At 41.9% G+C, this 116,295-nt stretch overlaps 4 protein-coding genes across 6 annotated transcripts in view; 2 read left to right on the top strand and 2 right to left on the bottom strand.

The window, feature by feature from the left end:
* The window catches only part of zcchc4 (zinc finger, CCHC domain containing 4), a 10,378-nt gene extending 2,758 nt beyond the window's left edge, over positions 1-7,620 (top strand). Inside the window, exons 5-13 of the mRNA XM_062384349.1 lie at positions 703-783; positions 4,487-4,559; positions 4,637-4,787; positions 5,684-5,784; positions 6,102-6,223; positions 6,768-6,843; positions 6,928-6,979; positions 7,124-7,271; positions 7,359-7,620. Of these exons, the coding sequence (XP_062240333.1) occupies positions 703-783; positions 4,487-4,559; positions 4,637-4,787; positions 5,684-5,784; positions 6,102-6,223; positions 6,768-6,843; positions 6,928-6,979; positions 7,124-7,271; positions 7,359-7,482 (928 nt within the window). The 3' untranslated portion in view covers positions 7,483-7,620. The remainder of the gene's footprint in view (positions 1-702; positions 784-4,486; positions 4,560-4,636; positions 4,788-5,683; positions 5,785-6,101; positions 6,224-6,767; positions 6,844-6,927; positions 6,980-7,123; positions 7,272-7,358) is intronic.
* Positions 63-4,459, bottom strand: si:dkey-219e21.4 (E3 ubiquitin-protein ligase TRIM62). 2 transcript variants are annotated; one of them, XM_062384347.1, is made up of 8 exons: positions 4,240-4,459; positions 4,045-4,098; positions 3,735-3,955; positions 2,934-3,029; positions 2,600-2,836; positions 2,480-2,499; positions 2,230-2,360; positions 63-2,099 (listed from the first exon to the last, which is right to left on the bottom strand). In XM_062384347.1, exons 1-8 carry the CDS (start codon positions 4,415-4,417, stop codon positions 1,501-1,503), a joined length of 1,536 nt encoding a protein of 511 aa, XP_062240331.1. In that variant the 5' UTR covers positions 4,418-4,459; the 3' UTR covers positions 63-1,500. The 2 variants fall into 2 exon arrangements, with proteins under 2 accessions (XP_062240331.1, XP_062240332.1); XM_062384348.1 differs by having other exon boundaries at positions 2,669-2,836.
* A 30,895-nt stretch (positions 7,621-38,515) lies between the features above and the next one.
* On the top strand, positions 38,516-97,026 carry pde5ab (phosphodiesterase 5A, cGMP-specific, b). 2 transcript variants are annotated; one of them, XM_062384083.1, is made up of 22 exons: positions 38,516-38,884; positions 42,564-43,089; positions 44,341-44,514; positions 50,481-50,570; positions 51,361-51,432; positions 51,734-51,823; positions 53,042-53,179; positions 67,597-67,664; positions 72,183-72,291; positions 72,377-72,461; positions 74,406-74,581; positions 77,656-77,706; positions 81,403-81,549; positions 84,119-84,244; positions 84,978-85,072; positions 85,191-85,278; positions 88,698-88,798; positions 89,337-89,414; positions 89,944-90,007; positions 93,277-93,351; positions 93,511-93,594; positions 93,746-97,026. In XM_062384083.1, the coding sequence occupies exons 1-22, from the start codon at positions 38,787-38,789 to the stop codon at positions 93,863-93,865; spliced, it is 2,655 nt and encodes an 884-aa protein (XP_062240067.1). In that variant the 5' UTR covers positions 38,516-38,786; the 3' UTR covers positions 93,866-97,026. The 2 variants fall into 2 exon arrangements, with proteins under 2 accessions (XP_062240067.1, XP_062240066.1); XM_062384082.1 differs by having other exon boundaries at positions 77,656-77,715.
* Positions 97,027-97,145: 119 nt separating this feature from the next.
* Positions 97,146-100,411, bottom strand: mad2l1 (MAD2 mitotic arrest deficient-like 1 (yeast)). The gene is made up of 5 exons (XM_062383456.1): positions 100,244-100,411; positions 98,738-98,884; positions 98,114-98,234; positions 97,761-97,864; positions 97,146-97,630 (listed from the first exon to the last, which is right to left on the bottom strand). The coding sequence occupies exons 1-5, from the start codon at positions 100,305-100,307 to the stop codon at positions 97,458-97,460; spliced, it is 609 nt and encodes a 202-aa protein (XP_062239440.1). The 5' UTR covers positions 100,308-100,411; the 3' UTR covers positions 97,146-97,457.
* Positions 100,412-116,295: the final 15,884 nt, after the last annotated feature.

The following is a 116,295-nucleotide window of genomic DNA, read 5'->3' as shown; positions in this document are numbered from 1 at the left end:
AATTTGACCGTAGAGAAACCAACACAACCAATACAAACTAAATACAGTAAAACATTCTGAGGTCAATTAATCAAATTTTATTAGTATAGCCAATATTCACAAATAACTATTTGTCTTATAGATCTTAACAAGATGCAACAATCATTTGTTCTAAACCTTCAACTAGAATGAGGAACAACTACAAATATGAACTCTTAACAGGGGAAAAACGTAGAACTCTTAGAGAGTCTCATGTGAGGGAACATGGACATGGACAGAAGTGTAACCGAGCACATCAACAAACTAACAATATTTACAACTCTGATGAGAAAAGACATGGTATGGAATAATGAGATGATATAGATATATTGGCTGATATTCTTTATATTATATACACGGTGGGTTGGTAGGTTGTTGGTTCACTTGTAGACGAGATGATAAATTGTGCTTTGACACAGAACTACTACTGATATATCTGTGATAGATCAGTATGTCTGACCAAATCGTCAGTCTGGCTCTATCACGTAGTAATGAGTTACTCATAGATGTCCACCGTAAGAGTTGTCATGCACAATCACACTCACTAATATGCTGAACTGAACTGATAGTAAATACTACTACTGTATACAAAAAAATATAGTTGCAGTACTGGTTTAAAAATGTGGTTAAAAAGTTTTAAACACTGAACTGAGATTTACTCATGATTGTTATTGTTTGTGTCAGACTCCATGAGCTGATCAAGCTGCGCAACCTGGAGCAGAACCAAGAGCCAATGAAGAGTCTGCTGCTGGATATTGATTTCAGGTCAGTTTGTCATATCTTATTTTCTCTTGTTACAGACAGCTGCTCTGTCTCAGTGGTTTCATGGCAGTATTTGGCGCAAATTTCTCCTTAATCCAGGGCCTGTCCTGTCTTGACTTTAGGCTGCCAGTCTTTCTTCTGCTGGAAACCTCCCAACTTCCCCTCCCAACCCTCCCTAATGATTTAAAAGGCATTATAGTTAACACCTTAAATGTGCCATAACAAGAAAAATATCTAAAAATAATCACTGTGGCAGACGATATCACATTCTAGTGATGATGCAGAACCCTGTATTTTCCTTTCCCAACATACCTTCTGTGGTAAGAAAGAAAAAAAATATGAATGATTTACTCAAAAATTACAGACTTCAAAAGGCTTGACTAATACGTTGCATGGTTAATATTGAAGCTTTCTGTTCTATATGACTCATTAAATGCTGCTCAACAACACAATCCGACTGTTCCACCTTGATCACCAAAACATGATGACCAAGGTGATTAGTCAGTAAGTTTTGTCAGACAAGGTTGAACACTGGTCGTCAGGTCTGAGCAAGGACTAAATTACTCGTAGGTCTGATTGTAACAACCCTGAAAGGATGGTGTGGTAGTGATTGGTTAAACGTGGCATGCCATTGATCGAAAAGACGGCACACATTATCATTGGCAAGGTGAGTCAACATCACTGTCCATTTGGCCCCTTCCCTGAAGTCTCCTCAGACGATCACAGGTTGTTGAGGGGACAGATGTCCAGGTGGTTTGGCCCCATCTGGTTCTGCGGTGGTCTCAGGAAGCGTATAGCGGGGTACAGGGGCTCTGTGAACTGGTGACGAGCCCTGTCGAACACCGGCGTCATGGCCGCGGTGAACCTCTGCAGGATGACCATGGTGTCTGCTTCATAAAATATCAGCTGACCCTTTCCATAATTGACCCACACACCCACCTTTGCGATCTGGGTCTGCCCGACCCCCTGACACGCCACATGCCGGTCGTTATGCCAAGCAGACAGACTGCGGTTCCGGAGCTCCACACACCACGAGTTCCTGTTCCGGCCCAGTTTGGTTCCCTTGTCTCGGCCCTTCCTCTGCAGGCTGGTGTAGGCTACGCCCACAGCCCAGGCGGGGCTGCAGCGTACGTCGACCTCCCAGTAATTCTGACCCACTGTGATGGGAGAGGAACCCAGAGCACAGCACACTTTGTCAAACTGGAGTGGATGCTCCGGAGCCGAGTGGCCAGAGTCTGACAAGGACATGGCCCGCCCCTCGGAGTCCACTGTGATCTGGCTATGGCACGTCTGTCGGTCAATCACCACAGGGCATGAATCTGTAAATAAAATAGAAAAACAATACTATTGACAAATGAGGATAAAGAAGGAATGTGAAAATTGTGTTTATGCCACTTCTTGACTGACTATCCCAAAATGAGTAGATGAAGAATATAATCAGCACAGTACCTAACAGCAGGGTCTTCCTCTGCAGCTGGGCTTTCAGGTTTTTGGAAATAGAGTATAAAGTTTTACGAAGCCTTAGGAATCTCTCGTCATTCAGTCGGATTTCCTCTTCAGAGGCGTCTGGCTTCATAGGACTGGAAGAGGGATCAAAGAAAAGTGAAGACTAGGTGAGAAACTGAGTCAGAGAGGTCTACGACAGAGCTCAGGAGTAGATGGAGCTGAAAACGATTCATCTGATGGTGCAGTGTTTTACCTCAGAGTCTCAGACTGACCCTTGAGAGGAAAAAATAAAGAGAAACGCTCATTTAAAAAGGCATGGAAATACCTTAAGTTACAATTTTTTTAAACTGGTATTGAGAGACATGAGTCAGACCTCCTCATCTTCCTCTGTGGCAGAACTCTTGCTCAGTGCTCTCTGGGTGCTGCCCATGATCTTGGTCACCTGGTCCTTGTGCTGCTTCCATGTCTTCAGAACCTGGTCCAGTCTGCTTCTAGTCTGTCTCAGGTCCAGCTCCAGAGAGTCCAGCACGGCCTGCTCATCCTGCTTCAGGACAGCCAGAAGTTTCTCAAAGTGCTCCCGGACCTGCTGCTTCATCGTCTCTGTGCTCCTCTACAGAGAGGAACATGGAGTGGACCATTTTATTCAAGTTATTCGCACTCTGATGTCTTTAAGTAAATTATTTTATGTATTCTGGATCTATACTTACAGAGAGATCCTTGTTTCGTTTTTTCAAAGACTGGATGTGGGCTTCAGTCTTAGATCTCTCTGCCTGTAGCTCCTCCAACTGTCTGGACAGCTGCTCCTGTAGAGAGCAGAGTTCAGTAAACTGAGCATGAACGTGCTTCACCTTCATTAACAAGGTTAAATGTGAGCTTGCATCTCGTGAGTCCCCTGAAAGTCACCCAAAAGACACATTTTGAGATGAGCTGTCGTAATTAAACACTGTGTATATAGAGCTGCAACCAGCCACCAGGGGGCTTGGCTTCTGGAGTCACTGGAGTCTTTTGTGTGAGTCAAGGTCCTACAACAAGGTGTCTCACATACCTAATGTAGCTCAGTCACGTTTTTCATTAGAACATCGCTTCCTACTAAATGCTGAGTTCTTCGCGTATTCCTGCTAACATACAGACAGATGTACACAAAAACTTAACCTCACTGCAACAAACGAGTACACAAGCAAATACACTGCTATACAAGTTGTATAGAACACAACGCAAGCTTCCAGGGAGACACCTACTGAACCCAAACCTGAGCATGTCTGGACACAGACCTTCTCATTTGTCTCGGTTCATTTCATTTCTCTCAACATGCTATACACTGACTATGCTGCAGAAAAGGGCTCAACCTGGTTTGTCCTCTTGCTCAGATAATGTGATCATCATCACACAGATGTTTTATTTCACATCCTTACATGAAATTCTTGGAATCATTTCTGATGTTGGCTCCATGCAGACACTTTCTAAATTGAGCCGTCAAAATCTTCCAGCCCCACCACTCTCTTGTTTACCTGGGAGGGCTTTCCAGCTTTGCCCTTGTTCCTGTGTAGTTTTGGTGAGCGTGGGAACGGCTGAACTAGCCGGTCACTGTTGGAGTCCAGCAGAGTGAGGCTCAGTCCGTCCTCCAGCACACTGCGGGCGCCTGCAGAGGGCGCTGTCACACCACACTGCTCTGGCTGAGCCTTTGTTGACTGGCCATTACCGACTGATAGCAACTCCTTTTCTGACATTTCTGAGAGCAGAGCAAAACAACAATTGTACATTAAACCTCAAGCTGAAGTATTTTGGCATTTTGCACTTTATTTCAGCAATTTTCCTTACTTTTCCTTTGGCTGTGTTTGAATAGAAAACCAGTCCTTCGGGTTTTGGAAAAGTCTGTGAAAACCAGTTATTCAGTCACATAGTGTGTTGTTTACTGCAGATTAACCTTTAGAGTTCCTTATGCTGTAAAGTACTATATCCATCCCGCAGACTAAATTCTAAACAATTGTACGTGGTCTCTTCAGCTTTTCTTACCTGAGATCTTCTTGTCCCTCTCTCGTCTGTTTCGGTAAAGAATGTGCAAGGTAGAAGTGCAAAGAGGGCGTGTCCCTGGGTCACAAGCTTGAGCCTGCAGGTTGCACTCACACACCTTTTTGTTACCAGGATAACACACTTCAGGATCCTGGAGGGTGTTTGCTAAATTTTTGTGCATGATTTTGGACACAGCGACATTATGAGTATATGTTATTCTGACTAAACATTTCATCAACCTCTGTTTCAGATATGCCCAGTTCTACAGCCGGGATGAGTTCTGTCACTACAACATGTTCAACCATCACTTCTTTGGTGGAGAGGTAAAGTTTCAAACACTTTTATTTCCCATGTTATTTCCATTCCCAGTGCTGTGAATTAAAGCTTTGTCTCTTATCAGGCCCCCAGCGCATTTCTGCAGGCCTTCCTCAAAGAGAGTGACAAGGAGAAAGTGGTGATGGTGGCTGACCCTCCATTCGGGGGTCTGGTGAAGCCTCTGGCCAATAGCTTCTCTCTGATCTCACAGACGTGGAAGAAGCTGCAGAGCTCTGGTCAGTGTCACTGTAGTTTCTATAAACATACTCTGCATGTGAATATGAAGAATCTGGCGAGGCACTAGACTTCGGGGAGGGACGCCTCTGGTGTTTCTATAGCAGACTCAGGTCACCTGCAGATACACAATCTGTGTGGTGAGCAAAAGAGGCTGAACACATGACCGACATGCATCGTCTATCTGCTTTGTTAAATTTATCTGTATCCTCATGCCGGAAGCTGGTAATAGAGGTTAGCCCATATGTTTTCTGGCCCAAAACAGCTTCTAAAAGTGTCACTGTTTGTGTTTTATGAGGAGAAATATTTAGTTTGTTTGATAACAAACTAATACAACATAAGGAGGATGGAGTCTTGGCCCGGATATATGCTGTCTATACCAGAAGCCCCAAAATAGTGGCCGTGTTCCCCAGAGGAGAATCCATTGTTAGGCACTCAGTAAAGCGCTTGCTGATATTGTTGGTTGGCTGTCATGCTACAGCTGATCAAATCTGCTTGTAACAGTTTAAACGGCAACTCCAGAGCTGAAAAGCTGCTCTTGTCTTCATTTACAATGAAGCTCCAATGAAGACATATTAAAGAAATCGGCCACCATTAAGCCAGTGGGACAGATCCATATTTGCCTAGCAGCTGTTACTAAATGGGAGGGGCTTGGGTCAAGGGTCAGATCCATCTAACTCACAACCAGCTTGAATCTGTTTCTTTCAGATTCAACTTCCTGTTGACATGAATAAAAGATTTACCCTCTGCAGTAAAGTCTTTAGATCCCGTTCCAACCTATTCAGTGTCTGTCACATCTCAGTGAAATATACTTAATAATTTCACCTGTTGATTCTATTTTGCATGAAATTTAACTCGAATCTAGTGTTCCTACTAACATGTGTGTTTGTCCGTGCAGAGAGCAGTAATGCTGACATGCCAATGACGTGGATCTTCCCGTATTTCTTTGAGCCACGCATCCGAGAGTGCCTCCCCTCTCTCACCATGCTGGACTACCAGGTACACTGACGGGAAATCGTTTTTTAATGACTGGTAAAGGGGATCAGCAGACTGATTAAAACAGCTTCAGATTGACCCAGAAAGCATGGAGACTCTCTTTGTGTTTATTTTGATATCAAATCTGCAGTGTTGGATACTGTGTAGTCTTATAATAAGGGAAATAACCAAATACTCAGTTGCTGGTTCTCTCTTGCTTTACTGCAGATTTATGTTTATGTTCTGATTAGTGATATTATATTTTAAGTATAAACCTTCAACAGGTTGTTCAGGAGGTTTTGTCTCTGAACTATGAACAATGTTTTTTTGTTTCTAAACAGGTGGACTACGACAATCATCCTCTGTACAAACATGGGAAGACAGGCCGGAAGCAGTCTCCTGTTAGATTGTTCACCAACATCTGTCCCAAAGATGTTGTCCTGCCCAAAGAAGAGGGCTACAGGTATCAGAACACTTTGTTGGATAATTAAGAGTTTTGGATCAATTGTAGTAGGTTGAGAAAGCATTAACCAACAGAAGAAGAAGAAAAAGAAGAAGAGGCTGGCAGGGTTGCTCAATAATGTTTGAACGACGGGGATTTTGTTGGTGTTAATACCATAATGATCTTTCAGTGGGAGTGAAATTAACAAAGTTAATTTTTTTTTATTAGTTTTTGACTAAAACATGGCCAGCAGCATTTCTTGTAAACTTAGCAAAAGTGATATGTTGAACTTGAAAATCTATCAGTGTGGTTGTAGCCTGCTGCATCAGCTGATCAGTGTATATGCCAAGTAAGAAACAAGGAAATGTGGGTACATAAATAGAAGAAATATGTTTACGGTAACAGAGCAATGGTGGCACTGCTGCATAGTTTGTCCACCACCGAGGATATCACTGGAATAAATACCAAATTCAAGTTACGAGGTTTAGCACGCAGCCCAGAGATTATGCAGCTCATACAATGTATTTTCCATGTTAAAACATGCATCCCTCCTTCCTCCCATTAGATTTTGCTCTGTGTGTCAGAGATACGTCTTGTCCGTTAACAAACACTGTGACAAATGCAACGTCTGTCCATCCAAGGTACGAAACCAGCACTCTGCATACATTATACGTTGCCAACTCAAATAAAAGCAGTCCAATAAACGTTCCTTTCCATGTCTGCAGGATGGTCGTGCATGGAAGCACTGCTCAGCCTGTGAGAAATGTGTCAAACCATGTGAGTAAATTTCGACATACTCACATCAGAGTGTAAAATGCACTTTTATACAGAGGCACTGCGGATCAAAACAAGCAGACGTCTTCATGTCACTACCTTGCTTCTCATATTAATGTGTATATTTCATTGTTTGTTTTCTCAAAGCATGGAAACACTGTCAGACGTGTGGTCACTGTGCCCTCCCGGACCACCCGTGTGGCCAGAGCGAAGGAAGCGAGGGCTGCTTCATCTGCGGCAGCCTGCAGCACAGACGCAAAGCCTGCCCTCGCAGGGACGTGTCCAAGATCAGGAGGTGAGGGTTCCTCTGCATCACTCTCCCAAAGGCATAACATTTTTCCACGTCCTAACCTGTGTGCCTGTCTGCGTTTCCCCCTGCTAGTCAGCGCTCTAACACCAAGAAAGGAGGCAAGAAGCTGCCACCACAACCCCTCAGCAAGGCTAAAGGGAAGAGGAAGTCTGGAGCTTCTCGCAGAGCTAAGAAGATGGCTGCTCAGTCTGTGTGATTTCAGGATTAATGCAGTCGTGTCAGCTGTAAGATCCGAAGCTGTGCACTTTCTTTTTTTTTTTACCTTAAACAAATGTAGTAGAATAATACAAAATAAAAAGTTATATAAAAGTTCAATAAAATAAATTGAAAACAGTGCTTGACTGAATCTAGTGGCTTTTTATTAATGGTATAAATTGTCTGTAACATGATACTCTACTTATTCTACACATACGTGTTTGGATTTAAGTAAAAAGAACCAATTAAAGCTGCATATATAAATATTTGGCCTTATGTCATATATAACGCTCCCTAACACAACAGGTGATGACATGTTTAGCCCCATGTTGTCTTTGTTGTCATGTTGTCTTTTAACAGCTGGCTGTCGAGGTGGTGTCCTGTAAACGGCGTGGGCTTTGTAGATAATTGGCTAACTTTTTTGAGAAAACCTGGTCTTGTTATGAGATACGGCGTTCATCCCACTTGGGATGGAGCAGCTATTACTAAGTCTATAACATGACAACCCATAGTTGGGACCAGGAAGCAGAGCTGCAGTGCTAAACACTTCTCTGCGCTCCCTCTGGATCAGTCACAAAACCCCATAAAGATTGTGTCTGTCCACCTTCCGATTAAATTATTGAAATTAAACAATAACAGAGCGAGAACTCCACACAATAATCTAATTCAAATTAAACAACCTCTGAAACAACACAGGGAACTAAAACTTTTAAATGTGGTCTTTTAAACATTAGATCACTGTCATCAAAAGCTATTTTAGTTAAGGAAATAGTCTCCGATTACAACATAGATTTATTATCCCTCACTGAGACATGGCTGCATCCTGATGAATATGTCAGTCTAAATGAATCTACTCCCCCCAGTCGTATAAATTCACATGTTCCCAGAGAATTTGGACGAGGAGGTGGAGTTACTGCTATTTTTAACTCCAGTCTATCAATTAACCCTAAACCTAAACTCAGCTACAAATCATTTGAATGTCTGGTTCTTAGTCTTCCACACCAATCCAGGAAACACCAACAGCCAATCATATTTGCTGTAGTTTACCGTGCTCCCAGGGCTTATACTGAATTTTTAACTGAATTCCCTGAGTTTTTTTCAAACTTAGTCCTAAAGACCGATAAAATTATTATTGTTGGTGACTTTAATATACATGTTGACAATAAGAAAGATTGCTGTAGCGTAGCATTTAGTTCAATACTAGACTCAATTGGTTTCAGTCAGTGTGTACACCAACCTACTCATTGTGGTAACCACACACTTGACCTTATATTATCGTACGGTGTCGGAATTGAACATTTAACAGTACTTCCGCGCAATCCAGCTCTATCAGACCATAATTTAATAACCTTCGATTTTTCAATAACTGAATATAAGCCAATAATAAAATACTCATTTTCTAGATGTCTACCTGATAGTGCTCTAGCTAAATTTAAGGAAATAATTCCAATTACATTTAAACCCGTATTATCCGTAGATATAAAGAACAAATTCTTTAAAAACCCGAGCTCCATTGAGATCGACTACCTCGTCGATAGCTCTGCAGACTCATTACGATTAACATTAGATACAATAGCCCCTCTAAAAAAGAAAAATGTCAAATATAGTAAATTAGCTCCGTGGTATAATTCCCAGACAAATTAGTTAAAACAATTATCAAGAAAACTAAAAAGGAAGTGGCGCTCCAGTAACCATGTTGAAAACCTCATAGACTGGAAGAATAATAATGTTAAAGAATATAAAAAGGCTCTCCACAAAGCAAGAGCCGCCTACTATTCAAAACTAATAGAAGAGAATAAAAACAACCCCAGGTTTCTCTTCAGCACTGTAGCCAGGCTGACAGAGAGTCACACCTCCACCGAACCCAGTATTCCTCGATCCCTAAATAGCAATATCTTTATGACCTTTTTTAATGATAAAATTCTAACTATTAGAAATAAAATCAACCATCTCCTGCCCTCAATTGGCACTAATATCCTCCCAACAACAGAGATCTCAGAAACGGCTGAGAATCCTACCCATTACTTAGACAGCTTCTCTCTGATCACCCGTGATCAGTTTACCAAATTAATCTCAGGTTCTAAACCAACAACCTATATCTTAGATCCCATTCCTACAAAATTACTTAAAGAAATTCTGCCCCTAATTGATAGTTTGTTACTTAATACAATCAATCTGTCATTATCATCAGGTTATGTACCACAGTCTTTTAAAATAGCAGTAATCAAACTCCTTCTCAAAAAACCCACTCTAGACCCAGAGGTTTTAGCCAATTACAGACCAATATCTAATCTCCCCTTCATGTCTAAAATCTTAGAAAAAGTGGTAGCCAATCAGCTGTGTGAGTTTCTCCAGGAAAATAATATATATGAAAACTTTCAGTCAGGGTTTAGAGCCAATCACAGTACAAAGACAGCCTTGGCAAAAGTCACTAATGACCTTTTAATAGCCTCAGATCAGGGACTTGTGTCTGTCCTCGTTCTGTTTTCTTCTCAGTGCAGCATTCGACACAATTGACCATCAAATTCTATTACAAAGACTCAAACAGTTAATTAACATTAATGGAACCGCCCTTAACTGGTTTAAAACGTACTTTTCTGATCGCTCCCAATTCGTGCAAATTAATGATGAGTCATTTGTGCGCACCAAAGTAAACCATGGTGTTCCCCAGGGCTCTGTGCTCGGCCCAATTTTATTCTCATTATATATGCTTCCACTAGGAAACATTATCAGGACACACTCGGTAAATTTCCACTGCTATGTGGATGACACCCAGTTATACTTATCAATAAAACCTGAACAAAGTAATCAATTAACTAAACTTCGAGCATGTCTCAAGGACATAAAAACCTGGATGACCCGCAATTTTCTCTTATTAAACTCAGACAAAACAGAGGTTATAATACCCAAACACCTTAGAGATACATTATCTAATGATAAAGCTGCACTAGACGACATTGCTCTTGCTTCCAACAAAACAGTCAGGAACTTGGGAGTGATCTTCGATCCTGATTTATCCTTTAATAGTCACTTAAAACAAATTTCTAGAACCGCCTTTTTCCACTTGCGTAATATCTAAAAAATCAGACATGTCCTTTCGCAAAAAGATGCAGAAAAACTAGTCAACGCCTTTGTTACATCGAGACTGGACTATTGTAATTCATTATTATCAGGCTCCAGCAGTAAATCGTTAAAGACTGATTGATTGATAACCACTACACTCAGATATATGAGAAAAAAAACAGGACCCTATTATTGCAGACAGCAACATTACCATTAATGGGTCAAATTGTGTCTACCTATGTTAAAGTCTTGAATCTGCTGTCATTGCTTTGGTTTAGTTTCATATCTCATCAAGCTCATGAAAAATATTTTATAAACTGCTGATCACTACCTGATTGTCTGTAGCTTAGTTTTTTCAGTTGAATTCCAGATGCCTTTCAAACTTTACTTAAGATTCTTTCATTTATTTTTTAAAAACATAACGTGGCCAGTATTGCTCTTATTGTTGCTTCATGACAAATGTACACAATTATGATTTATGGCCACTAGATAGAAGTTTTGTGAGTGTTTACTCTACTGCCTTATCTCCCATAATTCTTGGAGTTTGCCAATAACCTGTTTAGCGGTTTTGTGTCAAGTGAACATGGCAGAACAGGTTGTGTTGATATTACAACATTTAAGTGTACTAGAAGTTCATTTCCTGCAAGTGTTAGAGCCTGCACACACACACACACACACACACACACACACACACACACACACACACACATAAATACTGGTACATTGTCATATACAGTTTATAGATATAGAGTTAATCCAGCCAGAACCATATGATGCATACATTCACAATTAAGGTTAAAACCAAATTCATAATAAGTGACATACACACATGAACGCACACACACCAACACATGCTCCTGCTTTCAGTTATGTTTATCTAGTCTGAAACCTGAGGACAACCAGACACAGGAACACTTCATTCTCTCTCTGAATATATAAAGTGACTGATTTACTCTTTTATTTTGAGGAGCGCTCATTTAGGTTTTTGTCGATTTTACCCGGCCATATCCCTGCTCTCCTCTACCTGTGATGCCTCTTTATTCAAACTAGGCCGATAACAGCCATCAGTACAGGTGTCTTTTTATTTTCTATGGTACACGTCCATGGAGCTGCTTCACTGAAGACCTGAGCATAGCAGTGAATATGGATATTTACGATTGCAAACTCTAGAGCTTTATCTATTTTATTTAAGTTTTTATTTGTCTTTTCTCAGCATTCCATTATCTTTTCCGAATTTATATTTATTAAAGAAAACCCATCAACACAACCAAAGCCTAATCTCCCCTCCAAAATCCCAGACGCAGCCAATCCAAATTTACTTTCTTAAGGAAAAACACTTTATGCCAGATGTTGTGTTAAAGCTTGATCTGCTGCCCCCTAGTGGCCAAAAGTATCCTGATGCAGTTTAAACATCAGTAATGTAACACTACCATAGAGAGTCCACAGGATGCCAATTAAGCTGATCAGCAGGTCAATTAGTATTTTGCAGAGATTTAAATTACGTGTTTGCTCAGAAACAGTAGAAAGAAGAGAAAGGAATGAGAGAAGACAAATACAGTATGTCGCTTGATCAGTCAATGTCTGTGTAGATACGGTCTCTGCCACAAGGGGGAGACAAAGGTTCCTAAATGCAGGTTTAAGTCGTCAATTGTGAGAGCTCCTTTGAGTGAAACGAAAGCAGGAGATTCAGACAGAGAGTTGGGTGAGAGGCCAAAGGAGCGTTTAAAGAAGCTGTACATTGATGTTTGATTCAAATGCTAAGCAGACAGAGAAAGATCCGTAACTGTCAGCCTTCCTCCCTATGAAATGGAAATGAGCACAAAAAAAACCATATACAACCCATATACAATCATCACTGAAAATTCCTTTGTAGCTGCAGTATTAAAATAAAACAACATTCGTTGAGTTATTTTTCTCATTGTGCTTTGTTGATGCTGATAAAGAGGAAACTCTCAGATTAAGAGTTTTCAAAAAGATGTCAGGAATCACCTCGAAGAAACCATATGCTTGTAGGGTACCCAGTAAATATATCTCAGATAATTTTGAGAAGATCTTAGATATAATTTAATAAAGCAAGGGAACACTACAGATTCCATCCACATCATGTTACAAATACAGAAGTAAGTTCTTAAATGTGTTTATATCACAGAAGACAATAGCAGATATCGTAAACAAGAGTTGTTAATTCATGTATGATGTAAAAAAAACATGTGATGTATGTCAAACATTATTAGTTATACTAGGGCCGTGCCTATTGTAAATCTGCGTGTTTGGAATGTTGTGTTTTCTTTACCTGTATTAATGCTCTGGAGCTACTTTATTATTAAAACTTAATTATTCTCTGTCATTAGTGAGTCCTCCTCAAACAGTTCTACAACATTGTGATATTTTTTTATAGTTTGTGTGCTTGATGTTGTGTGCCGAACCTTGTATAAACATGATTTCATGAAGTTAGAAAACTTTGTGTTCATCCTACCTGGTTTATTGTCATGTTTTTCATGAAAAGAACCAGATTTCCTTTATTACACATTTTTAATTAATACATCGGTTAAAAGGATTGACTTGACTGGTATTGTGTCATACACTGAATGTATTATTTTACATTATTTCAGTCCCAATTTCACAGCTTTTCAAAATAAAAAAGGTCAATATATAGCATTTCAGCAACAGGGCAAACATACTTTTACTTTGAAGACAAATTGCTAAAAAGGAAAGTGATTATATCAATATTGTTGCAATGACAGAGGTTAGAACCCACCCATGAATGACCTTGTCAATCCAATATGGTGAAATCAAAATAACTACATAATCAAAATGATAGACAGGACAGATATTATTGGCTGCAGGCTGCCAGTTGAAGTAGTTTACCAGAGGATGTAGAAGAAGGCTTGTTCAAACATAGTCCGCAGACTGACGGCACACTGCCCGACCCCACTGTCTGCAACAGAGCACTGGTCACCTTCTTATTAAAATGATATTAATATTGAGAGTATCGCATGTCCAAATCACAACAAGGTTGACACTGCACTCTGCCAGGCCAATAACAATACACAAGCCCAGTGTGAGGCAGATAAGATAAATGGTGCGAGAAATATACAGACAGAAAGACAAACAGTCAGTTTGGAGTCAGTAGTTAGATGACATTTTAACAAGATGGGAAATAAAAGACTTGGATACCCCTCTCTGGTATTTGAGAAGGAATCTGTTATCTTGTAATCTGTAGTGAGCCAATCTGGCGCTATGACTGATTCAGATTTTAAAATAAAACTGCAGGCATGTTCCATTTTGTTATTGTAAGAAAAATGCATCTGATTTCATGAATGCTTGATATTTACAGTATCCAAAAGCCAAGGATCTGTGATACAGATGGTGTTTTCTCTCATTTGTTTGGATGAAGTGCCAGCTGCTTTTCAGGGACTGCATTTTCATTTTCGGCCAGTACATATAATTTCCTGTCACATTCCAAATTCTGTAGATTCAAGCAAATCCAATCTCTTGTGGTCAGTATGAACAGCTCAGCTTGCTTCGAACTGCATCCTGCATTCTGGTCCCACTGATAGCACGATCTCCCACTGGGCTTTGTAAGTCAGAGTAAACTCTGGTGTTTGGACTGGAGGAGCTTTTCTGAGAATTCCAAATCCCTTAACGGGAAATTATGTTCTCATGCGGCATGGTCATCAGCATGTTAGGTAAACAATGCCCTCAGGGGATGCTCTGCTGCGTGCTACAGGGATGAAGTGTTTGTTATGCATGGATGTAGTTTTTGACGACGGTAAAATAGTACAGACAACATATATAAATACATAGCATATACAGAAATTAACAGGATACAAAGGTTCATAATATGTATAGGAGACAACCAAGAACGTCAAAACCTGGTATATGGCTTGGTCATGGCCAAGAAATTGAGCACACTATTGATGCTAATTTATATATTCATGACTTCCTTGCATCCTATCACATCTGCTCAGTTGGACATTACAGGCCTTGTGTTATGGAGCCGTTTTTTTACTCCATTCAGACATGTGTCTTGAAAAGTTTTGTTTTTTTTCAAACAAACCCTGATCATACTCAAACCTCACTGGCACAGACAAACGATTTCCACTGGGAGATAGGGGCAGTTCAGTAAACACATGGGTCGCTGCGGAGAGCATGAAAATTATTCTCTTGTGCAATTTTTAGGGCTTGAACCAAATTTTGTAAGTAGACAATGCATTTTCCATGGTCTATATTTAATCTTAGTATTTTTTATAATTTGTACATCTAATAAAATGTAATTTTATAATAAAGGGAAGATGTTAAGATAATCAGAAATGGTGATGAGAGGAGAGACAAATGAGAGGGACACTTCAAACAGCACATCTCTGCTTACGCATTCAAATGGGTCAAGGCGACCAGGTGTTCCATCCCCACTGATACACAGCAGTGTTTGTAGCTAAATGCTGAAAGGACGAGAGCTGAAAGAGGTGGTTGATGGTTCGATTGCCATCTCGTCTGAAAGCGTTTCCTGTTCGAGCCTTCAATGACCTTTGAAGCAAAGGGCTTCCTCTCCCCTCCAATAGCCTTTATCTGCTGAGAACAAACATAGTGTACCCACCCATCAGAGAGCAGGTGGCCACAAGCACATACACACACACACACACACACACACTCGAGACTAGAAGTAGATGTATGCTAGATGCATCATCGACACAGAGAAATGCAGATCCACACACACACAAATAAAATTACTGTAAGCTATGCATGCATCTTCAGTAGGAAAGACAGTCAGCAGTTCTAACCAGTCTACACAGCACACTGTCTACACAAACTAATGATGATTAAAGATTAAAGTACAATAGGACATTTAATCAGATTTAGTCCGACAAACTTTTTCAAGGAACTAAAAGATTCCTGCAGACAGTTATTCACAGGCAAAAAACAGTTTGGGCAAATTAAGAGATATGAACAGCAGAGAGCTACAACAGACTGTTCCACTGCAGTTCACTGGAAAGCAGAGTTGCAGAGGATGATGATATATATATATTGGGCAACACTACAACAGTGAACATGGAGGACATTCAGATTCAAAGTGCTACTGTTGATAGGAAAAAGCGACAGGAAACAATGTGTATTTAAAACACATGAATAAAGCTGAAATAAAATGCTGGAATACTCGACCAATGAGGCATCTTATCGCACTTTAAGACCCACCACAAAGGTTACGTTACTTTTGTATAAAAACTTCCCCCTCAAGTGGGGTCTTTTTGGATGATAAAAATATTTTTAAGACACTTCATTTATAACCTGGTCCCTGCACAGGTAACACCTGCAAATAAAATAGCAGACTGGATTCCATCCAAAAGACAGAATTTCTTTGAAAATAAGAAAAATACAGTAAGGCGCACGCAAAACAGAAAATAAACGGACGAAATTCTAACTGTTCCCGAAAACAAGGCAGGATCAGGACTCGACAAAGACAGAACTGAGGAGTTGACCTATATAGAAAAACGTAACTAATGAGGAAATGGAAACAGGAGGCACAGACCGAGCAGATGGAACAAATCAATGCGGGACAAACAATCAACTCTGGATGGTAAACACAAAGGCATGAAGTAAATTGAACTGAGATCAGAACTACAACAAATAAAACACAAAACATTGAAAGAAAACAGATAACCCTGACACAAGGAACATTACTGCAGTCGGAAGGGCAACTTAAATATAAACTTGATTGAAGCTACCAAATATCCTGGTTAGGTAGAAATACTGTTGTTCTGACCAAATTCAAACCTGCATTTTTAGCAGAACAAGCTGTAATTACAACATTTAAATATTTCAATGCCTAAAGTTGTAATGGCAAACATGGCAAGTTGTAGACACGTCCAACAGACACTGAGCTACACTAACTTTTATTTGAAGTGGTGTTTTTGTCCACCAGATGAGTATAAGTTCATTATCACTCTCCTTTTAGCTCCATTTTGATCTCAGCAGTTAAATGCTAAGCCTTTACTATCTTGTAACTGTACGCTGTGGCTATACAGCAAGTGTTTCAGAGCCTTTTCACTGATCACTTCCTGGTTGGAATTTAAGTTGACCTGCTTACACTGACATAAAAACAGTGAAGCTCTGCACCAGAAAACCTGAACAATAAAGAATAAAGTAGTACTTAAAATAGTAGCAGGGCAAAGGGGAACTGCAGAGTTGAGTTGCATGTGGGTTCATAACAAAAAGTAACCACTTTCTCTGTATCCACATTAAGGCCTGAGATTTACTTGTTTTTAATGCAGGATGTTATGCACCATAGCTGCCTCGCGGATTAAATGGTTGGGCGCTGCAGGGACAGATAGTCCCCATGGTCACAACATTGTTGACTTGAGGGTCTCCAAATCTACAATGGTGCTGCGATGACTTTTTCTGCTATGACCTCAGAGGCAACCACAGGTTCCTCAAATGTTTATTTACAGAATGCCATTCCAGAAGTTCAGAGCTCTGTGTTGTTCCCTGTGGTGCCCTCTTGTGGAATACTCCAGTAACATGCAACACCTTTGGAAGGTTTTTAACCATCCAAGATTTAACACCCTCAATACAGTTCAGGAGGGACGTGAAGCAGCAGGGGTCAAAATGTTTCATGAGATGGTATGGTTGAGCATCATCATTATAAAGGCCTGGTCTCACCAGTGTACAACATACTGAAATTTAAAGTGAAACTAGTTCATTTGAATAGAATTACCACCGTTGGTGGACTCTCTCGCAAGGGCAATGAAAATATGCACTACGTGCTGAGCATTGAGGGAAGCGATTTTAGCTTTAATTTACCTTCTTTATTGTAATATAAAACACTGTGCATGCAGGATTTGAAGGCACTGTACAAATATATCTGGTCAGCTCATCATCCCTTTAGCAACTGAGCTAATGTGCTCGCTAACTTAGCTAGCTGTTCCACAGAGGAAACAGAACTGGACCTCAGAGGGGCCCTTGGGGAACTCCACGAGTTACAGTATAGTTCATTCGAACAAAAGCTTTTGTCTTTTGAATGAGACAGAAAAAACACTGAAGGAATTCTTCACGATAAACAACTGAAAAATCTAATTTAGTGAGAAAACTTAAGACCTTCAGTTACATATCCCTACACAGATCTCATTTTTGGCCCACTGGGTTACCCCCCAGAGTTTCACTCATTTTCAGACTACTCAGCTATGATTTGTAGAGGTCAGACGGTTATGGGATCCAAGCTGAGTGAAGTTTAAGTGTTGGCAGGATTGAAATATCGTCTTGTGGTTTAGCCAATCCAAACTTACTGTTAGGAAGATATATAAAAAAAGCAGATTTCAAGTCATTCAACAACAGGGACAATTTCAATGTAACAGTATGGATGTAAGGTGGAAAAAGCTAATTATTGAGACACAACAGTAATAGGAGATGTCACATTTGCTACAAATTGAGCCCAGAAAAAACATCTACAGTATCATATAAGAAGAATCATTTAGGAAGAGGCCGAAGATGGGAAATCACTTCTAATAAAAGCTTTTCTCTCTTGGATGCACGAGACAAACCACTGAAAGGCATGGCCATGACAACCTGAAAGCCAATACTTATTGAGGGGGAATACATTTATTTTCAAAACGTAGTGGTGTCTATGGTTTGAGAGATCTTATTCCCCTTGGAAAGCGTAGGGAAACTTTTAGAAAACTGTTCCAATAACCAATTGAACGATTTTGTTTTCCTGGCCCTCAGAGGCGGCCACCAGTGTCCTGCTTGTTTGCAGTCTACTCATCTGATTTGAGACTGTTATACACCTGGGATGTGAGCTGATGAGTGCAGTGACTAGTGATCCTGGAGGTTTGACATCATTCTTAACCTCAAGACAAAATTGCCAAGAGAGTACATTTACTTGTAAGTACAAAAAATATTGTCCCTGACAGGGAGGAGAAGGAGGGAGTGGAGGAGGTGGAAGATTGGAGGTGAGAGTGGTGTGTCGCTGGAGGCTGGTGAGGTCCCTGGCGTGGGGCACGGGGAGCAATTATTATGATCCCGTCTCTTCTTCCCTTTCTAACACTCTTTTCTAAATTGTCTCTTTCTACTCTAGCTCCATAAAAGGATACCGCTGAAGTCAGGGAAAGAAGGGTGGGGGGTAAATACTGGAGAAAACCAGGAGAGAGGAAACCCCCTTGGTAGAATCCATCAGTGCATGTGCATGGGAGTGCGCGCTTAAACTGCAGAGGTCGCTCAGCCTTGCCAGAAGGACTTCTTTCCATCGCCATGGGGTGAGTACTGTACTCGAGCAAGGACGGGGGCTGCTGGTTTAAAACAACCACAACCACATTTATCAGTGAGAGAATTTGCCAATATGTGTGTGTGTGTGTGTGTGTGTTTGTGTGTGTATTGAAGTTTCCTGTCTGACAGAGTGTGATGTAGTGAGGAGAGTTTTTGCGCTTTTTTAAGCGGAAGGAAGAGTTGTGTGGTACCAATGGACTGTAAAGTGTTTGTGTGTGTGTGTTAGTCAAGCAAACCTGCTACTATAATTGACTATAATGTAACATTCTGAGTGTAATTTCTTCTGAGTGGGTCTTTCACACTGCGTTGAAAGAAAAGTGGTGCTGGCATTTTTATAAAACACAACTGTTTCACTGCCGCAAGGGGGAATTTAAAGCCTTGGCACAAAGATCCAAGTCAGCCTTGTTTTCCCTCCATCTGTCCGAAATATTTATCTTCCAGTAGCACAGCTTTATTAAAACGAGTGCCGGGGTGAGTGTGTCAACTCTCACACTTCAACAACCCCTCCTCTCAGATGATTTTTCACATGGCGTCGTTGCCGCCCACAAATGGCTAGCATAAATAAACACATGCCATCATTAAGAACAAAAAAAGTCGGCGCAGATCCCAGAGTCCGGCACTGTGCTGCACCGACAGTCCCAACAGGGTCGAAGGAGTCGTGGACTGAAGCTGAACCAGGAACTGGTGGATGGAGCCTGACAGTTCAAGCTCTGACCCCCCTTTTTGAGAGTGGACTATCGTGATTGGCCGGGGTCAGCCATGGGGAGAGTTGATACTGGCTTGTGGTCTGGTCAGTTTGTCTTTTTCGATTAATGTTTATTTTTGTATTCACCAATCTCTGTCTCCTGTGCTTTTGATTTCTTTTTCACTCTTCAGAGATCATTATCTTTCTCTCTTACACAACTTTGTACACATAAACATCAGGGTCGTTCAGTTTATTCCCAGGTTTTTCCCTCCTGAGCTCAGGATTCTTGACATTTTTCCTCTTATCTTCAGAAACCGCTCATCAGCTCTGGATGCTTAAAATCCCTCACTTGTTGGCTACCTGAGCCTAAGGATGAGTTTGCTCTGACTATATAAGGCCCCTGTGTCCTCTCCTCTGGATCAGCGCCTCATTTTTCAATCTGGTCTGCCTACAGGGGACCCTTTGCTTTGTTTTCACCACATAGGCTCAGAATTGTTTATCTGCAGAGTTCTTTTGCAATGTGGGATGTGGATGGGATGTAGCACTTAGGGCTGTTTCAGCGCTGAGCCATGTGTGCATGTTGGAGGAATTATATGTTCTGTGGGAAATGAGGCAAAGTGGAAAGCGTCTTTGCAGCTAAACCTCAGCGGGGTATTATTAGCATCCACATCAAAAGATTGAGAGCTTACTTGGAGTTGTGCTTCATTTTTGGTTGAATAAAAGCTTTTGCTTAGAGTGACAAAACCACACTACAGCTTTCTGCTTCTGCTTTAAAGCTGCACTAATCAATATTTTGTGTCGATGGTGAATCAAATCAACTCTGCAGCTTTTTGTGGCTCATTTTTTTGCGATCCACTAACGGCTGTAATCAGCTTAATTTCCAGACGCAGCAGACAATTGAACCCGTGTTACACTACCAGGTTAGCGGCAATCCTCAACACAGTAAAGTCTGGGCAGAAAGTGGAATAGATAAACACACAGATATTAAAGGACAGAAACAAGCAGGGCAGCAAGTTCATGCACGCTGAACGTAACATTCCAGACACCAGAAAGAAAGTTAATTTACATCGTTTTTGGGCCACAACACAACACAAACATATTACCATCTTATAGTTTATAAGAGACACAATGATAAACAATATCATTAGTCTTTCTGTCACCTATAGTGAGCAATTCACTCCTTTTTTGTGCCCCACACACTGTGTGAAATGTCCGGCTCCGCAGCTGCAAAATATGCCATCATATTTACTCACCCTCTGATGTTCTATCATAGGTCACACTGATAAAAGCCATGAGACTAAACTGAAACGTTTGTTACGTTTTGGGCCATAAAACCAACACACAATGCTGAAAAGCTCTTTTCATGTATTTCATCCATGTTGGAAACAACACTATTAGTAAGAAGAGCTAGACCTGCTCTGGGAAACAATATTTTCTGCATTTTCTTCCCAATCTTCTCCACACTGCCATCATAAAAGAGCAGTGGAGAACTACAACATTGATTGATTAAATATTTTTTCGGGCCCTTATAGTAGCCAACCTTTCAAAGTTACCTTTCAAACACTAACCCATTGCAAATACACTGACCTGTTTCTACTTTGACTGAGGCCGTGCTACATTTCTAAGCCCTGACTGGATATAAACACTGCAGACAGTTGTGTGTTTATAATAGGGTATATTTTCTCTTTCTACAGCTATATAAAAACCCTTTTGGGCGTAACGTTTGATTAATAGCCCTGCTCCTTGACTAAATTTGGATTAGGCCTGCAATCCACGCTTGGAAGTTATTACTTTATAATGGGAACATGTAAGCAAAGGCCATGTGCTTTTCGTCACTCTAGGAACGACAATTGCATAATGAGGAAAGAAGAAGAACGCAAGATCAAAGATGTACAAACAGTGTGAGCTGTTTTTACATCAAGTGTCAGTATAAATCTGTGTTTTTGTTGGTTGGTTCACGTTTTCTTCCGGCTTTTTTTCTTCCTCTCTTCTTTTGGTGTGGCAGCAGTCAATTCTATTGAAGTTACATTAGTCACTTATTCCCTCTGAGGGTGACAGTTAAGCCGCCAAGTTCCCATTGTGTTCATCCCCAAAATTTCCATTTCAGGATGCAAGCTATTCCAAGCCATAGTGGGTTAGAAATAAACCTCAAAAATGAGATGAGATGTAGAGGAAAAACGGTAACCCGGGGAGAGAGGGGCCGAAGTGAAATGAAGTGAACAGATGTGGAAAAGCTGCCGTATGCTTTATTTACCTAATCTAGAATCCGGCTAAATGTGGCAGACTTTATTAGAAACTTCTCAGAAAGTATAGGTTTTCATTCACGTCTTCAGGTCAATACTCAGGAGGAGAGTTTGCCTCTGCTTCATACTTAAACACCTCTGGTGAGTTTTGACATCAACTCCGGGAAAGCCATGACAGATCACTGTGTCTAAAATATGACTTACACTGAGCAGACCACATTCTCCATGGTATCTAGCTATTATAGCAGACCCGAGCCAGCTGGCTAGTGTGTAGAATCTAGGACATGCTTCCGCTGCAGAGGTGAGGTATTAGCCAGACGACGCCTTTACGTGAACTGGGAATCTAATTTATTAAGTCTGGGAATGGGTGAGAACGGACACAATGTCGAGGCTGCGGGAGGAAGGTGAATAATTTGATATCTTATTATAGCCATGACATGAGGTTGGAGACAAAGATTTACAGCTACACCTTATCATTAATAATAAGTAAGCTCCAGACATGTGCTTAGAAGTTCAAAAGGTAACACATATTATATAAGCTACTCCTTGTTCGTATGTTCTTACAGTTTCATATCCAGTGTTAGTCTGATGTTAGTTATTTTGCACAGTTTAATTTGTAGGATAACATTTATTCACATGCCTTTATGGCTGAAATACACATTGATGCATTAATTGTATACATCAGATTACTCTCTAATTCAGTCTGTTGCCTGTCAGTATGTCAGTACGAGTTCACTTCAACAATATTTGCATTAATTCATTATCTTTTGGCTCCACAGCAAACTAAAGATAACACACTTTTATAAATGATCTGTTGCCAGTTTACATATGTCCAGAAGATACAGAACCACATTATGCTTTTGTCTGTGTCATCCTTACAATGTTTTTTCTGCAGTCTGACTATAAAACACATGAAACCCTACTAAGGAAATTACTCAAAAGACTTGGCGCTTACACAAATGCTACAACGGTGCTCCCATCAGGGGCTCCTCTAGCAAACCTGCGATTGTTCTGACCATTGTTAGGGCAAATTAAAATCGTTCTGAATAGGAGGGGAGGCCAGACCCATCCGCAAGACTAAATGAACATGAGTCAGCTCAGTGGTGTGGTTTCCAGACTAAGAAAATGCTAAATGCTAGTTCTTACTAGTCTTCCATGGCTGAGCGTGCAGTGTATAGTGGATTTCTCGATCTCCTAAGTGAAAAATACCTCTGTGGTATTGCTCTAAACCAGATTGACAACAAGACTGACCCTAACCAAAAAGTTGGATTCATTTGCAACTCATCATTTGCCTCCAATGGTGTAGAAAGTAGTGCGTCCTTTTTGTATCGACAAAAGTTAAATATTACTGGATAAATGCTCATACTCATTTTGTTTTGACGTCCTTGTCTGGGGAACGAGGGTGAAGAGGATGGTGATTGATGGATTAGTTAATGCTTATTTAGACCCTAATTTGTGACCCCAAACTAACAACTCTCATCATGACAAAATACCATAAGACAATTTTAATACTCCTCGAAAGTTAGCAAAATAGCTAGTCCTCTACTTTGGGATCTTGTGTATTTCAAAGATGTTTAATTTTTTTTTAATTTCTTCAAGTTTGTTGGTGCCAATTTGTTACAGAGGTGTTTCTGGTATCCATGAGTTACTGCCCCCCCCTCGAAAAATAAGGAATGCATGAAGGTCGATGGATTTGTCAGTCAACGCCAGTGACTGCGTTTCGGAACGAAAAAATCCATTCCCCAAAACTTATGAGTAGAACAGGTGGTTCACTTTTCCCCTCCACAAGGCTTGTTTCTGCCAGCCCTCCGCTCCACAGCTGAATGCCATCCAAGTCAGCATCAGCATCCAGAGCAGACCTCCCCGGGCGGCGATGATTATGATGGATGCCCAGAACTCGCTTTCCCCCAACATGTTACCTAACACCTACCGCCGGCTATTCATCAGCTCGCAGCTACACTGGGAGTAATCCAGTTAACTGAGCAGACGTGGAGCGAAAAGAATGTGTGGCTGTACTCTACTGAGCTTTTCACCGATTAAAATGCCATCGACATATGTCTGCTGTGATATTCTCTATGTGACCAGAGAACATTTGCTAGATAAAAAAAACATCTTAGAAATCACTTATTTCCAAGCTATGGTTTCAATCTGAGTGTAGTATGGACATTTGTGTCCAGTTGGGGGCAGCAGAACAACCAGTAATCACAACAGAGTTTTCCTAGCTGGAGGTAAAACTCCACAACTTAACAGTGGCACATACTTCATGTCATATGACCTTCTGGCGTGTTAACAATGGCACATGTCCATGTCATCCGGCAGATATGGAGCAACATTAGTATTTATTTAGTGCAATATTTTTTATAAATGCAAAAAAAATATTATTGATACTGTCTTTATATGCTTCTTAGTGTCAGGACCCCCGATTCAAGTATTGTTGCACCTTCAGCTACATAAATCACAATCTTGTAATTTGGTCTTCTAAATCACTGTAATACACCACAATGACAATGTTTCTTAATAATTAGAAAACTTTTTTTTTTTTTTAAACACTACTCATGACCTCTCATTAAGTGTATGCATTGCTACTTGCCGCATGCTCACTTGTGTAGTCGTGTGCTCTTGCCACTGCTGTGTTAACGCTACTGCAAAGTGCTGCATGCTTGGGCTATGGTCCATAACGTTTTTGACCGTGCACAAAGACAGTCAAACCTCATGGATTGTGGCATAGTTAGTGGAAAGTTCCTTCCCTCATACGAGAACTCATCTTTCCTTCTTTAGTGTGTGCCTGTCCCTCTGAATCTGTTGCATGTGAGAGTGACCTTTGTGCGCGTGCATGTGCACACTCGTTAACATTATAGCTTGAATAAATTCTGCAGGAAACTGGATTACGACCAATGACGAGATAAATGGGTGAGGAGGTGGACATACGGTTTCTTCACAGTGAAAGTTCTGTCTAGTTGCAGAAGAAGTTTGCTCTATTCTTAATGCTAAAGAACAGAGTATGAGTTGACTGAAACTGCACATTATTAATTGGTGGCCCCTCTGAGAGGTGTGTTCCTGCTCTCTGCTTTACTGACTGAAGTCCACTTCCTCACAGACTGACCTGACAAACGATCTGCTTGTTGCAGCACTTATTAGCAGATAAAATTGATAATTGCCACAGACAGGATGGACTTGACAATCGGACTATCATTAGGAACTGGGTGTACAAGCTATGATTGTAAAAACTATGATAGTACCACAGTTACAGTCACCCACGCTGAACAGAGTGATCAATATTAGTTAATGTTTGCAGTACTCTATGATGTGTAGATATTCAAGGTGGGAATCTGTAGCCAACAGTTGCTTTATCATTCTACTAATTCATTCTTAACTGATTATTTACCGACCCTGATCTACTAACAAGTGAATTATACTTCCTTAGTTAGTAATGTGAGTAGAAAGGGAACTTCTGGGTTCTTTTGCAGCTGAAGAAAACACTACAGCAAAAACAAAACAGTGACATTTATAATTATGCAAATCATTTTTAATTATATTTGTTTTCAGAAATAGGTTTCAAAGTCTGACACTATGAAAATTGCACAGCTCCAATAATTTATGTGGAGTGTCATGTTGCCATGGAGTCAGTTAACAGGGGGCCACTTTTGCCTATATTTGTAAGGTGAACCCTTTTTTTGTATGATTTCGAAGCAAATTTATGGGCATATATTTCATATATATCAGTGATTATGACATTTAAGGAACGTATGAGATGCACTGGTTTTGACTTTTAAATATCACATTTTATTGTTATGACTCTAAGGAGAACTTTTAAGCCGGCCAAACCAGCAGCCAAACTATGCTAAATGAATTCCTGACCTTTTTTTAAAACTCCCGTGGCCTGTCCCTTTCACCTTGCACGTCTCTCTCCCTCTATTACATTGAATGTAAGTGTTCTTAACTTCCTTGCATGATTGACACTTGTTCACCCACTTGAAATGGAGCAGGCCGGACCACATAACCTCATACCTTTCCTCTGTGAACAGTCAGTGTGTCAGAACACAGATGAGGCAAGTTAACATCTCCCTGTACAAGACTACAGGTACGATGAACACCTCTACGCTCCTGATTTAAATGTCAAAACTTGGTATGTGGGCGAGACTTTATGAGCAATATGAAAATGTGCCTGACGTCAGTGTTTTGTATATGTCTTCCTCAAAAGTTGTTTTTGCTGCTCGACCTGTTTTGACTAACAGGAAGTAGCTTATGAAGTTGGATTTCAGTGGCGTTTAACTCTCTAAGCGTAATTCAACCTTAAAGTTACTAAAGCCATCTACAAACCTGCTAAAGATTAGACACGCATTATCAATACAGCCGGGACAGAGCAGAAAACAATGCAGGCCAGTACACCAACAGATACAAAAAGGTAAGCTTTTCATCTAGGGCTATGGACGTAGCTAACATGGCTACAAAATTGTTATCAGTTGGAATTAGGAGGAATGATGTTGACTGTAAAATATCTTCTTTCAGATGTTACTGAATATTGTTATATACATTTTTTAAGAATGAGACCCTTAACTATACTGGACATTCACACATTCATTTACCATCAAAATGGGTTTGGTCTTAGAAAATGTACTGTGTGCACCTTTCAACATCATGGACCTTGAACTAGCTGGTATCTTATAAAATGCCTGACTTTGCCTCCTGGAGCTTTTTAGGAAAGAACACCTTTTGCTTCAGGATAAAAAAATAAAAGTTAGCATAATGAGAGCTTTCATAAGACAGAGCCACCAGCATCATAGTCTTGTTACACCCAGCTTAAAACCAGGAGTCTGGTGACCTTAACAATTTTACAACTTGAAGTCACTTCACTGCCTCAATTTAAAGGGGCACTTCACTGTGTGTGTATAGTTGTCTTTAAACCGGGTGATTTCATTGGAAATATTTGTAGCAAGTCTTAAATAATAAGGGTTATTTTAGCTGATGATCTTGAAATGGATTATGAAAGACCGTTAAACATCTGACCATATATAAGGCACGGCATGACTTACAAAAGACACTTATGAGATGCATTATGGGATTTGTGGGATTGAGTGTTGTTAGAGCTTAGCCTATGCTAGGGACCAAAAGCCTGTACTGTTTCTTTATGACCATTCATATCTCAATCCGTCTATATGCATTGCTTTTAATGAAAGAACAGTGCTACATCACTGAAGTACGTGTGCGTTTTAATGTGTGGGTGTAAACATGTGTGACTGCCAGAAGCCTATGTGCTCCATATAGTACGATGATCATTTATACATAGTGTCTGCAGAGGCATTCATCGGATTACGGCTACATGCAAATTAAGAACATTTGCCCACTAGCACCTGTAAGTACTTTGCAGTGTTTAACAACAACACCATTCTAAGTAAAAAGGAAACAGCCTTGAAACAGGGAAATGTGTTCCACTCTTCAGGGGGTTAACATCCTCTAAAAGCAGCTTTTACTCCACGATGAGACACAAAAACACTAATAAAATTCTTAAAGGTAGGTCAGAAGCTTCTTAAGACCAGATGCAACAGGTCCCATTACAGTTTGGACTAACCCTGTGGGGAATTTATAAGTAAATATGGTCTCCATTTGACGGCAAACAACAACCTGACAAGACTGAAATAACAGATTTTAAAGCCTAAGGCAGGATTAGCTGACTTGATATATTTTGCAGCCTAGACGTGACTGCATTGTGGTTAGTGAAACAGCGAGTGGTCATATTGTGTTATGTTTTTCCCACTTCATCTACCTTCAGTCTGCAAAAATCTTCTTAGAAGGGCAGCAGGTCCTCAGAAACCCAAGAAGTTCTGTTTATATATATACTCTTTGTATATTTTTTGTATATATAAGTCTATATACACATATTAACACATGTGTACATGTTATTATTATTATATTTACTATTATTATAATATATACTGTTGCTGCCATTATTACTATATACTGCTATTATATTGGTATAATTATTACTATCATATATAAATATATATTATGTTATATTATATACTATATATACTGTACTATTTTTATATACTGTCTAACAATAACATTACCATCATATCATCAGTACTATTACCATCATCTTACCACTGCACCTACCTACTTATCTTGTGTTTCTGTTTTTATTCTTTCTACCTCAATATATTTTATTTTATTCTATTGTATTGTGTTTTATTGTATTCAAATATACCAGCTGCCATGACGACTTAATTTCACTTCGGGGATGAATAAAGTAATCTATCTATCTATCTATCTATCTATCTATCTATCTATCTATCTATCTATCTATCTATCTATCTGTCTATCTTTCTATCTTAAAAGCCACCCAGGTCACTATATAAACATACAATAATAGAAGAGTAACTCGATTCCAGAAACGTTCTGACACACTTGACCAAAAGGATTTGCTTGAATGTACATGATCAGGATAGCTGTACATCTCTGTGCTCTGTGTATAAGTTAGGGTTTTATTTGTGGGGTGCATTGCAAAGTCAAATTCTATATACTCTACACACTTACTTTTCAACAGAAGGATTACCAATTGATTCTCTTCCAAAAGTCGATCAGAGCCTTGCTCTTGTCAGTGCAGTCAGGGTTTTGCTGCCACATCCTTATTTGGTCTGGTAAGACTAGTTCAGTATCGTCTGATGTCGAAAGTTAAACTATAGATAGGCATTGGCCGTGAAACTGACATTACATCATCCCACTCACTTTATGACTCTTCTCTTATATTACATTTACCAGTATCCTGTACTTGCCACAATGTGGTATGTACATTGTTCAGCAGAGGCTTCTTAGTTTAGCTTCAAAGAAATTTAACTTTGGTTTTACAAACATATATTTATCATATCCAATGTACAAATGGTGGCTTTAATCATTTCAGTTCAAGAAATGTTATGATCACAGCACTACTCATGTGCTGTAATTACTGACCAGGGAGCATGGGGATGGGCAGTTTGTACTGATCAGGCCTGTGTGGACACAAGTGCATCATGGGACACGTTGTGCGTGCAGTATACATGTGGGTGTGCAGGCTAGTAACCAAACAACATCTGAGCACAACCCTGGGGCATCACACAACACACACTCCTGCACAAACAGCGTTAATGAGTGTGTTTCCACTCAACACTGATTTTTTTCCCCCCTACAGTGTTTCCATGGGGTGATTTTCCACACACACACACACAGACACACACACACGTTCATGCAAACAAGCACACCTGGAAAAGACAAGTATAGAACATATTTTAAGTATGGCGTATATCTATATTTAATAGTAGCTGGAATATAACAATACACAATTTTTAAACTATAAAACACACGCAGCCTTTTTCCAAATGAGCCGACAGCTTTTACCCCCAATTTACTGTTTTTTTTTTTCAGAAATTTGTCACACACAGGTGCTCACAGGATATATGGCTCTCTCCTGCAGGTGGTTCATTCTGAAGTAGGCCAGCTTCTCTGAAGTCGTTGGCCAATTAGCTTTCGCTCTGCATTAGGTTTATTTTTTTATTTTTGGTGACTCAGGTTCGGGCTCAGACTGTGGTGAGGACTATGCTGAATAAGGATTTCTGTTAGGTCAGTTTACTGTGACAAATCTTCCCACCGCTTGATCTCCCGGTTTCTACTTTTACTTGCTGTGCACCTGGACGCTCACACACCCAGACAACTGGCAAACGGTCGCGCCGTCTGTCCAGTTAGAGCAAAAGTCTGGGATTTTCAGACTCACACACAATCTAAATATCTGTTATGTGACTGTGTGTTTTTCAAACCCTCCTGAGGAGGTGTGGACAAGTCATAAAAGTAAGTAGAATTACAGTTCCATGACAACTGAGCAAACAGTTTTCTGCTGGCGAAGAGGGTGAAAAGCTCCAGGACTTTGAGTCGAGGATTGTTTTCCTTTGGTAGCTGCATGGCATGATGCTCCGACTTTTTATACTTGTGCCTCAAAGTTGACATTTTTGGCTTTTAGTGAATTCCCTTGGTAACTACTATAAAGACTGTGATGCAATGTGGTTGACTCACATAGGCACTTTGGTGATCTTCCGAGTTTCCATCGCGCTGTCGTCAGCTTATATTTTGTTCAAAACTTAATTAGCAAATCTTAACATGTTAAATATGCTATTCAGTTAGGCCAAATTAAGATGGTGAACTTGGCAGGAGTCAGAGTGCCAACACATTGGTATGTTAGCATGCTTATTTTATGCTTACAAGATGTACAACTGTCTGTATCCTGTGTACATTTGTACCCATTTGAGGATTCCGCCTTTCTTGGGAAAAGCTTTCTACTTCACAGGAAATAGCCCACTTATTTTATAACCTTTTTTGGGGGGACACTTTGTGGTGAACTTGATAATGTCTTACTCTAGTTCTATCCAGTGGTATTATGACACTGGCAGACGAGGACACTGGGCAGAATAAGTGGCACATTTAACTAGTTTCCATGGAATATGATAAATTCTCCCAACCATAATTGAAACAAAAAAAATCACAGTATGTTATTAGGATAATTGAAAGGATAACAAGACACATTTCTAGACCGCAGAGGAAACCGAAAAATGAGGCCACCATCTGCATGAAATACAAATAATGCTATACACAGTATTCAAAAGCATTTAGTTCAAAAAAGTAATCTAATATTAGAGATATTGATATAATATTAGTTCAAACCTTTCTATCAATTACTAACTTAAATTAGATTTAGAAAAGATAGATAGATAGATAGATAGATAGATAGATAGATAGATAGATAGATAGATAGATAGATAGATAGATAGACACACACAACAAACGTTAAGTATATTGCAACAACTGGGAATAAATAGGTGAACAGCTGTTTGTGCAGCAGCGGTGGCACGGCTTCAAGCTGGGGCCTACTGCCAGACAATGTGCGCCCACTGGCGGGGGTGCACCTGCATACAAATGAATAGTAATAAACAGGGTACATACACATTTTGACTAATGCATTTCCATGACTTTTCAATAACTTTAAACCAAGTTTCCATAACCGAACATTTTGTGAAATCTCGGTGTAATACCGAAAAAGTGACAAAGCTGCACATTTTGTAGAAAGAAAAATAAATATCTCTGCAGTGCAGTAAATGATACTGAGTTATAGAGAAGTAGAAATATCGACTTTTGATTGCCGATTCATTTGAAGAAACTGAGAAAACCGCATAAAACTTGATGAGAAAAACTCAATGAAACAACTCAGTTGTTTCTATTTTGGGTGTAACTACTTGACTTGCCACAGCTCCATTACTGCACTGGTTTTACTGAAATATGAAACACAAAAAAATGGCAGCGCACCACTTGAGACTGAATGAAAAGTAAAAAGCCTTCCTCTTACCTTTGCACACACAAAATGATTCTGTGATAAAGAATTGGACGAACTTGTCGAGAAAAGGTCCATTTAGGTCCATGAGCTCCAATGCAGTGAGGCTCCTGGTTGGCTGGCAGGTGAATGTTAGTAGCATCACCTCCGGGAGCAGAGCTACCGTCCTACTTAGGAGCAAAGCTAATGCTAGCCTTCAAGCATGTGGTGTGTGTGCGTGTGAGTGTCTGTGTGTGTGTGTGAGTATGAGTGTGTGTGTGTGTGTGTGCGTGCTCATGTAAGTACATTTCAAAGGACTACAGCAGTACCGACATCTCTTAGTGGTACACCTCCAGTAAATCCTCGCTCTAATAACCACATTTGCCATCGTAAATCTTGAGTCTTGGTTCCTTCCCTCTCCTCTCACTGCACGTCTATGTTCTTCTCAAAAAACAAACCGTCGCTCAACCCTCTTCCAGAGGAACTAGGGCAGGAATCAGTGAGACAGCTCCTCTGGGCCATTACCTTACTAAACTCAGAGTTCAGAATAAGGTTGCTGGCAGACAATGTAAAATCCAAGGGTTAATCTATATGCAAACTGTTAGATGCCTTCGAGATGGCAACATCTACTGTAAGGCTATTTTATGCTGAGTTATGGGAGCTGTTATGACTGCAGAGACGGCCATAAATCTGGACAATAATTGAGATCAGGACAAACATCTTTCAGGCGAGATATATGAAACAGGGAAGTGAAAGCATTCCCAGGCCGGAGGCAAAAAGCCAAAGTCCTCTGGGGTAACAGTGATAGGAAGGAGGGCATTCAACTCAGATATGTATCATTTGTGGTTCAAACCCTAACGGAATGTGCAGATTTTGGGGGAAATGATGTTGTAGTCGACATAAATTTCATAAGGTTTGTCGTTAAAAATCAAAGGTTTCCAAAACTGGAAATCGCAAGTTCACAAGGAAAACTACCTCTGCGATGCTGACCTCCCAAAGTTCCACTCGAGATGATCAAACTCTCCTCAGGCTTGCTTTACAAACCCTCCCACCCTTATGCCTGATTTCATAATAAAAGTTCTCTCTGTGTCCTGAGCTGAAATCTCACATCTACCATTTAACGTTTTCAAGGTGAAGGAAACTTTCTTTCCAGCTGGAGCTCTGAATTTCTCTTGTTCTTTTATTTTATTTTTCTTTGCCTGGCTGGGTGGCTGGGATTGTTAGGGCGGGACGTTCACCAACCTGAATGAAGGCGGTTCGATCCCCGTCTCCCCTGTTCCATGTGCTGCACATTTATGCAATGAATATGTGTGTGTGAATGGTTGAATGACAAAACTGTACTGTAGGGCACTTTAAGTGGCCATCAAGACTAGAAAAGCTCTTTATAAGTACAAACCTTTTACTTGTGTGATTTTCAAGACTTGGGGTTTTCCTCATCTGGCTCTCGCTGTTCTCTTCAGTATCTTGAGTTTTGTGCACACAACAGTGTCCATCATTTTCTAGATAAGTGTAATAATTATTTGGCAGTGTCAGTTCCCTTAGCAATAAGTGCTCACTCCCCAATTGACCTCTGACAACCCCCACCCACGCCCCGTGGAGATGCAGTAGTGTGGATGACACATGTCAATCTAAGTATATGAAACGTGGGGGCGATACGTGGATGGCAAATCTTCTCCTCATCAAAACAACTGTGACTCCAGGCTCATCTGCATAACGCTCATCAAGGAGCCACGAGGCCATGCAGGCGGGTGATAATGTTTCAGCCGGGTGCCTGTCATCATGCACCATTTATCCTCTGTGGGGGTTGAGAGGCAATCACTTACTGAATCACTCAAAAACTCTGACTGTGAAGAGGAAAGTTCAGTTCGGATGTGAATGTGTTTGGGAACATATACGGACTATATTCAAACTAGGTACAGAGGATTTAATGGTTGAACACAACGTAGAGTCCCCTCTCGCCTTGCAGATTGCGGCAATGTGTCACCCCGGCCTTTCCCAGCATGCACTGGGATACGCAAGATTGGAAATCAGCTAAATTAGTTGTACTCATCACATGAGATTCACACGAGCCAGTGCCAGTCCAAATTTCTATACACCAATACATTTTTCTCTCCAGATAGTTTCAAAGATTTACATCCACACCACTATAAAGCAATTTCTAGATTTACTTGCACACCTAAAGCTGCTGGAACATCCATGTAAGAACTATTATCCAAATTGCGACATCTTTTAAAAAATTAGAGTCTCCCTGTTTCCGCGCCGTTAGGATTTCCATCTGTTTTTTGCTCTTTGCCACCAAAGCCCTAAAATGTGATTTTATATTTCTGTATGAACACATTGCCGGCACAGAAAGTTCTGTGTTCCAGTCAGTAGATTGGTGCAAACAGTTGAAGGCTTAAAGGACAGATTATGTCACTTTTTCTCTCAAACCACTGTCACTTTGCTTGTGGCATTTTCATAGCAACACTGCCTCTGTAGCTGCAAGCGAGCAGCTCCGTCGTTCTCTCGCTCTCCTCTTGTGAGATCTATTCCTGTTGTCCCCGCTCTCTACTGACGCTGTGCAGACACACGTCTGTGTTTCCTCAAACATTTGCTGGATGAAGGGAAGCCATTAAACGAAGCCCCGCTCGCAAGCAGCCCTGTTTTCAGGATCCGAGGTGATGCTGAAATGAAGGCTTTTATCTCCTCGAGTGAGTTTTTTTTCCAGCATAATGCCTCTGGCAGGGCCGACTAAACGCTGGATTGTGCTGCTGAGTTGTCAAAACCTAAAGCTGTTCGGCTCCAGCTCCAAGTGCCAATGTGTAGACTGAATGTGACAATTTTGGTTTCACCAGGAAAAGGGGCTGGTTTCTTTTATCAGCACAAAAAAGGGACCAAGTTTTACATTTGTAACAGTTTCCTTTGACCACATATCCAAGCCAAGTGAGCTGATATGAGCCGCGTGTGGTTCAAGTACAGCTGAGGTTCTGCTCTGACTTTTATTTCCTTCACTCATGTTTCAGACTTGTTTACTGAGCGGCTCCAGACGGACAGGCTCGGGGGCAAAGTCCACTGACACACAGTGAAGAATGAGCAAAAATGTGCCCACTCTATATCTCTCTCTGTGTGTGTGTGTGTGTGTGTGTGTGTGTGTGTGTGTGTGTGTGTGTGTGTGTGTGTGTGTGTGAGTGTGTGTGTGTGTGTGTGTGTGTGTGTGAGACACAAAGCGAGTGTATGTGTGCTCCGGATTCAGATATGTGTGCATGCCTGTTTGTATTTGATACACCACCCCAGGCACATTAATGTGTTACATAGTGCATGAGTGTGTGCGATGTGTGTGAATATGCATTTGATACAGAATTTTGTGATTTGAATAGCACGTGAGCACCGAGATGTACTGTATGAATATGCACAGTGTGTGTGGATGCATGTATATGTATAAAGTATATGTGTGTTTATTTGATAGACTTTATATACACCTTAGTGATGATGCACACAAGTACATCTACGGTTGCTCCTCCTATGTAATCTTTTTGTTGTTACTATTTTCTGTTAGTATTAGTATTTCTAGGGCAATGACAATGTGAGTAGATACCTATTCATAAAACTCTTTATGAGGCATGAATCTTAAAGTAAGTGCATCTGTAGAAAAGTCATAAACTGAGCCGTTATTCTACAGCTTTGCTAACAATCCTGTACAAACAATATTCTTCAGTCCAGCAGCTGTTTCCCTTTAGGACGTCTACAAAATACCTAGCATGTCATCAAGGTTATCTCTTCACTGCCACTAGGTGTCGCATTTTCACCGGCTTCTGGGACCAAAACATTTCTCATCTAAATGGCATCCCCTCGCCTTTCCTTTCGTCTTCTCTATTATGTGTTGATTAAACACGCTATGGGTTGTGTGAAGGAATGAAACATCGGGCAGAAATACAACTGAACAAAATTGGCCACTGGATCAGTCACAACTAATACGCAGATAAATGCTCCCGTCAGTGTCTTATCCGCTGTTTGAAACCCTTTGGGGAATATACGTTAAAAATGGATGATGGCTCACAAAAGTGAAGCCAAAGCCTAAAATCGCCCCCTGGTGGCCTTATGGTAATAAACGCTGCCTCCTGTATGTTAGCAGATGAGGCGTGGACCGATCAAGAAAGAAAAAATACATGTTTCATTTTTTTTCCTCAAAGGTGGTTCAGTCATCTTTGGGTGCTCCAAGGTACGGCTTCTTTTATTGAGCACATCCGTTGTCACTGCAGTTGTGTTGTCCTTTTTCCCATTCATGTTGAGGCTCTTCTATTCATGTTTTTCATTTATCTCTCGCACACACCCACACACACATACACACCAACACATATGCACAAGCACACCGTACAAATAGTATCTGGCCATACCATCAGAAAAAAGCTTTTCAATAATATCAGCTCTGATCTGACCACAGGGGATGAATAGAGAGACGAGGAGGCATGTGTGCGTGTGTGTGTTTGTGTCTTTTAGTGTGTTAGATGCCACGCTCTGCCTCTTGTTCAGCGATCACAGACAGACCCCAGTTCTATACCCTCACCACGTTTACAGGTGGACTATAGCAACACGGTAAAGGGTTTTTATCCATTGTGGTCCGTGTGTTGACAGAAGTGGAGGTGCACGGTTACAGAGGGATAATGTGAGTGGCATAGACAAGTCTTGACCAGCGCAGCTCTGAAACACATTCAGAACTTCAAGAGTCAAAGAGCCGGAGGGACTGTGTGTGTGTGTGTGTTTGTGTGTGTGTGTAGTGGGGAGTGGAAATACCTGAAGATTTTATTTGTGGAAGAGAACTTGTGCTTCACATTTTAAAGCAGACACAAATGGTAAAATGTCTCACTGAATTATCTGAACATCTGCTAGATAAGGATAAGCCAACCCGTCGATCAGCCTCTCAATCTAAGCAGAATTCCAAAGTACTGGGTTAGTGATCAGTGTGATCACGTCCTCCTGCATGGACAAATCAAATGGAGACTATTATCAGGAACAAGTAAAAAAATTGATAGATAGATAGATAGATGGATAGAAAGATGTGCTTCCCTTCTCAGTCTCACCGTTGGACCGACGGGAGGCTCTGTTGTCTCTGATTGACTCTTTGTGCTGTTGGGAGTGATGGAAGGCTCTGAGGGGGTTGGGGGTGCTGCTGGTGGGCTTCCCCCGGGGACAACCAGCAACCATCTGCTGGTAAGGTAACACCACCGGCGGCACAACGTGTCCAGCTGGGAGGACACTGGAGACCAGCAGCAGACACAGAGGCTGAAAGCCATTAGACTTCATCAATAAAAAGCTCCTGAGCCTGTCCTGCTATATGTGATTCACAGAAAATGTAAGAGTTAATTACCACTTGGGTTTGTTGTGGATTTTTATTTGGAATTAGCTGTTTAATTACAGTATGCTGGCTGGAATATTTGCGTGGGAGAGTTGGCCCTCTCAAAACAATTCCTTCAATTTCCTCCAATTATATATAATGAAATTTCAACTAGTTTCAGCTGTTGGAAGCTGACAGAGATGATCATTTGTGCTTATATTTTTAATTCATGGAATGTTTTGACCCTCGTAAATCTGTTCTGTGTTTCTCTAAATACATGCCTGCATGAAAAAAAAATATCTCACGGCTAATATTTGCCATGTTTGTTTCTACTAGTTATTAGAGTGTGAGAAGCCATCTGCATCTTTCTGGGGAAGTTATTACTGCAGATGCCAAGGTCTAGAAGGTCTACTTTGTAGCTGCTATGAATCAGTTTAGTATAAACCAAATATCTAAATAGAAATGAATGAAAAAACCTATCTGGAGATGATAAATGTGCATCATACAGCTAAGAGAAGTCATTGTACACAAACTCAACGAGTGTTTAATTTAGGATCTGTATAGTTCTACTCTATTCCCCTGTTATGCTGTCGCTACGTAGGGTATTGGCATGAGATCCTCAATTTTTATTTAGTCTAAGATCTCAGTTGGGTACCCTAAGCCTGCCCTGAACCCTGAGGATCCTCAAAGGTCTCGTCGAGATCTCTGGTCAGATTCCAGTCTCAAATCTGGCAGGACCAGTCCTGTTCAGCAGGGTGGGGTTGGATCAATATGTTGTGTACAAGCTCCTTTGATTTGGGTCTCAGTTTTTAAGCTGATGGAAAAATCCTACAATTTTTCTTACAACCTTCAAAGATTGTTCCAGAAATGTTCAAGTTTAGTTCCCGGATCATTCCCAGAAGGTCATTGTCAGGCAACTAATGGAAATTTTTAGTTTCTGGAGTTACTCATCGGCTTTGAGTAACTCTACAAACCTCTGTATATCTTAGAACACAACAAATGTGCCCTTGGGAATGTGGGAATATAACTTCTTAACTAGATGGGAACATCTTCTGAACCTTCCCAGAACGTACCCCCTAGAGGTTCTGCATATTTGTTTTGTGAAGGCTTTATATTTTGGTTTTTCAATGGAGACACGGGTGGAGAGAGAGACAGTTCAGACAGAAGCTGTAGACTTCGGACCATTTTCGAAAGTCACATCTTTTATGACTAATGTATCAAACTGAGATCATGACACAAATGTATATGTGCCATGTATCACAAGATATTCACTTTGGATGTTCACTCCTAGAATTTCACACATGAGCTTGGATATGAGCAGAACTCGTCAGCCTGATGTGAAAAAGCTCTGTCAAGTGCAAAATATACCCCGCTAATGCAATGTACCTATGTCCCCACATGGGTCACTATAGGGTAACGTCCAGATTAAGGCCGATTCATGGTTCTGTATCGAAACTACGCCGTGGGAACACACGTAGCCTACACATGGGGCCCGGGCTGTTGTGAGCATTCATTATCGTGCAAAGGTGTTTTGGGACATTTGCTATTTCATAAGTGGGCAGCTTTGGGCTCACATCCGTTTTGCTGGGCCCCAAGACGGCCAGAAATGCCACATCATTCCCGAAGGTGGCCCACATCCATATGCCATCCACCCTTATCAAAGTTAGCCTCACTCCCTAACACCTGGAAACACGATTTCCACTTTTTCCACATTTCCTTTTTTAATCCCCAGGAATCCACTGGTCCATCCACTGTGCTCCTTTGACTTATTGAGCGACAGAAATGTATTTCTATGTCCGGGCCAACAAAAGCAAAACAGATTACACCGTACTTCCCGCTGGTCCTTCAGTCTTTAATAAATATCACCAGGGCCATATTCCCACGTGGGCCGGACAAATTTAGTTTGTTTTAGGGTTCCTGGAATGTCCAGTGTTCTATAATAAGAATAATACTTTATGGATGCCCCATGCTGTAAACGAATGGATGTTGTGTACATTTGTGGCGTTCTTTATCAAAACAGTGTGACAGAGGGGGGTGATCCTCTCTCTCGCTCTCTCTCTCTCTCTCTCTGTCGCTCTTTCTCTCTCCCTCCCTCTACTCCTCACAACAGCCTCTTCACCAAAGAGGAAGCGCACAGTCACCGCTTTATGATCCGCGTGCACCGACCGAGCAGCCCGCCAGCACCAGCAGCTCTCTCTCTCCCCCTCTCTCTATCTCTCTCCTCCTCTCTCTCTCTCTCTCTCTCTCTCTCTCTCTCTCTCTCTCTCTCTCTCTCTCTCTTTCTCTCTCTCTCTCTGTTTCTCTCTTTCTCTCTCCGGCACCGGGGTTTTACGCGCGCGCGCACCGGGGAGGGGGGGACTACATGTAGTCGGTAACCGGAGCGCACGGTGGGAGACTTGTCGTCGGCTTCCTCTGCACCATGGAGGACTGCTGCTCCCCGGAAAGCGAGAGGATGGAAGCGTGGCTGGACGACCACTTGGAGTTCACCCACTCCTACTTCATCAGGAAGGCGTCAAGGTAAAAGCGGAGGTGGAGGTGGGAGGGTGGCTGCAAATTCAAGCCGTGGTAGTGCTGTGTTTATCTGCAGCCCGGTGAATGCGAGTGTGTACTTTCCTGAGCAGGGGGGGGGGGGCTTCCTCTGCAAATAAAAAAAAAAGAACTAAAGTTTGCTTTTGTGTGCAGCCCAGCCGCCCATCAGGAGCAGGTTCATTTCCTCTGGTAGTGTTTTGGATTGTTTGTGTTCTAGGTATCACTTCACCTCAGGAAGTGTGTGCAACCCTGCACAGATCACGTCTAACAGCCTGTGCAGTGGAGATGAAGGGGGGGGAGGGGGGGGGGGGGGGGGGGGGCAGGTTCCATGATGACCTGGAAAAAGGTCCTGTCCCAGCTCAGGTGGGCTGCTGACCCACTTCAACCATAAACACCCCTTCTCCTGTCCCGCCACTTCCTCGCAGCTCGCCTCTCGTTCAATTTCACCATCCCCTTCACAATCAGTAACAGCCCTGCGAGTTGCACCGGGCCCCTTTAAACATTAACTTTTACTGCCGTTTAATTTGCAGCTTTCCGTCGGAAAGGTCCTCGGTGATAATTATACAAGCCCACCCCTCCAAGCATAGGTGCCTGTGCCATAAATGGAATGGCTTTTTCTCCTGTCGCGGCCTCCCCTCGTTCCAGACCTCGGAAAATGTGCAATTTCATTTTCACATCAGACCTTTCTCGGGGGCAGGAGCAGCTATATAAGGTGTTTTTTGTCCCAGGAGGCATATCTGGGCTTTTCATCAGCCTTTGCAGCACTTCATCAGGACACTCCAGGTCTGTTTGTTTTAGTGACAAACCCCTTCAGACCCCATTATCCACTTAAGCCTCCATGGCAACTTCAATCAGTTTTTCTTTGTATCAAGCAACGGCAGAAACAATCTATTTCAATCGCAACTCCGTCCTGAGATATTTTCCATAGCAAGCGTTGTCAGAGGACACGTGTCTTTTTCTCTTGCTGGGTTCCGAAAGCGGGAAAAACACACAAACACACTCACCTTAGATCTGTTCCAGTAAATATCAACGTCAGACAGTTTGGATGGGCGACGGCACACACACTGGCTGCCTGAAAACAGATGAGGAGACTTTGTTACCCATGCTCACACATATTTGATTTTACCTGGCGATGTACACTCGCACCCTCAGCTGTGATCAGGAGCTTCGGTTAGTGTGCGCGGAAGAATGAGATCACAAATCCCAGTAGCCGAAATGAGTTTCCTCTGTAGGGTGTCTCAGCTCAGCCTTAAGCCGTTTCCAGACATGAACTCTGCAAGTTGTGGAGTTTACCTTTCACGCTGCAGGGAAAATCTCAAGAGGGTTCAGTGGAGCCTGGGTAGAGGATGCAGGAGGACAAAATATATAAATTCCAATGCCACGATCCAATGTGTTTGTTTACAGCACATCAACACATAACAACACATCTCGTCGTTTTTCAAAGTTCCCACCTAACAGAAAAAACTCAAACATCTCATTCTAAATGCTCTCTGAACTTTTACTAGGGGTCAGGGTTAGGCAGGACAAACTTGGAGATTGTCAAGGAGCCTCTGCCTCAGGCATTTGCATTCTCACATACAGCCGCTCTGGATAATTTCAGAGGTTATCCAGAGAGCAATGCATGTCTGAAAGCAGCTTTAAAGACAGGGTGAAGAGTTCGAAGCTAGAAGTGAAAAAGGTGCCTTTGTGCCAAAAAGGAGCCAGTTGAGTTAATATCATGATTGTCCAAATGGCTGTCCATTACCGCTTTGCATGTTCAACGGATATGAGACGTCAGGTTACAGATTATGTATCACATGTGGTTTAGGAATACATATAGATCACCCAGGAGGAGCTAAAAAGCATCACGGGGAGAGAGGGACGTTGTGTCGACTTGCTTCATCTGCTTCCAATCTGATGGATGAATGGGTGGATGAATAAATAGACAGTTGCATTATGTTAATGCCTCCATTTTGCTTGTTTTCCTGTGATAATGCCAAAAGCTGTGGTTATTTGCATTTGCAATTTCACAAACACAACAGTACATTTTAGCTTGGAGCAGAGCACTCTTGTAGTTAATTAGAATTATTTCTTCAAATAATGCCAATAATCTGCAGAGGGCAATTAGACAAAAGAGAGATCTGCCTCTCCAACAGGAGAGGATTCACTGAGGAATAGTTGACTAGCAAGTAGCAGACGGATGGATATATTTACCTGTATCTCAAGGAACCAGGGTTCGTTTTCTAAACCGTCACAGCTTCCCTCTTGTGCTGTAACCTTTACTCCTCGAATACACTTTTAAATCAATAACACATTCTTCCTCTTGCATACATAAGCCATAAAATAAAGATTATAACCTTAACAAAGCGAGCATTGACTTATGTTGGCATAAGGAGTGTTCATGCATTATTCCAAGGTGGTCAACTGTTGATTTATGCTCATTTCTGGCTTTACGGTTTTATTTCTTTTCATGGTTCATAGTTTAAAAAAAAGTCCTTCTGACTGAGGGCAGGGTCACACACTAATGGATAAGAAGCGCAAATTTCACCCACATTGAACTCCACACAAAGCCATGCTCCGGATTTTCTTCGCGCCAGGAAGCAAATGTTCAATTCGCCCCGTCCCTCCGCAAAAAGTGATCGAGAAGCGAAGGTTCACGCCCAGGCATCCTTAAGAGGACTCCTTAAAACACGCTTTCTTCAGATTCAGGTTTAGAGGTTCTGAAAGAAAACCGAAACTGTAAAACTATGTAAAAAACAACAACAACAATTGATTGGAAAAAAGGAACTTCTCAAACTCATAGTTACATGCTGGAGACTGAATCTGACACAGCATTTGAGTTTGGACAGTACAAACATTCGCAGCAACAGAGATTACAGCAGGACATGTGTTCAGTAAGTATTAAGCCTGTTATCTGCTTATTGTGCGGCTTGACAATGAGTTAAGTCTTATAATCCTGTAAGAACATGTTTTTATATGATGATGCTTATAGTTGTATAAGTGTAGGAAAAGTGCTCAAATGCAGACTGAAGTGAAAAACGTCTGCTGTCAGGAAATAAACCAAGGACGAGCCGTGCTTGGAGCAGAAAACAGCATAAAGAGATAGAAAATAGCACAGAAGCGAAAAAACGTGTCAGAGCAGTCTGACACTGAACATCTCAGCACAGGTCCCATATTAAGATGGTTAGACTGACTGAGAGATCAAATCAAACCTGTTTGCTGCCTGTCATTTTTCATTACATGTCTTTTTCAAGTGCAATTTGTGCCATTGACGTCAGATGCGTGAGCCAGAAAAATTATGTGTGAATTATTTTGAGAGTCAACGCTCTGCCCTCATTGTCCATGTTTCAATCAACCATTTCATCCAGATTTCATTGCATTTCCTTCACTTTTCATTGCAAAGTGCAGATAAAAGCTTTCAGGTGGAAGTCTGTTTTGGTTTTGGTACAGGTACACTGGTACAGATGATAATTTGCATTTATGTGGGATTTTGGGGGGGCAATTTGTGAGACAACTCAAGTTGTAGTCTTGTGTGTTCAGTTTGAGTTGTCTGTCAGGACCAATACTTTAGTCTGTGCTGGTGGAAATCGTCATAATGTGAAGGCTCATGCTATTGATGGTAGAAATGCAGTATCTCCTGATGCTGGTCGTCAAAGCTTCTCATACTGTTTCTTCTCCAATTGGACAGGGAGATGGTGAATGCCTGGTTCGCTGAGCGCGTCCACACCATCCAGCCATCAGCCTCCAAAGAAACTCTTGCTCAGCAGCGACCCAGCCAGTCGTCCACAGACCCTGAGCCCCCCTCGGCCTCCACCATCCTCCCACCCACGCTCCTTCTGGACAATCGCTGCCCTTCCCCGGCCACGGCCTCCAGCCCGGCCCCCGGCACCCCGACCCGCAAGATCTCAGCATCAGAGTTCGACCGCCCGCTGAGACCCATCGTGGTTAAGGACTCCGAGGGCTCCCTGACGTTTCTGAGCGACGCTGACCGTGAGACTGTCTCTCTCCGAGGCTCGGTGATGGGCGAGGGTGGTGGTGTCGTGGTGGGCAGCGGAAGCGGGTGCAGAGGGGCGGGCAGCGGAGGTGACCGCTGCGCCAGGCTGCTGGAGCTGGTGAAGGACGTGTCGAGTCATCTGGACGTGACAGCACTCTGCCACAAGATCTTCCTCCACATCAACGAGCTGATCGCTGCCGACCGCTACTCGCTGTTCCTGGTAGGGATGAAGGGCAAGGGGCTGGGAGAACTGGGAGGGGGTCAAACTGTAATTCGGGAGCACTTTGATCAGCCAGGCCAGTGAGATGTAGGTCACTAGAGTATATATGCATGCTGCTGATGTGACAAGCTCCAGACAGTTTTTGCTGACTCATCAGTCTGTCCTGGATAGATTTCTGCCTTTGCATAGCATATTTTGCTATGTGCAACGTGTCTTTGTAATATTAAACCGGATTGGGGATGAGCTTGAATGAAAATATCATATATTTTTTTATCCTCAAAGCAACATAAAGCCACCTTGTAAACATACTGTAGATCACATGTGAGCAAACAGCTTCTAGCTTACACATATAGCAGACATATGATGAATGGAAGCCCAATAGGCCTTTATCAAAGCAGATGTTTGTTTCTAGGGCAAGTAGGAAAAAGTAGAGCTATTGCTAGCAACGTTAATGATGGCTCCATTCCCTTCTAGTGCTCCAGTAAGACATGACAGAGTTTGTATACCACTAACACCAGGACCCTGGGACCTAAGCAGCTAAATTAAAATGTCTTCATTCAAGAAAAAGTTAGTAACTCCATCAACAAGCTCTTAAGCTGCTAAATGCTCGGCTATGTTCCCACATAGTCTGTAAACTATGTGAAGCCCTATGGCTTTAACCCGATATTTACCTGCTGCTGCTGAAAACAATATGTTAGACTGCTACCTGTCATTGCCATTACAAAACAATCATCTAAAAGAGGTTTGGTTATGATCTGATGTTGGTTCTTCATTTGCATTGAAAACCTCCAAAAAATATATTGACTGTCGCAGCTTTAGAGTATTTTTCTGGAAACATCTTATTTTATGTTCACATTTAATTCACAAAAAAATGCATATTTTACTGTAAAGTTATTATAATTCAAGTTTTTTTGTGCCTTTCAAAATAAAACATCTGCCCCGTAACTGCAAACCCTTACTGCGGCACTGAGTTGGCCGGAAAATCTAAACCATTTAGCTATAAAAGGCTCAAAGATTTGCAAAGCTGAGGTAACCGGAGAGTTTATTCACATGTGAAATATGGCTTCACATTACACAATTAATTGGTTGTTGATTAAAAAATATTGATCAGTGCAGCGTAGATCTATTGGGGCAAATATTGCTCTTCCTGGATCATCAACTTGTCTGTTTCCCTGAGAGGAAATTCTTCTCTGTCCACCCAGTGATTGTAGTGTAGATGAACAGCCTGTGTGTGACTGTGTGTTATCCCAGGTGGGTGAAGACAGTTCCAACCGGAAGTTCTTGGTGAGCCGGCTGTTCGACGTGGCCGAGGGAACCACACTGGAGGAATCCTCCAGTAGCTGCATCAAGTTGGAGTGGAACAAGGGCATCGTGGGACACGTCGCCGCAACGGGTCAGCCACTCAACATCAAGAACGCGTACGAGGTGAGCACTCTACACCGTTTTGTCTCCCTGCCTTCATGTTTCCAGACATATGCTTCTCACGAGGTGGTTTTACTGTGTGCGCATCTGTGTTCATTGAAACAGGCTTGTGTTTGCTTTGGGGATGCATGTTGCTGACAGAGCAGGTGGGAGCACGAGGGGGATGAAAGAAGGGAAAGTAGGTCAAAGTGCTTCTCTAGAGGGTTCATCTTCACTCCCCCCCCCCCAAACACACACACATACACACACACACTCACTCCTTATTCTTCTCTTTCATTTTGACCCCAGACAGTTTGAGTGCGTTGACCTTGGGGGTGATCAGGTTTCGACACCACGCCTCTCTCGCAATTCAATCAATGATCAAACCAGTCTGACTTTAAAATCTGTCGCCAGTAATATGGTTTATGTTCTGCAATGACACAGAAGGAAGCTAGATTGCAATTTAAAAGGATTAATTCTAAAATCCATTCACCATTTAAAAAGAAACAGCTAGTGTTGCTTTGGTCTTTTCAGAGGTAAACGTTTTTTGTATTTTGTTCACTTTGAATGAACAGAAATATAAACGACCACCCAGGAGAATTTGTTATTTTACGAAAAACGGGGACTGGCGCTTCCTCGAGTCCATTGTTAATAGATACAAAAGCCAAAATGGAATTAGCTGGTGATGCAGCAAAGAAGTTTGGAAAGTGTTCCACCATTGGACTTTCACAAGATCACAAACTGGTCTTTTAAGTTTTTTTTTTTAAATAATAGTAATACTTTTACTATTTTAAAGAAGATTATTGTCTGAATATGTTGCTCCAGATTGGATTTCAGGAGATTGAGCCGTTGTCCTTTACCCCCCCCCCCCCCCCCCCCAAACTGCCCTCCGAAAATTTGTTTTGGTGATCCCTGGTAACCACTAGTAACTGATTAAAGACAGCTAACAGAATGGATGTGGATGAAGCTTTGCCACTACTCTAAGATCCTGTTAGCGTGTGAGTGTGTGTGTTTATGCATGTGTGTGTTGTGAGTGCAACCTCACTCTGGAAGAATTATGTCCTAAAAAAGAAGCAGATGTGAGAGAGATGTTTGTCTTTGAGTGAAAGAGACAAGAGAGAGAGGGAGAGACAAAGAAAACTTAGGATTAGGCTTGTGTTTGATTTGGGAATGCAAACACAAGCCATAATTGACTGCATGTGTTTTGTTTGTGGTCATGTCAGTCTAACTAAAGTGTGTGTTTTGTGTGTGTGTGTGTGTGTGTGTGTGTTTGTGATGGGCTGACCTCATCTGAACTGCCAAAATATCTTTGTCTACAGTGAAATTCAGTTTGAAAGTCTTTTGTCCAGCAGAGAATATTGACAACAATGCAGAGTCGCACTGGAGAGCTTTATTTATTCAAAGGGTTAACATCTTTACGACCTTCAAACTGTCAAGACTTTGGACAGTGGAATTTCCCAGTTTTCTCTTTCATTTTTTGAGCGTTTTACTGTTGACGTCCTGTCCTGTTTCAAGTTGTTGGCAGCAGCTCTGTGAAGTTATATTGGAAACAAGTGGAATTTCAGTAGAGCGAGGATTTGTTGAACTGTTTTTTTTCCTACATTTGGCTGCAGTTAATTGGTGCGAGGCTGAGTTTTATTGTGAAGGACAAAGTAGTTATGAGGCCTTATGTCCTCAAGAGATCCTTGCATTAAAAGGATGTAGTTTTATTGCAAGATGCCTACCTCTTACAGACTCCGATACTGAAAAGACCGATGTATGCAGAAGTCAATAGAAAATAATATATATTATTGACGTACAGGGCTGTCAGGTGACGTGATAATGATATCTATGCTGTTCTTATCTATTAAGTCATGAATGTAGCAGAAATCTCACTGTAGGCCTTGTTCAGCATTACATTGAAAAGGCAGTCTCTTCATCACCATTAAAATGACCATCGCTGGTGTGTCTCACTGTGGGAAATGACCACTATGTGAACTCAATTTCAATTTGTTTAACCAGACAGCGCGACTCCAGCCTCACAATCACCCGACATCACTTTAACATTTCTTCCGCCTCAGATACGTGCACCCTTGACTGTGCTTCTGTGTGCGACATTTCACTAAAAACAGACCTATTGTCTGATACAAGGTTGTGGTTCCTGCTTCACTGCTTCCATGGCAATATCCTCCATTCAATATTCAAGGCTGGTTATGAAACTGTGCTTTTATACTTCAGGGACCACAAAACAGCAGAATCTATTGTGTGTGTGTGTGTGTGTGTGTGTGTGTGTGTGTGTGTGTGTGTGTGTTCGTGTGTGTGTGTGGGTGGGTGTGTGTGTGTGTGGGTGTGTGTGATAGCTCTCTCATCAGGTTTCCTGCTGAACACAATAAAATGATGATGGTGATGATGTGACTGAGAAAGAGTGAGAGAAAAAAGAGAACAAGAGTGGCTGATGGGATGATCTATCAGTGTATGTGTGTGTGTATGTGTGTGTGTGCGCGTATGTCTCTGTGCACTCACCTTCTAAAGCCACGACATGGTGAGGGTGAGGAGCTAAGGAATGAGTACTGACAAGTGTAACACAATTATCTGTACCAACTCGCTTGTGTAAGTTTATGAACATACAAAACAAAAGTGTTTGTATTGTCTCCATGCGTTTATAAAAAAAAAATTAAGATGAGTCACAGGTTTATAGTGGGTTGTTTGTGTGGTTGTGTTTGTGTGTGTGTGCATATACAATCAGTGTTGCACCCAGACATAAAATGCACATAAAACAATGCGAGGATCAATCAATATTAGGGCGTTTGCATCATGCTGTGCACTAACTGACTTAAATAATGCACAATAATGTTAGTGTGTATGATGCAGAGTGCATTTGTGCAAGTGTTTGTGTGTATACGTGTGTGTGTGTGTGTGCGCGTACTACGGCGGGACCTGATACCGCTTCCAGGAAGTCCATCTGCGTCATCTGAGGGACTCCCAGGCTCTCTGATTGTATCTTTATCTTTCCATTAGTCTGCTCAGGATTACATTGATTTCAGCAGCGTAGTAAACCCCCCCCCCCCCCCCCCCCCCCCAGGCCTGTTTACATTGCTCCAGGTTGCTGGCCAGGGTGTTCTTATCAATGCCTTCACTGTGCTGCATCCAAACTGCAATCTTGAGGGGGGTGAAAAATTATCTCGCAGGATTTATCGTATCATTCGCTGAGTTTGGTTTTGATTTCACTCAATCCCATCACATATTTCTGGGATTTTTTAACCCTATAGAGGAGAATCAAACCCTAAAAAAGGAAGTTTAAAATTTCCAGTTGTTTATTTCTTTGTCCTCCAGAGTCAGACATCAAGGATATGTTGTTCCAAATATCACATGAGGGCAACTCATAATAGCAGCGTAACTGAGCACTGCTTCAATTAATGCGCGTCAGTTGACATTTCAGAAATATCGGTCCTGTCTGGGCATGTTAAGGTGCAGAACTGTACAGGGGTGACAATAGGTTGACACTCAGAGACACACACACACACACACACACACTCAGGTAATTTGAGAGAAGACTCTCTGCAAACAAAATCTCTCAGACACTTAATCGTCAGCCATAAAAGCAATACAGGGATACATAGTTGGTGTCCAATATCCAAACACTAAAAAGCTGAAGTCAAAAGTGCATCAGTCTATACCAGGGGTAGGCAACCTTTACTATCTAAAGAGCCATTTCGCCCCCTCTTCCCCCAAATCAAATCTGTCTGGAGCCGCACAACATATTTGATAACACAGGTTATAAAGTTATATATATGTATATAGTTATACAATATATATAAAAACTATAGTTTGTTGCATTTATTAAATAATAGAACGACAATAAAAAAAACTGTTACCTGTTACAAAATAGAAAAACACCAAACTCGTATTAATTGGAGAACAAAATACACGTGTGGGCCTAGTTTGGAATAAATTAAACACAGAACTCAGCTGTTTTTGCTCATCTCCAAGCTTGGTACTTTTCAGCAGATGTTGTGTGCTTGCTCTGGAAATATCTTTCAACATTACATTTCTTATTGTTTGATAATTCCTCGCCACATATCAAGCATACATGTAAGACAGCATCGGTGGCAGTGAAAGCAAATTAATCTGTCCACGCAGAATTAAACTCTATTTTCCTCCCAGACATTTCTTTTCTGGGATTTATCCATGATTAGTTTACCGAGGCCGGGGGTCAGAACTATAGATTAGCGACCTGCAGGGAAGAGCTCCGGGACGTAATAGGATGTGACGCATATTTTAGTTGCTGAAATATTAAAACAAAACGTGAGAGCAGGTCAGACTGGAGGCGGACACAGAAACTGAAGCTCGGTACAAACCACCTGCAGCTTCTGCTCTGATCAAGAAGCTTAGGAGCTGATTTCTGATCAGCTGAGACCAGAGAAACTCGTTGTTTTCACTCTTTCCACTGTTGAGAAGCAGCCGGTCAGTCACTGAGAGGCTACTCCTCGTGAACGAGGTCCGATCTCACTGTTTCTCTCTGAGCGAGTGAGCGGGGCTCAGGGCGGGGGGCGGAGCCCCAGCTCTGTGTGTTTGTCGGCTATCTGGGAGCGCACACACACACACACACATTCATCCGCTCCTGGTATTTCATGATGGCCTGATACGATGATTATTTAAAAAATTAGCGTGAACGCTACGTTCACTCACGTTCATCATATGAAAGAACTGATTCGTTAAGTTCACCTTTCGCGAAAAATATGCGCAGCATGCACTGTACAGGGAGCCACTGCAGAGGGGCTGAAGAGCCGCAGGTTGCCGACCTCTGGTCTATACACAAGGTAAAATTACCTAATTTGGTACTATGGAGTTTGAGGTCTGGAATAAAACCACACTTTCTTAATTTGCTCTCAAACATCTCTGTTGGTAACAGGTTAACTATTGATGGAGGACATCATGTAGATTGTTGATTATCTTTGAGACCTTTTTTGAGGTCTTGTTGAGTAATTAAGTTTTTTTTTCGAAGGTATTTTTATCCTTCTTGTTGATTTGTTGAAATTGGGTCAACAACTTCAATCAGCAACTGACGCTAATGACCAATCCCAAACCCAGCATGGAGCCGCAGGTGGTTCTAAACCTGTCCAGGTGTCTTCTTCTTGTCTTCCACGTACTATCTTAAAGTGTTATGTCTTTTGTCTTGCAATACAAAATAATGATTTGTCGATTCCTGTAAACTTGATAGCGTGCCTCAATTCGCTCCCATTTGAAAATGTTCCATGTTTGATGTGTGTGTCTGTGTTTGTGTGTGTGTGTGTGTGTGTGTGTGTGTGCTCGTAAGCTTTTCAAGTTGTTACTCTTCCAACGTTATCTTTGGAGACTGAAAAAGAGCCGTAGAAGAAAATAATTCTGCACAGGTGTAGCAACAGCAAATAGTTGGTTACACCTTTGGTCACACTGAGAACCCTGTGAGACGCACAAAAACACAGCTGTGATACAAACCTGAGGAACCGTGTTATCTCACCACATTCAACCAGGTTTTGTTTGGAGTGTGGTTTGTCTTGATCCTCTTCTCGTCGTGGTTTTATACCCACAAACCTCCCCTTGAGTCCAGCAGATAAAGGAAATGGACAGAGAGGAAAGGAGTGTTTAAAGGTCAGCCGGGGGGGGGAACAACCCGCCCGAGCAAAACATCTCTCCATCCGCGAGTCCTTATCATGTCGTCAGAAGCCCCCTCTTCCTCTTAAACTCCATATTCACACACCAGAGAAGACGCTCGCCTCCTTGTGACTCATTACGAGTGCCATCGAAACTAGAGTACGTAGGTGTGAGGCTGTGGTTTTTTGGGGAAGAGAAGAATTGGTTGGATAAGGCTAACAGCTGCATTTGTGCCGCTTACTACAGAGCCTCTGTTTCTTTATGCAAATCGGACCTGCGGTTGTCCTGAGTGTAGGTGGTGGGGCAGGTTGTTTGCATTCATGAGCGTCTGAGGAGAACAGTCCAAACCTGAAATGTGTGTGTTTTGATTTCCCCAGGACCCGAGGTTCAATGCTGAGGTCGACCTGATCACAGGTTACAAAACCCACAGCATCCTGTGTCTGCCCATCAAGAACCACAGAGCCGAGGTGAGACAGCACAACTTCACCCTGTCAGGCAGTTACTGGTGTATCCCTCACCCGCGAGCACGAGGGACCGTTTGACTGTTCATAAAAAGAACGCAGGCATGAATGAAAGTGAAGGCTAATGTCAGTAATTAAATTGTCTTTTTTATCAATTATATTTCATTGTAATGTATTGTTTTGAGTATTAAGGTAAAAAAAGAGCTGTTATATTACTAGAATAAAGTCTCATTATCGTGAGGATTAGAGTCATAATTCAACGTATTGTGAGAGAAGTAATAAATCTATGAGCGGAACGTTGTAAATTTACAAGTATGAAGTCAGAAGTTTATGAGAATAAAGTCATAATATCACAAGAATAAAATAATAAAGCCAGGAAAATGTGGAGCATCTTGTTAAGTTATACATCAACATAGGTCTCACAAATAATGATGTGAAAGACTATGGCTTTCTTGAGGAGGGGGGGGGGGGACCACGCTGTTATCATGATACTGTTAAATGATCTGACAAGCACATTACTGAAGGCATCCTTGAGCACACAACACACTTCACATTGTCACTACACTGTCCAGTGATATCATAATGTTTCAAGACTTACAACATCAGTAAGATGCACAGAGACCCAGAATCTCGCAAGGCCCCGTGTTTTCTGCAGTACAACTTTTCCCAAGCTGATGTCAAGCCGTGCTCTAGGCACACAGACTTGTGAAACAGCGTGTACTGTGCTCCAGCTCCTTTTTTCTCTGTATCAGATCTGTGTAGAGAAACAAATTGTTCCTCTGATCGCATGTCTCAGGTCGTCGGAGTTGCTCAGGCTATCAACAAGAAGAGTGGGGAGGATGGTGCCTTCACTGAACAGGATGAAAAGGTTGGTAAAACTCAGTGTTTCACTCACAATGACAATGTTTGGTTCACGTATAAAAGTCTCCGGGGGTAGTTTGGATAATACTGAATTAATACTGTATTAGTATTGTAATAGTACTATATCAGTACTCTATTTGTACATAAGAGAAAACTGTCTATCTTCCTTGTTCCTTATATTATCTGCCATTTCGCCCTCCTCACCTCTTTCCTCTTTCCTCTCCTCTTCATTTCATCTCCTCTGTAGTGCACTCTTCTCCCCGTCTTTCTACATGGTGCTCACTCGTTGTTCTCTCCCTCCCTCGCAGGACTTCTCAGCCTATTTGGCCTTTTCAGGCATCGTCCTGCACAACGCTCAGCTCTACGAGACGTCGCAGCTGGAAAACCGACGCAATCAGGTGGGTGTGATGGTTAAATCTCCAGGTAGTGATAGATACTGCATGTAGCACCGTTTTCCGCACATTCAATGAAAGTCGACAGAACATAATGAAAAAGCTTGTCTTTGATTACACTTTGAATTATATACCCAACAAAAAGGTACTTGAGATTTTTCCCTTTACTTTAAAAACTTAAGTCAAACTTTCAATTGAGGCCGTGTTCTGCTTCAGGCTCAGGGCACGGTCACATGTTCACAAATGCAGAAAAATGTTGTGAGTCAAAGTTCAAAGTTGAACTCCACATAAAGCCGGCTGATGATTTGCAACAGGAAGCAAATGTGTTAGTGCACAGACTGGAAGTGAACAGGAAGATGAAGGCAGTGTCTCAATTCAGGGGATGCATCCTTTGGAGATCTATTGCGTCATAGCAGTGCGACTAGACTGTCCCATTTCAAAGACTCCTTCCTTCCCCGAGAAATTACACTTCAATGGAAATGAGGACAAAACGTTTGATGCTTGAGGATCAGGCTTCACCTCAACCGAACAGCTAACAGCAATAAGGGCGGGACGAGCTGGTGATGCAGATGAGGGAAAGCCGTCTTATTTCCGGTCTGCCTTGGTGGCCACAATCCTCAAAAGGATGCAGCCCCTGAATTGAGACACAACTGCGGGTTCACATCTTCTACTTTCAAGTAAGTGTGGCCGTTCTGTTCCAATGTAGACTTTTCATTCCCGAACCATGTACATCAGAATCAGAATCAGAAAGTATTTATTGCCAAGTAGGTGTACACCTACAAGGAATCTGCTCTGGTTAGTGGTGCATACAATGAACGTAGAAATATATAAACATAAAAACACAATAAATACAACACATACAAGAAAAGCAATAAAAAGAAACAATATATATTTACTCACTATTTACTTCTTATTTAATCTCTTTCTCTAATATTTATACAAAGTAACATTTATTTAGACATAAACATATCTAAATGAAATATATATAATAGTTAAAAGATATAAAAGTGAAGTAAAAAGTGAAATGCAAAATGCGTGACAGTAGTAGGCGTTCTAAGATACTAGCTACTTGTTTTATCTTTGCTGGTTTAGAGTCCATCTCTTACCACATTCTCTCTTTGTTGCCCTTATTTAAATCTCCTTCCTGTTCCTGAGTCATGTGGCTATTTTTCCATTTTAGAGTTTAGGCACAGACACAAATATCGACATGCTGTATTCGTACAGGTGCTGTTGGATTTGGCCAGTCTGATCTTTGAGGAGCAGCAGTGTCTTGAGGTCTTACTGAAGAAGATCGCAGGAACCATCCTGTCCTTCATGCAGGCACATGCCTGTACCGTCTTCACTACGGACGAGGACTCAATGGTCAGTACACACACCCACACACTCACTCACATGCACCCACATGCAAACACACACACAGATATAACACCAATATCCAAATGATAAATTCTGGGATTTTACAATGTTGATTGTTTTTAACTCATAAATGCAAACACAAGTGGTTCCATGATACCTGAGTTCGTGAGTTTGAAATCAAGATTTGATGGATGACTTGCAAACAGTGCTCCAGGTCAATGTAGAGTTTATTATCATATAATATCCAGTTCTTATACATAGCGTTTGTTAATGATTGTCACAGGAGCAAACAGTGGAGTTTTATTTCTGGTATCTATTCGCTTTTATGTGATGGCTTATGTGACAGTAACCTGTGACCTGGGACATGCTCAACAGCGTTTGAGCTCCTGTCGTCTGAATGATCTGGTTCAACTGCTGTGATTGTAGGGCTGTCAATAATTACCCATGTTCAACATCTTCATTAAATCATCCTCAGAACAGGGGCGGATCCAGGGCCAGGGGGGCCCCGGTCTCAGCTGAAATGCCCCTGTCCTTTCAGTAGTTTTTAAAAACAAGAAAACTCACTTAATAACAATACTAATAATACACAGACTCTTTACCAGTGGGCAACCACAGCCTACTCAAACGTCATTGGTCAACCCAGGAGCTGAAACCAAAATCTTTCAGCCCCCCCCCCCCAAAAAAAAGAATGACAACTGAATTCCTTTAAACAGACCCTTAATTATATTTATATATATATATATATAATAAATATACATTTGCCACACTCACACAGTACAACAGCTGTTTAAACACTTAGTGGTTTGGCCATTTGTTGTACTCATAGTGTAACATGCTTTGTGTGTGATGCAGTGTGCACTTGCCGAGTAGCTCCATTTCCCCCCCCGTAAACATAACTTTAGGAACAATGCACAGCATCATATTCTCGGAATCTCTAAATCTATTCAGAATAAATTTCAAATTTTCCTTCTGTCAATGAAATTCTTCACACCCTTCTACTTGCGTTTGGCCAAGTTCATTTGTGACGTTTGTTTTTGCTGCTGGTAACTGCAAGTATGTCACAAATACAGCGGATATATGTTTTGACCAGCGGGGGCAGTAAACACATCTTGACTGTGAGGGAGTTTTTTTTACAGGCCTATAGTAATAAACTACAAAAAAATGAGGCAGTTACAGAATGCTATCAAGATGAAAGGTAATTCTAAAAATAAAAAAGTAATGAATGCGCTATTCACGTTTTATTTTTGTCTGAGGGCAAAAGATAAACTGCTCTTTCTGTATCTGGACCCTGTTGGTGGCCAAATGTATGGTAGTGAACTATATAATGAACAGGACAGGATTTTAGAGAAAATGTGAACTGACAATAAGCCTGTATGTTTATATACAATGTTGAATAATTGATGATTCAGTGGCAGAAACTAAGACAAAGTGATGAACACTCTTCATGCGCTCACACTCTGCCCAGAGCCACGAGAGAATCAGTCGTCAAGACCAAAATGGGAAAAATGACAAATGCACTGACTGGTGTGAATTGAAATGAGACAGTGTGAAGGAAGTGAATGATGATGATGATGTGAAGGAACATAAACAAAGCAGCCCCATCGAGTTTTGACTACACAGGGTGTGTTTTTGTTCGCTTGTGTAGGAATTTGCATACAGTGTGGGTGTACTATCATACAATTTGCCACTGTAGGTCAATAAACTGTATATCAGTCATTTACAGATGGTCTTTAAAGGCTCAGGGTCCACTGGCTGCTTGACTGGAAAATACACATTTTACTTTCTTGTAAAACTTTCTTGGTGTCGACAACGTTTTCTCATCTGTCACCAAAATAGCTTATGTATAAATAGCTTACAGTTTTGTCCCACTCACACACACACACACACACATTAATACAGTGCATCTATGTGTAGCAGTTTCTCTATCATACATCACTCGTACACTGTCATCACAGCCATCAGGGGGTTTGGTATCTTGCCCAGGGTCACTTCAGAATGCAGGAGTTGGTATCAAACCAACTCTGGTTAGTGGACAACCCGCTCTACCTCCTGAGCCACAGCCGCTAAGATTTGTATGAGAACAATATTTGACACATTGTGCAAAAAACATTTTAAACTCCATTAATCCAATTGCCCTGCCCGTAGTTTGGAAATGAAAATGGAAACATTTCAATAAGCCTATTGAAAGGCACAGTCTGGCTTTTCTGCTGCTAGGGTTCTCTCAATCCAAACAACACCAAAAGACAGTGTTCAGGGAGGTTCTGAGGTAGCGTGGGATCATCAGGGGTTGTTGTACCGCAGCATTCATCATTCAGGAAGTTTTCATCTTCTAGTCTCCAAACCAAGCAGACGTACTGATTAAACCCAGCGAAAAACACTCATTCAAGGTGCTTCATGTTACAGACCCGCTTACTGACGCTGTGTGACTGACAGATCCAGATGTCTGATGACTAAAATCCTTCATCTGTGTCAAATGAAAATATAATAGAAAAATGTGGCTTAAAGTTGAATTAAAAACAGCCACTGACAGGTGAAGACCCTGGAGGCTGAAGGGAGAGTGAGCTTCTACTGCAGCAGTCTCTCTCTCTCTCTTTCCCTCTCTCTCTCATACTGTAGTTATATAAGTCTAAGCTTGAGTTTGACATTATGGGTTTTCAAAGGGCCAAAACGAAGGCAAACTCTGTGATACTTAAGATACATTTATTCATCCCAAACACATGCACAGACATGCACAGGCACAATCATGCAATTGTAGGAAATTTAATCTCTGCTTTTGACCCATCTGGTGCAGGACACACAGAGCAGTGAGCAGCCATGTACGGCGCACGGGGAGCAGATGTTGGGGGAGTAAGGTGCCTTGCTCAGGGGCACTAGACAGGGTAGGGAGAATCCTCTTGGATTTATGGACAGATCAATCCAGGTTTGTCTTTTTGTTGTTTCTCCGTGGAGTTGAACCAGCGACGAACCAGAGACCTTTTCTGCCCATAGTCCAAGTTTCTGCCACTAGTCCACCGCCTCCCACATTAAAAAGACGTGTATGTGTATATATGAGTGCAGGTAAATGAATCTCTACCGTAGTCTGTATATAAAGATGGACGACATGACAGCTCCTGAAAGTGTAGCCAAATTGTCTGGAGGACCCCCTTGTGGATAACTGTTGTAAAGGGCATACACCTCACATGGTTCCTGTCGTTTGAGGTAGTTCTCATCCGACTGGTGTATGTCCTAGTGCTTTCACTGTAAGTTTAGACTAAATAAGCTATTTGATGCTTTAGATTTGGGTAAAGTGTTGTGATTGACAGCTGAGATTGATTCGTGATTGGTCGAGTGTGTGTGCCTGGTGGGACCTAGATCCTGCGATTCCACACCACAATCACTTCTGCGCAGACTCGCTCCAAATGAAATCTTTATATACAGTTATTGATCATCTTCAGCATATGCAGGTGACCAAATGGAATGATTCAGGTACTGGGTAAAAATTAAGTTAAACTCTAAGTTTGAAAATGGTTTGAACCATTTGGGAAGCGCGTAGCTTTTTAGACACTTTAATGTAGAAAAGAGACACATTTTATCTTCAATTCAGTTTGCAAGAAAACTAATGCAACAAAGATTTTCACAGTCTATTGAGCAAATTGTTAAAACAGTTGAGAACAGCCCAAATATTTTGTACCAGACTGATGTATTTTGCAGCTGATCATGTGATGAGTCATTAAGGGGGTTAAAGAACAGCTGATTCAAAATAACAGCTGTTGAAGATGTCTTCGCCACAGAAGAGAAAGACAACGTGAAGCTGTTTTTATTTCACTGGGTGAAAAGTTTACTGGCAGGAAATGAAAAGCAGCTTCTGCCAACTAGATGACTTATTTCAGAGGGACGCATGAGACACTTCTGAGGACGAGTGGAGATGCAGAGTTTCTCTTCTGGAAATCAAGACGTTTTATAAACAAAGCAGAGGGAGCCGTCGCAGACTGTGTGTATGCGGTTTATACTTCTGACTCACACACGCACAAACACACACACATACACACACACAGCATTCGTCCTCTTTGGGCATTGACATTTGCTTTGGCTTGTCCTCCTCAGGGGCATCCATTGGCTGAAAAACGCACACTGACACATCTCGCGTGCACAGAAAACAAGCACACTGGAAGAACGGAGCAAATTAGCTGTCACACACTGTCTGAGGGAGATTGATGTACGAGCATGGCTATAGTACTCCCACGTTCTCTGGAGGTGTGAGGCATCTAAATATCAACTCCCAGCTGCACAGAAACCCATTGTGAAGCTCACTTTACCATTATTTTTATCTACACATTGTAAACATCAGGGAATGAATGAAAGGGCCTTCTTCTGCCTTACAGTGCTCTGTGCTTTTCCATATGAGTGAGTATAGGAGGTGCATTTACATTTTGTCCTAAATTATGTTTGTACTGTAATTTAAGGGAAACTTGCAAGTTTTAGCATCCAGGATCTCCTCCCTCCCTCCCTTGCCTGGAGGCCTGCGTTGGGTCATTTTACCATTTTTGCCTCTGGCTTTTCCAGCGTTGGCATCGATTAGGATCTATGCCTGTGTACATAATGCAGCTAAGATCGGAATATTACACCTGTATATTGCATTTTTCTTTCTAATTTTGCAAAGAAAAGATTCTACTCCTTTTTATTTTTCCGTCTTGTTTACTCCCAGAGCATGTGTCATCAAGCTGTTGGTAACTGCTGTGTGTTGATGTTACACAAAGCTGTGAAATCTCCCTCTTGGCTATTATATTGGGATTAATTGGTATATATGTGGACATAATGGCCCTAGGCACATCATATTCCAGAGGTCTTAATTTGAGTATTGCTTATTCCTAGTGTGACAGCAACAAAGATAATCAGACATTACTGTTTTGGTGGCAGCGTGTTATTCAAACTATTGGCTTCATTGGGTTATATCAGAATATTGGTGTCCATGTTAACAAAGTAAGTGATTTCTGGAAAGAAATGGAAAAAGGTATATTGGACTTGATGTTAGTCTGTGGAAGAGTTTGGACGACAACTCGACAGCCCATGCTAGGCCTTACTTAAGTCAGATTAAGTTAAATAAAAACCATCGCCAAGCTCTTAGAGAACATGCTTTTATTAGGGCTTGGCAATGGTAGTCTGACAATACTATTTCATCTCTCTCTTTTTCATGAGCTTTCAACCCCTCTCCGATTTCATCAACAAAAAAGGGCGACTTGACTGACCTTGAGTCGGCTCAGTTGTCCAAGTGGTCCATGTTAATAACCAGTAAATGGACTATGTTTATTTCATCTACATCCAACAGACTTTATCAGTGGATGATGTCAACTCACCACTGGAATTATGTATTGGCTTAATTGCTTGTGAAAGTGGTAAATGCAAGTGAATTAGGATTCTTTTGTTATTAGTAAGGGTTTTTATGGTCCCAGACTTTTCAAAATTTAATACTGACATAAAAATATATTTTAAAGTCCCACTTCATCAAAGCGTGGGTCAGAAGGGACGAAAGCCTCTCCCTGCCCATCCTTTGCCACTGCTTGCTGTATTTGTGAAGAGTGCTCGGTGGTCAGGATGACGGCAGCATCATCCTGACCACCGCAGACGACAGCAGCAAGAGCTCTGCCATGATTTTGGACCACAAACAGTAGCTCTATAGAAGGAAGGTGGTGATTCAGGGGCAATTTTGGAATGGAGAAAATTACAGCGCTAATGCAGCACATGCGGTGAGACTGCCCTCCCAGAGAACAGCAGGTTCCACTTGGTGCTCTTGGTTAGAGCGGCTAATCACAGAACCCCCTGATTCAGTTTTTGTTACATTCTCTTTGACTTTTCTTGGCCGTGAAGCCCCTGGTCTCTGCAGAGTCGCTTCAGGGGAAACTGTCTCGGTTGTTTACTTCTTCTCAGTTGGTCTCGGTTACGATGAGGCCGGAGATGTGTGCTTCAGAAATGTTTTACCTCCCGAAGAGAACAAAACGCCCGAACAGAGAAGAAGCAGCTGCTAAATGAATACAACATCTGGTTAATTAAGAAAAAGAAACCCATTAATGTTTAACAACGTCACTGAGCGCCTAAGGAGTGTATTAACACAAAATCTTACAGATGGTATAATAAGGTGCTGATTTAATGAATTGTAATCAGAACAAAATATACTTGCGTGGCAAAGGAGACGTCTAATTGAGTATTGCACTCAAACCGCTGTATTATCCGGAGAGGTTTTATATGGTGAGATTTGCATGGGAGTAATTGAAACATCAAAGTCATTGATGAAATATAATGACTCTAAATCTATAAATATTTGCTGGCAATTATGCCTCCGGGCTTATGACAGCTTTCTGGTTGTCTGTCCCATTCTCTTAGATAAATATCTCGAGAAATTATTAAGAAATTAATGGTTGTTTTGACCTTGCAAACCCATTTTGGAACTTGTCATGATAATTTTTCAGGAATATCTCGAGGGAATTCTTGCAAATTTGCTACAAATGTTCACTCCGGACTCAAAGATGAAGCGATGGCCAAAGGTCAAGGTCACATTGACCTCACGTACTTATGAATATATCAGGAACATCTATAGGCAATCTCATAACATCTGGCTAAAACGTGACCTGATTAGCATTTTAAGGTCAAAGTTCAAGGTCACAGTGGCCTCACAAAACCTGTTATTGACCTTTTGAACCTGATATCTCAACTCCACCTTCAGGGAATTTCCAATTGTGACTTGTACTCAAAGATTAAGTGATTCGAATTCAGACCCTAGATTAAAGTTACTTTCTGACGCAGAGAGTCAACATTATTGGAGTGCAGCATTCAGGCTTCCCCCCGACAGGTACACCTCTCTATGCCTCTCACTTAACTGAGTAGCTTCGAGTGACTGGTGAAATGTACAGGCTAATGCCCAGCATCGCCTTGTGTAGGCCTAGGTTTCATGGATTAATGTAGGAAAACAAGAATACTGTCGGGGTGGCTGTGGCTCAGGAGTAGAGCGGAGTGTCCACTAATCACCAGGTCTGCGGTTCGATCACAGTGTACCACATTCCCCAGTATCCTTCAGCAAGATAAAAGCTCATACTGAGATGTAAAGCGCTATGAGAAGCCATCAAGAATAGAAAAGTGCTATTTCAGTATAGACCATTTGCCATTTGTCTGTGAAATAGTTTTTTATTGATGCAGACAGTTGTCATTTGTTGGTAAAAGTTGGAGAAAACTTGCATGGAATACTAAAGCACTTGCAGTTTATACTTCTGACAAACACACACACACACACACACACACACACACCATGTTTGAACGTAACAACAAGCCATTCTTTGCAATAGTCTCACTAACACTTTAGCAAATTTATTACCCACAACAATTAACCTTTCAACAAAAACATGATGCATCTTACGGCCCTGGTGTTCTTACTGTCAAGTCACTATAAACACTGGTAGTCAATGTTATGTCATTATCAGCACTGATGCCATAAAGTGACAACTTCATTGCACATAATTGCACATTTAGCAGCCGATGTGTGGGTGCTGGGCAGCCAATGCTATGTGGTCAGACTGGTTTAATGTTCAGGGACAAACCCTTTTTTTGTTAAACATTATCCGGCCTTTCTTCAGCAGAGAACCCAACATGCAGCATTTCTTTTCCTCTAAGGCAGAAGTTTTATTTTTTTCCGATAAACAGGCATCAAATGTATCTGCACTTACATACACTGAACTTGGCTTTGGCGTTTCAAGCCTCATCACCAATCCCAACAAGAGCTCAGTTTTGGTATTCATTCCACTGTGCTGATTACAAGTTAGTGTAAATATTGGTTTCGCAAACAGTGGGGTTTGACTTCCCCTGTTTTGTATTATTAGGGGGTTAGCCCAATTGAGATGTAGGCTCTTGGTGTAAACATTGTCCAGGCTAAGAAACACAAGTTACACAACAAGGTTTTAACAACTGAGACGCCAATCAAATGCTCACACAGATGGCTTTGGTTTCAGATGTCCATGTTTTGAGTTGCACATTTTAGTCTCATTACATTACATTACATTTCATTTAGCTGACGCTTTTATCCAAAGCGACTTACAATAAGTGCATTCAAACCCGAGAGTACATACCAAGGACGACAAGAATCAAGAAAGTACAATTTCTTCAAAATAAAGCAAAACTACAAAGTGCTATTAGTAAGTGCCATTTAAGTGCTACTAAAGTGTTAGTTTCAAAAGTTGTTAGTTTTTTTTTTTTTTTTTTTTATTCAAGGTAAAGTCGGAAGAGGTATGTTTTTAGTTTTCGGCAGAAGATGTGTAAACTTTCTGATGTCCGGATGTCAATGGGGAGCTCATTCCACCATTTAGGAGCCAGGACGGCAAACAGTTGTTTTTTTGATGAGTGTTTAGCTCGCAGTGAGGGAGCAACGAGCCGATTAGCCGAAGCAGAGCGGAGTGAACGGGGTGGGGTGTAACGTTTGACCATGTCCTGGATGTAGACAGGACCGGATCCGTTCACAGCATGGTACGCAAGTACTAGTGTTTTGAACCGGATGCGAGCAGCCACTGGTAACCAGTGAAGGGAGCGGAGGAGAGGAGAAGTGTGAGTGAATTTAGATTGGTTAAAAACCAGTCGAGCTGCTGCATTCTGGATGAGCTGCAAAGGTCGGATGGCAGTAGCAGGTAGACCTGCCAGGAGGGAGTTACAGTAATCTAGACGTGAGATGACCAGAGTCTGGACCAGAACTAGCAGCGCCTTCTGAGTGAGAAGGGGGCGTATTCTCCTGATGTTGTACAGCATGAATCTACAGCACTGTGTTGTTGCAGTAATGTTGGCAGTAAGGGAGAGTTGGCTGTCGAGTGTTACGCCCAGGTTCCTAGCCGTCTGAGTGGGGGTTAACACAGAGTTGTCAAAGTTAATAGTCAGGTCGTGGATGGGAGAGTCTTTCCCTGGAAGGAAAAGTAGTTCAGTCTTGTCAAGGTTAATCTTCAGGTGGTGTTGAGACATCCACAGCGAGATGTTGATCAGACAGGCAGTGATTTGTGCTGCTACCTGTGTTTCTGATCGGGGAAAAGACAGGATTAGTTGGGTGTCATCGGCATAGCTATGGTAGGAAAAGCCGTGTGAGTGAATGACAGAGCCGAGGGAGTTGGTGTACAAAGAGAAGAGAAGAGGACCAAGGACAGAACCTTGAGGGACCCCAGTAGTGAGGGGACAAGGTTCAGACACAGATCCTCTCCAAGTTACCCTATAAGTGCGTTCATTGAGGTAGGAAGCGAGCAGGGAGAGAGCAGAGCCTGAGACACCGAGGTCCTGAAGGGAGGAAATGAGGATCTGGTGGTTCACTGTGTCAAATGCAGCAGAGAGGTCTAGAAGGATGAGGACAGAGGAGAGAGAGGCTGCTCTAGCAGTGTGAAGCTGCCCTGAGACAGCAAGGAGGGCAGTCTCAGTTGAGTGACCTGCCTTGAAACCAGACTGGTGAGGGTCAAGAAGATTATTGTGGTTAAGATAGGAGGAAAGTTGATTAAAGATAGCACGCTCAAGAATTCTGGAAACCAAGGGAAGGAGAGAGACAGGTCTGTAGTTATTTACTTCAGACGGGTCGAGGGTGGGTTTCTTCAGGAGAGGATTTACTCTTTACTCCTTCAGAGAATTAGGGAAACAGCCAGTTGACAGGGAAGTGTTGATTAGATGGGTAAGAAAAGGAAGAAGGTCAGGGGCAATAGACTGGAGAATGTGAGAAGGGATGGGGTCAAGGGGGCAGGTGGTCGGGCGGGCGGAGGTAACCAAGGTCAGAACTTGATTGGGAGACAGGGGGGTGAAAGAGGAGAGCGAAGGGGATGAAGATGAAGTTGTTGGAAGTGTGGTTATAGAAGGAGGATCAGAAAATGAAGAGCGTATGTCATCTATCTTTTTTGTAAAGTAGTTGACAAAGTGGCTTGGTAGAAGAGAGGAATGAGGAGGGGGACTGGGAGGGTTGAGGAGGTTGGAAAAGACGGAGAAGAGTTTTTTGGGGTTAGAAAATGAGGCTGGAATTGCAGTTTGGTAAAAAGGGCTTTTGGCTGTGGAAATAGAGGCAGAAAAAGAGGAGAGAAGATACTGGTAAGCTAGCAGGTCGTCCAGGTGTTTAGATTTCCACCATTTCCTTTCTGATGCTCGCATAGTGGCTCTGACGGCACGCACCGAGTCAGACAACCACGGAGCTGGGAAGGACTTGCGGACCTGTCGTGACGTAAGAGGACAGAGAGAGTCAAGAGAGGAGGACAGAGTAGAAAGGAGAATGTCAGTGGCAGAGTTAGGATGAATGAGTGAGAAAGAGTCAGTGGAAGGGAGGGCTGATAGAACAGAGGAGGCTAGAGAGGAAGGAGAGAGGGAACGAATGTTGCGACGGACAGGTACAGACTCTGTTGATGTGTTAAGGTTGTCAGTTTGAGATAATCGGAGAGAGTAAGAGATTAAGAAGTGGTCGGAGACATGAAGTGGGGTTACAGTGAGGTTAGATGTTGAGCAGTTTCTGGTGAAAATATAGTCCAGGTGGTTACCGGCTTTGTGAGTAGGAGGGGAAGGACTGAGTGAGAGAGCGAAAGAAGACAGTAAAAGTAAAAGATCAGATAACTTGTCTGTCTGGATGTTAAAGTCACCCAGAAGGATAAGTGCAGGGCCATTTTCTGGGAAGTTTGACAGGAGGACGTCTAATTCCTCCAGAAAATCTCCCAAAGAACCTGGTAGACGGTAGAGGACAACAATAGTTAGTTGTACCGGTTGAGTAACAGTCACAGCGTGAAATTCAAAAGATGTTGGGGTAAAGATTGGAAGCGGGTAGAGAGAAAAACTCCATTTGTGTGAAATGAGTAAACCTGTACCGCCAACCCTACCAGTGGGTCCAGGTGTGTGGGATGAAGGAAAAGGCAGTGGAGTGGGCAGCTGGTGTGGATGTGTTGTCCGGTGTAATCCAGGTCTCAATGAGAGCAAGGAAGTCAAGTGATTGCTGTGTAGCAAAGCCAGTCTCCTTCCCAAATACAATTGAGATGAATGTTGGATCAACAATGTTCCTTTCCAGAAAGACTTTTCAGATTAGTTTTAATAATCCACAGACTTCACTGAGAGGAGTTTATATAAAAGTGGATTACCAAGTATGCAAAGGAGACATATGCCCTTGAGGGGCTAGGGTTAGGGTTACTAACTAGCCCCATGTTGAAGCCTTGTCTTAAAGAGGCTCCTTGTGTCAAAATCTAGCTTTTATTACCTATCATTTTTGCCATGGTATAGCAGCTTTTGGGATTGTAATGTTAGCCTTTTTATCAATTGATCGTTCACTGACTGGGTCCAGACTGAAATACGATATCTCAACAGCTATTGTTGCCTTGAAAGGACTGAAATGAAATTGGTTCAGACAAACATGGTTCCCAGCGGATGAATCCCACTACCTGTGGTGATTCCCTCACTTAAGCCCCACTGTGATGTTGATATTTGGGGTTTTATTGTGGAATATCCCTTTGTTACAGACATGTTCTTCTCAGGATTAGATGGAACAGATTTTAGTGTGCCCATCTAGTGCCATTATAACAGCAGGTTTTCCTGTCCATACAACCCTTATCTTTAAAATTAAGAGACTAAAAGCCTCAGCTCTACTTCGTGTGATTGATGATTAGTATTAGCATGCTAATAACAACATATGTATCTGTATGTTTATAGCTATGGATCAGGGGGCGGATCCAGGATTGTTTTCAACCTCAATGTCTCAACACCGTGACTCCTGAAATTAATTTCAATTCAACTTAATTCACCCCCATCACAATATGACAGAGGCAGAAATCTGACAGATTTGGATTCATCAAAACAAGTAGAATTTATATACTGCCTTGCTGCACTGCAATGAGAAAATACTTTGAAGACTCTGTTATGAGTGACAATGCTGTATTCTATTCTATGTTATAAGCTGCAACCCACTTTTTACATAAGTCATAAGTGTGTATTTGTGTCCCACTTATGACTTTTTTGGCAGACAAGCTTTCTCCCATTCTTTAATGCCGCACTCTATTTTCTCTCTCTCTTTCCTTACTAAACATTTACTCTGAGATTTAGGACTTTTACTGGTCTTATCTACAAGACGGTCCTTTGTATACAAGTGTCAGTACTAAATGTCTGTAGCTTCTCAAGTTAGACCCACAGGTCTGTTGATTTGAAAGTAACCTTTCCTGTAGGAAATGTAGTAAATGGCCGTGCTTGTCTTTGACATCCACTGTACCAACAATAACACAGGAGTTTTTAAGCTGTTGGCCTGTGCTGTCTCACTTCATTTTACTGCAGTGTGTGGCATCTGTTTAGACATAGTGTGGTGCATGCGTGTATGTGTGTGTGTATGTGTTTTGCTTGTGCAATCATGTGTATGGTGTGTGTGTAGCACACTTGCATTTCTGTGTGACATACATGTGACGTTATTAGCATATTCTTTATGAATGCTTGTGTGAACACATTGTGTTTGCATATGTGCATAATACACTATGTTTGACTGTGGTAGCATTTGTACGGTATGCGTGCAAGGCAATGTGTGTTTTGTGTTTATGTGTGTGAATGATATGTGATAGGGTCGGACATCTGGCCCCGCAAGGAGTGTTTTGTTCTTATGTGCTGTTTAACTCTCCCCAGCAGAAATAAATCTGGAGTTGGCTACAGGTCGCCTGAAACATATTAGGCTGTGTGTGTATGAGAGTGTGTTTGAGTGTGTGTGCATGTTGTACCAATCTCCACAGATTAAACAACCTGCAGTTTTCAATTCTCCCTTTATTTCTCCCTGTCTTTCCCACAAGCTGTCTTGCCTAAACTACAACACAGGCACTTTTTCACTGCCTTCCAAAACCACCCATATGACTGACATGATGCTTCTGGTTTCCTTGCTAATCTGCCACTTCTGTTTGGTTACATTCATGAAACTGAAAGGTTGGTTAGCTTCAGGGGGAAGCTACAAAAAAAACTTGGTCATGTTTAACACCATACTAGCAATTCTATGAGGTTATAGTTTCCTTTTAGATAGAAGCAAATTTTAGTGTATTACATGCTTACCACAAAATGTGACTGTTCAGATGCTTCACAGAGTCAAACTACTTTATTGTGGGATCAACTTATGTCCACCTGGCCACTTCCTCAAGCATTTGGACATAAACCGAATTCATGGACAAATATACATTTTGACTGAATGATTATTTTACCAAATTTTGTGTAAACCCATACATATGTCGAAACATTTCTCTCCAACCCACAAATGTCGGCATTTTAGTAGTTCTAGTCAAGGCACCATCAAAGTTAGCTTGATTTAGTTTCTGGATGTCTCTACCAATTTTATGCCGATTCCCCATCCTTTGATGAACTTCATGGTCGCTGGAGGATGTCCCAAGTGGGTCAATCAAATATTTGCTGGGGTATTTTAGTATGGTTAAAATCTATCTGTAATAGTTTAACAATGTCATGCTACGTCCTGCACTTACGAATATGACTGTAAGACGTCACTTTGAGGGAAAAAAGCAACAAAAAATAAAAAAAATTGTGACATATACAAATACAGACCATTTACCTTTTCACCATTAATAAATCAAACATAAAGCACACCATAACATGAGCAGACAGTTAAAGGGAAGGTCTCTGATAACTGAACATCAAAACCCAATGAAAGGAAATAAAGCTTTGACTGATCCTTCCGAAGAATTTGAGAGGTCAGGTTTGATTTATTTCAATATTCCTTCAGACAGGGAAAAAAAATCCATTATCCTGTGTCATCCTGTTATAAACCTTCCCCGTCGCCAGAGACCCCAATAAATGTCATAACATTGCCGGGTCCTTTTTTCTGTTTAAAACTGCTTTATTACCCCCACCTAGATAGATCAGGGGGAACTGATGCCACAGAATGACAGTGTGTATGTGCACGCAAGGGTAGGGGGGCTAATTTTTCCAAAACGAAAAAGCCTTGTCTATCTTTAACATCCTGTCCCCACCTCTTAAAAATGGAAAAAGGATCCTTTGTGAAGGGTTGGAAGTGCAGGTTGAGAGAAAACAAATCCCTATAAGGGGGGACGAGGCGAAAGGAGCATTGGAATGTCGAAATAAACTCTCTTCCTGGGAAGGCTTGATAAGTAATAGATCAGCATCCCTTTTTTCATGCAGGGAGATGTATTTTAGGCATTGTGCACAGTATCACTGCTTAACCTAGGATACTTGAATGTTGTATTAAGTTGTAGCAGATTAATTGAAGGGAATGGGGGACGTTGATATAACCAGGAAACACGCAGGGTGGGCCTAAAGTAAAGCATGGAAGAACTTTCTCGGAGACAACACTAGACAGAAGTCTGTACACCCTGCTTTGATGTATTCATGTTCCAAATGACAATTAGTAAGCACCCCCATCAAGCTCTACCAACATCTGTGTCTGCAATATCATGAAAAAAAACATACTTCTATTCTCTTTGCAGAACTCCTTCTCTAGTGTCTTTCACATGGAGTACGAGGAGCTGGGTGAAGTCCTAGATGCTCCCAAAAGGTAAGGTGATCAGCCTCAACTCAACCGCCGTTATTGAATTGTAGATTTAACTTGAGGCGCACTCCCAAATTTTTCCACCGGCTATTAGTGCTAATGTTTCCTTGGATATGCAGACTAGCCTTCTCCTCTCCCCCAGAGCCACTCAGATGACGTTTGTGAAATGGGCACTCTCACAAGGATTCATTATCATCACATAGAAGGAGAAACAGGAAAAAAAAAAAAGAGATGTAAGGCAATGTTGTGGCAGCAATTGAAGTCTTATTGGACCCATTCAGTCACTTTGAATTGAAAGAAAAAGGACAAGACCGAGCAGCTCAGTCCAATGCTCATATGTGTGCTTAGCTGATTTGCGGCCCCTTCAGGATCTTTTTGAGGTAATCCGCCTCATTCACCTGCCAAATTCCCAGACATTTGATCTGGGCTTCCAGCTCCGAGCTCTTGTTTTCATTAGCTGGACACTTTAGGCTTGATACAGGCCACATTTTGGGTCAATTTGACAGCTCCTTTATCACAATCTATTTATCACGATGAAGTGGGGCCTTTTATTATCTTTCAGACGGTCCAGGTCCTTTCCAAGATGGTCTATCAATTGTCCCTCATGCAGACAAAGTAGGTTAGAGGTCAACATTATTGCATTGTGACAGCTATATAAGTTGCCTTTGGTAAAACTTTTTTTTGATTACAACGAATGAGATCTAGTCTGTTAAAAAATGAAAGTCTGTTCATATTACCTGTCCTTGTACAGTATGTCTTGTCTTTTCAGTCTTTTATATGCCAGGCCCTCTAATGGGCTTCACTATGAGGCTCCACCTCAGCCTTACAAAGATATTTGCACTCAACATTCAGTCAGGAGGTACTATTCTTCCTCTATAATACCCCCGTTGCACTTTTCCTTTGGCTGTCGGCTACCTTGAAGACAGATTACAGCACTCAGCTAAACATCTGTCACCCTCTAGACCGAGATGTCCTCAGAAAAGCTTTTTCCGCCTGCTCCCTCCGACTTGCAGGCAACAGTCAAACCGTGGCTCCGGTTCAAAAAAAGAAAATGACTGGCATGTTAGTGAGGGAGTTCCAAACTGTCTGCTAATGCTGCTGAGGCTAGCGGATGCAAATGCTCGGTTCACCAAACTGAATTTACTGGGGAAATGGAGCGCAAGAAGCTGTGGGTCATTTGAATTTCTCTCGACATGATATAGATAATATATAGTTGTTTGGAGAGGAAAGAGCTGACATTAAGAAACCGAGGAGAGGTTGAGATCATGAGACAGAGGAAACTGAGTGACTCGAGGATTCACAAGCTGGATGGGTAGAATGTCTGGATGAGGGAAAAGGATCGGGGGAGTCTACAGCTTCCTGACATCAACCCGTGCTCCAGCCAGGGGTAGTGAATAAGCGGTAATCTGATTTAAGACGCAATGAGATAGAAATCCCCACCCTCCCCACCCTAGAGACGGGTGGGCTTGCCTCCCCAGTTGCTATGCGGCCTCTAAAATTCAATCTCAACCCAAGCAGCAGAATTGGATCATTGCTGTGTGTGTGTGTACACGTGTTTGTGTCTGACAGTGTGCATGTCTATTTGTGTGTTTGCCACATACTTTATATGAACCTATCCTTACATGGAAACTACATATTTGTACTGTGGTCCACCTGAACAGATTTGAACCGATAACATAGTTATTGAAGAGTTGAAGAATCTCATTTTATTTGTATTCCCAATCTGATTTGTCTCATAAGGCTTTAAAGGTGCAAGATCCTCTGTCTTTAACCCTGAAAGAGCTAAATCTACTACCTAAAAAAAGCCTATTAACAGGGGGGGGGGGGGCGTAGATAATATATATTATACTACAATGCTCACTTTTCTTATACGGTATGTAATGTCCTTTATAATGACGTAGCAGCACACACACTGACCATAAACAGTCACTAGTGCAGCAAACATGTATTAATGAAAATACATCTTACACCACATCTACTCCTGTTAAAGCAAACACATGTTAAAAGGTACTCTGCCGAACTGTCGTAGATGAAACAATAAACGTGTGAACCATTAGAGATTAGAATAGACCTCTTTTACAAGGAACAACTCAGCCTGATTGAGAGCCACAGACACGGTGGGCAAACCCAAAAGTCTTGAGAGGCACATTAAAACATTCATGGAAGTTGTCGATAGTAAGGACCTTATCCTTTAAAGTCAAAAAGGAAAAGTCTGTCAGGCCTTTTAAAGCCAAAAAAAACTCACAGGGAATACTGATATTTTCTCTGTCTTACACACTGTACGGAGAAGAGGGTCACAAGCAATACTTTCTATCAGCCTTTTATTGGCTATTTTTTTTCTCCCTAATACCTTCTCCTGGCAGAGATACTGCTAAGAGACATAAAGTCAATAGTGGCTGATGGAAAGCCCAGTTTGTGACCCTCTTTTTACTGGAGAAACAGATGGAGCTGTCAGATCTCGTGAGGTTTCTGCTTTGAAAAGGAGACTCGACGCAGTTTTCCAAGGACTAAACAGTACAGAAACACAGTGAGTGGATTTTCTCCACATTAAAGCTGTTAGGTGTGTGTGTGTGTGTGTGTGTGTGTGTGTATGTGTCTGTGTGAGGGACCAAGAAAAAGGGAAAATAGGCAGTTGTGAAAGTCCCATCACTGTCAGGCGTGACACAACCCAGATGTCTTATCTTGTCTCGTCCTCTATAGTGTGTAATTTTTTACAGCCTTCTCTCATGGCTGCGTGTCCCCTGTTTAGATCTAATAACTCTTTAAATACCACTGTGTGTGTGTGTGTGTGCGCTGGATCTGCTCTGGGAGGGCTGTGATACTGTAAAACCAGGCAGCTCCAACTGGGCCAACACAAGAGGGGAGGGGCCCTGCAGGATGTTAGCTTTGACCCGGCTGGAACCGCAGGAGGCTTTTTATAGTGACATTAACCCGAGGCTGCGGATTCCCAACGACACAGCGTCTGTTTCACCGAAGCAGGGAGTTCAGTCGAGCTGAACCGATGTGGATCCGGCTCGCAGGAGCTGACAGTTTTTTTGTTTAACCCTAACAAAGCGGGGGCAATTACATTTTTATGGATTCAGGGTTTGATTGTAGTGAATTGAAGGTAAATAGCGTAGAGCTGCCATGAAGATGACGTGGTGATGCCGGCAGCTGCTCTGTGGCCTAATTTAGGAAATGTGGAGTTTAGTGTGTTTGGGTGATTAAGCTCGAGCACAAGTGCACAAACGGTGCAGCGTTTCCATCTGAAACGTATGTGTGTGTGTGTGTGTGTGTGTGTGTGTGTGTGTGTGTGTGTGTGCGTAAGTGGAGGCAAGTCTGGACAGAACACAATGTTATAATTAGCCTGAAGCCCTAAAGTCATCCAAAATGAAACTCCTGCTTAGGGCTGGATGTTAAAAAAGTATATAGGACCAGAGAAAGTAAAAGCAGACGTAATAATACTGCATTACAAGTAAAAGTCCTGCACTGAAAATATAAAAGCACAGCAGTATCATCTGCCAAAGTAAATTAAATGTGGTACTAGTAATCCAGAAACTCTCCCTTCAGAGTCGTATCATTAATAAACCATTGTATTGTTGAATTTTATTACTTAATGTGGTATTTGGTCATTGTGCCGTTACTTAATGTAATAACGCACTGCATGCGATTGTAGGTTCCTCATATGGAACTACAGCTGTCAGGTCAATGCAGCGATCACATGTATTTAGAAACAATAATCTCCCCCCCACTTTAACACATGTTTCTTATCTATCATTCTTTCTGTAATCTATTAACACACCCATATTCCCTCGTTCTTTTTCGCACACACACACACACAAACACACACACACACACACACACACACCCCTTCCCACCGCAGCGCTCAAGCCAAAATCCACTGGCATTTGCCATAACCTCATATGATGTTTACATATCCATTTTCTATCGTTTATCATGCAGTATTATAGCAGACTCTGTGGCTGCACTTGGAGCAGGTAAAGATAATAAACCGGCTTATTAAGAACTGACAGACTTGATTGACGGCTGCAGCTGTCTGACCTGGGGGGGGGGACTCGGCTGCGCCTCGCAGGCTGCAGTTCACTCCTTTACCAGCAGGGGCTTTTTTTCAATCTCCTGCTGTTTGTCCAGAGCTGAAGGGAAAAGCAGTTTTAGGGTTGTGATGGTTGAGACATTGAAGCCAAAGAGCAGCTGGGTAAAGTTTTATTAGGGAATAGTCAACGTCGATCTTCCAAGTGTCTTTAAGTAAATTGTTTAGAATAAATTTTTACACTTAACAATTTAATCATGTATAATTTCATCATTTAGAATGAGACTAGATACAACAGGAATTAAGGGGGTTGAGTGGGTCGTCCTGAGTTTTTTCCTTGATCGGCAGCTTTGGTTCTGAGTGGGATCTCGAAACATGAGGAGCCAACAAGTCCTGCAGGGCTGAAGAGATGAATCCAGGTGACCATGGTGTTTTCACTTTATTATTCATGGTTAGTGAGACAAGCTGTTTGTGTTTTATGTGTTTCTCCTCAGGGACTGTGATGTCAGTCAGATCAACTACATGTACGCCCAGTACGTCCAAAACACAATGCAGCCACTCAACATCGTCGACGTCACCAAGGACCAACGCTTCCCCTGGACGGTCAGTACTCTCTCCTTTTTTTCGTTTCATTTTTTTGTTTCTCCTTTTCCCACGTTGAGTAATTAACCCTCTTGTCCTCTGACAGAGTGAAAACCCAAATCACAACAGCAACCAGATAAAGAGTTTGCTCTGCACTCCCATCAGGAATGCCAAGAAGGACAAAGTCATAGGTACGAGATCTCTCTCTCCCCCTCTCTCTCTCTCTCTCTCTCTCTCTCTCTCTCTCTCCCTCTCTCTCCCTCTCTCTTTCTCTCTCTCTCTCTCTAGTGGAGCACCCTTCAAAATGCTAAACCTGGGCTTCAATCTTAATTTTTTTTATCCTCAAGATGATCAAGCAATCAAAGACCTTACCACTCTTTAAAAAACTGAGGGTTTTCTGAAAAAAACATTCACTATAACCTTGATTTCTCCACCACTGAGAATGAGGTGGTTTACCATTAAAGCCAAAGGTTTTGTCTCTCAGACGGTTTATATTCCACGTTTCTATCTGCTTCAGCGGCTGAGAAATGAATGTTTTAGTGACCCTGTAGAGGCCCTTCATCGCAGAAATCTTCTTCTCCATCCTTGAAACGCAAACATGGATTTAGTGTTGGCTATGCTGGCTTGATAATCTAACCCTTGTAGCTGCTCCAACTTTTCCCCAGTGGCATTCCCCCCACTCAGGTCGTCAACTGTTGTCTGAACTCCTTGTTTCACCTTCCCCACATGAATTTGAGCAAATCACAATGCATTTTATTGGTCATGGGCCATGACAACATCATATAACAATGTCACATGCAGCTCTACAGGAAGAACCACACTTATGTTGTTGCACGCAGACTTAAAGGGACACACATATGTTGCACCTGGTCCTCAAGGAACACTTGTACGTTTTAGCATATGGTTAGCCATAAGGTCAATGAAATGAGATCACATTATTTTTCGCATTGTCAGAGACAATATAATTTATAGTAGAAACACACGCTGTATCCAACAGAGAGCACTGAGCCCTGCCAATCACTGATCCCAGATCCGTGTCCTCAGACCGTCGTGGTCACGCATTTACTTTTTAATGCATTGATTATTAACCGTCTTAAATCCTAGGCCTGCGAACACTTTAAGCCAGCACAGCATTACCACTTCCATTATCTGTTCATGAATGGTCCTGCCACTCCATCCATCACAGTAATTATCGTCTGCATAATTAACTCCATTAGCTGACTAATGACCGCGGATGTCCCTCGGTGATCAGACAAAGCAGGTCCTCGTAGCCTCTCCTCCAGCCCTGAAGAGTCCCAGTCGACGAGCAAGATCAAAACATCTTCATCACAATGACATGTCCCTCGCCTTTCACTCACAACACATTCATTCAGATTCGCTAATGTCTTGCTTTGTGAATACGTTACTGGCATTAGAGAGGCAATATTCTCAGCCATGTCCTTATTTGGCACAGGTTTTGAGTCCAGGTCGCAGAAAAAGTGGTAATTGTATCTAACTGAAGGATTATGTAACCAGTCATTTAGAGGACACTACAAACCTTCAGCTCACACAAGTTCAGGCAGCTCATTGTTCAACTTTTTGTTGAATGTTAAAAGTTTTTACTTTGAATATAATGCAAAGTTTTAATGTTCGTGCACATTCAGTTGTAGCTACAACCCAAATGCTGTATCACCAGTTTCTTTTATTTATTTTTTAAACTCGGCCACAAGAACATCCTGCAGTGCTCAGACTTTACCGTCGCTGCAAGCTAGCCAGCCGTGTTCTGTGTGTTGGTGTCCAGCGCCGCCCCAGACAGAGCCCGGAACTCACCATAAACTTAGATTATTGCTTTTATTTCCCCTCTGCCTCAGCCTCAGCCTTTCTGAAACAAATTCCTTGTGCTCTGGATGTTTGCCCAAATCTGGCACATTTGTAAACATTTACAAATCAATTCATGTCATGGAAAGTCACGTATATCCCCGGACTCGTTCCACCTTCTTGGCAATGTGTACAGCTTACAGCTAAAAATACTACATGGCTCAAGATTTACATACCACTGGCTTTATTTGGATCTCCGGTCCCACGAAGCCTATGAATAGTGGACCAGGACAGGTCAACTAGATGGGACTGACGCATGTTCTCCTGTGTCTGTGTAGGTGTATGTCAGTTGGCGAACAAGATGGATGAAGCGTCGGGCAGCGTCAGGGCCTTCAACAGGAACGACGAGCAGTTCCTGGAGGCATTCGCCATTTTCTGTGGTCTCGGCATCCAGAACACACAGATGTACGAGACCGTGGAGAGAGCCATGGCGAAGCAGGAGGTCACACTAGAGGTCAGCATCAAGCACGCACACACACAGACACAAAGACACAAAGACACACACACACACACACAGCCACACAATCACACACACACACACACACACACTATACATTACTTCCAAAAATCATCGTACAGTGAACTGCACATATGGCTTTGCTGAGTTTGTCTCACTAAAATCCTCCATTCTCAAATAGAGACTAGAGAGTCTTTATTTACCTCAACTGAAAAGAGAACCAGGCCCGACACCGACCATTATTACAAAGGTTCAAATCACCCTTGTTTTATAATAGATTCGAGATTATCCTATTTTATGATATCATGTCATGTCCTATTAAGGGAACCGTTTGCCGATTTCTTGTGTAATCACAGTTTTATCAGCATTTGGATGAAAAGAGCTTCTTCTCCAACCAAACTGTCCTTATTCAGAAAAGTAGAAAAAACATGACATACATACATCAATAACCTCTCAAGATTGACCTTTTATTTTAGGCCAGAAGGGACAGACTGCCTGTGAAAACGGGGAGGGGGGTTGTGGATCTAACTTACATGTTCCCACGACCAATCAAGTGGTGGAAGAATAGGAACGCTTTCCATATTTTCTTTCACTACAGTCTGTGTCATTAATGTGTGGGGTAAATGAAAGTGGGAAAATCCCTTGGAACTCTATCATAGAGTTACGATGTGGAATCAGATGTAAGCAGAATGGAAAGTTAATCAACCTAGTTAACAAAATGTTATGAAAGACTTGGACAGATCCACAAGGACCTAACCTAAAGTTTTGTTTCCTGTGATTGAACCAAAAATCTGCAATATGTTGAATTTTTCAGTATGAGCACATTTTCATCTTATTAGTTTTTAATGTTCACTTCTCAGCAACATTTTGTTTAAGAATAAAACACATTGTATTTTAAATCTTATATTTTGCAGTTTACGTCAAATATATTTTCATTTGATTGCTCCTACGTCAGCACAGTGTCTCCTCACAGGCTGTTTATGACTGAAGTTTAATGTAGACAGAAAAGTAGTAAGTCAGAGATAACAAGTAATAAAATACTGTATCCAGGTTGTTGTAGTCTTGCAACTGTATACGAACTCAACCGATAAACTATAATATTTCCTTTTTTATGCTGTTGTTGAATTTCTTGTTCAGAACTTTGTTTGGAACACGATTGAATTTGACACCTCGACAGTTAGAACCTCTTTCAGACTGGGCTTTAAGGTCAGGGTTATTATCCAAGGCAAAGTTTTAGACATGTAGCTGTCCCCAATTGATGTAGTGAGGGTCCTGACAAGAATAGAATAATACAGCGTGTGTGTGTGTGAGCATCTCTGATGGAGCTATTTGTGGGCGTGTGACTGACAGTGATGAGGAGAGGCAGACTGATTGTTTTTTGCTGCTCCTTGACACTTCCTTGTCTCACTGTGTGTGACGGGCAAAAATTCATTATGACCAAGCCCCCCCACACACACACACACGCGCACACACACACACACACACACAAGATCACCATCCACTATCAACACCCCCTGTGCTCATTTTGCATGCGCCCTCCCTCCCAGTCACACAAATGCATACACACCATACACTGTACCTTTTCCCAGTATGTCCGGAGCTGTCAGCTTCAGGGTGTCGGGGGGTCGTCTACTCTCGGCTGCAGCTGACACCCGCCTCCTCCGCCGCTTTTCCCAGTTCAATTCGCTCGCACTGGTCAGAGGCGTTGTCCTGTCTCTTTCCATCCTGACTTTGATGAGAGATGGTCGCCTACACAACTGGAGAGATTGAACAGCTGGACAGCGCATCTGAATCGGCAGGTCCGTGCTAACCAGTTAGAATACAGAGGATTGCCTCAAGTGATTCAGAAACAGTCTTTTAATGATCATTTTACTCTGGTAAAGCAAATGATCAGAGAACACACCCACCCATAGAATATACGTTCTCGTCACAAGACATCGCAATAGCAACAAAGGTAGCTTTGAAGAAACTGGGCCAAAATGTACTTTTAAGACCAAATCTGAGGCACCGAGATCACTGCCACGGTGGGGGGTCTTTGATCACTCGGCAGCCTCCCTGTGGAAAGTTCTGAAAGTCTATTAAAATGACAGGCAGTGTGATATCGTGCTATATTGGTATTTATGCATCATTACTGTTAGTGGGCGAAATGGAGAACATTCCCCATCACAACAGGTTGATTTAGAAACTGTCTTCATCCATGGGCGGCTGTGGCTGAGGGGTAGAGTGGTCGTCCTCCAACCTGAAGGTGGGCGGTTCGATCCCCAGTCTGATCAATCTGCATGCCGAAGTGTCCTTGGGCAAGATGCTGAACCCTGAATGGCCCCCATAGAATAACAAAGTGCTTGGATAGATGCACTGTATGAATATGTGTGTGATTGGGTGAATGTGAAACTGTAGTGTAAAGCGCTTTGAGTGGTCATCAAGACTAGAAAAGCGCTATATAAATACAAACCCATTTACCATTACCATACATCCATCATCTATACCGCATCTCCTTTGAGGATACATTATTTTACAATTCAAACTGTATATGTGATAAACTTAGTGAATAGATATAGTTGTGTCACACATGTCTCAACACAATCCCCTGTCTTACACACCCGACCAATTTAAGTAGGACTATTTAAGCTGCCAAGATTTCCCATCTCTCCTTCTGCTGCCCTGTGTCAGTATCGCTGCAACACCCCAGCATCCACCTATCATGTTTGGAAGGGTAGGGCGAGGTGAGGGGTATTCAGCTGCAACATGCAACTTCACCACTAGATGTCACTAAATTGTACACATCGATCATTTAAAGAAAGTGAGTTCTTCTCTGGCCCATATAACATCCTTCCATGAAATTTCATGGAGAAGAATTCAGTAGTTATTGTGCAATGCTTCTAACTTACAGATATATCTCTTTATTTTCATAATATTACGACTTAACTGTGGTATTATTGCAACTTTTCTCCATTCAAGTGGTCTTGCTACTCTGTCATACAACCTGAAGGTCACCACAAAGAAGAAAGTTGATCTGTAGAGAAGTCTACAGTAAGGTGCTGACCTCGTCTGTTTTTATGTGTATGTTGCAGGTTCTGTCGTATCACGCCTCCGCCACAGAGGAAGAGTCGCGGGAACTGCAGGTAACAGCGGTAAATAAAAATTCATTAATTAAACAATAGAAACCAAGGTGAGTGAATGAAGTCACACACACACACACACACGCACACAAAGGCTTGTTCTTCAGGGTCAGAGGAAGCAGTCATGTAACAGAACACCACTCCGCTGAATCAGCATCATTATAGCAACACTATATGTCTGTGGCCTTGACAAGTAAATTTTTTTGCAAAAAATGCTAACATAATGCAAAATCTATAATGACCTTCTACAATGGACTGTGGTTGACTTGAATTATCCATGTTCGTTGTTAGTCACTTATTATTCGACAAAGTGTGAGATGTTAGATTTTTTTAAATATGTCTTGTCATAATGGTTTTTATGACGTTCTATTAGAGGTAAAAAATTTGTGGTGCAACACTTTAGAAGAAAAACTGCACTTTTTTAGAATATAAAGCAGGAAACCAAAAGAAATGTCAGACAGCACAATAACTATTCAGAAGGAAAAGTGTTTCCGAAATCCAGAAATAGGTCACGTTGATTTTTTCAAAGATATTGCGCGACCAGATTTTTATTTGCTGCTGTTGCCGTGGTTTAAAAATCCAGCGAAACTGTGTTGGTTTGTGTTGAGGATAAAAACGACACTCGTGACATATTTCACTGATGACGTGTGCAGGGTTTCAAAGAGACACCAGACAATGCTGAATTTGTTCTCGGGGTGTAGAGGCCCCCCTTTCGTAGGTGTTTTTTTGTTTCACTTTCAAAGCCTCTTCAGGCAAAAACACTTTGCTGTGTAGTTCTAAAAGGAGGTGCAGCTGGCCGAGGAGCGGTCGTGATAATAACACAGAGGCACCAGCCCTGTGATGCTGCGGCTGCCAAGCAGAGAAATAGTTCATAATGAAGGTTTATTTTAGCTCTTCAAATGATTCATCATATAATTGCGTTCAGACATCTCTACAGGTTTGACTCCTCCGCACTTAAAACAGTGTCTTCTTACTTTTTGCATGTAAGCATGTAAAACCTATCACACCTGGTATATGGCTGGAAAGGGTATTCTGCCTTGTGTCTGTCTCAGATCTGTTTGGGCCTTTGCTCAGATATATGGTACTTTAATATAGCCAAGTCCCAATAAAGCACACAACTTTAGATTCATTACATTACATGTCATTTGGCTGACGCTTTTGTCCAAAGCGACTTACAATTAGTACACTCAACGTTAATAAAGGGCCATTTAAGGTGTTCAGTATCTTGCCAAGGACACTTCGGCATGCAGATGGGGAAGAGTGGGGTTTGAACCGGCAACCTTCTTGTTGGAGAGCGACCACTCCACCCCCTAGGCCACACCGCCCCCACGGCTCATTCACACATGAGCTGAGTTGTAATTCAGGGACAGATTGCGTCAAAGCGGTGTGACTAGCGTGTCCCAATCCAAAGGCTATTCCAAATGCAGCCGACAACAAGTCCTTCCATCCCAGGAAAAATTCTTCATGTCGTCGAGGTGACGAATGTGCCTGATGGTGCAAATACTACACATACCAAGGAAGGTATTTGAAGCACTCTGCCGCCATCTAGTGGTCGGAGTGGAAAATACATACTAGCCCCTTGGGACGGCGCAGCAAAGTTATTTTGAGGTATAAAGCTGAATTTGGAACAGCAGTGATTGTAAAGAAAAATATGTTGTTATTCAATTTCAAGCAAAAGCAGCATCAATCTACATACCAGAGACTGGAAAATGTGTTAAATTAAGGTAATGCCCCACTATGCCTAATGTCGCTAATTTGCCTCATACCTAAATTTATATCTATTATATATGGTATATTGAAAATAACAATCTCCAATTAATTTAGCATCTGTATGACAGGCCAAAAAACACAAATATATATTTTTTGATATAATTGGAAATTAATTCAGGCATCAAGGGGTTAATTAATGGTCAAGAAACAATTTACAGAGAATAGGTTTGAACACAAACAGAGTTACTGAGCAAACACTTGGCCAAGTGGGACAGAATCTCCAACACCACTGCAGGTATCAAGATTCTGACCACGGGTGAGATGAGATGTCCCAGCTTTGTGCACAGCTCAAGGGTTCATGTCATCCTTCAATATCCTGCAGGCAGGACGTGTCCAGTGGTCAGATTTAAACCCATTTCCAAGCTGATGCTGGGCTCTGATAACACTTTTCTTTTACCGCCATGGCTTCGTCCGACAAAATCACCCGACACATAAGTTTAAGACAATGGCGCTTAAACTTATGTGTCGGCGCTTAAACACAGATTTCAGCTGTGTCCACTTGTACAAGGATTGTTCAGAGATGAAGGTAGAGGCTTCAGAATGTTTGTCTTTTAATCAGTTTTCACACATAAAACCCTGGACAGTGCCCAGAGAATAGGGTTGGGACATTTTTCAATTTCACACGTGCGGCTCATGACAGGAGAGTTTCCATGTGAGACATGTTCACACCTCTCTTTGATGCCGGAGAAGGATGATGCCTGGGTGTAATGTGCTGGATGTATGATGGAATTATTATCAACACACGCTCACTTGTGTGTGTATGTCTGTGAGATGCAGCTTTTGTACATATATATTTGTGTGTGTATGTGGCCATTAGTTTACATATTTATGGTAATGCCCAGATCCTTTTTTAAGAAACTCAATTGGCTTTCTACACAATAACATGTGAAACACTCAAGTACCTCCCTGCTGCCAGTCTGGGTGATGATTCAGTTAATTCGCTAATTTGCATGTATGTCACCGATTTGCTGACTGCTCACTGAGGCAGCTCTCCAAATAGGAGCCAATCGGAGCGGGCATGCTTCCTCAAGAAGGAACCATGTGACCCTCTCCACAGGTCGAGCTCTGTTCTCCTCCTGTGGAGAAGTGGCTGAACAAACAGCATAACCTGCTTAAGTGGCCTCCCTTGGGTGCTACTGGGAGGACGCAGCACTTGGTATCTAGGACACAGGCTTGATTTTTTTACGGGGAGGGTAATATTCTGCCCAAGAGACCGCCACGTACAGTACGAGTGATACACCGTGAACCAAAAACCCTGTTATTTGGCAGTTAAGGATTAGATGTCACTTTTGTAGTAAATTAAGAATTTGAAAAATTATAACCGTGTGATAACTAGTATTTAATCTGAATGAATGATGGTGATTTGTCATGATTAGACTTCCTCTGATTGGATAAATGGTGTGAATAATAGACTTTAGACACAATAGCTCCCCGAAAGTGAGACCACAATATCTTGATTGCCCCCTGGTGGCTGGCTGTAATACAGGTCATGCACCCTGACCAAGACTGTGTTATTTTGGTTAGTATAACATGTTTGTTCAAGTCTTCATGTCTTCAAGTTTGGTTTCAGTTAGGGGGAAATGTCATGATTTACAGCAGAGACTGATTTGTGATTGTTCGAGTTGGACCTCCACATTGAGGCTCCACCTCACGACTGCTGTGCACTCTAGCTTCAAATTACGTCATCAGCGCAAGATGGCAACGCCCATAAGCAAGATATTTTGGAATGATTTTTGTACAATGAGAGAAAGAGAAGACCCAAACGTTTCTCATTATTGACAGTGCATTCTCTTATCTTATCAAAACATTACACCTTACCTGTTGCTTTATTTATTCGTTGGTTTTGTTATTATTTCCTAAAAGGTGATGTGATAAAGGACCCTTACTGGCTTTTGAAGTTCACAAATGTTTGTTGCGCGTGTTTTAAAGGTAGCCACAATACCGTCTGCCCAGTCACTGCGTCTCATGGACTTCAGCTTCAGCGACTTCGACCTGTCGGACACGGAAACTACGTGGGGTACCATCCGCATGTTCGTTGACCTCAACCTGGTCCAAACCTTCCAGATGAAGTACACGGTAAGAACGGGTGATAGTAATGTAGACTACAGTTGACCCTAGTGAAGCATTTGACCCTATTACTCATTTTCACATTGTTTCTGTTTATCCATCCACACTAAGGCACACAGAATGATATATTAAATCACCAGGACATAATTTCATGGAATTTCTCAGCAGAGGATGTGTGGGACGTTTTGAGGATTTGACATGACACTTCCCCTGGGCCAAGATTTCCACTTGTGCACGAGATAAACTAGAAATTGATGTGTCATAGTTTAATAAACAGGTTACAGTAACACTGAGTGTATTCATTCTCCGTTGTGAATAAACACTTCATATAATAATGTTTCTCAAACAGCAGCCTGCACTACAAACAAGTGTTTGTCAGCGGGTTAGAGAAGCATTATTATTAATTTGTTGTTTATCCAGCCAGTGAAATGGCCCTGTTGGGCCATGTTTGTAGCCACTGGGGGCCAAAATATTGAAGTTTTTGGCATATTTTTAATTTTAATAATAGTATGATAACAATAATTGGTCTACAATAGTATTTGTGTACATGGTAATGGCCATAGTCAGCCTTTTTAAATTGCTCACATGGGGGCTTTGCAGGGATCTTGCACATCGCTATGCATCAGCAAAAGAGAAGGGGGAAGAAAAACTATAGTAAAATAGCTTGTTTTATAAATAGGGAAATAGCTTAAGGTACGAACTGGGCTCCAGTGAAAAACAATCCTTAGCTACGTTTCCACCGCAGAGACTTAAATTAAATATTTGTTAATATTAATTACTGTTATAGGTGGTGGTGGAAAAATGATTTCTTTGAACCATATATTGATTCATGACTTCATATGTTAACAAAAACAAGTATAAAAGCTGAATTGCATACGCTGCCAATTTCCCATACCCATAAGCATCATGGTCATTAAATATGAAAATATGAAAATGAAAGATGAGCACAGGTTATTTCTCGTTACCAAACCTGCATAACATTATACCACAGTCCTCAAGGCTTTGTTATTACGGTATATATAAGGCAACATCACAACCACAAAAGTAACAACAGACGAGAACACTGACATGAAGTTGTTGTGGTTCTTAGTACGTCATGGAAAAAGGCAAGAGCAGATTCTCATCGTATTGATGCCAGAAAACAATCTGCTCCGCATTGTCAGCAGCATTAGACCATTACAAGGCAACTGTAAGTGAGTGTGAATGTGACTTCATTTACAACTGTGTTAACATTAGTGTCTTTGCCTGCATCCTAAAGAGAGAGCACCGGAGACCACACACACACCAAACACACACACACACACACACACACACACACACAAATCCTTCCCTCGATTTCCACTGTCTGTCAGACCCACCGCTCTGCTCATCGGAGTCCCGCTCGGCGCCCACACCACCCAATTTGCTGGTGGCTTTTGACTCACATCCGCGGCGCCCTCTCCATGTGAAGAGGTCCTTGTATGTTGGCGGCTGACCTCCGGAGTGCCCGCGGGGAGAGAGGCCTCATAAAGAGAGGCTTTGATTGGAGGTGATTAGGTTCCCACCAGCAGCGCAGCCTGTCAGTTTGACGTTCACACTGGGAACTGACACACCGACCACCCTGGAGCATCCCATCCCAATTATTTCATCACCTCTTCATTGTTGTATCGCCAAATTATGATCTTAGGTCAGTGTGTAATCATCCCTGTGGAGAAGATTAACTGAAATGAATTGCTTGCCTGATTAGCTGAAGGATGGAGCTTTACTCAAGGTGAACATGTAGTGTAGCAGCACAGACCAACCAAGCAAAGAGCGTTGATTTGCTGAGAGTGTGCTCTTCACTTTCAGATAGGACAAACTTCTGGACTCTTTGCTCATCACGTTTCCTTTTTCCTTTCCTCGTGGTACATGTCACTCCGCTTAATAGCAATCAATAATTACGTCTTATTTATGACTTTCATTTGTCTTTAGGCAGCATGTATCAATAGTTACAGAGATGTAAGGGAATGGTTTAACTATGCTTGAGCTCCAGACCTTCCGCGTTCACTGTATATTTAGCTTGTTTGTGGTAAATCAATTAACTGCACGTTGTGTGTAATGTGCAAGTTCAATGTATAGTGACATCAAAAAATCCTAACTCAAATCACCGAAGCTTTTTAGCCTCTGTCAGCTCATTGTTCTGGATTTACACCTGTGATCCAATTCAGCTCAAACAGTTCTCTGGAATATCTTAGACAGATGCGAAAGACACAACAAATCGGGAAACCTGTTCTAATGATGGATGACAGTTTCGTATTCGGTGTATAAACACAATCTGAGGTCGTATTTATTTCCAAAAGTAAACACACACGGTCGGAGACCAGCTGGCGAACATGGTGGAGTAGTTGGCAGCTAAGTTCTTCAGCAGTTGGTGAAGATGAGAATGAATATGGGTCTTATAATTGTGCAAAAGAATGACAATTTTACTCTCTCTACTCGATGCATAACTACTGTTTGTTAACACCTTTGCTTACATCCACTACAGACTGAGTGAGAAATGGGTCAGGGAGATGGCTTTCAAGGGTTAAATAGGTCTCTGTGCACGTTGTCTCCTCTGCAGAGTATATGCCAGTGGGTTCTGAGTGTGAAGAAGAACTACAGGAAGAATGTGGCCTATCACAACTGGAGGCACGCCTTCAACACGGCCCAGTGCATGTTCGCCCTCCTCAAGTCAGGACGCCTACAGGTCAGTGCAGCCACTCCAGGTTTAGGCTGAGCTGATTAACTAACTTCTCTTTTAATCGAGAAGATAATCGAATGGGTCGAGTCCTGACAGACAGGCAATTTGTTCCATTATTATCTTTATGCTGCTTACATTTTCACGACCCCTTGACCGTATATAAAAATGGACAACATGATAGTTCCCAAAAAGGGAGTCTGGCTGGAGTAAGCCATTTAAGGTAGTCCTTATCACACTGATGTAAATTCAAGTGCCAAATTTTTCAATATTATCGGTCGGCTATTTGATTCTATAACAATGGGATGAAACCTGATGATTGACAGCTGAAACTGAGTCACAATTTGCGGACCACGTGTACAAGTGGGACCTTGATATTGCGGCTCCATCCCCCGAATGCTGCTGCACAGACTCTGGCTCCAAATGTGCAATATGGCAGCGATATTGTGGCTTAATCTCTACATAGGGGGAGGAGGTCCATCTTTATATACAGTCTATTGCACTATCATGAAACAACGAGCATAAACGAATAATGCCATTTGATGGTGTGTTTTGGAATATGTTGTACATGATTAATAGCGAATTAGCTAAATTATACAAGACCTGTATTGGGTGATTAAATGTTTCAGTGTCTGATATAAAACCTGTTATGAAGATGTAGCTCAAGTGTGTATTTTTCTTTTTTTTACCTCTGTTCTTTACTTCCTGTCTTCCTCCCCTCTCTTCATCCACCTCCTGGCAGAATAAGCTGAGTGATCTGGAGGTCTTGGCTCTGATGATTGCGACTCTCAGCCACGACCTGGACCACAGAGGAGTCAACAACTCCTACATACAGAGGTGCAGCTTGAGTCAAATATAAGTCACAAGTACATGGATATGCGTGTGGGGGAGGCGAGAGTAACCACTCTGTGGGTTTCTTACTTACTGTGTGTGTGTCTGTGTGTTTGGCGTCCAGGAGCGACCACCCACTGGCCCAGCTCTACTGCCACTCCACCATGGAGCACCACCACTTCGACCAGTGCCTCATGATCCTCAACAGCCCAGTAGGTGCACCCACTACCACACTCTCACTGGTGCAGGAAGCCTTTCAGTCCACTCATCATTCTTCTCAATGCTCCAATCAGACGAAATCAGAACTAGATGGTTTCTCACTTTGTCTAACAAGCAGCATATTTCATGAGGTGCTAAATGATGGCTGTGATATGAACAGAAATGCATTTCATTGTTGTTCCTCTACACCTGAGATATATATATATATATGTACTCCTTAAAACTGCTCTAAAGCAGTTTAGATTTATTTTTGAGTATCCCAATATATGTGTTGTGATGTACAAATCACTATATTGATTTGCTTTCATTTAAGGATTTATGGTTCACTTTGTGCTGTGTTCAAAGCTTCAATAGCGGTGTTGTTATCCATCATAAGCCATTTAACTCTCCTTCTTAAAGTATTTTAATACACATGGTGCTGTTTTCTGAATGCAATGACATTTTACCTAACATTAGATGAAAACATTTGATTATCAGAGTATATCACAATGTATTGCTTGTAATCCCTGTATCATTATATTTGTCATATCGCTACAGTCTTGCTAACACACAGCCTTTAAAGGTTCAGTGTAAGATTTAGGTGAAAGGGATCTATTGGCTATAGAATAGAATAGAATGGGCCTTTTATATTTAACTCTATATTTACATCGGGAGCAGGTCCTCTCTACGGAGGCCGCCATGTTTTTTACAGTAGCCCAGACTGGACAAACTAAAACTCCTTTTGAGTTTTTATGACAACTGAAGGTTTCCACAGGTTATATGGCATGTTTGGAAGGGGAGGTTGAGGTGAGGGTTATACAGCTGCAACATGCAACTCAAGCACTAAATTCTACGCACTCAGCCTTTAACTACAAGGCGGTGAAACAACCCTCTACTCTCCTTTTATCTCCTGTTTGGTCTCCTCCAACTCCTTGGAAATATATCTGACCCTTCAGCTGCTGAATGCATCTGTCCGAGTTCAGTGAGTTTATCTGTGCATTGCTCCTCATGCTTTGCTGAAGGGGATTACTTTTACTTTGGATACATTTTTAACAAGAATATTGATTTAGACCGTTTTTTTAATGTCCACACTGAACCAGGTGACTCTGTAATGTAAAAGGTGAAGTGTCACTGTATCATAGAAAATGATTACCCGACTCTGCAGCCCTGCTGAGCGCTCCTCTTGTGCATTGTTTTGGCTTTATAGCCCATTTACGGTAACGGCCTGAGATGCACTCGTTCACCCCACAGGCAGCTGTTTCCCGCAAAGCGATCTGATAAACACAAATATGATCAGAGTTGCTGCACATGCTCATGTAATGCTTCTGCCCTGACTGGCCAGCTGCCCTCCAAGAAAGTCGCACACAAAGGAGGAGTTGGCACCATCATTGTGGATTTGAACGTAGTGGCAGAAAGACAGAAGCTACAAACCCCCAAAAACATCCGGCTGATTACCTCCTCACATGCAGAGTGGATCCTCATCACAGTTATGCAACACAGGACATGAGTTGCGCTTTCACAGCTGCAGCGGATTCAGTGAGTAGCAGCTGAGCTCCTGGCAGACGCGTTCAAGTGGCTCCATCTCCCTCTCCTCATGGTGTCTTAACTGACCCCCAGCCAGCCTCAGGAGAGACACAATACACTAGGTCTCAGATCTGCAACCATCCTACAACAGAAGTTATTACAGGTCCATGTTCTGGCCTAATGGTAAAGATTTGAGTTTAAGGCCCGTCATGCTTTCTCTGATGCGGAAGTCGATCCATTGCCGATTCCAAAATACCACTGTAGAAACTGATAATTGAATAACTGCCCATAATCTAATGTGGAAAGTAATCAAAACTGGTAATCTAATAGCCTTCCTCCAATGCAATCAAAATGTTGAGCATTTAAAGCAATAACTTTTCTGTGTAATTCAATAAGTATTATGTTTATCCTCACTGAAGCCTTTTACGCATCGGGAACCTGTCAGTGCCAAGTCATCAAGTCTCCAAATTACATCCCTCACTGGCTTCCCACCTGCCAACAGTGTGGCTCGCACAGCCTGGCCAAGCTGCAAGGCCCGTCTGCCAGGAACCGAACCCAGCTGTCTGTGGAACCAAATGTTTTTTGTTTGTGTTAACTTCAGTCTCTACTAAGTGGAGATCTAGGCACAACTATATAAAGCACCTCATAAAGTTCTTTTTACAAAGAGATTTAAAATGACATTTCCACAAAAGTAACACAGTGACTTAAACTACACGTCGTAATGTTAATATCATTCGAATTAATGACCAAATTAGGAACAAAGAGGTTGAAAGCTTTTGAACAAAAAGCTAAAAGGGTCAGTTCATACCATAGACTGTGTATAAAGATGGATGACAAGTAAGTTTGCTCCCAAAAGTGAAGACAAAACCTCTAGATCGTCCCCTGGTGGCTGGGTGCGGGATAGGTCATAAACCCCGCCCCATCCATGCTAGCTGAACTAAAAAGTTAAATTGCACATAAGATACATTTGTCAAAAAATGGTTCTAGTCATTATAGGTAGTGTTTATCACACTGATGTATGTTCAAGTGTGGGGATTGACAGCTGACAGTGAGTAGCGATTGGTTGAATCTACGTGACGATCGATTCTGTGGTTCCACTCCAGGAGCACAAGACTCTGGCTTCAAATGACGTTGCCAGTGCGAAGTGGGATTTTAGTTTTATAGGAAGAAGCGGAGACGTGTTGTTTATCTTAACTTAGTCTTTGATATAACAACGTTATCTGCGACTTGTGTGTCACATAAAACTAATCTGGCAGGAAACGACATCTTCAAAGTGGGTCACAGTTCAAATCGGTTCAACCTCAGGTAGTCTGCGCTCTCTACGCAGGAAAGCAATAGCGTGATATTGGCTGTTGACAGGGCCCTAATGTTGCTGCAGATTTATTATGCCCCTTCTGCTCATTTTCCAGCTCTGAGCCGACCGTGGAACACTCTGGTCACCCAATAAAATTACAGTAACTTACAGCCTGCTCTGATCTTTATGGCCTCAAAACCAACTACTCACACTCCCGACTCCACTTACCCACTTACCCTCACTGGTGCTGGACACGGTTAACACACAGACACAGACACACACACACACACACGTTGTTGCACACCTTGTCGCAGGCAGAATGATAACCGCACACTCTGAAAAGCACTTGAAATGGACGGAGTGTGAAATGATGTGTCAACACGCATGCATATGACCACTCGAGACACATGGACTGGATTCGGTTGTTAGATTGATTTCAGCATTGACTCCTCAGAGGGTGGCTATCTCACTCTCCATACTTTCCAATACAAACACTGGGGAACTTTCCTGTGTGTACTCTGCATATGAGTGTAAATCATTGAACAACATGCAGAGCCGTTTCCGAGCTAACCGATTTTTCTCTGCTTCTTTCTCTCTTTCTCTCTGTCTCTCCAGGGAAACCAGATCCTAAGCGGTCTCTCCCTGGACGAGTACAAGGCCACTCTGAAGATGATCGAGAGGGCTATTCTGGCCACTGACCTGGCTCTGTACATGAAGTAGGTACCAAATGTCAAGGCCAGATGGAAATCTGACTGGAGAGGGATGGAGAGGGGGGGGTTGAAGAGGAAAATTTAGGCAGCGTAGGGGAAGATTAGGGAGGTTATCGACTCGTTTTTCCAAATGGGGGTAGTTCAGAAAAAGTAAAGCAAAGCAGACTCATCTTGTCATTACAGGGCGTTGAAATTCATTGTTGTCCCTTGGACTGATTTCAATTGTGTTTTTTATTCTGGAAAAACTGAATAATGTGGTATATTCAGGTAACATTTTGTGGATATTTTATTGGTTGTATTTTGGAGTAAGAAAGGGAGAAATTAAACAGGACATACACTGCAATGTTGTCATTAACTTCAAAATCTACAAGACTTTAAGTGAGCACTTGCCTACCTCAGACTTTAAATGTTGGCTTTAATAAAAATTACATTTTCTTCAATCACACTTAATTTAATTAATAAATTCTGCAGGCTATTTGATTATTTTTTCAAATTTCAGGGTTTACGTCGGGTCTCATATGTGTGTATATATGTGTGTTGTCAGGAGGCGAGGGGAGTTCTTTGAGCTCACCAAGAACAGCCAGTTTGTTTGGGAGGACGAACATCACAGAGATTTACTGAGGTGAGTATGAGGACCAGGTCACAGACATGCAAATGTGCGAGCGAATAAAACATTAACTTCCTGGTGTGCTGCTAATCCGCAGCGTGGCCTCCCCTGGAGTTCACAAGCTGAGCTCCAAATAAGCTGTGGGAGCTGTACGTTGAGAAGCAGCACTTGGCTGTTCTCCAACAAAAAGTTCCAACAAGAAGATAGTGTTGCTAAATATTTACGGAGAGTAGATAAACCCTGCTCCAAAAGTGGCTAGATGTTGGTAGATGCGTCGGAGGCTAATTTTGGAATATTAGTGACATAACAATCAGCATGTAAATATTGTTTTAAGCTATAAATCTGCCGCATCTTTCTAAATATTTTTTATGAGGGTTGTTGAATAGCCTTTAGGTGCTGGACTCAATTCACCCATGTAAACTGAAAAGTTCTCGGCTGGGGATTTTTAATAGCTGCCAAACGTAGCGAGAAAGTCCAAGTTAACTTCTTCTCCTTGTTGTGGGTGTGTGAAGATCAGCAGGTGTCATTGTGTCGCCCCCTTCAGGTCAATGCTGATGACTGCATGTGACATCTCGGCCATCACCAAGCCCTGGCCGGTGCAGAAGAGGGTAAAGACAACCAGATATCTTTACAGACTGTGTGTGTGTGGGTGTGTGTGGGTGTGTGCGTGTGTGTGTGTTTGTGTGTGTGCGTGCGTGCGCTACCTGTGTGATATAATGTCCCAGGATATGAGCTGTTAACTTATCCAGCGTGCGGTTGTTGTGTAAAATGTGTCGCCTGAAGACCGCGGACAGAACAGTTCAATCTATATGCCTGAGTGTTGTTGTCAATTTGAGTGATAATTTATAAATACATCATAAAAATGTTATATGCGATGTTAAACTTATTCAAGCACAAGGGATTTTTTTTCACTTTCTTCTTTATTCTGAATTACGGCGTTTTTCAACAGTTACCTTGATTTCTCAGGGAATAACTTTTGGATCTTTATGAAAAATAGTTGGGTGTGTGCAATTTGGTGCTAAATAGTCTAAATAATCTGTAGCTAGTGACTGTGGTTTCCTCAGGGGACTGTTGATCCTTGGTAGAGGTGTGGACTCTACTCAGTGCTATTCAGGTTTACTACCTCTCTCTGCTTGCTCACACACTCATTGTTCTCCTCGCCCGTCATGGAGCTGTGTCCCCATGGCCTCATCTCCCTGGTGTCCTTCGTTAGTCTGCACCTTGTTATGAGCCACGTGCACCGGGGAGAGTGCTTCAGCTGTACATGTTTGTGTGCGTGCGGTTGGGTTCATTAGCAAGTGAGCGCTCATTTATGAGAGCCGTCCTCAGATGACATTTCTTTAAAGCATTCGCAGCTGTAAACGTGCACTCACATGCAAAATGGATCCTCACTTAAACACACTCACATTAGCATCTCATCTGGATCTCACTGAACGTACTATAAGGATTTTTTTTTACTGTTTTGAGTCTCATTTTATTTTTAGCTGCGTCTTTGTGACCTACAACAGCAAAGGAGACAATTGGCTAGAAAACTGGCTTTTTCTAAAATCTATTTTCGATGTCTGCGGTCGGGTCGGACTGCCGGCGATTTACGATATTACCAATACACTTACATATTACACTTACCAATCATACAGCAACAAAAAGATACATGACCTCATTGCAAGGCATCCTGCAAACAGCTTTCTGTCTTTTTTTCCACTCCCACTAAAACACATGCTGGCCACATTTAGGTTTGTACGACAAAAGACGATGGAAACACCATTGTTTTGTCCACAGAGGCACCAAAATCAATGGAATTTAAAAGTTCATTGTAGGGTTTTAACAAATCGTGCGTCTCATTTTCCCAAATCCAAGAAAAGGTTGCAGCAATGTACTTTCCTTAGATGGATAGATTGGGGGGATATCAAGCTTTAGAAGCTGGAGATCAGGAGATATTTTTTCATGATGTGCCTCAACCTAGCATTTTTTTTAGTGTGCCTTGAGATTGGGTCTTGTTTTAATAAATCCCATGGAACTTGTGCTTGTTTCTAAGGTTTTCTAAACTTTTGAACGTTTGACTTCGAGTTAGAATAGGATTTGACTGGGTCTTGAAATAAGACGGCTCGGTGAAAGGATCCAGGTGCACTCACAACTCCTTCACTTTCTGGAGTTTTCTCTGCTTCTCAGGAATTAGAATGAGGTGGCAACTGCCATGGGTTTGTTTTTAATGAGGACAGTCGATGAATGACAACATTTAATAAGAAATGTGTTCTACATTGAAGTGCTAACATTTAAAGTTAAAACTTTGTCCCAGTTTTCCTATTCTTACTAGATAGTCATCGGATTCTCAGATTCAATCTTGTCCAATGTCACCAAATTATAATCCCTTTCATATATCATGTTATTAATTGGCTTTATGTCTTTATATCTTTTATATTTTACTTGTATATTTTATATTATATGTCCTTTTCTTTTAAAATGCCTGAAAGTATGGAAATGTTGATTCCATGTTTAGATATCACACCAAAACCTAAAGTCTCAGTTCATAGTTAATTAGTTAGAGTCTAACTTTTTACCCACCAAGTAGCTGTGGTAGATCTGACAACAAGCATCATCCCTCCTGCAAATATATCCTAATTTATAGATCTCAAGAGAATTGGAACACCGGACTATTCTCTCGAGATTATTTTCTCGACTTCTCGATTTAGACTCCTTTCGATGACCACTGAGCCAAACAGTGCTTGACCATACGGATCGTGAGCATTTGCGCAGGCTCCCTCCAAGATCAACAGACAAACATTCAGGAATCCCGTTGGTCTGTCGGGCTGTTCTTGGAAGTCTCAAAAAACAATATCTGGCCAAGTTATTTCCACACGGAGCTAACTTACTCCGCTACGTGCACATACAAACGTTGGTATTTTGAATGACACAAGGTTAAGTAAATAAAGACAAAGTTCCTTATTCTCGCCTGTTAACATTTGCTTCGTGATGGGTTTAGTCAGCTATAATAAGCTCTCCCCCCCTGCACGTCCTTAGTGCTGAGCCTTGATTGCAGTCTCAATCAATGAGCTGCACGTTGCCTCAACAAACACGTACACACAAAGTGATACTGAATGGAGCCTGAGGCTGCAGTCAGACCTCATTTACCTCTCTGCAAACACACGGAGAGTATTAACTTAGTGGGGCTACCACTGCCAGACCTCTGCCGCTTTCTCTTTGGTTTGTTCTTCACGCTCAATGTACTGACTTGTACCTTCAATTACATTCCTCCTTTCTCGCTGTTTCCCACATCCTGTTGTTTTTGCTCGTTTACTCAATCTGTTGCGAGTCTTACCTGCCTTTTAAAAATACAGTATATTGTGAGTCTTTTCCGGACATTTCAGAATATTTAAGGTTGAAACTGTTGATTCTGGCAGCGCCAGGCGATTTGTGTTGTCTCCATGGCATGAGGTCCCAACTGTATTCCCAAGCTAAAGGAGTTTATTAAAGTACATCCACTGAAATTTAAACTGCCACAAATATGCCAGAGTTTCTGAGGTTAAGTTCGACAACAGAGCAGGGCTTTGATTTGCAAAGCTCATATGTCGTGGACTTGCGTCCAAGTCAAACTGAGATTTTGATCCAGACGGTGACACAGAAAACTGAAAGCTCGGTTTGAAAAGTAAAGCCTGGATGGACTTTGTGTTCAACCTCAATAGTTTAACATCAATAGTTAAGACATCCTTGCCAATTTCTTGTACTAGAATGTGATTGGAACTAAAAGAGATTTCTTTATACAAGTATATTCATGTATTTAGCTTTTTGTCATGTTCTTTTTTCCCCCGCCTGAAAGAACACGTCTGTTTTAGGTTATGGATTATTTATATAACGTGTCTTTCTCTTCCCTGTAATGCAGATTGCAGAGCTGGTGGCCACTGAGTTCTTTGAACAGGGGGACAAGGAGAGGCACGAGCTAAACATTGAACCGATTGTAAGTATTGTCACTCCAGGAGATACTGTATTTTGTGTGATATGGGACGAACTCGGTTCTAAACAGTACACCAGATGCTGTGGTGTTCCTCAGGGATGTGTTTTGAGTCCTCTTGTCTTTAACCCTTCATGTGTTTGGTTTCCCCCCAATTCACTTTAGGACCTGATGAATCGTGAGAAAAGAGATAAGATACCCAGCATGCAAGTGTCCTTCATTGATGCCATTTGCATTCAACTATATGAGGTAATTGGAAAAGCACCTTTTTACTATTCTCTAGTTAGAAATACACCGTCAGTAGGTCTTTCATTGGGAAGAAATGTGAATCAAGAAGTTAAATGAATTTGAAATTGTATTCAAAAACAACCCTGATTAATTGTATTTGTCACTGTCACAGACTTTGGCTGGCATGTCCGAGTGTTGCTCCCCCTTGTTGGAAGGATGCCAGAAGAACCGGCAGCATTGGAAGCGTTTGTCTGAGGAGCGGGAGAAGGAACCGGTCAATGGCTTGGTGTGATCCCGAAGCCAATTCGGCTTTTCAACCTACACTTATTTCCAGGGCTTTCCCTGTTCAACCTGGTCTCACAAAGTTTCATGAAATTAGCATGATATACATACATACACATGAAAGGTCACGTATCCTTCGTGAATGGAAAGTGACATTACATTTTTTAGATTATGTTGTGGTGAAAGAAAAAGGGCGAATACTCCTGCATTCAACTTTCAAAATCTTGGAGCAGCTTCAAGTCCCAGGTTGTGTTGACAGGTTTGATAGACTTTCACGTGTTCTGTTTACTTAGTTATTTTCATAGGTATGTCCATCCTTCCATTTTGCAATAATGAGGTTTCACTCACCAAGTCTGTCACTCGGATCTGGGAATACAACATACTAACTGGGGGAGGCAGCTGGCACTGGTGCTAACGTGGTTCATTAGGGAAATACAGAATCAATATACATTCAGAACTTACCTGGTAGAGATACAGTTCCTCAATTCTCCGAGACTCTGTTTTCGTTCCCTCTGTATAGAAGTTGAATCGCACAACTCCCTGTGTACACACGCCGACAACGTGTTTGTCCTCCATTCCCGACACAGCATCACGCAAATCTTCTGATCAAGAGGTTTGGCTCATAAACATGAATATACTTCTTTTTACATTGGCCAGCACAATTTCACAGCTAGGAGATATTTCCTAAGCATTTTGTCCGAAAACACTATGATTATAATCATCAAAAATATTTTCATAGAACATATATAAAGGTAGCACACGCATCTTGTAAATATTACACCCTTTGTGTTATTTACTGTCTTTCAACATTGACCCCTGTGGTAAAAGTGAGGCTAGCTCAATTAGCTCAACATTATTGATTACTTTATGACTGCCGACCCATAGGCAGATTCAAATCTGTGTGTGAGCACATTTTGGTAATATTCCCACATTTTTGCGAGTATTTAGACATCAATTACTGTATTGCTACACAAGGAGACATTGTTGTCCATAGAGCCTGACTGCAGATGGCCCATGTTTTCTTCCCAGATCTCAACTTTACTGAGTGCATATAAGAAATGGTCCGACCTATGAAAATAATGTAATACCCCTTGTTCAATACATCTTACAAATTCTTCATTCAGCTTATTGCAGCCGTCAAACTCCTGAGATGCTCCATTTCCTCAAGCTTTGTGAGACCTCCCTTCTTGTTGTCACTATTCACTCACCAGAGACAATAACAGTCAGCACTAAGCTATATTTATTACAATAGCCATTTTTATTTTTGCACAGAGTGGCTTTCATCTTGAAGTCTCACACACACTATCTCTCACGGGTAGTGAACCTTAGCGGCGCGCTGGATGGTGCGACATGGATCCTCTGGGATCAGCACCATTCCAGTGGGCTACAGATATTTACCATATACTTTACAGAGTCACAATATACTGATATGTTCCATATGTCTTTGATCACAGCATACGCACTACAAGGGTTTGAGTCTTTTGTATCGTTTTTTTTTTCACTCACTGTCTTAACTATTGCATATTTATTTTTGTTTTATATATTTATTAGAGTTTCTATATTGTAAGGTCATCCATTTGTCAAGAGCACATGATTCTTTATATAAGAAATGTAGTTTTCATACTTAAAGTCCCATCTCTGCTTTTTTCGAACGATCTTTCTTAGGAACAACTCTTTGCAGATGACATTATGAAATGTACTGTATTGTGTTATTTGATTTCCTTTTTTTTTTATTTTTTTTATGTAAAATAGCCAAAGACTAGGCCCGCATTTTCAAATGGAAATTGGCCTAGATTCTTCCACTGCCTTGTTGTGATAAAAATAGGACCAATTTAAAAAAAAGTATATATATTTTATTTGTCCACATCTCTCTGATTCCATTAATGCCTTTCCCTGAGAAAAAAAAGATGTTTTTTTACATCCTGATTTTATAACAGAATGACATTTGCATTTGAGCCAGCAGGGTTGAGTGAACCTTTTTAAAACCAACGAACAGCACAGAGGTGTCGTAATTCCTATTTGCAGAAAACCCTACTCACATAAATTTACGAAAGACATTATTTCATTATTAATCTTTAAATTAATTTGATTCAATTAGTTAATCTGAAGGCGCAGATGGATGGAATAGAAAAATTGGTGTCAAAAGCAGAGCATTTTTCTAAGATCTTTTGCCTTTTGTTGTTTGAAATACTTGTTTCAACAAATCCTTCAAATTCACCCGTATTTGTAGAAGTAAAGAAAAAATCACTCCTTGGTGGAACAGCTGCCTGAATGTCCACACGTGGACTCCGAGCTTTTTGGTCTAGATAAAAACAAACTTTTTTTCAGCAAACCCATTTCCATCCTAATAATAATAAAGGCAAATAATAACAAAAGAAGCCAAAGTTGGGCCAGTTAAGAGCTTTGAGCAAATACTTCAATTTGTAATATTTTTTATAATTTAGGGGTGAAGGACAATAGTGCAAGCAGCCCCCCCCCCTGTGATTCTAATCGGTGATAAGCAGCAAAGGGTTTCTGCTGGATATGTTCCAAGTGGATAACAGTGTGTCAGCCGCTTTAACCACTCAAACACAGGATTTCACCTTCTGCATTGAAACGTAGATCCTTAGTTACATTTTTTTTTCATGACCATTTTTTAGTTCTGCATAGAAAGGGAATAGGGGTTTAGAATAATGGAGGAAATGTCTCAACAGCCACTCTGTACGCACAACAGGTGCCACCCATGTGCATTTTTATTAACAGCAACAAAGCAGGCCCTACAGCCTGGTCTTCACTAAAGCACTTTTGTAGACGCACATGCTCAGAAAGCTTGTTTGTATCTGTGGTTTTTTTGTACTTAGTCTGCAGGAGTGCAGTACATGTGCCTGTCACCTGACCCCTGAGCTCGCTCGTTAAGATTTCCTCACTGCTTCAGTCTCTGGCTCGTTTCAGAGAAGTTTGCTTCCCTCCTTTTTTTGTTGCATGTACACCAGAGGGCATTACACCAGAGAGGAAGTTTTTTTTTTTTTTTAAATGAAAGACAAAGACTTGTGAGTTGTCTACTGCAGGCGAGATAATCTAATATGCTGATATGGTACTGTGATGAAGGAGGTGTTCCACATCTGCAACCGTCGACACCACTGAACACTGTGAGCCGAGGCAATGGTTTGTCCCATTAAAGAATAATGCTTATTCTGTGTTGTTGTGTAACTTGGCACGCTATACAGACACAACTCCAGACCCAGATTGTGTTGCACTGCCACCTTGTGGTCTAAAGCTATACCATGAAGAACCTTGACTATAGACCCAAATCATATGGATTTTTTATTACATGTTATAAAAGTTGTACATACAAACCACTAGCTTCTAAAATAGAGCTTGACAAGTTGAGAGAAAGAGGAAACAACATTGGAAAAAATCAGACAAACCACTTTTATGGTAATATTTACATCAGAATAGACTGAGGAGCTCTTCTTCACGTTCCCGACAAGAAGAAGACGAGGTGAAGTCCCAAGAGAGGAGGCAGGAGACAACAGTGAGATAGGACAGGGCAATGTAAAAATAATCTACAGTTTTCTATAAAGGACACTGGTTGGTGCTTCACACAGCTTCATGGCTGACGTTTAAACAGCCTCGCTCCTCTTGTAAGCCACCATGCTGTTCACTTTGTGGATGGAGGTGGTGAAGGAACGCAAGCGCACTTCCTCCGATTGTTCGATTATTTGAGGCCCCGACTCCTCCCACATGTCCGGCACCACCAGGTCTTTGTCCGTGTAGACCAGGAGGTCAAAGGAACCTGGAAGAGGAGGTCAAGGGCCAGAGGGTGACAAGGATTAGTCCATCGATATTTACACGCCCACAATCTAAAACTGGAGGAATCAATAAGGAGAAAACAATTAATGGTAGATAACCACATGGTTACTCACATGGCGTCTCCAGTAATGGCAAGAAAGAAACGGTTGCTGTTACTTGTCTGATGATGGAGCGGATCTCGTCATGAATTGTCTTAATGGATTTCTCTCTGGGAGCACTGGGAAACACAGAGGAGCTCGGTTGCAAAACATAATCTGAAAAACTGTGGCCACCATGAACACACAGGCCTGTCAGGCTGTGTTCATTATGAAATTTTTAGTAATTCGGCTTTTAAATGTAACAAATTCATAAAAATGTATGATTATTATTTGTCATAAAAAGTCAAGAGAAGAATCAAATTCTGTTCCATCCGTTGAGAGGAGGCTGTTGGTTAAATGACAGGGCCTGACACTGTAGAGGAGCTGACCTGCTCTCCTTGGCTGACTTGTCACACTCGATGTCAAACTGCCATCTCTCCAGTACCTCGTTGGTTTCTAGGCACGTGATCACCAACACCAGCTTCTGCACCGTGCACTCAAACAGCCAGTCTGCGACACAGAGGGACACACGATCACTAAACACTCTCAATGGCAAATAACTGTCCTAGATAAAAACAGTCAAATATTCACATTCGTTGTCCAAGTTTACTTAGATCACATTGAGAGCCTGAGGACGATACTTGATTAATTGTTTCCCTACTATGACATTTTATAGAGGGGATTAATTTCAAAAAATTAGATAACTGACATAGAAAGAAATTGTTAAATGAAGCCATAGTTTCAACTTTATTTGGTAACTACAAATTTGATTTCACTAAAGGAATTATGCATAACTCCTTATTCTCTTTCATATTAATAATAATAAGATCCCCCATAACATAATTAACTTCAACTCAAAGCGACTGAACTCAGTTTCCCTCATGTTTTTAATCTTGGCCCTTACAATGGAATTCCTCTGGGGAAAAATAGAAACAAAAATAATAATAATAATAATAAAAATAATGGGGCTTTTGAAAATGAAGCCAAAAGAAAAGCCCTGAATCTGAAGTTACCTTTGAGCTGGGACACCACGTTGGTCAGGTAGTCCTTCAGTTTGGGGTCAGTGGTAAGCTGAAGGCTCATGTCGTAATGGGTGACCCTGGTGAATGTCTCGGCGGGATAGATGCCTCGCTGATACAGGATGCTGTTGATGCCGAAAGCTGTGGTGGAAAAAAACGAATCAACAGGGGTTTAACATGACAAAATGTGGAATACATAAACAGAGACAGTTACGTTATAGCGCAATTGTGGGAGGAAAATGTCCTTCATTCCAAAACTTGTTAAGTTATTTAACTCTTCACTGGCTTCATGTAAATTTGAAAATGTTACTGCTGACTTTGAATGATGGTTCAGAACTTGCACTGAAGTAGATTCCGGGGTTGTCATTCTTGGTCCTACTCGCCATCCCACAGTCCCGGCTGAGGACCAAAGTTGACCCTGAGATCTGTCTGTCAAACTCATCGTCCTCGTTTTAAATCTCTCTTAAAGACACATTTTACAGGTGAGCTTTCTCCTCGTTCTTTAGATTTTAATCATTTTGACAAGGATTTATTTAATCTTGTTTCTAGTCGTTTCTCATGTGCAGCTTTTTCTTTTATTTATGTATCTGTGCTTTTTGGCAGTGTGATCGTCAAATTACTTTGAAATAGTTTCCTTATGGGTTTTTTTCAACTTCTGTTTCACAGAGTCAACATTTGAAATACATCCTACATAACTCCCTTCCCATGTATTTTAAAGTCTGTAAACAATATTGATAAAATAACATACAAAAGAAAAACAATGAATAAACATGAAATGTAATCTCCTTATAAAACTAAGCACATCAGCTCTGTGCTATACTAAAGGAATTATGACTCCTCCCAGTCTGTTGTTTGGGTTAAATTGTCATAGTATGCAAGAAAGGCTTCGATACCCTTTAACCTGTATCTGTAAATCCCCTAAGTGTACATTTAATCTTTTCAAGCTTTAAATAGAACATGATCTATTTAAGCCATCTTGGATGAGATGGTGGCCTTGTTGTTTCCTCATGTTTGCCTTCAGATTTGTAGTTTTGTCCTCTCGAGCCCCTTATAGCTGTGTTTTGAAATGTGCTATACAAATGAAGTCTATCCTTTATTTATTATTTTGTTCAACTACATGTCAGATGACGCATTCGGATTTTTCTGTACGAGCCAGTGAATCGTTAATGCACAGCTCTTTCTCCTAGGTGTTGCATTCTGCACGAGTGAGCTCCACGGTGGGCGGTGCGCACCACGGTGACAGTTTAAATGTGAACTAACGCAAACCGACTGTGGCTGGTTGTGAGCAGCAATAAAGAGAGTGTGCAATTCAAGATGTGGAGATAAGGAGTGTGGAAATACAGAGAGTAGCACAAGATGGAGGTTCTGTGTTTTGTCCTCGGGTGTGCGCTGGAGCTCCGCATGAAGCTACATGTAGCATTAGCCCCCACTGGCTGCGTGTCCACGGTTACACCACGAACAGTCGCTTTAATCCCATGAATCAAACCCGTGCGTACTCACAGAAGAACTCGGCCACCAGCTCGGCGCTGCCCTTCAGAGTGATGCCTTTCAACGTGCTCGTCATCTTTCCTCACGTTTCTGCTCGAACTCTGCACAATGAAGCTCTGCTGGGGTTTTTTTCAGTCTCGCCTTCAGCTACCCGCCGCCCAGTTTGAATTCTGTCAGCTGACACCGCCGCGCATGCGTACAGTGTTCCGGCGCATGGTTGATGACGTATGTAGCTGCGCTTACAAGTATTTGGCAATAGAGGGCAGTATACGTCAAAGTCATTAAATACATCCAGTTTATATGAGTATCAACATAGTTTTCAATCTGTGCTTCTAATGTAATGTTTAAGTGAAACTTTTTAACACTAGAGTTCATTGTATTAGGTATAGAGTTGTATCTATCTATCTTTTTTTCTATCTATCTATCTATCTATCTATCTATCTATCTATCTATCTATCTATCTATCTATCTATCTATCTATTATGTCTGTCTGTCTGTCTGTCTGTCTGTCTGTCTGTCTGTCTGTCTGTCTGTCTGTCTGTCTGTCTGTCTATCTATCTATCTATCTATCTGGCTTGTATGTGGATTTAAAATTAAGATTAATATTTAAAAAGAAACTTTTACATTTTGCTCACTAGACAACAAATCAAAAAATAATTAAACATAAATATCAACATGAAATCTTTGATTTTACTTTTATTTTACAGTTTTACTCGAACTTGATCACATTGGAGGTCATACATACATATTTGATTGAGTTCTAGATTAAGATTAAGATTCGTTTATTTATACCAAACACATGCACAGGCAATGGTAGGTAAATTTATCCTCTGCATTTAACCCATCTGGTGCAGGACACACAGAGCAGTGAGCAGCCATGTACAGCGCCCGGGGAGCAGATGTTGGGGGAGTAAGATGCCTTGCTCAGGGGCACTAGACAAGGGTGGGAGACTCTTGGATTTTTGGACAGATCAATCAAGGTTCGTCTTTTGTTGTCTCTCCTCGGAGTCGAACCAGAGACGAACCAGAGACCTTCTCTGCCCATAGTCCAAGTTTCTACCACTAGACCACCATCTATTTGAAACAACGAAGACACACATCACTCCTTATTAACTGTTTTGGATGGAGAAATGCATTTTGCTCAATAACTTAATAATAACTTTAAATTTCCGATAAATGAAACTAACCAAAAGTGGGAAAAAATCCTGTTTCAAAAACACTTGAAATAATATTTGAGTTCGGACTCACACATGAATCCCCATTTGTCCGTGTATCCGTCACCTGCATGTGCTGTGTAGAGCTGGAAACCCCGCTGCCTCCCCACCAGCTGAGGGAAGAGGTGACTGTAAAAACCCCACTGCAGTGAAGTCATCATACAGAACATCTTTCACAGCCGTCCTCTCGCTCTTTGACAGTTTCTTTTTCCTTAACCGCAGGCGCATTGCCATTCATCACTGGCCCCCTCCAAAAGCCCCATGAACACCAACATAGAGGAAACGGCCAAGCCCCCCCATGTGGGACTCCAGGAGGCCCAGAGCTGAGTTATATGCAATGACGGTTATAAAGCATCCAACACCCTTCTATATTAACAGGGGTGGTGCTGTCTACTTCCAAAAAACACAAATACAGTTTACATGACATTGTTTCAGTAACTGGTTTCAATCTCCCGCATGTGGGTGGAGATCTTCGGTTGTTCAAAGAGATAAACGATGTAATCAATCTGAATCCCATCATCCTGTGTGCTCTGGGAAAAACCTCACAGTTTGTGTTCTTCCGATGCGTGACATCTAACTCAGTCTGTTTTGAATTACACAAGCCGGGTAACACACAGCGGCGAACACAACTTGCAGAGGGTCGTGCAACGTCGAACCCCTGGAAGAGTTGTCGGTTGGTTTGTGGTCACTCTCGACTGCCGGCTGTGGGATGAAGGGCTGAGCGTTAGGACACTGACTCTAATTCCGGTGTCACTTTGACGAGTCCCTGCCGTCTCTGAACCAGCAGGTCCACGGCTTTGTATCGACAGACCTCAGCACAGCCAGCCACAGTCGTGTTTCACAACAGAGACTGTGGGCGCTGGCATCGGGCCCGCTCACAGAAAAGCCTCTCTATCTGTCTGGCATCATGAACGTGATATACTCTCTGCTTGTAAATTATTCGGTGAGGTTTCTTTTTTTGAACCTCAACGCTGCACAGGAGAAGAGAAGAATGTGGCAGACGATCCAAATGGCACCGACCTTACTTTTAACTGTAACACGCGCAAAGGTGAAGCAAATATCACAGGTCAAAGCAGACGTTTGATTCACCTCCTCGATCGCGCTGATTAGATTTAGTGTCTGGGTTATCCACTGAAAGATTCAGGTATGTGTCACTGAGCCAGTAGGTGGGTTGGTGAACGACTTGAACTGCCGACTGCTCATATTTTCAGTGAGACGATAACAACGGGCGATCTCGCTGCCTTTCCTTTTTTTTCCAGACGCAGATGAAATGAATGCTTTGGAAACCCCCACGCACAAAGAACACAATGAAGAACTGAGTTGGCTGAGAACTTTCTTACAGTAAAAACCATCATTGAGTCCATCCTCACCTCATCAATCACCGTCTGGTTTGCTGCCTCCACTGCCAAGGACAAAGGCAGACTGCAGCGGATCATCCGGTCAGCTGAGAAGGTCATCGGCTGTGACCTGCCGGCTCTCATAGATCTGTTCCACTCCAGGACCAGTAGGAGAGCAGGCAAGATCATTGCTGATCCTTCCCACCACCTATTCCAGAGACTCCCATACGGAAAAAGTTTCCGGGCCATTAGGACTAAAACCTCGCGTCACCTGAACAGTTTTTTCCCTATGGCGGTGGGGCTCACAAACAAGCCCCCTGCATCACACTGACACTGCTGACCCCCCCCCCCCCGCACATAATTTATAACTATATATTATTGGTACTATCACCAATCTCTGCACCTTAGAACCGCACGTGCCCATAACTCTCCTACTGTATATATTGTATGTGTTCTATACATATGTATATAACCCTAACCCTAACCCTAACCCCAACCCTAACCCTAACCCATAATAAGTCTGATTCTGATAGTGTGTTAGCGTAACTGTCAGGAGACGGAATTCATCACGTCCTCTTCGGGGAGAAATAAGCAGAGATCACTTGTTTCTCCTTTATGAATCACCACCTGGGAAATACAAAATGTGACAGACATGAAATAACATGAAAGAAATACAAATAAAAAGTACTTTCTAAATTATGAGATAAGAGGTAGATCATTTTCCTAAATTTTCCGGTACAAAAAGAGGACTCAGCGTTTACCACCTCACAATTATGAAATTACAGAGCGGATAGCGCACAGGAGAGACATCATGCGTATCAGTGAAGCCTTCAGCCAATCATCGGTGAGTTGTGTGGTCACAGAGGCGGCCTCTTAGGGCTGCAGGGAGAACAACTGCGTGTTCTGGCTGCAGCCCGCTCGCTCCTGCGTTGTTTCCTGGTCACGTGACCTGGGGCGGTCTATGATTTGTCTGATTGGCAGTTGTGTCTAATGAGTTAATTAATAGAGTGCAAGCTGGAGATGAGTTGGGAATGTATTGCTGTTTTTAGTCGCAGCTACAAGTACTCAACTTCAGGTGGAGAATGCTCAGTATTCCATCTCAGCGAATTATCTTAAATATCAAGCATGTCTGATAGTTAAGCTCTGACATGATCGGATGTTCCCTGAAGCCTGAAACATGTTTCTGCGACTGCGTCTGCGTCTTTTCACGCCGCTGTGGCGCAAGACTCGTTTTCATTCATGCTTCCCCAACCGTTGCGCGTCTTACAAAGCAATTCCGCGCCAGAACACTAGGCGGAGTAATGCTTTTTGTCGAAGACGTCCTTAGAGACGCCTTCTTTCTTCTTCGTCGATTGTTTAATTACATAGCCACTGCGGCTCCTCGTAGCCTTTTTCTGGCGGACAAATCCGCCAGTCAGTGACAGGTTATACAAGTGATCATACTATCGGATATCTTCTGCCAAGTGCTCTTCTATTTGGTCCATATTCGTTCTTCTAAATCTTCCGTGATTTCTGCCGGTATTATGGGACATGAAACCGGAAATGCAGCTCCAGAAGGGATGAAGAGCAGACCAATCACAGCCTTGCGGGCTGAGTGAGCTTGCAGAGCTTTGCCGTAAATTTTAGAAAAGGGGGTCGACACCCGTCTGCACGTAAGGAGGGATACATAAGCACGTAAGGGACCCGGAAGGGCTCTTGCGCTTACGGGCCCGTGAAAACGCAGAAGCATGTTTCAGGCTTGAGGCCACTGGTCCTCCTCCGCCTCCCACAGTAGAATGGTGCAACTGGGCTGAGATTGGCCTTTGTTAATATTCCAGCAGTTTCACAGACTGACATCTGCCTCATGTGCTCATTTGGCTCAACTCGCACTAGAACGTGCAAAACACGTCCTCACACATAGGCCGGGAGGGGGCGTGTCCGCACTGTCAATGATCACATGCCGACCGCACAGAATATGATGAAGTGCCGTCCCTGTGATTGTAATGAGGTGTTTGCCACACGTTCCTGTCCTGAAGGTGAAGGGTTTGTCCCACTTGGAGCCGCTGACTGTAGCGATGGGGCGTGCGATGCTCCGCTGGCTGGAGCCGGGCCTCGTGTTCCTTGGCTCCCTGCACGCAGCAGCTGGAGCTCAGCAAATTGCTTTTCATGTCTTATTCACACGCAAACACACACACACACACATTCCTGCAGACGCACAAAACCAATGTGAGCACATTGTATACACACACAAACTGTATAGAGGATGTTACTGTTTAATAAATCCATTTCTCTGTGTGTTAGTGGGTTTCTGTCCATCTGCAGCCTTTGTGTCATCACGATGAGCAAATCCTTACACGTCTTTCACTAAGTGAAGTGGGGCCTTGGACCAAGTTCACCAGTTTCGACCTTTTTAAAAGTGTTTCCTTGTAAACGTTCCAGGCTTGTGTTTTTCTTATAAAGACACAGAGTTTCTTCCTCTCGCCACAGGGTTTACACGACGGCCCACGGCCCCATTAGACTCTTTCCAAACACGGAGGCCCCATCCTCGGAACGGATCGCCCTCCGGAGTAAACAAGGTGTAATTGATGGTGGGTGGGATGAGAGTGCCTCCAGCTCCTCAGTCATTGTCAAGCCACCTGCACCACATCCACACACAGCGGCTCCTCCCTGCGAATGTACAGATCTCCCCGAGGAACTGTGGGAGTCCAGAAATGTCTGCGAGCTGGAACATTAACAAACAGCACCGGCACCAGCTGTGGAGGAGGCAAGGGGGTTTTACTGCTTTCCACACTGACCCTGATGCAGTCTCAAAGCTCCACTATGCATTAGTACCCTTTAAATAATCTAGCTGGTGTCATCCAAACAGAAGTTTTAATAGCCGACATCCGCTCTGATATCCACAGTACTTTTCTTATAATTCTAGGACTGCAGTGTGCATTCTTTGCTGAAAGTGTGCTCCCTACTTGGACCAAAAATATTGATCACCCCCTGGTGGCTGGCAGCAGTATAGGTCATAAATCCCACCAATTCCATGTTAGCAATTGGGACATGGACAAACCAAACGGCCCAAAGTGGACGATTAATGTTTCTCATTTATAGTTTCTGTCGTTTAAGGTAGTTCCTTTTACTATGATGTATGTTTAAGTGTTCATGTTGCACATACACTTGGTTTTTATTAGTTATTTGATGCTATAAAAACATAGTGAAATGTTATAATTGACAGCTGAGGCTAACTTGCACGCTCCACACTGTGATCACTGCTGTGCATAACTGAATTGTGGCTCCATTTCTTCATCTTCTTGCAATTCATAGCATTCTGGAAAAAAAACCAAAAGGGCTTGAGAGAAAAAATTTAATAACTTCAAACTAAAAATAAAGTACCTGTGTCATGCCAGCACTCCCTGCTGCAGCATGGATGTGCTGGTCTGGGAAGGTCCGGGACCATTTTTCAGTTCCAGCCAGTTCCTGATCACTAGTGAGGCTCTAACCCTAACCTCTGGTTGGATGTTTTTCCAGTGCATCTGTTCACATTGTTTTATAACAGTTTTCCCGGGCTTCAGGAATGACTGCCTCTCCCAGCCTATAACCTGCCAGGTCCAGCCGAGTCTTTGTCTCATTCGGAGGAACAATTTGGAAAACTCTTTTCTTGATCCTGTTTCCAAACACAAGGCACTCAGCCTGCTCCCCTCACTTTCAGACTCGGCTCTCCAGCCACTTTGAACTTCACTGATCACTTCTTCAAAAAAAGAACTTTAAAAGTGTGTTCATGTCTTGAGTCTGGGCTTTCTGCCTCAGAGTCCAGCCAACTGAGAAACATAATAAAAAGAAATATTCAAGATATCAAGGGATTTTATGTGTATCTGGCACTTTTGAAGTAACGGTAACTTATTGACATTTTAAGTTGAACAAAAGCCTTTCTCCAAATGCTGGAGAAACTGACTTAGAACTGACAACACACCTGTCCAAAAATCCAAGAGGATTCTCCCTACCCTGTCTAGTGCCCCTGAGCAAGGCACCTTACTCCCCCAACATCTGCTGCCTGTGAGCCGTACATGGCTGCTCACTGCTCGGTGTGTCCTGCACCAGATGGGTTAAAAGCAGAGATTGAATTTCCCTATAATTGCATGAGTGTGCCTGTGCATGTCTGTGCATGTGTTTCTTAATATTCCATAATTCTTAGCGATTTGTTGATAATCAGTTTTTCAAAGAGATAGTGGTGACGTCAAGCAATGAGAAGAACAATGCTTGAGTGTCAGGCTTTAACTCAACTGAACAGCTGATGGTGCACTTGTTATAAAACACAAGGGGCATTCAAAAAAAAATCCTGTCTAACTGCAGCTCTGTGAATTCTGACAAATCACCAAGTTACCATCAAGTTACGTTAACGAATGAACATGAACTAGAAACAGCAGATATGATGTGCTGCTGGCCACAGTCGTGTCTCTAACTGGCTTAAGCTAAAGTCCAAAATGAGAGGCTGGTGTCTGAAGTTTTTTTTTACATTACTCTTAAGAGAGAAGTGATAGAATGTTTGATAAGAGATTCCTCAACATGGGAGCTCAGCATATCTGTTCTTGCAGGGGCCACTCAGACCAAAAATACTTCTTTGATTTGCGCAAATTTATGCAGCGGTTATTTCGATGTCGAGTGCAGGTGTGGAGCGGCGAGGAAGCGGGCTGGACGCAGAAAATGGAGAGTTTTATGAGGTGGAAAGAAAAAAGGACTGTAGGTATCCACGGAGGCTGCATTTTGATTGTACTGTTGGCGTAGGGATGCAACTTTTTTTCTGGTCGTTTATCCAACACATGCATGAAGTCTTCGCTGTCAACCCCATTCCCACTCATTCCCATTGCTATATCCCAATCGCAACATGGTTATTTTGAGGTGTGTTTTTGAGTTGCAATTGGGGTTTGGGAGTGGGGAAACTACCTCAGCAGCACAGCTGGTGGTGACCATGTGGACTGAGCTGTTTTTGCCTTAGCCGTCTCAACCCCTCTGCAACATGATCCCTCTGCTGCAAGGTTCCAGCCAGCCTCATCCTCAGCCACGTCGTGTCTTGACCTCGCCTCTTCTGTCCGCCTGCGCTCTTCCCTCTTGGCAACGGGAAGCCGAGTTCATGCAGATCCATCAGGCAGCAGCTGTCTTTCATTCTATATGAGCAAAAATGTGTGTGTTGTTGGGCTTACATAGTTGTGAGGACCGTCTTGAGCCTAGACCTTCCGGAGTGAGGACATTTTTGGGAAGAGAGAACATTTCAGCTTGTTTGAGGGTAGAGACTCGGTTTTAGGGATTAGGGTTAGAGTTAAGTTTAGGGTAAGACGTTTAGCTGTGATGGTTAAGGTTAATGTGTTATGCTAATGAGTGTCCTCGTTAAGATAGAATTACAAATGTGTGTGTGTGTGTGTGTGTGTGCCTCAGTGTGTGTGCTCTTTATTATATGGACTAAATGTGCTCATAAGAGTTGAAAGATGAGAAGCTCTAAAATAAAGCGGTTTTATTGGTTCTTTCTGACTCAAAGAGCAGGTTGTGTGATCCAACTCTGCACTTTTAAATTTATGATGAGGCCAAACAAAGACAGAAGTATACCCAAGGAAATATTTAGTTCTTTGAGTTAGGATTAGGAACAGCATTAGATTTAGATAAGGGTTAAAGGTTAAGGTTAGGTATTTGGCAGAAAGGGTCAGTGTTCGGGGTCAGGGGTCCACGGTGCCTAAAAACTATTTGCGCTGATGTCATCTGACCACGTCTATAAGCAGCAGGCAGAAGTGTTTGTACCTTTTCGGGAAAGGAAAGTCTATGACCTATCGTGTTTATCCTCAGAAACAAATCGGGCACACAGTGAGTAATTGCAGAATAATTGTAGCGTTGTAGTTCGGCCAAAGACAACGACTGTTCCCGCAAATATACCAGGATAAATGTGTGAGTCTTTGTGTGTGTGTTCCTACAACGGGCAGAGCAGCGGTATCCTCTGCAACTGAGATGATTTGTCTTTGAGCCAACAGCACTACAATTATATACTCTTGAGTTTTCAAGGTGTATTATCAAGGGCTGTGTGGAGAACTGCTCTGAAGATATTTCACTTAACGTCTACCAAATATTTTTCCCCAGTTTGTCTTAATTTGCAAAGGCTTGGATAGAATATTTTTCTCCCTATCCGAATTGGGCTCCTGAGTTCTACAGCTTGGTTACTGAAGGCTTTCCACCAGCCCTGGTAATCCTATTTCCCATGCATTCTCCTATACTGTTATATCTGCGCTTCCGGAGGCTAACATAAGTGATTTATACATGCAGCCTTCGGTTGTTGACGACCCAGACAAAGGATTCATGACAAACACATCTGTTGAGCACTGAGAGAATGGAAGGACAGGCAGAGGATGAATGCATGGGCAGAAAGAGGGATGGAAAGCGAGGAGGGGGTGCAGTTTATGAAGAGGCAGAGCTCGGGACGTCGGACAATCAGGGTTTCTCCTCTCTTCTGGCACATCTGCCCTTCTTCTGTCCCTGCAGCGCTGATGCAATCGTGTGGGCACACAAACATACGCTCACGGAAACTCAGTCAGCTGGCTCTGTTTAGCTCCACTGCCTGCATGTGGATTACTGGATCTCCCATTGTGCTGCCATTATTTAAAAGCAGCTTTGGTGCAACATGGAGTGATGCTCATGTGGCCCAGCTTCAAACAGCCCAAAGTGGCCCGCAACAGCGACCAAGGAAATCATGCTCCGAAGAAAATTCTTTAATAGCTTAATGTGTGCCGTTTGCTAGATGCTGTTATCCAAAGCTTGTAAAAGTCAAACAAACGAATCCATAATCTTTTTTACAAAGTATGAAACTCAAACAAAGTAACATTGTAATTGAAATGATATCGCTGCTTAGATCTTGCTTGTTATTTGAGGTTTCAACAGTGTGATAAAGATGATCACAAACAAACCCTCTGCCAGTTTTCACCACGACATCACAGGACATAATGCAGAACATCTGGTTCCACTACTAAACACAATTTTAGCCTTAGCTGCCCAAAAAAAAGTATTTGACTGCAGACACGCTTGAACCCTCAAGTTAATCTCGAGACAAATGCTGTAAGTAGTGTTTCCCATTAATAACTTAGACTGTGGCAGCTCGCCATAGTTTAATTTGTCTCATCACCGTAACATAGTGAACTAAAATCTTCAATAACAGACGAGTGTTCACACTGGTTATTGATTTACCGCTGCTCAACCTGAGTGCGGCTTTTGACACAGTCGATCATAACATTCTTCTCAATAAAATAAATCAATGGGATCATATTTCATCATGATCTCCACTCTATTGTTTCCATCTGATAAATTCTGAGTATGTCATAGCTATTACGAAATGGTACCAAGTTTTAGCCATGAACACCTTGCAGGCACTCTATAACCATTTATTGGTCCACTGGCAAGTAACGTTAAATAACTTTGTCTGTATTTATGTAGTATGTCTGCTTAAGCTAGTGCAGAATGCTGCTGCTCACATCTGGTAACATAATGCAGGAAATGCAAATGCAAAAGGCTGAGACTGATGAGGCTATAGTACCAATATCAACATTTACCTCAGAGGTATCATCAAGTTCTGAAAACTCTAACTTAAATTACAATAACAATTCTAATAATGTGTCATTTCCCCAAATTGGTTAACTTTAAGAAAATTCAGACACTTGTGAATATGTCTATAGGAGGGAGATTATATGAACTCCTTTGTGAACATGCTAGACACAACCCCGTTTGAAGGCAGCAATATTTGTCTGTCCAGTTAATGGCGCAGGCCAACAAGTCCAACTTTAATATGTCAAAAAAAAGTGCCATTATTAGTATTACTAGTAATCATAGTAGGCTCGTACTAGTAGGTTTTAGTATTCAACGATGTTACAAAAATTCACAGACACAAAAACGATCTACGATATTTGTACGGAACTGATGTCAAGAGAACCAAAAATGAATAATTTAGAGATTCAAATAGCTAAAAGTGACATTGTATTCAGAGAAAGGTTTTCTCAGTAGTTTGTTTTCAGCAAATAACATGTTTATAAGTAGCTCAACCTCATCACAGAAATTCAGGATGCTAAACATTTTTAAATAGACATTCAACAAACCTAATGCTGGACCAAACCAAGTACAGGCTTACCTAAGTTTACCTAGATGAATGCCAACCAAAACATGTGTTTATGCCCCATGTGTTTGCTCGATGTGATGTATCAACCTAATGTCTAACATCTCAACCACATGACCGTAGATCCATCATAATCTGAGACACACACACACACACATACACACACACACACACACAGACACACACATACACACACACACACACCGTCATGTTATCATTGCGGTGTTGTGTATCCAATGAGAGCGAGAGCCCAGCAGTGAAAAAGCTCTTTTCAACAGAGTTCATGTATGGTGAAAGAAAGTCAGTGTGCCATGCAGAAACACTGCTCATTTATTTGTGTCAGAGCAACCTGACTGACACACACACACACGCGCACACACACACACACACACACACACACACACACACACACACACACACAAACACGCACACACACACACGCGCACGCACACACTGCCTGCAGCCCCAAGCCCACCTAACACACTTCCAACTAGGACCAGCACGAGCCGGGGTGGCTAAAAATAGCATGGGGTTCCACTCTGGGCTTCCTTTGTGTAGTTAGTGGGGACGTTATTAAAAAGAGGGGAGGTGTAATTACCCCTCAGCCCTGCACCCTAACCCCCAAACTGTCAGTCAGCCTCTGGGCTGCACCACCAGGGCTTTACTGACCCACTTCTTTCACTGTGTTAAAATACTGTCTTAATTCTGCACTGTTATGGACTTTTGAAAGACGTACGATTTTTCCTTCTGGATATTTTAGTAATGGACTTTTTTTTCTTTTTGTAGTGGTGGATCTAGGATTTTATAATTCGTTAGTTAGGCGCTTAGTGAAGTTATTATTAGTTGACTTTTAAGTGTATAGCTTTGAGCAAAGCCACATATCATTGTATATATTTTTTAGAATTGTTCCCTGTTCAAGCACATTGTGTTCTTCTAAAGTAAAATAATTCTTATCACAATGCTATATCTACTGTTAGTACTTTTGGTAAGGGGGCCAATCCGATTTCATCTGGGGCCAGTGCCCCCCTATCAGTGTCCCTGAATCCGGCCCTCAGTATTTGGATTGTATCTCTTTTTTATTCAGTTGCACATTCAGTTATTTCCTGTTTATTTTGATACTTAACCTTATGTCTCATTTACTTTCTCTTTACTTCCTGTGTATGTCTGCTTTCCTTCCACTGATTTTACCGTGTCTTGTTTACTGCTGCTCTTAAACCCTGTGTTCCCTTTTGATCCTTCCACATTATCTTGTTGGTTTGTATAATAGCGTTTCTTCATTATTATACACATATTGTCGCATTCTCTTTCGTGGATGCCTTGACCTGATTTAGCGCCCTACCTGTACTTGAACAGTACTTGTTAGTTATATTAAAGACTTTGTTTGATAAAGTCCTCCTGTGCATCTACATCTGGGTCCTTCCCTGTCTCAAGTTTCACACATACGTGTCATTTTATTCCCTAAACCAATTTTTTTTTGTATTTCTATACAACAGAGCCTCACCTTGACCCACTCTCATCTTCTATAAACAGACATTTCCGCATTAGATGTATTTTAAAGAGCTTATGGGGCTAAAAAGAAACCGGTGGACGTGACAGATCCCTCACTGTGAGCATGTTGTGGTGGCAGAATGAAACGGACTCTGAATAGGCTACACTCTGCAAGTACTTCTACTTGTATTACTTTATGTGTATCAATAAGCAAGTACTAACTGACTTTTCCTTCCAGTAGAAAAGTTATCGTACCTTGACATTTTGTCTTTTTCTTATGTCAAACATTTGAGGAGTTCCTCCACCACAGACTGAACACATGCTATCATTGATGTACCAGCATGTTGATTGAGGAGGACATACGGAGTCACGGTAAAGATTTTGTACCCTCGTACCTTTTGCAGTTGGCTATGCAGAAAAGGTCGGTATATGGTAAAGACTTACTTACAGTTTCCATTTCCTTGCCCTGAAACTTTAAAACGTTTAAATGAAGTGTAAGAGAAATAGTGGAGAGAGAAGAGCGATATTAAAGTAAGTTTTACATACCTACTGCATGTGTGTAAAGCTGTGTTTTGGTAACCTCAAAAAGCCACAGAATTGAATTTGCATTAACAGCAGACTGATCTCTACTGTTATCTGTTTACCCAAATTCAGCCCTCTGTATATTGCTGTGCTCTCGCCTCTCTCCGTGGCTGGAGTTGCAGCTGCGGGCCTTGTTTTGGTGCGACACAACGGAGTCTCTGTGCAGCTCGGGGTCTGAGCCGAGGTGCTGAAAACGGATGCTTCCCAAGGGACCGAGCTGCTGCTGCGGACGCCACCATCTCTAATGTCAAGTGGTGAGATTCACCAGGCAGAAGTGAAAGAGGCGCTTGATAGAGGGTTTCTGCGACACATGCTGCAGGGTGCACGTGATCGGGATAAGCTTGAACATTAAAAACCTCTCTAATCTGTTGGCAGATCAGCGCATGTGTGATAATATCGCTGCAAACGGTCATTTGCATGATTGCACAAACTGCAACAGTTTTTGGTATTTATGGTATTTCCGATATTGCAAATAACAGAAACGGTCCAAGTCTTACTTTTCAAGGCAGAGATAACCCTTTCAGCATTTCGAGAGAATTCAGAAATTGGAGACCCACATGCAAATTTCGCGTTTGGCAAAGAAGCATCTATTTGGACTCAGAATGTTTAAGCTTTGGCAAGAAATAGTCGCAACTTTGTTTGGAAAAAGAGTGAAATAGCTGAGTGAGAGCTGCATTCAGTGCGCGCACACACACACACACACACACACACACACACACACACACACACTCAAACTGACCTATCCCCTAACCCTCATCTGCACGGACGCTGGAGGAATTCACCCACTGACAGTTTGTGGCTCATTAACACGTTCTGTAGAAACAGTGCTGCGGTCACATTTGTATAAATAAAGTTGAATGAAATTTGACTTTGTGCTGCGTCTGTAATCAGAGGTGGAGCCAGACGTAAACATTGGCTGAGGGCATGCTGACCCAGGGAGACATTTTCCAATCACAGCAACTATAGCATACACACCATTTTTTGAAGCCAGTCAAGATAACAGAAAGTGATGTTTCCCAGCCTGTGTTTTATCTAATTATTCTCCAATCTCACTTCCCATTGGGTGATAATGAATAATCCTCTGGGGGTTATGCCGAATATATGGGGTCTTCCATTCTTGACGGTGGATGATCGGGGCAAAAGTTTGTCTCTGGTTCACCGTACACTGTTTACACTACGACTACTTTCTTTTAACATTCGAGTCAAAATATACCTTTCGCCAGTTTTTTAGGGCCAGACGACATTTACTTTCGTCTCTATTAAAAATGATGTGCTTCCAAAGGCTGCTCAAACATGAGCGTGGATCTCTGCCGTTATAACCTCTGGATCCTTGCCCTTATAACATCTGGATCCATGCCACTACAACATCTGGATTCATGCCATTATAAACATCTGACACGTGCCCTTCTGATATCTGGATCCTTGCCATTATAAACGTCTGACTCATGCCCTTCTAATATCTGGATCCATGTTGTTCTATTTGTAATTCAAGGATTTCCAACAAGGCCACAGTAAATTTGGTCTGCAATACTCCAAATCAAATGTTAGATCAACAGTTTCTGAAGTAATATTATATTTCTTGGGGAGCAGCACTAGGGTAAACAACCTGGACATACATTATGATTTTAGAATTTACATCCCCACTCTGATCCCTTTCCTCTTTCATAACCTATCTCCCGCTCTCAGCTCCACTCATTTACTTTATCTCTAGAAATATCTTCCACTGAAAGAGGAAAACTTAAAAAAGAGAATAGGTAACTGAGATGTAAAATAGATTAATATGTTATTATCCTACATCTGCTGCAGACACCACGCTCTGTTCTCCTTCCTCTTCTTTTCTCCGCTCCTTTCTTGTCAACACATTTTAATATCTCGCCTCTCGTCCTCTTCACCTCTCCTCGTGTCATCATTCTGTCCTTCATGTCCTCACTTGGCTAAATGTGCTGAAAGCGTTACCATCACATTGTGTCAGGCTGTGAAACGGGACTTTTTCAGGATTATATAATATTGGAAAATTATGTTTTTTGAGCTCCCTACACAATCCTCCACTGGCCAGTCGTTCCTCTCTTTAGGTTGGACTGTATTACATTTTTTAAAGTCTCTAAAGATAGATAATGCTCAAGTAAATGGATAATTACACTGATTCATACGGGGTAAAAAAAGTCAGAGTGGAAGAATGGAACTCTCCCTACTCTGTGGTTTTATTGCTTAATGTAATCTAATTGTATAAACACTAATCGCTACATAGCATTCAAATACTCCCACACCCTAAATCCAAGCTGTGATTAGATGTAGCATGACATGTCCGTGGGGTTTAGCCTACATTGGTAAAAAACACCATCATCAATCATGGTATACACATCAGTGAAGACAGTTGTAATATCAAATCAGCTGATCTGAAAAAATTTTGATGCTTTACACTTCACAAAACAGGATGTAGTTTTAATTCAATGAGCTGCATTTTATTATATGGGCACTGAGACAACAGCCTTGTCTAGGGGCAGTAAGACTAGCTGGACATATATACTTTGAACACTGTAGGTCTTCACAGAATAGATTTTTGAATTTTGTTATTAAACCTTTCTTGTCAGTTCAGGTTGGTCGTGTCTCCCAGTTTTGGTCATTTCTAAAGGTTAGTGTGCAGGACAGGAAGTAGTGGGAATGAGCCTTTCAAATCTTCATCAGGAGCAGGTCCTTTTTCTTGGAATCCACCAAACCCAAACTGACTGCTAGTGATAAAAAAGTTAACGTCCAAGTGTAGTGGTACAACATAAGTCTCAATCGTTGTGCGGATGTACTCTTCTTGTTGTAGATTACTGAATAAGAAAATAAACTAGTGTATGGAATCCACATGCACAAAAGGTCTCACCACCTAAGCCATAGCCGCCAGCTCTCGCTCACCTTGTGGTCGGCAGCGTTTTGTAAGTGTATAACCTGACATTTGAACAGAAAAACAATATTTGGAGTTTGAACATGTCAGAGTGAACCCCCACAATGTTTTTATGCTGCAATCTGTTGTTCTAACTGCGGTTGACAAAGTCTATTTTCATGGGTAAATATTTTGTCACCTAGTAGATTGATCAAGTGAAGCAATATTGTCCCAACAGTTGCAGCGTACGAGAGTTTTATTCAACATCGTGATTGATAAAATATGATACTGAAGGGCAGCTCAACTACAGGAGCTTTGCTTTATGGGTATATGTCTATAATGGGATTATCCCAGGATCGCGTTCTTGTCCTAGCAAACAGTAGCATGGAATATTTTGACTTCTTTCCTTCCACCCTTGTTTACCATCTGCAGGCTGATCCAGTCCCCTGCTGTGCGACCCAGAGCAGGTT

Source organism: Platichthys flesus, chromosome 24 (assembly GCF_949316205.1).
Source record: "Platichthys flesus chromosome 24, fPlaFle2.1, whole genome shotgun sequence".
NCBI classification, from domain to species: domain Eukaryota; kingdom Metazoa; phylum Chordata; class Actinopteri; order Pleuronectiformes; family Pleuronectidae; genus Platichthys; species Platichthys flesus.
The sequence above is the reverse complement of the archived record's forward strand: the minus strand, read 5'-3'. Positions and strand labels throughout refer to the sequence as shown.

Bases quoted from the DNA above. Each gene is read 5' to 3' on its own strand.
- si:dkey-219e21.4 (XM_062384347.1), bottom strand. From the start codon at position 4,417: ATGCACAAAAATTTAGCAAACACCCTCCAGGATCCTGAAGTGTGTTAT. The intron at 2,500-2,599 runs GTCTGACTCATG...TTTCCTCTCAAG, and splicing joins CCACAGAGGAAGATGAGGAG to GGTCAGTCTGAGACTCTGAG. The intron at 2,361-2,479 runs GTAAAACACTGC...TCCCTCTTCCAG, and splicing joins GGTCAGTCTGAGACTCTGAG to TCCTATGAAGCCAGACGCCT.
- pde5ab (XM_062384082.1), top strand. From the start codon at position 38,787: ATGGAGGACTGCTGCTCCCCGGAAAGCGAGAGGATGGAAGCGTGGCTG. The intron at 50,571-51,360 runs GTGAGACAGCAC...CGCATGTCTCAG, and splicing joins TCAAGAACCACAGAGCCGAG to GTCGTCGGAGTTGCTCAGGC. The intron at 51,824-53,041 runs GTGGGTGTGATG...GTATTCGTACAG, and splicing joins TGGAAAACCGACGCAATCAG to GTGCTGTTGGATTTGGCCAG.
- mad2l1 (XM_062383456.1), bottom strand. From the start codon at position 100,307: ATGACGAGCACGTTGAAAGGCATCACTCTGAAGGGCAGCGCCGAGCTG. The intron at 98,885-100,243 runs GTGAGTACGCAC...TTTCCACCACAG, and splicing joins GCTGGTGGCCGAGTTCTTCT to CTTTCGGCATCAACAGCATC. The intron at 97,865-98,113 runs GTCAGCTCCTCT...TGTGTTTCCCAG, and splicing joins AAGTCAGCCAAGGAGAGCAG to TGCTCCCAGAGAGAAATCCA.